The following is a 135,152-nucleotide window of genomic DNA, read 5'->3' as shown; positions in this document are numbered from 1 at the left end:
TGTGTGTGTGTGTGTGTGTGTGTGTGTGTGTGTGTGTGTGTGTGTGTGTGTGTGTGTGTGTGTGTGTGTGTGTGAGATCACTCCTGGGGTGAAGTGCTGTTGGCAGGGAGAGTATCAAAAGAGCATGGCAGTGAAAATGGACAGCAGATGGGGTTCTGGTTTGGTTACTGTATGTGCCTGGCTTGTCCTGGCTAGGCCAGTGAGATCCAAGGTGGAGTCCACCATGCCTGGCACCACTCCTGGTATCCCCTGCTGCAGGGATCTTTCCAGAGTATAGGCAGAGAGCTTCTTCCAGTGCCAACCAAACCTACAGGTCCCAAGCATGGGGGAGGTGACTCATAATATCAGCCCATCATCCAAGAGCTGGTCAATAGCAGTGCCCAAATATGGGAGGCATGCATGTTCTTTGTTCACAAGCAAGACCTTAGGCATGGACTAAGAATGCCTTTGACTGTTGTTGTTGTTGTTGGTGCACTAGCTAGAATGCTCACAGTACCTCAGGAAATACCTTTTTGAACCACAACGCTTCAAGGAGCAAAGCAGAAGAGCCACAAATGAAAAGGTAATTTATGTTGACAGTCAACAGTCAAGAAAGCATCATGAACAAACCATTGAATATCACAAGAAATCTGCATGCTGTACATTGTGTGGCCCCCATTCTCCTACTGTACCCTCCGCCACAAAACCTCTACTCCCTGCTTGAGGGAATTATCTTAAGAATGTTATCGTGAAAAGCCGAGGGGCACGCATACTTCTATGCTGATCTTGATAGATGTGCCCATCGCAGTTTGGAGATGTCCGGTTGCTAGAAGCATTAAACGAGTTAAAGATGTTGCTTTCCTTGGCAACGAGGTCTTAATTAAAAGCAGTATAATTTGAGTTCCACCTCTGAAGCGGACAAGCAGCGCTACTGCATGTGCTGCTAGCTACACCCAGCTCAGCTGACACAACAGAAAATTCACACGCAACCTTAGACCTGGGGGAAAGATTACCCGACACTGGCCAGGATGGGGGCTGTGGAGTGGAGTGAGGGAAGCAGCAAATCAATATGGTTTTATTGGCCTGAATCATACATAAATGTTCCCTCTTAGCAGGCCTATTTTCAGTCATGTTTGATCTAGTCTCTCCAGGGGAGGACTGAGAGGAGGCATGGGGAGGGTCCCACATGCAGGCTGCCTGGTGGGGTAATGGAGAACATTAGGGCTGTGTCCCCAATGGCACTAAAGTCCCTTTATAGTGCACTACTTTTGACCAGGCCCAATGGGACTCAACCTAGGACTGTTATTTTTCCTTCACGTCAGCCATCCTCAACACTGTTTCAAACCTGCCATGCACCAACACACTCAATATTCACCTTTAAAGGGACATAAAATAAAACATACTGTAGCAGTCAAACTCAACTCATGGCTGCCATCTATAGGCTTGCAGTTACTAATGGACATCTCTGACATGAGGAAAGAGAAAATAATGTAAAAGCCAGGAAAAGCTACAGTACACTCACAAGCTCTAAATGCTACGCTTGCAAATGTGACAAAAAAACAAACAATTCCATGACATCATAGCTCTGTAAAATAAAAGAAGACATTTGTTCTTTCCTAGACAAAATCTCTCTCTTTTATATGAGACTGCATCCATCCACTAGGCCAGGGAAATGGCCGTGGGTCTAAGTGCTGTGTCCTCCTTACTTCTGCCTCCTCCTCGCTCTAGTTCCCTCAGATCATAATCAAACTAAAATTAGCCTTAAATTGGCAAGTATCAGTAGAAACAATAATACAAGTTCCCCTCCCCTGTTTCTGTAAAAAGCTGAGGGTAGCTTAGCGGTTAAGAGCGTTAGAACAGGAACTGGAAGGTTGCTGGTTTGAATCCCCAAAGCTGACTAGGTTGAAAATCTCTCGATGTGCCCTTGAGCAAAGTTATTAACCCAAGTTGCTTAGGATAAGAGTGTCTGCTCAATGACCAAGAATGAATGGGGTTGGAGAAATGTAACCACTTTGGCAGCATCATGTTGTGGGGGTGCTTTGCTCCAGGAGGTACTGGTGCACTTCACAAAATAGATGGCATCATGAGGCAGGAAAATGATGTGGATATATTGAAGCAACATCTCAAGACATCAGTCAAGGAGTTAAAGCTTGGTCGCAAATGGGTCTTCCAAATGGACAATGACCCCAAGCATACTTCCAGAGTTGTGGAAAAATGGCTCAAGGACAACAAAGTCAAGGTATTGGATTGGCCATCACAAAGCCCTGACCTCAATCCTATAGAACATTTATTGTAAAAACTGAAAAAGCGTGTGCGAACAAGGAGGCCTACAAACCTGACTCAATTACACCAGCTCTGTCAGGAGGACTGGGCCAAAATTCACCCAACTTATTGTGGGAAGCTTGTGGAAGGCTACACAAAACATCTGACCCAAGTTAAACATTTTAAAGGCAATGCTACCGAATACTAATTGAGTGTATGTAAACTTCTGACCCAGTGGGAATGTGATGAAAGAAATAAAAGCTGAAATAAGTAATTCTCTCTACTATTATTCTGACATTTCATATTCTTAAAATAAAGTGGTGATCCTAACTGACCTAAGACAAGAAATGTGTACCCTGATTAAATGTCAGGAATTGTGAAAACAGAGTTTAAATGTATTTGGCTAAGGTGTATGTACACTTCCGACTTCAACTGTATATGTGCCCTTTGGTTTCCATTGGGGGGTCGATTATTGTTACTTTGTCCGTTGATCGTGTGAGTACCTGTGCTGTGTGTTTTGCCTTTCATGCCATTGTGGATTGCGCAGATGGTTACGGTCTCGTCCCGTGTGATAATCATTGTGCACTTGTGTTATCTATTCGAGGTACTCCTCGCTCTTTCGTTTGGGTTTCAACCCTGTGTGTTGCATATGTGTTTGTTTGGTCCCTGTGCCTTTACATGGCATGCTGTAATTTGGGTGCAATAAAAAAATCTATTACGCATTCCTGTACTTGTCTCCTGATCCTTCATGCCAACATGACAGTTCCATTTGTAGCTCTGTTGGTAGAGCATGTTGCTTCTAACACCAGGGTAGTGGGTTTGAGTCGCGGGACCATCAACGCGTAAAATGTATACACGGACGACTATAAGTCACTTTGGATAAAAGCGTCTGCTAAATGGCATATATTATTTGGAATAGGGTGTCATTTAGCACTCAAAGGCTGACTCCAGGGCTGGAAGTGCAGAATGTTGGCCCGACAGGGTGACCAGGGATGATCCAAAGGTCTGGGCCAAGAATACACATGCATGGATGATGAGAGCAGAGCTCCCTGAAATCCTTCATGGTGCCTCTACGTGTATTCACTGACCGTCGGACCAAAGCATTCCTGTTACTCACTTTACTACAGGTTGGAGGACTAGCTGTGTTGATACAGGAATCACCATAATCACAACTGGATCTATAGAGCCAGACTCTCTCTGTCCAATGAACATTTAACCTCACAGCAGCAATAGACCTGATCACAATAGACCTGATCACGACCTGGCCTGATCAATATATAACCATTCACCCAATGCTTTTCACATGAATTACCTTTATCCCTATTCTCTTCGCCTTATGGATCTTGACCTGTGTTGAACCTGTGCTGAGTTAGCGTTCACACCAATGTTCACACAGTCCTGGTGTCTATCTACGAGTGTGATCTATGGTGGTATGATGGTGGTGATTGCTGATAGGTTTGAGAGGCAATAGTTCAAACCCCAGCCCTACCTCTCCGCACCCCATCCTCCTCTCTCCAGGCTCTCCAAGCCTCATCCACCCTGGATCATTGTTGATGGAGCCATTGATCCCCTTAATGGGCCAAGGTTAATTAAAAGCAATTAGTCATGTCCTGCACCTATATTATGGGGAGTAACCTATAGTCAACTCTATGCCTGAGGCTCTGATCCTGTTGAAATCTATGCTGCTACTTCATATAATATGTGCACACACATATTACCATCAAATCTAACATGATAAATAATAACTAAGGTATGTCAAATATGAAAGATGTCACCAGACAGTGATAATAATACTGTATGTTTTGTTTATATAGTAGATGTTATACAGTACCAGTGTATGATATCATTTGTAATATTCAGCGTGAGACAGGACAACAAGAGAAATCCTTTTATATCCACGTAATGAAAAGAGCAGCAGTCAGTCCTTCCACGGACCCTGTGGATGGTCTCTCACCTGAATGTCAGGCTAAATGTCACTGACTGTGAGCTTTGGTGCCATATCAGAGGCAGGCCTGCGATCCATAAATAAACTCCATTATTCCCCAGGCCCACCACACCATCAAAGATAAGTACAAACAACACCTTCAAAACAGCCTTAACAGCCCTAGAAAGGTCACAACAGTTTCTTCTTACATTAATTAGATTTAGTTTCCTGCATGAGAGGGAAAAGATTGGGGTTCATGTTGTCCTTGAGACACGCTAAGTCAGTGTAGGAAATGAGGTTAATGATTGAGATTCATGTTTCAGTGACTCAGTGCCTGGCAGTAGAAATGGAAGATGTTTAAACTGAAATAATAACCTTCAGTGAATTTTACGGTTTGTGTTTCTTTAGCATACAGTAGATTGGATAGTAAAATGCCCGCCGCCGTTTTCAAGCCTGAGAGATGATCTTTATGATACAGTTTATGAGATTTATTCCAGTGGCATTGGATTTGCATCTAAATTCTCTCAAACAACTTGAAAACCACTTAAATGGGAAACAGGAAATTGCACTTTATCAAAGAATCGGATGCGTCTTCCTAATACAAAACAATGAAATGTAAAACGAAAATGTAACAAAAATGTTTTTTCCACTTAGCAACTATTTCGAAAAGTGGCAACCAATAAAAAATGGCTTTGTTTTATTGTACTTGAGAAAAACTCACGAAAGGAAATATCAACAGAAGACATTGATAGACGTCTAGTGCTGACTATTAACTAAAGGCTTTGAATTATACCCATAACAATTTAGAACCACTAATTACTGTAAAAGACTGGTGTAAATGGATCATTCACTGGAAACAAAAAACACCTACAGTGGGGAGAACAAGTATTTGATACACTGCTGACATTGTAGGTTTTCCTACATACAAAGCATGTAGAGGTCTGTAATTTTTATCATAGGTACAGTTCAACTGTGAGAGACGGAATCTAAAACAAAAATCCCGAAAATCACATTGAAGTAATCAATTTGCATTTTATTGCATGAAATAAGTATTTGCTACATCAGAAAAGCAGAACTTAATATTTGGTACAGAAACCTTTGTTTGCAATTACAGAGATCATACGATTCCTGTAGTTCTTGACCAGGTTTGCACACACTGCAGCAGGGATTTTGGTCCACTCCTCCATACAGACCTTCTCCAGATCCTTCAGGTTTCGGGGCTGTCGCTGGTCAATACATGGCCCTATCCATCCTCCCCTCAATACGGTGCAATTGTCCTGTCCCCTTTGCATAAAAGCATCCCCAAAGAATGATGTTTCCACCTCCATGATTCACAGTTGGGATGGTGATCTTGGGGTTGTACTCATCCTTCTTCTTCCTCCAAACACAGTGAGTGGAGTTTAGACCAAAAAGCTCTATTTTTGTCTCATCAGACCACATGACCTTCTCACATTCCTCCTCTGGATCATCCAGATCGTCATTGGCAAACTTCAGACGGGCCTGGACATGCGCTGGCTTGAGCAGGGGGACCTTGCATGCGCTGCAGGATTTTAATCCATGACGGCGTAGTGTGTTATTAATGGTTTTCTTTGAGACTGTGGTCCCAGCTCTCTTCAGGTCATTGACCAGGTCCTGCCGTGTAGTTCTGGGCTGATCCCTCACCTTCCTCATGATCATTGATGCCCCACAAGGTGAGCTCTTGCATGGAGCCCCAGACCGAGGGTGATTGACCTTCATCTTGAACTTCTTCCGTTTTCTAATAATTGCGCCAACAGTTGTTGCCTTCTCACCAAGCTACAATTTTATCCCTGATGTCCTTACACAGCTCTCTAGTCTTGGCCATTGTGGAGAGGTTGGAGTCTGTTTGATTGAGTGTGTGGACAGGTGTCTTTTATACAGGTAATGAGTTCAAACAGGTGCAGTTAATACAGGTAATGAGTGGAGAACAGGAGCGCTTCTTAAATAAAAACTAACCGGTCTGTGAGAGATGGAATTCTTACTGGTTGGTAGGTGATCAAATACTTATGTCATGCAATAAAATGCAAATTAATTACTTAAAAATCATATAATGTGATTTTCTGGATTTTTGTTTTTGATTCCGTCTCTCACAGTTGAAGTGTACCTATGATAAAAAATTACAGACCTTTTAATGCGTTGTAAGTAGGAAAACCTGCAAAATCGGCAGTGTATCAAATACTTGTTCTCCCCAATGTACGTTCATAGCTATAAAATGGAGACAAAAAGTGCTGCAGAGTTTTAAAGGTAGAATCCTTAGTTGCTACATCCATTTTTGAACTTATAAATTAATATATATCCATCTTGAAGAATATCACTTATAAATGCCTCATGAGCTTAGTTCAACTCTTGTACCCCATCAGAAACCAAAACACAAGCTTGTTTGTAAACAAAGTACATGTACACAAACACTTTATGGCCTCAAATCACGGTTAGAACTCACATTTATGTATCTTGGATGGTTACAGTAGTCCTTGCGTCCATATCTCTGTCTATGAATTTGAGAAAGGTTACATTTACCCAGAGGCACGTCTTACCAAAACAGAGGCGTTATTGCTTTGTTATTGTTTCATTTAAGGATTCTAACATTAATTAGGTTATAACTAAAGACTAAAGTAGTTGTCCTATCAAATCTTTGTTCATATGGATGTGGAATGACTAGTCACCCAGGAGAATCATGTTGAGGAAGAATCAACACCCATCCCCCAGCTCTGAAAAAACAGCAGACCTTGTCACAGTTGGGTGGCCCTGCCTGGCGCCCCAACCTCCTCTGGCTATTCTGGCTTTACTTGATCGCTGTGTCCACACTTCCACGGCTCTCTCTCTCCCTCTCACAATATATCAATAATGACTCCACATTCAGACTCAGAGACACACATCTGCACAAAGCCTGTTCTCTATTGCAAAGCCTATTCTCTATTTCCCAAACTCGGTCCTGGGTCCCCCTTAGGTGCACGTTGTTTTTGTCCTAGCACTACACAGCTGATTAAAATCATCAACGCTTGATGATGAGTTGGTTATTTGTATCAGCTGTGTAGTGCCAAGTTTGGGAAACCCTGCTCTATTGGCACACGTAAATATTGAGTCTGACTGGGATGACCTGTGTCCCTAGCAACAGAGTTACGGTTTGGTACAGTAGACAACAGAGTCATGGTTTGGTACAGTAGACATGCAGAGCCTCATTAAAACACATGGGCTGCATCTAAAATGGCTCCCTAGTCCTCTATGCAGTGCACTTCTGACCAGAGCCCATAGGTATCTGTTCAAAAGTAGTGCACTATGTTAGGAATAGGGTGCCTTTTGGGACACAGACATAGGACTTTCTCTCCTCTATAATTAGTGACTCACTCCTGTCCAGTGTCTGCTTAATGACGTCCAACATCAAGTAAAAAGAGAAAAAAATAGTCACCAAAAAGTCACATTTTTGCCACATATTCCACCTAATAATTTTAGGGGCTCAACATTTTGAGTCAATAAAAAAGGTCTGGAGCCAGACATGGTGGCCAGACGGTTTTATTGCCTTCTGGGATTATACAAGCCAGGCTGAAAAATGAAAGTGCATAGTCACGGTTACCAGCTAGCTACCAGTCCTCTGATCCTCATTGCTAGAGTGACACCCTTTCATGACCCCTCCTCTCCAGGTAGCACAGCCAGGGGTCAATTGAAAAGCCATGGGTCCAAACGGCAGCGTGGCCAAAAGAGAGCTGCCACATAACATTTGTTCTGCTGTCACCACGGGAGCCGCTTGGAGATTTAGCTAATTGAATGAGCTCAATAACTTAATCACCCTTGAGGGCATATAAAGCCGTCTTTGTCTGAAAGCCATTTTTAGTTGAGGCATAATCTAAAAGGATTTGTTATTTTACTCTATGCACAGTAACAGTCACCTAAGTCATCTCTCACTAGGCATTATTACACCATACGAATCTGTCTTGTTTCATCTTCTTGGATCATGTGAATATACTCCACAACTTCCTTTTGAAGTTGTGTGATAAAAACAAGCACTAACTGGTCTAAAAGAGGGTTCCAACCCTGACAGCACAGCGAGGGAGGAGACAAGGGCCAAGGTTAACAATGTCCAATCTGATTCACATGGTAAATATCTAACCCTCATGATGCCCTCTATAAGGTACTGTATTATGTAGTGCAAATGGCTCCCTATTTCCTATGTAGTGCACTATGGGCTCTTGTCAAAAGTAGTGCACTACATAGGAAATAGGGTGCCTGCCATTTGGGACACGGCCACAGTAAGTCTTGACCAGCTCCTCTCTCTCTCAATGTCTGGTCCTTTTCCAAGTTCATTTTCTTCTCTCAGTGTGAACAGCAGGCAGTGCCATGTGATTGGTCAGCGGGGAGTAAATTGGGATCATTATTGCAGGTAAACTCAGTGAGCATGAAGGTTCAACCTGACAGGAGTAATGTTGTGAAAGTAGCTGATTTGATGATGGAATATTCCTCTCCAGTCCTCCCCTCCTCTCTCCCGCAGACTGGTCCAGTCAAGGTCAGAATGTTGCCTAACCTGGTTATACCTAACGTTCCAGACAATGGATTATATCTGCCTCTATAACGTCCCGTTATGCCCCAAGTCTCAGACCTGAGAGGCATCCTATTTCCTTTGTAGTGCACTACTTTTGACCTGGGCTCATAGGGCTCTAGTAAAATGTAGTACACTACATAGGGAGTAGGGTTTCATTAGGGACAAATCCACTGCCTTCAGAAGAAGGGTCAGTCAGTCTTCTCTCCTTCCTCCTAGCAGGGGAGCAGCAGGTCTAAACTCCAGACCAGCGCAGCATGAGTGCAGCACAGGCCAGTGTTAAGTCCCTGTAATTAGGACTTCACGCTGCTCACCTTTAAAGGCCTCTAGATGGGGCCTCTCACATCCCCTCCCTTTATATGTCATGTCATTTATTAGTTTGACATCAGTTGTGTTTTCACCTCATCTTCTCCTCCGCTGTCACACGTCTGGGTTGTCTTGTGGAACAATGGTATTACTTTGCTCCCTTTGTTTGATTTTCGTATTTTATCATCTACCATGCTGGATACTGTACTGATTGTGTTTAATTAAATCAAAAGTGCCTCTGTCTTACAATGGACAAACCTTAAAACTAGTACGTATCTTTAAGGCCAAACTTTCCTAAAAAACAAGGCCAACAAAAGTAGTTCAAGAGAGCAAGTTCCAAGCAGTAGTGAAAGCAGGCATATAGCACTGTCAGTGCATTAGGGTTTTGAACTTATATCTGAGACAACAATCTCAAGTGGTGCTCAAACAAAACTGACAACTCTCTTGGCTGTGTGACTCTTCATCAAAGCAGGAGTCATATGATGTGTGGTGTCACATGTACAAAGGCACAGCTGGCAGTAGAGAAGAGCAAGGAGACAATCAAAGACACTATAACAAGTGTTCTATATGGAGACAATACTGTCAGTCCGTCAAGCAAACAGACAGCAGAGCACTATGTTTGAGAGGAGGGATGAGACATGGAGTGTGTGGTGTGGTGTCTACTCCTGCTACTCCGCAGCTGTCTGTCAGGAGGAGTGCCTGTCTGTTTTGAGTGACAGACAGCCAGAGGACAGGTGGAATAAACACAGCTTTAATGCTAAGGATAACAGCAGCTGATCTCTGAAGAACAACAACATGGCCGACAGACCTCTCAGGCAGCCAGGGGAAATCACTAGACAGATGGTGCTCTCTGGCACCCTATAGCAGTGTAGTGCACTACTTTTGAACAGAGATCAGTCCTGGTCAAAAGTAGGGTGTCATTTGGGATGCACACTAATTCTGACTATCTTCGCTAGTTTGTTGCGTCAGTCAGGACAATTATGTCTTAGGATATCGGAATGTATTATGTTCCTTTTGGTCAAATACATTACCCAGTTATGTACTGTATGGACAGTATATTTGACACCAGGCCAATCCTACTACTATAGTAGTATCTGAGCCTCCACCTCCACCTGCTCTCCCTTGTTCTGTTGTTTTTTGTAGGCTATTTCCCAGGGACCATTGCAGTGTTTGGGCCTGAAGGATTTAAATGCATTGAGGATTATATGTGCTCCAGCACTGAGAACAATGTCGGGGATGTGGGGGTCTTGTAACGTCCCAGTGCGATGACTGCCCACCCATTCTAATCCCAGCCCCTTGCATACCATGAGGGCAATTAGAGGTTGATCCATAAGGGGCTTAATCCGACCTATGTGAAAGCATGCAGCTCTCTGCCCCTGCCTGCCTTCATTGCAGCATGTCAATGTTTTTGTGTTGAAGTAGCTTAACCTGGTCCCAGATTTTGTTGTGCTCTTTCCAAGTGACAAGGATTTAGCATGATAGCACAAACAGACTGGCACTCAGGCTAGCTACTGCAGGCCTGGGATGTAGATATGCATAATGGTGGATTTTATTAAAGGGGCATTTGGCTCATGGCTGTCATAAAACCCTAATAGACATACCTATGGTATCCAAAGACAGTACCGACCATACTGCACATCTGGACTCTGAGAATAGACACAGTATGCCTGAAGTAGATTATGGTAGTACTGTCCACTGAGGGATACTGCACAGTCATGGCCAAAAGTTGAGAATTACACAAATATTAATTTTCACAAAGTCTGCTGCCTCAGTTTGTATGAGGGCAATTTGCATATACTCTAGAATGTTATGAAGAGTGATCAGATGAATTACAATTAATTGCAAAGTACCTCTTTGCCATGCAAATGAACTGAATCCCCCCAAAAACATTTCCACTGCATTTCAGCCCTGCCACAAAAGGACCAGCTGACATCATGTCAGTGATTCTCTCATTAACACAGATGTGAGTGTTGATGAGGACAAGGCTGGAGATTACTCTGTCATGCTGATTGAGTTTGAATAACAGACTGGAAGCTTTAAAAGGCGGGTGGAGCTTGGAATCGTTGTTCTTCCTCTGTCAACCATGGTTACCTGCAAGGAAACACATGCCGTCATCATTGCTTTGCACAAAAAGGGCTTCACAGGCAAGGATATTGCTGCTTGTAAGATTGCACCTAAATCAACCTAAATTTATCGGATCATCAAGAACTTCAAGGGGAGCAGTTCAATTGTTGTGAAGAAGGCTTCAGGGTGCCCAAGAAAGTCCAGCAAGTGCCAGGACTGTCTCCTAAAGTTGATTCAGCTGCGGGATCGGGGCACCACCCCGACTGATATTCTGCAAAAGGTACAGGGATTGGACTGCTGAGGACTGGGGTAAAGTCATTTTCTCTGATGAATCCCCTTTCCGATTGTCTGGGGCATCTGGAAAAAGCTTGTCCGGAGAAGACAAGGTGAGCGCTACCATCAGTGCTGTGTCATGCCAACAGTAAAGCATCCTGAGACCCTTCATATGTGTTGTTGCTTCTCAGCCAAGGGAGTGGGCTCACTCACAATTTTGCCTAAGAACACAGCCATGGATAAAGAATGGTACCAACACATTCTCTGAGAGCAACTTCTCCCAATCATCCAGGAACAGGTTGGTGAAGAACAATGCCTTTTCCAGCATGATGGAGCACCTTGCCATAAGGCAAAAGTGATAACTAAGTGGCTCGGGGAACAAAACATCGATATTTTGGGTCCATGGCCAGGAAACTCCCCAGACCTTAACGCCATTGAGAACTTGTGGTCAATCCTCAAGAGAAGGATGGACAAACAAAAACCCACAAATTCTGACAAACTCCAAGCACTGATTATGCAACAATGGGCTGCCATCAGTCGGGATGTGGCCCAGAAGTTAATTGACAGCATGCAAGGGCAGATTGCAAAGGTCTTGAAAAACACTGCAAATATTGACTCTTTGCATCAACTTCATATAATTGTCAATAAAAGCCTTTGACACTTAGGAAATGCTTGTAATTTTACTTCAGTATTACATAGTAACATCTGACAAAAATATCTATACACTGAAGCAGCAAACTTTGTGGAAATTAATATTTGTGTCATTCTCAAAACTTTTGGCCACAACTGTAAGCTCCCATCACTCTCCACCCTCTCTTTAAAACTTTGTGACAAACACAGCTATCTTCTCATCCAGCAGAGAGAGAGAGAGAGAGAGAGAGAGAGAGAGAGAGAGAGAGAGAGAGAGAGAGAGAGAGAGAGAGAGAGAGAGAGAGCAGGCTGGGAACAGCACAGCTATGGTAGAGTAGAATCTGTGAAAGGCCCTCAGTCTGAAAACCTTCATTGTCTTTACTCCCAGTCTCAGAGGAGGTGCTCAGTACAAAAGGGCTTTTGTTGTGCTGTCCTTGCCTAGTCTTTTACCGAACACAACCCTTTAGCCGAAAACAATGAATATCCACTGATTCATTCAAACAAAAACGTCTGCTTCTTTCTTTCCTAAATTGCCCTGTTCATTTCACGGGTATTTGTCAAAGAAGTTTCACGCATGCAAATGACTTAAAGTACTCCACATCCAGCCACATGTATGATTTGAAAAGGTCAAGTGACTAGGGGAGTATAGAAACAAATTTTTTTTGTAGATACTGCATGTTTTCAGGCTTACATGATGTCTGCCAAACACGTAAAGAAAGAGAAATGGCAGTTTTATAGAGAGGGAAGGAAAATGGTGAAAAACAAAGGCTTCAGAAGTAAACCCTTAACCCTCTCCATGGCCTGGCCTGCTTTATGAAGTGCACTGAACCAAGTCGCCGTGGAGACAGCACTCCACTGCTGATGTATGGAGAACCTTTTTCGCCCCGCTCTCCCCCTCGTCTGGCGCCCCGTCTCTCTCTCGGTCAGAGGTGCAGCACTGACCCATGTGTTCATCTGGGACTGAGGGGTTCCTGTTTCCAAACTGGGCAGTATGACCAGATCACGACACCCATCTGACAGACAGCAGAGAGTTACTTCTCACTCTGCAATGACATCTCTGCTTTAGGTGTCCTGCAGTCCTCAGTCCTCGTTACATCACATCAAGGAGAGCTGGCCTGGCCGGGGGTGGACCTTGACAACATTTTTGTTGTAACTGTGCTGCACTCTCCCACCCTCTGCAGCATTTAGTTATTTCCGAGCCCATGAGCCCAAACAATTTCTTTGTTCAGCTATGTCAGCTGTGGCCTTTGATGTTCTCTCCCTGGTGCACTGCTTGTGTTAATTAGCTAATAATTGTTGGGTTGTTTATGGAAAGACTCAACCATTGGGTGGGGTCTACCAAGAATGTTGAAAGTTTTGGCTGCTGTATAACAAGTTAACAAAAGCAAAACACATTCGCTGACAGATTCATTAAGCGTGAAAAAAACACAAACCAAGAAAAAAAAAACTCTAGCAGACAGCTGCAAGAGAGAGAGAACAACTGAAGCCCACCAACAGAGCTATTTACTCCTGCAGCCTGTACAAACATGCAGATAGTAACAGTGATGAATTTGGCCAGGGTTATCCCGGTCAGGTAACGTGACAGTAATAGAGCGGGTGTGTTTGGAACAGCCGGGGCCACTGTGGCCATTCAAGTGATGAACGCAGAGTTAGGCTGTATCGCAAATGGCTCCTTATTCCGTATGTAGTGGGGCCTGGTCAAAAATAGTGTACTATATAGGGAATAGGGTGCAATTTGGGATAGACTCCAAGACTGAAAGAGGGGAGATTTCAGTCTGACATACTAGATCTGGTTTCTCTCTTTATCTGGGCTGGAGGGGAGTGAGTGTCACTCTGGCTTAGTTGAATAACATACAATGATACTCTTCATGCCACCTCCAGAAGCAGGTTAACATAGAGGATTAGATACTAACACTTAGAGGAAGAAGAGGCCAAATTGAAGATCTGAGCTGGCATACGACAGAACGACTATGTAACAAATGGGCCTTTTTGTGAACATCATGCAGTTTGATACAATACTTTTCTTTTTGCATTTAACATGGTAAATAAAAGTGGGCTATGAACACATTACACCATATTCTATTGAATTCAATCCAAAGTGCAGAGGAAACACCCGCTCTGAAACTTAAAACCAAAAACCAAATAAAGGTCAATAAAAGAATGGGACTCATCTCGCAGCAATCACTCAAGACCTCATTGGTGACTAATGGGCTTGGGGACAGGTTCAGAAACCAAACCCAACCACCTATCCCAGTACAGGTGTGATCCATTTGTCCATCAGAGAGTGGGTCTATTCTGTAGGCCAGTGATAGAGAGGGTGCTGAATGAGACAGGAGAGGGGTGATGGGTCAGCAACTGATCAACAAAGGTGTGGGCAGTGAAGGCTGCTGAGGGTGACAGAGATAGATGGGTTAGGGTCTGAGAGAGGGGAACACCTTTGTCCCTTCAAAGTGGATGCAAATGGAACCTTATTCCCTATATAGTGCACTACTTTTGATCCGGGCCCCTCGGGCACTCCACTCTTTGCTTCTGTCCAATAGGGCAATGGTTAAAAGTAGTGCACTATATAGGGCATAGGATGCCATTTGAGACACACAATTCAGACTCTTCCAATGCAATCAGATTACACTTTATGGGCCAAGAAAAAAAACTATTAGTAGAAAACAAACAACCTGTTCTTATTATACCCATAAAGCTCTTGTTTGTTCCTGATATGTGATTTGAGGTTAAAGATATTGCTGACTATCACTGCAACAGAGATGGGAATATAAACCTATGGGTCAACACAGTTCAGTATGATTCAGATAAGATATTCTTATTACAAACAGATAACTAATTAATTGGCAACCAAATAATTAGTCACAAACTTTTGAGCACTAATATCTGTGTAAATCTACTAGTCAGGGCCCGCTAGATTTTCTGAACGCTGTGTCCCCTGCTCGCCTAGCGTAGTAGTGACTACCGAACGGCACCCTGACTCACCTATTGCTGCTCTTTTGACCCCATGATCACTCGGCTACACAGCTGACTGGACTGTTCCAATAACACGGTACCTCATTATGTTTACCTGTCGGCCCCAGCCTCGAACTCAGGTCCTGTATGTACCTAACTAACCCGCTCTGCCCATTCATCACCATTTACCCGTTGTCTTAGCTCTTCTGAACAACACCTGTGTTAGCTTTATGCCTTGCTCTAATGTCAATATGCCTTGTCTACTGCTGTCTTGGCTAGTTCTTATTATTTTATTTCACTGTAGAGCCCTCAGTCCCACTCAAAATGCCGTAGATAGCTATTTTGTCCCACCACACACACATGCGGAGACCTCACCTGGCTTAATAACTGGTGCCTCCAGAGACGAAACCTTTCTCATCGTCACTCAACGCCTAGGTTTACCTCCACTGTACTCACATCCTACCATACCATTGTCTGTACATTATGCCCTGAATCTATTCTACCATGCCCAGAAATCTGCTCATTATATTCTTTCCCCAACGCACAAGACGACCAGTTCTTATAGCCTTTAGCCGTACCCTTATTCTATTCCTTCTCTGTTCCTCTGGTGATGTAGAGGTTAGCCCAGGCCCTGTACATTTTACATTTTACATTTAAGTCATTTAGCAGACGCTCTTATCCAGAGCGACTTACAAATTGGTGCATTCACCTTATAACATCCAGTGGAACAGTCACTTTACAATAGTGCATCTAAATCTTAAGGGGGGGGGGTGAGAAGGATTACTTATCCTATCCTAGGTATTCCTTAAAGAGGTGGGGTTTCAGGTGTCTCCGGAAGGTGGTGATTGACTCCGCTGTCCTGGCGTCGTGAGGGAGTTTGTTCCACCATTGGGGGCCAGAGCAGCGAACAGTTTTGACTGGGCTGAGCGGGAACTGTACTTCCTCAGTGGTAGGGAGGCGAGCAGGCCAGAGGTGGATGAACGCAGTGCCCTTGTTTGGGTGTAGGGCCTGATCAGAGCCTGGAGGTACTGAGGTGCCGTTCCCCTCACAGCTCCGTAGGCAAGCACCATGGTCTTGTAGCGGATGCGAGCTTCAACTGGAAGCCAGTGGAGAGAGCGGAGGAGCGGGGTGACGTGGGAGAACTTGGGAAGGTTGAACACCAGACGGGCTGCGGCGTTCTGGATGAGTTGTAGGGGTTTAATGGCACAGGCAGGGAGCCCAGCCAACAGCGAGTTGCAGTAATCCAGACGGGAGATGACAAGTGCCTGGATTAGGACCTGCGCCGCTTCCTGTGTGAGGCAGGGTCGTACTCTGCGGATGTTGTAGAGCATGAACCTACAGGAACGGGCCACCGCCTTGATGTTAGTTGAGAACAACAGGGTGTTGTCCAGGATCACGCCAAGGTTCTTAGCGCTCTGGGAGGAGGACACAATGGAGTTGTCAACCGTGATGGCGAGATCATGGAACGGGCAGTCCTTCCCCGGGAGGAAGAGCAGCTCCGTCTTGCCGAGGTTCAGCTTGAGGTGGTGATCCGTCATCCACACTGATATGTCTGCCAGACATGCAGAGATGCGATTCGCCACCTGGTCATCAGAAGGGGGAAAGGAGAAGATTAATTGTGTGTCGTCTGCATAGCAATGATAGGAGAGACCATGTGAGGTTATGACAGAGCCAAGTGACTTGGTGTATAGCGAGAATAGGAGAGGGCCTAGAACAGAGCCCTGGGGGACACCAGTGGTGAGAGCGCGTGGTGAGGAGACAGATTCTCGCCACGCCACCTGGTAGGAGCGACCTGTCAGGTAGGACGCAATCCAAGCGTGGACCGCGCCGGAGATGCCCAACTCGGAGAGGGTGGAGAGGAGGATCTGATGGTTCACAGTATCGAAGGCAGCCGATAGGTCTAGAAGGATGAGAGCAGAGGAGAGAGAGTTAGCTTTAGCGGTGCGGAGCGCCTCCGTGATACAGAGAAGAGCAGTCTCAGTTGAATGACTAGTCTTGAAACCTGACTGATTTGGATCAAGAAGGTCATTCTGTAGCCCCCAGTTCCACTCCTATTCCCCAGACACTATCTTTTGTTGACTTCTGTAACCGTAAATGCCTTGGATTCATGCATGTTTGTCACGACTCCTACCGAAGGCGGCTCCCCTTCCTGTTCGGGTGGTCGTTGTCACCGGCCTACTAGCTGCCACTGATCCTTTTTTTCCCCCTTGTCTGTTTATTCATTACACCTGTGTTTAGTTAGGTTAATTGGTTGGGCTTTATTATCCAGCCGGCCTGCCTGCTGGGTGTGCGGGATTGTTTTCTGTGTACTTTTGTGCACACCTGTAAGTCATGGTCTTGCGTGGACGTGTGTTGTTCTGGACTGTTTAGTTCCCCTGTGTTTTGGGGCATTTGTTTGAGTGGCGTCATTTTCACCGGTGTGGTGAATAAAAAAGTATCGCTACTCTGAATTCTCTGTTTCCTGCGCAAGACTTCTTCCTCCACTCCACCCCGGGCATTACAATGTTAACATCAGAAGCCTCCTCCTTAATTTTGTTTTATTCACTGCGTTAGCACACTCCGCCTGTCACGACTTCCGCCGAGGTTGGCTCTCCTGCCCGTTCGGGTGGTGCTCGGCGGTCGTCGTCACCGTCCTACTAGCCACTACCGATCCCTTTTCGTGTATCTGTTGGTTTTGTCTGATTGTTTTCACCTGTGTGTTGTTTAGTTAATTAGTGTCTGTATATAATGTAGGTTGTCCCGCCCTTTGTGCGGGATTGTCTATTTTGTCATTCGTTTCATCTGTCGGTGTTTTTGTGTTTATTATTCTCCGGTTAGTCTGTTATCCTGTTTTGGATAATTTCACCCTGTGTATATTTGGGTTGACCGTGTTTATTTTTGTTCACCGGAGAATAAACTTTATATCGCTATTTGCTCTCTGCGCCTGATTCCACCCACCTTGATTAGACGTGACAGAATCCCGCACCCACCATGGAATCAGCAGGAGCAGCAGCGTCTCCTCTCCCATCGATGGAAGAGAGGGTCCTCCATCATACCAGCGTGATTCACCGGATTGGTTCTGCTATGGACCAAATGATGGAGAGAATGGATCAATGGGAGTGGAGTGGCCTCCCCACCTCATCTCTAGCAACCCCTTCTCCAGCACCTCCTGTTTCTGCGACCACATCTGGCTCTGGGGCTCTTCGGCTGACACTCCCACGCGAGTTTGACGGATCGGCGGCTGGGTGCCAGGGTTTCCTCCTTCAGCTGGAACTATACCTGGCTACCGTGCGTCCTGCTCCCTCTGGAGAGGAGAGCGTGTGCGCCCTCGTCTCCTGCTTGACTGGGCGAGCCCTCGAGTGGGCCAACGCAGTGTGGAATGGTCCGGACTCGGCTAAGGATAATTACCCAGAGTTCACCCGCCGATTCCGAGCTGTTTTTGACCATCCACCTGAGGGTCGGGCGGCGGGTGAACGGCTGTTTCACCTGCGTCAGGAGACGAGGAGCATACAGGATTTTGCCCTAGAGTTTAGGACTTTGGCAGCAGGAGCAGGATGGAACGACAGGGCCTTGATTGATAATTTTAGATGTAGTCTCAGGGAGGACGTCCGCAGGGAGCTGGCATGTCGGGACACCACATTCACACTGGATGGACTTATCGATCTGGCTATCCGTCTCGACAACCTGCTGACTGCTCGCGGGTGTTCGGATCAGGTCCTGTCGTTTCCAATCCCCAGCCCTCCTGTTCCTATCCCTATGGAATTAGGAGGTACGGTTTCGAGGGGGACCGGAGGAGGAGTGTCCTCCTGCACCAGTTGTGGTCGACGAGGGCACACGTCCGACCGGTGCTGGAGGAACTCGTCTAGGAGTCGGGAGGACTGGCGGAACACCCCAGGTGAGTAAGCACCAAACTCATTAAACTCATTCAGAGCTTCCTGTCGGTCATGTGTTTGTATTGATTTCTTTCCCTGGGTTTTCCCCCTCTCTACAGCATAAGGCGCTAGTCGATTCAGGCGCAGCTGGGAATTTTATGGATCGTGGGCTTGCGTTAAGGCTAGGGATTCCCCTGGTGTCGTTAGATCGACCTTTCCCCGTGCACTCCTTAGATAGCCGACCATTAGGGTCAGGAGTAATTAGGGAGGCTACGGTGCTGCTGGACATGGTAACGCAGGGTGATCATAAGGAGCAGATTAGCCTGTTCCTTATAGATTCACCTGCGTTTCCAGTGGTGTTGGGGGTTCCCTGGTTAGCTCAACAATTTCTTGGCGACAGGGGGCTCTTAAGGGGTGGTCAGAGGAGTGTTCAGGTAGGTGTATAGGAGTTGCCGTTGGTGCGACTACGGTGGAGAGTCCAGACCAAGTTTCCACCGTGCGCATTCCCTCTGAATATGCCGATTTGGCTATCACCTTCAGTAAAGGGAAGGCGACCCAATTACCACCTCATCGTCGAGAGGACTGCGCGATAAACCTTCTGGAAAACTCTGCACTTCCTATGAGTCACGTGTATCCATTGTCCCAGGAGGAGACAGTTGCGATGGAAACATATGTTTCCGAATCGCTGGGACAGGGGTACATTCAGCCCTCCATATCACCCGTCTCCTCAAGCTTCTTTTTTGTGAAGAAGAAGAATGGAGGTCTGCGTCCGTGTATTGATTATAGAGGTCTAAATTCCAATACAGTGGGGTTTAGTTACCCACTACCTCTCATTGCTACGGCAATGGAATCATTTCACGGGGCGCGATTCTTCACAAAACTGGACCTGAGGAGCGCGTATAATCTGGTACGTATCCGGGGAGGAGTTGAGTGGAAAACCGCATTTAGTACTACTTCTGGTCATTATGAGTACTGCGTCATGCCATACGGGTTGAAGAATGCTCCAGCCATTTTCCAATCCTTCGTAGATGAGATTCTCCGAGACCTGCTCGGGCAGGGAGTGGTAGTGTACATTGATGACATCATGATCTATTCTGCCACACGCGCGGAGCATGTGTCTCTGGTGCGTAAGGTACTTGGGCGACTACTGGAGCATGACCTGTATTGCAAGGCGGAGAAATGTGAGTTTTTCAAACAGTCCGTTTCCTTCCTGGGGTATCGTATTTCCACCTCCGGGGTGGTGATGGAGGATGATCGCGTTACAGCCGTGCGTAATTGGCCGACTCCGACCACGGTGAAAGAAGTGCAGCGGTTTTTAGGGTTTGCCAATTACTACCGGAGGTTTATCCGGGGTTTTGGTCAGGTGGCTGCTCCCATCACCTCACTGCTGAAGGGAGGACCGGTGCGCTTGCGCTGGTCAGCAGAGGCGGGCAGAGCTTTCAGTCGTCTGAAGGAGCTGTTCACCAATGCACCCGTGTTGGCGCATCCGGACCCCTCTTTAGCGTTCATAGTGGAGGTGGATGCGTCCGAGGCTGGGGTTGGAGCCGTGCTGTCCCAACGCTCGGGCGTGCCATCCAAACTCCGCCCGTGTGCTTTCTTTTTCGAGCAAGCTCAGCCCAGCGGAGCGAAACTATGATGTGGGGACCGGGAGTTGTTAGCTGTAGTCAAGGCTCTGAAGGTGTGGAGACATTGGCTTGAGGGGGCTAAATACCCTTTTCTCATCTGGACTGACCATCGTAATCTCAAGTACATCCGGGCAGCTAAGAGACTAAATCCACGTCAGGCTAGATGGGGCATGTTTTTTACTAGGTTCCAGTTTACCCTCACATATCGGCCAGGCTCCCAAAACACCAAAGCTGACACACTGTCTCGCCTCTATGATACCGAGGAACGGTCAGTAGAGCCCACTCCCATCATTCCACCGTCATGTCTCGTGGCACCGGTGGTATGGGAGGTGGATGCTGAGATAGAGAGGGCCGCACGGCCAGAGCCGGCTCCTCCTAACTGTCCAGTAGGGACCAAGTACGTGCCGAGGGTGGTCCGGGACAAGCTGATTAGGTGGGCTCATACTCTTCCCTCCTCGGGTCATCCTGGTATCAAGAGGACAGTGCAGAGTCTGAGAGGGAGATACTGGTGACCCACACTGGCTAAAGACGTGAGATTTTATGTCTCCTCCTGCTCAGTGTGTGCTCAGAGCAAGGCTCCTCGGCACCTACCTAGAGGGAAATTACAACCCCTCCCCGTTCCACAACAGCCGTGGACACATTTATCGGTGGATTTTCTTACCGACTTTCCCCCGTCCCAGGGAAGTACTACGATCCTGGTCGTTGTGGATCGGTTTTCCGATTCCGTTTTCCGATTCCGGTTTTCCGAAGTCCTGTCGTCTCATTCCGTTGCCCGGTCTTCCTACGGCCCTGCAGACTGCAGAGGCTTTGTTTACCCATGTCTTCCGGCACTATGGGGTGCCTGAGGACATCGTCTCTGATCGGGGTCCCCAATTCACGTCCAGAGTGTGGAGGGCGTTTATGGAGAGACAGGGGGTCTCGGTTAGCTTAACCTCAGGTTTTCACCCCGAGAGTAATGGGCAGGTGGAGCGCGTTAACCAGGATGTGGGCAGGTTTCTGCGGTCCTATTGTCGGGACCGGCCTGGTGAGTGGGCAAGGTATGTTCCATGGGCCGAACTAGCCCAGAACTCCTTACGCCACTCCTCTACTAACTTGTCTCCTTTTGAGTGTGTGTTAGGTTACCAGCCGGTCCTGGCTCCATGGCATCAGAGTCAGACCGAGGCTCCTGCAGTGGAGGAATGGGTACAGCGCTCCAAGGACACCTGGAAAGCCGTTCAGGACTCATTACGGTTAGCGGGAGAACGGCAGAAGAGGAGCGCTGACCAGCACCGCAGTGAGACCCCCGTGTTTGCACCGTGGGACAGGGTCTGGCTCTCGACCCGAAACCTGTCTCTCCGCCTGCCCTGTTCGGAAGCTGGGGCCGCAGTGTGTGGGGCCGTTCAAAGTCCTGAGGAGAGAATAAACGAGGTGTGTTATAGGCTACAACTTCCTAGGTATTACCGTATTAACCCCTCATTTCATGTGTCTCTCCTCAGGTGGTGGCTGGTCCCTTGCAAGAAGGTGAGGTGTCTGAGGTCCCTCCGCCCCCTCTGGACATCGATGGGCCCCCGGCGTATACAGTTCGAGGCATTCTGGATTCTAGACGCCGCGTGGGGGGCCTACAGTACCTCGTGGACTGGGAGGGGTACGGCCCGGAGGAGAGATGCTGGGTTCCAGTGAGGGACATTTTGGACCCTTCTCTCCTGATAGAATTCCACCGCCTCCACCCGGATCGCCCAGCACCTCGTCCTCTGGGTCGTCCTCGAGGACGGTGGCGGCGCGCTGCGGGAGCCGCGCGTCAGGGGGGGGGGGGTACTGTCACGACTACCGCCGAGGTTGGCTCTCCTGCCCGTTCGGGTGGTGCTCGGCGGTCGTCGTCACCGTTCTACTAGCCACTACCGATCCCTTTTCGTGTATCTGTTGGTTTTGTCCGATTTTTTTCACCTGTGTGTTGTTTAGTTAATTAGTGTCTGTATATAATGTAGGTTGTCCCGCCCTTGTTTTGTGCGGGATTGTTTATTTTGTCATTCGTTTCGTCTGTCGGTGTTTTTGTGTTTATTATTCTCCGGTTAGTCTGTTATCCTGTTTTGGATAATTTCACCCTGTGTGTATTTGCGTTGACCGTGTTTATTTTTGTTCACCGGAGAATAAACTTTATATCGCTATTTGCTCTCTGCGCCTGATTCCACCCACCTTGATTAGACGTGACACCGCCAACCCTGATGTTCTAGCCATGTCTGAATCCTGGCTTAGGAAGGCCACCAAAAATTCTGAAATTTCCATCCCCAACTACAACATTTTCAGCCAAGAACTGTCATAGGGGGTGGAGTTGAAATCTACTGCAGAGATAGTCTGCAGAGTTCTGTCATGCTATCCAGGTCTGTGCCCAAACAGTTCGAGCTTCTACTTTTAAAAATGCACCTTTCCATGAATAAGTCTCTCACTGTTGCCACCTGTTATAGACCCCCCACAGCCTCAAGCTGTGCCCTGGACACCATATGTGAATTAATTGCCCCACATTTATCTTCAGAGTTTGTACTGTTAGGTGACCTAAACTGGGATATGCTTAACACCCTGACCGTCCTACAATCTAAGCTAGATGACCTCAATCTCACACAAATTATCAAGGAACCTACCAGGAACAACTCTAAATCCGTAAAGACGGGTACCCTCATAGATACAATCCTGACCAACTTGCCCTCTAAATACACTTCTGCTGTCTTCAACCAGGATCTCAGCGATCACTGCCTGCATCCGTAAAATGACCACCCCTCATCACTGTCAAACGCTCCCTAAAACACTTCAGCGAGCAGGCCTTTCTAATCTTTCTATTTCTAATCTTTCTAATACCTGACCCAGGTATTCTTTTTATTTTTATTTTACCTTTATTTAACTAGGCAAGTCAGTTAAGAACAGATTCTTATTTTCAATGACGGCCTAGGAACAGTGGGTTAACTGCCTGTTCAGGGGCAGAACGACAGATTTGTACCTTGTCAGCACGGGGGTTTGAACTTGCAACCCTCCGGTTACTAGTCCAACACTCTAACCGCTACCCTGTATCCTGGAAGGATATTGACCCCATGCCGTCAGTAGAGGATGCCTGGTTATTCTTTAAAAGTGCTTTCTTCCCCATCTTAAATAAGCATGTCCCAATAAAAAACAATTGAACTAAGAACAGATATAGCCCTTGGTTCTCTCCAGACTTGACTGCCCTTGACCAGCACAAAAACATCCTGTGGCATACTGTATTAGTATCGAATAGCCCCTGCGATATGCAACTTTTGAGCTAAGTTAGGAACCAATACACAGGCAGTTAGGAAAGCAAAGGCTAGCTTTTCCAAACAGAAATTTGCATCTTGTACCACAAACTCAAAAAGGTTCTGGGACACTGTAAAGTCCATGGAGAATAAGAACACCTCCTCCCAGTTGCCCACTGCACTCAGGCTAAGAAACACTGTCACCACCGATAAATCTATGATAATCGAGAACTTCAATAAGCATTTTTCTACGGCTGGCCATGCTTTCCACCTGGTTACCCCTACCCCGGTCAACAGCCCTTCACCCCCCACAGCAACTTGCCCAAGACTCCCCATTTCTCCTTCACCCAAATCCAGATATCTGATTTTCTGAAAGAGCTGTAAAATCTGGACACCCTACAAATCAGCTGGGCTAGACAATCTGGACCCTCTTTCTAAAATCTCAGCTCACTGGTCACCATAGCAGCACCCACCCGTAGCACGCGCTCCAGCAGGTATATTTCACTGGTCATCCCCAAAGCCAACTCCTCCTTTGGCCGCCTTTCCTTTCAGTTCTCTGCTGCCAATGACTGGAACGAATTGCAAAAATCACTGAAGCTCGAGTCTTATATATGCTGTCACTAACTTTAAGCATCAGCTATCAGAGCAGCTGACCGATCTTTGCACCTGTACACACATCTGCAAATTGCCCACCCAACTACCTCATCCCTATATTGTCATTTCTTTTTTCTCTCCTTTATACCCCAGTATCACTACTTGCACATTCATCTTCTGCACATCTATCACTCCAGTGTTTAATTGCTAAATTGTAATTATTTCGCCACTATGGCCTATTTATTGCCTTACCTCCCTAATCTTACTACATTTGCACACACTGTATATAGATTTTTCTATTGTGTTATCGACTGTGCGTTTGTTTATCCCATTTATCCCGTTTGTTAACTCTGTGTTGTTTGTGTCGCACTGCTTTGCTTTATCTTGGCCAGGTCGCAGTTGTAAATAAGAACTTGTTCTCAACTGGCCTACCTGGTTAAATGAAGGTGAAATAACATTTAAAAAATAATGTAAAATAATCTAATGCACTGACAATTTCAGACCAAAAAAATACAAAACATTTGTTTTTTTAATAAAGAATAAAAAAAGCCAGCATATTTTCAAAACAATAACATTGACTATGATTCTGGCCTGCTTAGTACTACCCATGTAATTTTCCAGTGAAATACAATTGTCAGGTACATTGTAACTTAAGTTGCTACAAGAGTCTGTGTGTATAAGGCTAAACAATTCACCTTAAGTCAACTGTGCTGGTTTAAAAACAAGCAACAAAATCATAAATATTAAAAAGAAGGACATAAAAAGGCATAAGGCACCAACTTTTCTCTCCAGGGGCCTTCAGGACTTAAATCAACACATGAATCATCACACATAAAAACCATGAACATATATACTTATGCAGAAGAATAAACCATAAAGGATTCAAATGAAATGAAGGCAGTATAGGCACAACAATAACTTAATATATTTCCATTCCAAAGAAGGTCAAGTTGAAAACAAAAGCTTTGCCAAATTAAACATTCAATCACTTTCTTCCACTCCCAATGAAATTACATGTCAAAGGTCAGCCTGTATTTGGACAAATGTTCAAAACAGGGAGTAAAACCAAGCTAACCTCACATTGTGTGTACAGACAAACAGTCTAAGACATGAGAATCTATCCCTGCATTGTATCTAGCCTACGTGCCCACAACCCCTGGGTGGATGTCTGAGCAGTAGCTAAACTAAGAAAAGCTTTGAAGCCTTGACTCAAACAGATAAAAACACATGAGTGTGCTTGCATACACAGATGCTCTACACGTCACTGAGGTCAAGCATTCGCCAAGTCCATCCAGAGAAGAGAAGTTAATTAAAAAGCTAAAACTTTGAGGTGAAGGCTGGGCTTTGAACATGACAGGGTTGGAGTGGCCTAGGCAGCAGGCAGCATGTGGAGTGTGTGTGTGATACGCAAGTGTTTTATGAGCCACCAAAGGGTTGGGAGCAACAAAAAAAAGAAGGATCAAATTAAAAAGAGTGTGCCCTCAATTTGCAAAACCCCAGAAGAAGAAACAAAGAAACCTCAGGCTAAAGCCAAGCCCCATCTTGAAATGCCACAGGGAGATCTCCCCCTCTACAACCCCCTCCTCCAACAGTCAGTGTATACATGCTCCCCTCCACCTGACCAATTGACTGAAGAGATCTTTGGAGAGGTAACTTTGATCCTTTAGTTTCTCAGGTAGAACGAAGCTACCGGCTGAGCAGTAACAGGAAATGGAAGGTCAATACCAGCTAATGGAGATAGAATCACTGGTGATGTCAACCCTTTAGTAGCTACAACCTCATGTCATGGACTCATTCCCAAATGGAATCCTATTTCCCTATATAGTACACTACTTTTGACCAAGGCCCATACGGCTCTGTTCAAAAGTAGTGCACTATGTATGGAATAGGATGCCATTTGGGACAAAGACCATGTCATGCTGCCTGGTTGTGTACTGGAAAAACCCATCACAGATCACACTGACACACACTGAGTTTTGCCTGGTCCGACAAATTCTGGTTCCTATCGCGTCATTCTCATGACAGTCAGGACTATATGGGTGCACCTAATAAACTGGCCACTGAATATATATGGAATAGGGTGCCATATGGGACACAATCTAGAATGTGCCACCAATGCTAAAGAACAATACACTGTCCTAAGTAGATACAAACCTTGAGATGTATTCCTCCGATGTGCTTAAAAGAGTCTTATCACGTCCCACAGTCCTGACAGTATGACTGTACATCCTGCTCACAACATGTGTATATATTCTATCGTCGTCGAGAACCATAAACTTGGCAAATTGCTCCCTTTTTGTCACATTGTTGAATCCTTTTCCCTTTCACATCTGTATAACAGTTTGAAAACTAAAATATAATCTGATTTAGGTGCTCTCAACAGCAACAAGCAATCAGAATGTAACCTTTATGAAAAAGTCATAAAGTCATATGATTACAGGCAATTGTTTTGGAAATGTCATTGAATATGAGGGGTTTGAATTGATGCAACATATGGGCACATAGTTTAGAATTTTCAAAAGGGATAGAAATATTTCACTAATGAGGGCTGAAATGCCAGACTCATGACGTAAGACAGGTGTTTAAATACATAAAAGCAGAACGACACAAAGTGAACCACTCACATCTGTTGAAACAACATAGTACAGAGAAACCCTTGCCAAATGAACCCTAGTTCTAAAGTTAAGCGGATAATGACAGCAGATTACTGCCATTCCCAGCCTGCGATCATCTGTTGAGATGCTACGACATTATAACACACTCCATATGGAAGTCATATGGAAGTCCTTGGGGTCAGAGCACACAAATGAGCCGGGAATGTTCATTCTTGTGTAGAAGAGTCTGTTTATTGAATTGACAAATTCTCTATAATATATCTATTTCAACTCCTGTTAAATTATTGTCTCACCGAGTCATTTTGAGCCAAAAGGTATTTTCCAGCTCCCCTGTAGCTCTCAGACATACCACTCTCTGCGTGAGATCACAGACCCATCCATGTGGGACACATACTCGCTGTCTGTGCCGTTGTCATAGCAGTCCTCCGGCAGGTAGGGGGAGCCGTTGGTCACAGTGGGAGTGTGAACGAGCGGCCCTTTGGGGTGGTGGATGTTGTTGTGGTTTTCAACAGGGTAGTAGCTTCCCTCCCGGAGGCCCCTGTGGCCGTCGCCCCAGTCCTCCTTGTCCTTGATGTCATTGGGATAAATTATGTCCCCTCCCAGTCCCGGCTTGGGTTTCAGCTCCTGGCTGTCCTTGCAGGTAGAGTTGTGCCTGTCCCCGTAGACCTCCTGCAGCTCGTGGGGCTGGAGCACGTCCAGCTGGGACTCCTTCTGCATGTCGGAGGGGCCCAGGTACTGTTTGGTGTAGTAGTCACCCCTGAAGGTCCTCCGCTGGCGCATGAAGCAAGCTCCGCCCAGGATCAGCAGCAACCCCAGGAGCAGGATCCCGCCCACAGCCCCGCCCACTATGGTACCCAGGCTGCTGTCTGACAGGGAGGCCAGGGTGGGGGATGTGAAGTGGCCGCTCGCTCCTCGCCGCTTGTTGGGGGCCATGCTGGTGTCACTGGTGTCCAGGAAGAGGGGAGTAGAGGTGGTGGGGACTGGTGCCGTGGTGGGGGGAGGATCTGAAGGATGGATAGAAGATGGGGGAGAAAGAGAGGGGGTGGGGGGGGGGCAAAGATGAGGTTTAATGGCGGGAGGGAATGGCATGGCAGAATATATTTTTTTTTAATATCAGTTAATAATCTGTAGGAATCAATGTCTTTAGTATGAATCTGATTGGTGACACAGTATAATAATTGAATACAGAACAAATAGAATACACTAATGTTTATAACCTGTTACAAAATGACAGTTTACAAAAAAGCTTAATTGAAATTCTAAGACGTTGTTTTAAAAGAGCATATTAATTAAATAAGTAAAGTGTCTGGACAAACACCAAAGGCTCTGGGCTCTGTAAAAGAGTGAGTGGCTCTGGGCTCTGTAAAGGAGTCAGTGGCTCTGGGCTCTGTTGAAGAGCGAGTGGCTCTGGGCTCTGTAAAAGAGTGAGTGGCTCTGGGCTCTGTAAAAGAGTGAGTGGCTCTGGGCTCTGTAAAGGAGTCAGTGGCTCTGGGCTCTGTTAAGGAGTCAGTGGCTCTGGGCTCTGTTAAGGAGTCAGTGGCTCTGGGCTCTGTAAAGGAGTCAGTGGCTCTGGGCTCTGTAAAGGAGTCAGTGGCTCTGGGCTCTGTTAAATAGTGAGTGGCTCTGGGCTCTGTTAAAGAGTGAGTGGCTCTGGGCTCTGTTAAAGAGTGAGTGGCTCTGGGCTCTGTTAAAGAGTGAGTGGCTCTGTTAAAGAGTGAGTGGCTCTGGGCTCTGTTAAAGAGTGAGTGGCTCTGGGCTCTGTTAAAGAGTGAGTGGCTCTGGGCTCTGTAAAGGAGTGAGTGGCCCTGGGCTCTGTAAAGGAGTGAGTGGCCCTGGGCTCTGTAAAGGAGTGAATGACTCTGGGCTCTGTAAAGGAGTGAGTGACTCTGTTAAAGAGTGAGTGGCTCTGGGCTCTGTTAAAGAGTGAGTGGCTCTGGGCTCTGTTAAGGTGTGAGTGGCTCTGGGGTCTGTTAAGGAGTAAGTGGCTCTGGGCTCTGTTAAAGAGTGAGTGGCTCTGGGCTCTGTTAAAGAGTGAGTGGCTCTGGGCTCTGTAAAGGAGTGAGTGGCCCTGGGCTCTGTAAAGGAGTGAGTGGCTCTGGGCTCTGTAAAGGAGTGAGTGGCCCTGGGCTCTGTAAAGGAGTGAGTGGCCCTGGGCTCTGTAAAGGAGTGAGTGACTCTTGGGCTCTGTAAAGGAGTGAGTGACTCTGGGCTCTGTAAAGGAGTGAGTGACTCTGGGCTCTGTAAAGGAGTGAGTGACTCTGGGCTCTGTAAAGGAGTGAGTGACTCTGGCCTCTGTAAAGGAGTGAGTGACTCTGGCCTCTGTAAAGGAGTGAGTGACTCTGGCCTCTGTAAAGGAGTGAGTGACTCTGGCCTCTGTAAAGGAGTGAGTGACTCTGGCCTCTGTAAAGGAGTGAGTGACTCTGGCCTCTGTAAAGGAGTGAGTGACTCTGGCCTCTGTAAAGGAGTGAGTGACTCTGGCCTCTGTAAAGGAGTGAGTGACTCTGGTGGAAAGTAATGTGGATTTAAGAGGGGAAGACGACTGTGTGTGTGTGTGAGTGCGCACGCGTGCATGCGTGTGATTTGTTCTTCCCCTCTCCCTGGGAAGTCATGTGAGAAGATTAAGCAGTGTGTGATCGATGCGAGGTTCCTGCCTCTGGTTTGTCCTTCAGTGGCTAGTTACTATGATGACACCCAGAGCCAGAGAAGACAGCCAATAGAGACACAGAGACAGACAAAGAGAGACAGACAGAGAGACAGAGAGAGGATTACTGTGTCTGAATATTGACCTCCCTTCAGGACAAAAAGCAGCCTGTATCTAGAGACACATGAAGAGCCTGACTACAAAGACACACTGAAAGCTGCACTAGGACCGCATTGTATCTCCAATTAACACTGGAATCTAAGCTGCACTAGGACCTCATTGTATCTCCAATTAACACTGGAATCTAAGCTGCACTAGAACCTCATTGTATCTCCAATTAATACTGGAATCTAAGCTGCACTAGGACTGCTTTGTATCTCCCCTTAATACTGGAGTCTAAGCTGCACTAGGACAGCTTTGTATCTCTCCTTAACACTGGAGTCTTAGCTACGCCTGATCAAATGCAATCAGGATGGCAGCAAGCATAGCCTTCAGCTAATTACATCATGGCTGCAATTTACCTGACTGAATGAGAATCTAACTAACCTGCAATTATAAAGCAGTGACTAAGGGACCAGTGATAATCTAAAGGGGGGATAAGGGGGAGGGGAGAGGCAGCTCAAGGTCAGTGAGCTGATATATAACGCCTCCTCCTTAGCCTTAAGACAACCACCCCCAACCTCCACGGCTGGACTTCCTCATATCAAATCAAATCTGATTTTTCACATGCTTTGTAAACAACAGTGAAATGCTTACTTACGGGTCCTTCCCAACAATTCAGAGAGGAAAAATGGATAATAGAAAAATAATAATATGAGGAATAAATACACAATGAGTAACGATAACTTGGCTATGTACCCAGGGTACCATTATCGAGTCGATGTGTACGAGGTCATAGGAAATGATGCCGAAAATATTATGTACAAAAAAAGTTTACGTAAAAAAACACACAAAATAGCAGAATTGGTGAGGAGCCCGTAAGACAGCAGCTATCCACTGCAGTGCCATCTCATCCTGGAAGCTAGAGAGGGACATGGTGTATGATGGGGAGCACTGAGCACAATATAGGTTCCAATAGGCACAATATACAGTGCATTCGGAGAGTATTCAGACTCCTTGACTTTTTCCACATTTTGTTACGGTAAAGCCTTCTAAAATGTATTAAATAAAAAAAAACCTCATAAATCTACACACAATACCTCATAAGGACAAAGCGAAAACAGGTTTTGCTAAATTATTACAAATAAAAACTGAAATGCCTTATTTACTTAAGTATTCAGACACCTTGCGATGAGACTCAAAAATTGAGCTCAGGTGCATCCTGTTTCCATTGATCATCCTTGAGATGTTTCTTCAACTTGATTGGAATCCTCCTGTGGTAAATTCAATTGATTGGACATGATTTGGAAAGGCACACACCTGTCTTTACAAGGTCCCACAGTTGACAGTGCATGTCAGAGCAAAAACCAAGCCATGAGGTCGAAGGAATTGTCCATAGAGCGTCGAGATACAGATCTGGGGAAGGGTACAGAAAAATGTCTGCATCATAGAAGGTCCCCAATAACACAGTAGCCTCCATTCTTACATGGAAGAAGTTTGGAACCACCAAGACTCTTCCTAGAGCTGGCCGCCCAGCCAAACTGAACAATAGGGGGAGAAGGGCCTTGGTCAGAGAGGTGACCAAGAACCCGATAGTCACTATGACAGAGCTCCAGAGTTCCTCTGTGGAGATGAGGAAACCTTCCAGAAGGACAACCATCTCTGTAGCACTTCCATACGGAAGCCACTCCTCAGTAAAAGGCAGATGACAGACCGCTTGGAGTTTGCCAAAAGGCACCTTAAAGACTCTCAGACCATGAGAAACAAGATTCTCTGGTCTGATGAAACCAAGATTGAACTCCTTGGCCCGAATGCCAAGCATCACATCTGGAGAAAACCTGGCACCATCCCTACGGTGAAGCATGGTGGTGGCAGCATCATGCTGTGGGGATGTTTTTCAGCGGCAGGGACTGGAAGACTAGTCAGGATCTAGGGAAAGATGAATGGAGCAATGTTCAGAGAAATCATTGATGAAAACCTGTTCTAGAGCGCTCAGGATCTCAGACTGGGCCGAAGGTTCACCTTCCAACAGGACAATGACCCTAAGCACACAGCCAAGACAACGCAGGAGTGGCTTTGGGACAAGTCTCTGAATGTCCTTGAGTGGCCCAGCCAGAGCCCAGACTTGAACCCAATCAAACATCTCTGGAGAGACCTGAAAATAGCTGTGCATTGACGCTCCCCATCCAACCTCACAGAGATTGAGTGGATCTGCAGAGGAGAAGTGGAGAAACTCCCCAAACACAGTTTTGCCAAGCTTGTAGCGTCATACCCACGAAGAATCGAGGCTGTAATCTCTGCCAAAGGTGCTTCAACAAAGTACTGAGTAAAGGGTCTACTTAATTTGTTATTTAAGTTTATTTTTAATACATTAGTAAAAATGTCTAAAAACTAGTTTTTCATTTACATTACATTTACATTTAAGTCATTTAGCAGACGTCATTATGGGTTATTGTGTGTATATTGATGAGGGAAAAAACAAGTTAATACATTTTAGAATAAGGCTGTAACATAACAAAATGTGGAAAAAGTCAAATGGTGTGAATACTTTCGAATGCACTGTACACATTCCATGGTCAAAGGTAGTGCACTGTATAGGGAATAGGGTGCCATTTGGGACACACATCAATGAGATGCTGCTGGTGGGGAGAAACACTTGCAGCGCCATGCAAGGCACTGTGAAAACATCACAGTGTATCCGAGACAGCCACGAAGGAGAAGGGCGGGGGATGATACAACATGCTCTGCCTGCCTGCCTGCCTGCTACTGTGGCTTAGGCCTAGATGCATCTATGTCCACAGGGGCTTAGAGTGAGAGAAGCGGCATATGCCGGACTCCTCCATGTTGTTGGCTTGGAGAGGCTAGATAATTGCTCAGTGCAAGTCCTTCCTGGACAGCGTGTCAAGCAAGCTTTAGATCACGTTCCAAATGGCACCCTATGACCTTTATCGTGCACTACTTTTGACCAAGGTCCATTGGGCTTTGGTCAAAAGTAGTGCACTATATAGCGAATATGGAATAATCTGGGGAGCACTCTTAGTTTTTGAGTGAACAGGGCTCCAGTCCGAACCAGGCCAACTCACAGATGGACCGTGGTGTAATCATAACAACATACAGGAACTCAAGTCCTTTTGTTCACCTGACCTAGAATTCCTTACAATCAAATGCCGCCCATGTTATCTCCCTAGAGAATTCTCATTGGTTATTGTCACAGCTGTGTATATCCCCCCCCCAAGCAGATGCCACGACAGCCCTAAAGGAACTTCACTGGACTCTATGTAAGCTGGAAACCATATATAATGAGGTTGCATTTATTGTAGCTGGGGATTTTAACAAAGCAAACTTTTAAAATTCTAAATTCTATTAGCATATTGACTGTAGCACTCGCGCGGACAATACACTGGCTACTCTAAATTCTGCGATGCATACATGGCCCTCCCCCGCCCTCCCTTCGGCAAATCCGACCACAACTCCATTTTGCTCCTACTGTCCTATAGGCAGAAACTCAAACAGGATGTGCCCGTGACTAGAACCATTCAATGCTGGTCTGACCAATCGGAATCCACGCTAAAGATTGTTTTGATCATGCAGACTGGGAAATATTCCTCAGAGAATAACAACGATTTATACGCTGACTCAGCGAGTAAGTTTATGAGGAAGTGCATTAGAGATGTTGTACCCACTGTGAGTATTGAAACCTACCCTAACCAGAAACCGTGGATAGATCACGGCATTCATGCAAAACTGAAAGCACAAACCACCGCATTTAACCATGGAAAGAGGACTGGGAATATGGCTGAATATAAACAGTGTAGTTATTCCCTCCGCAAGGCAATCAAACAAGCGAAAGGTCGGTAAAGGGACAAAGTGGAGTCACAATTCAACAGCTCAGACACGAGACATATGTGGCAGGGTCTTCAGGCAATCACGGAATACAAAAAGAAAACCAGCCACGTCACGGACACCGACGTCTTGCTTCCAGACAAACTAAACACATTTTTTTCCCGTTTGAGTATAATACAGTGCCTCCGACACGGCCCAAGGACCGTGGCCGACGTGAGACATTTAAACGTGTAGACCCTCGCAAGGCTGCTGGCCCAGACAGCATCCCTAGCCGCGTCCTCAGAGCATGCACAGACCAGCTGGCAGGTGTGTTTACGGACATATTCAATCGCTCCTTCCCCCAGTCTGCTTCAAGATGGCCACCATTGTTCCTGTACCCAAGAAGACAAAGATAACTGAACTAAATTACTATTGCCCCATAGCACTCACTTCTGTCATTATGAAATGCTTTAAGAGACTAGTCAAGGATCATATCACCTCTACCTTACCTGCCACCCTAGACCCATTTCAGTTTGCATAACGCCCCAACAGGTCCACAGACGATGAAATCGCCATCACAATGCCCTATCCCATCAGGACAAGAGGAATACTTACATAAGAACGCTGTTCATTGACTACAGCTCAGCATTCAACCCCATAGTACCCTCTAAGCTCGCGGCCCTGGGTCTCAACCCCGCCCTGTGCAATTGGGTCCTGGACTTTCTATCTGGCCGCCCCCAGGTGGTGACGGTAGGAAACAACATCTCCACTTCGCTGATCCTCAACACTGGGGCCCCACAAGGGTGCGTGCTCAGCCCCCTTCTGTACTCTCTGTTCACCTATGACTGCGTGGCCATGCACGACTCCAACTCAAATCATAAAGTTTGCAGACGACACCACAGTAGTGGGCTTGAATACCAACAGCGATGAGACAGCCTACAGGGAGACAGCCACTCGGAGTGTGGTGTCAGAAAACAATCTCTCAACGTCAACAAAAAGAAGTTGATCATGGACTTCAGGAAACAGCAGAGGAAGCAACCCCCTATCTACATCAACGGGACAGTAGTGGAGAAGGTGGAAAGGTTTAACACATCATGGACAAACTGAAATGGTACACCCACACAGACAGTTTGGTGAAGGCGCAACAGTGCCTCTTCAAGCACAGGAGGCTGAAGAAATGTGTCTTGTCACCTAAAACTGTCAAACTTTTACAGATGCACAATTAACAGCATACAGTCGTGGTCAAAAGTTTGAGAATGACACAAATATACATTTTCACAAAGTCTGCTGCGTCAGTTTGTATGATGGCAATTTGCATATACTCCAGAATGTTATGAAGAGTGATCAGATGAATTGCAATTTATTGCAAAGTCCCTCTTTGCCATGCAATGAACTGAATACCTAAAAACATTTCCACTGCATTTCAGCCCTGCCACAAAAGGACCAGCTGACATCATGTCAGTGATTCTCTAGTTAACAAAGGTGTGAGTGTTGACGAGGGCTGGAGATCACTCTTGTCATGCTGATTGCGTTTGAATAACTGACTGGAAGCTTCAAAAGGAGGGTGGTGCTTGGAATCATTGTCCTTCCTCTGTCAACCATGGTTACCTGCAAGGAAACACGTGCCGTCATCATTGCTTTGCACATAAAGGGCTTCACAGGCAAGGATATTGCTGACAGTAAGATTGCACCTAAATCAACCATTTATCGGATCATCAAGAACTTCAAGGAGAGCGGTTCAATTGTTGTGAAGAAGGCTTCAGGGTGCCCAAGAAAGTCCAGCAAGCGCCAGGACTGTCTCCTAAAGTTGATTCAGCTGTGGGATCGGGGCATCACCAGTACAGAGCTTGCTCAGGAATAGCAGCAGGCAAGTGTTAGTGCATCTGCACGCACAGTGAGGCGAAGACTTTTGGAGGATGGCCTGGTATCAAGAAGGACAGCAAAGAAGTCACTTCTCTCCAGGAAAAACATCGGGGACAGACTGTTATTTTGCAAACGGTAGAGGGTACAGACTGCTGAGGACTGGAGTAAAGTCATTTTCTCTGATGAATCCCCTTTCCGATTGTTTGGGGCATCCGGAAAAAAGCTTGAGAACTTGTGGTCAATCCTCAAGAGGCGGGTAGACAAACAAAAACCAACAAATTCTGACAAACTCCAAGCATTGATTATGCAAGAATGGGCTGCCATCAGTCAGAATGTGGTCCAGAAGTTAATTGACAGCATGCCAGGGCGGATTGCAGAGGTCTTGAAAAAGAAGGGTCAACACTGCAAATATTGACTTTGCATCAACTTCATGTAATTGTCAATAAAAGCCTTTGACACGTATGAAATGTTTGTAATTATACTTCAGTATTCCATAGTATCTGACAAACATATCTACAGACACTGAAGCAGCAAACTTTGTGGAAATTAATATTTCTGTCATTCTAAAAACTTTTGGCCACAACTGTACTGTAGGGCTGTATCACCGCCTGGTACGGCAACTGCACCACCCTCAACCGCAAGGCTCTTCAGAGGGTGGTGCGGTCTGCACAACGCATCACCGGGTGCAAACTACCTGCCCTCCAGGACACCTGCAGCACCCGATGTCACAGGAAGGCCTAAAAGATCATAAAGAACAACAACCACCCGAGCCACTGCCTGTTCACCCTGCTATCATCCAGAAGGCGAGGTCAGTACAGGTGCATCAAAGCTGGGGCAGAGAGACTAAAAAACAGCTTCTATCTCAAGGCCATCAGACTGTTACAGCCATCACTAACACAGAGAGGCTGCTGTCTACATACAGACTCGAATCATTGGCCATTTTAATAATGGATCACTAGTCACTTGAAATAATGGCACTTTAATAATGTTTACATCTCTTACATTACTCATCTCATATGTATATACTGTATCTTATTGCATCTTGCCTATGCCGCTCGGTCATCCATATATTTATATGTACATATTCTTATTCCATCCCTTTAGATTTGTGTGTGTTAGGTAGTTGTTGTGGAATTCTTAGATATTACTGCACTGTCGGCACGAGAAGCACAAGCATTTTGCTACACTCACATTAACATCTGTTAACTATGTGTATGTGACCAATACAATTTGATTTGACCGCCTGCTCTCCCGCTCTCCTCTCAGTGAGAAACCAGAGAGATTGTATGCCTTGGATGAATGTGTCTAAGAGTAGCAGTTTGGATATAGATTAGAAGAAGGAGGAAAATGGGGAGCACAGTTCTCATGCTCCATACCTAAAGAATAATAGAGGAGCCAAACGTAAAGAGAGGAGGAGAGGAGAGGGAGACAAGAGGAGGGAGAGGAGGAGGGATGGGGAAGCTGCTGGCTGTGTGTTCTCCAAGCAGTGTTCCCTTGCATCAGAACAGCCCAGTACCGTAGCCAAGTGAGGCCAAATTTATAAAAACTATGTTTCGAGAGCTTTGGGGGGGAAATCCTCTGTATGTTTCGCGAGTCAGACATGAATTAATGTGTATTAAATTAAAGTAAATATAATTAGAGAATGGAAACTCCATGCAGCTCTTACAGCAGAGCATGGAGCACACATCATATTTCATGAGGAGGGAATATACTAGAGTCTGTTACTGTATCTGTATGTAATTCATTGTGTCCAACCCTGACAAATAACCTTGGACAACAAACAAGATAAACAAAAAAGGGCCAAATGTCTGCACAATGTGGTCCCATTGACAAGCAGGCATATTGTTGCATATTAGTGCATACTGTGTTCCCAAAAACAAACAGCGTGAAACACTACCTCTCTTATCACAGATATCTAATGTTGTCATAACCACAACAGTTTGAATTTTTGGTGCTGATAGTGTGTGTTTATGCTGCTCTTTTCTCCTCTGGTGTCATGGTGGGAGAACTCTGTTTGAAGGGTTTAATGAAGGCCATACTCTCACCTTGTATCCAGACGTGAACGTCATGACTGCGTGGACCGATGTCGTTGTACACCTCACACCTGTACAGTCCAGAGTCATTTCTCTCCAGAGGACGAGTGAAACTAAAAGTGTTGTTCACTATATCCACACCGTCAGGCATCGGCCCATCCAACCTGTAAAGAATATACAAACACAGGGATACAAACATTATCTGGATATTACTAGCCAGCAATGATCACAGTAGTCGTGCGTCCAAAATGGCACCCTATTCCCATTATAGAGCACTACTTTTGACCAATGGGGTGCTATTTGTGATGCGGTTTGTGTATAGCATGTTGTGGGGTGTAGTGGGTGGGTAAGCTGCTAGGTAGAGGACCCTGACCTGGTCCAGGAGAAGTGGTGGGCAGGTGGGTTTGCTTTGGCTCCACAGTCCAGCTTCACATTCTCCTGACCAACAAACCAGTTCTGATTATATCCCACCACCGTCACCTCAGGAGCAACTGGAAAAGAAGCACGATATCTATGAAAATAACTTGATTCTTTATTCTACAATCTTATTATTCTTTATTACAGTTTTTCTCAGTCGCTTTGGTGCATTTCTTAGATCAAAAGTGCAATTCTTGATACTACTTGTACAAATTCCAAATCATCTAGTCACTTGTGCACATCATTAAAGCAATTTCTTATTCCTTTGAACAAATTGCAATTGATAATGTACAAGTGTCCACATTATCAATTGCTCATGTCATGTTGATCAAAATATAGTAATGGTTCTCTGTTGAATAGTCTTACCCCTCAAAACATCTAGGCATTAGTTCCTTGCATAAGCCATTACATGCAAAATTGTTGAACTATTTGTCATAAACTGTCAAGCATAGTTTTACACATTTCTATTAGACCTTTTGTACAAAAACGTGAATTGATGAATCGTGCAGGTGAAGGAATGTAAAGTGTAAATTCAACCAACAATCAACCAGTTGTCTAAATTGCTCAAAAGGTGCATCTCATGAAGAATCAATTGGCAAGCATATATAGACAGACCACAACACAGAGTTGCAATTTTCCAATAATGGATGGACCAGGAAATGAACAGGGTCAACAGCGGAGGAGGAAGTAGAGGAGCAAGGATGTGTGGTGGAAAGCAAAACAGAGGAAGAGGCAGAAGAGGACATAGGCGCATATCTGATGACATAAGGGCCACTATTGTAGACCATGTTGTCAATCATGGCTTTACAATGGCTGAGACGGGTCGAAGGGTACAGCCGAATATTGGGAGATCAACCGTGTCCTCAATAGTTCAAACGTTTCAAAGAGAGAACAGGTATGTCCACCAATGTACAATGCACTGTTACTGTATATTAGCAGTATACTGTATACTTCTTACAATGCTTCATCTTACAGTAGTCCACTTGTATTTCACAGCATACAGAAATATACTCTATACAGATACACCTTACATGCACCCACCTGTATGTTTTACAGTAAAATGTGTGTTCGCATAGTTTTTGTCTATGTGAAAGTGTGCGATGCATCACTGCATTTTTCCCCACATAGGACTGCAAGATTACCTCAAACCGGTGGCAGAGGATGCCTTTTCACACCTCAACAGGAGGAGGCTATTTTCACCATGGTCCAAGCAAACAATGCCATGAGACTCAGGGAAATACAAAGGACCATTATAGAAGACAACGATTTCTTTGAAAACATCCATACGGTTAGCATCTCAACCATCGACAGGGTGCTGCATAGAAACCAGATGAGTATGAAACAGCTGTACCGTGTACCATTCCAAAGGAATGAGGACAGAGTTAAGGAGCTACGGTACCAGTATGTACAGGTAAAACATATATCTATGTAACTACTTTACAGCAACATTTTATAGTGATACATAGTACAGTAAGCATAAACTGCACACATTTCCATTGCTGTGGAAGGAACATGTAATATATGTACATTTTATGTCACTCTTCCTTATCAAAACAAATTCAACTGTGTGTTCTGGGATATAGCGTATAATGGAGTTGGGATCAAGTTAACCCTCTCACAACTTTGTATACGTGGATGAGGCTGGCTTCAACCTGACCAAATGCAGAAGGCGGGGTCGGAACATCATCGGTCACAGAGCTACTGTGGATTTGCCAGGCCAACGGGGAGGAAATATCACCATGTGTGCTGCTATTTCGGAGCCTGGTGTCCTAACCCATATCCCCCTTATAGGGCCATACAACACCCAGCATCTACTCAACTTTTTAGAGACTCTCATCCCTGATGATGAGAGGGGTCTGTTTAGAGAGGATTTGCCAAAGTATGTGGTCATTTGTGATAATGTGAGTTTCCATTGATCAAACATCATAAGGCAATGGTTTGTGACCCACCCGAGGATGCTCATAGAATTCCTCCCACCTTATTCACCATTCCTTAACCCAATTGAGGAGTTCTTTTCAGCATGGAGGTGGAAGGTGTACGATCGTCAGCCACACACACAGATGACCCTGCTGGTTGCAATGTATGCAGCATGTAGACGCCTGCAGAGGATGGATAAGGCATTCCAAAAGATTCTTTCCACGTTGCATTGGAAAGGAAAATATCCGGTGTGATGTGGATGAGAATATTTGGGTCGACAGACAGGAATGTCTGGATGTGTAGAGACAGCACAACAGTGCTGCGGGCAAAGTTGTGCCTTAGGGGTGGTTTCCTGTGTTTCTTTCTAATTTAGTTTTTTTCCCCTTTGTGCCCCTTGGGTTGTCCAGTCTCTTTCAATCAATAACCCACATACAGTAATATGTAAATAGTACTGTTGAAATTGATATATGCCATAGAAGTGCAGCCTTGTGCATTTTCAATACAGTAGCTGTCATCCAAACTGTAGCCTAAGTTTACATCAGGTAATACTGTCAAAGTACACAGTTACATTGACAACATGCCTAAACATTTTGGGGACCTTGTTCGTGAACAATGACTCAATGACTTATCATTCTGATGACACTGACATGATCATTGGCATGAATATTTACTTTTGAGAGATGTACCAAGGATTTTTAGTGACTGACTAGCTTTAGAAACATATCTATTGTATATTGCAGTTTGTACAAATTGTTCTGAGAAATGCATTTATTATTTTGCACATGTTAGTGATGATGTGAAAAATGCACCAAAGCGACTGAGAAAAACTGTATTATTATTATTATTAGTTACTTACTGTAGCTACTTTGTAATAAAGTAGACTAGGGTACATACCATATAGGCCTATTGTACAAGATACACTATGATCAGGATCCTTTAATAACACAATATTCTTTCTATACAAAACAGGAGATTCATTTATAAGAAAATACCCTAGAGTGCATGGTACATTCTACACAATAGGCAATGTGACCTCTAGCAGTACAGTGATGACAAATGAGCTTTCCCCCCAGGAGGAAAAAGCAAGCAATATACAAACAAAACAAGTGATAATCAAAATGAAAAAGCAGAATTGAAGAATTCTACTGCACAGAGGTTTTGTTGGCTGTTTGAAACCTAGAAAACAATCAACGCATGAGAGAGAGAGAGAGAGAGAGAGAGAGAGAGAGAGAGAGAGAGAGAGACACACAGGCCACAGACAGGCAGACAGACAGACAGACAGACAGACAGACAGACAGACAGACAGACAGACAGACAGACAGACAGACAGAGGCACAGCCTACTTCAGACAGGTCAGAGCGTGGAGATATAGGGGTAATAATCTACTCTCTCCAGCAGCTCACAACCAGCCACTACCAGAGCTATTACAGATACCACTGGCTGTACTGTAATAACTGTAAACAATGACTCTGGTATCCAATTTCCCCTTTTTGATTTCTCTGGAGAGTGAGCAGGCAAAACGTATTACAGTACACGGTCGGGCAGGGAACAAGACGTTATCAGTGTGTCATGTTGACCTTTGCACTCTGTTCATGGTGAAATTGTGCTTCTTTGGCACTTAAAATCCCCTGCCTCTGCATTTGACACGATTTATTGAGCTACAAACCTTTCTCTTCCTAACCTCGGCTTTCTGCATCTCCACCCTTCTGCCCCCACCTCCTCCTACCTCTCTTCCACCTGCTGCTGCTGAGGCTTGATCAATATTTCATACAACGCCTTCATTAGATTGCACTCACATAGTCCAAAATAGATACTACCCACTATTCACCAGTTCAGCTTGCCAAGGAAGCATGCATCAATGATTATAAAATGAAGATGACTCCTTAATGGCCCTTTTATGAGCAAAAGAGGGAAGACAGGGAGTCAGTCTGTTCTCTGTGCAAACTGTACTGTAAATCAGGCTAGCAGTATGATAGGTTATAGATCAGATACAGACAGCATCACTTCACTGATACATGTGGCAGTTGTCTAAATGTTTATGTAGTCAGAGAGAATATGCTGAAACAACATGAGCAGCAGCTGTCGCTGACAGACAGAGGCAAGACAGATCATCAACACAAAGCCCACCTATCAGCACAACAACCACTCAAACAAAACACAAAGATAGCTAGCTATCCCTCTCATTGTAATGGTGGCACCCATCTCTATATACAAACCATGAAAAAGCTGATCTAGTTGTTCTATTTCAATGACCCTACTGCTCTGCTGTCCTGTACGACCTGGTCCCCCACAACACTCACACTGCACATCGAGCACGTAGGGTATCCTGAACTCAGTCTGCAGGGCCGGGTGGCGCACCACGCAGGTGAGGGTGTGGCCCTGGGAGTGTCTCCGTGGCTCCAACACATAGTGCACCTGGTTGGTGGAGGCGACATTTAGTTAGATGTGTAAATATTTAAACATGTTTAAAGAGTATCAGTGTGAGCTCTGCATGCCTGCTTCATGATCTCTCGCTTTCGCATCTCTATATCTCTATCTCTATATATATATATACACACACACACACCCCATGAGGAGAGTGATTGTGTGTGAGACCATGGTTGTGTCCCAAATGGAACCCTATTCCCTATATATTTGGCTTTTGCCTAGAGCCCAAGGGCAAAACTGACAAAAACGGGTCTTTGTCAAAAGTAGTGCACTATATAGGAAATAGGCTGACATTTGGAACACAATATGTCGGTACTGTGGTGTGTTGTCAAAGCAGGAGCTCTGTTCTGTTTGTACCTGGGTGGAATAGGTGCCGTTGGGCTCGTCCTGCGTCTGGACCTCAGAGCGGCCAAACAGCTCAGTCTCCCAGGACACCTCGGCTGCAGGCCGGCCGCGCTCCGCTATGCAGGTGGCTGCCACCGACTCATTACCACCATCCACCAGGGCCATTGAGCCGGCAGAGACGTAAACCTTGGGCTCCACTAAGGGAAAGAGAGAGATGAGAACACTAGAATGTTCCCAATGTTGCAATTCATTTCGCAGCATTGGCGATATACATACAGACAACAACAAAAAATTGAGCGAGAGAGGGAGAGGAGAGACAGTGAGACACAAGGAGAGAAAGAAAACAAGCGAGAGAGAGAAAAGGGCATGCAGAGAGATAACAAAACAGAATGGAGAATAGATTACAAAATGAGTATTGATATTTTGTATATGAAGATGAATAAATAATGTGCAACATAAAACAGGGACGGAGATGTGGACAGACAGGAGGAAGTGGCCACGGTACACACACGCTGCAGCCAGACACAGATTGAATCCCTGCATTTCACAGATATCTATTAAAGAATGATGAGCCAAGCAATCTGATACTATAGCAGCACTTTGGAGGGAACTCAACTATTTGTATTGTTATTGTGCTGGAGATGTTTGCGAGAGATGTTTGTGAAAGCAATATTATTGTGCAGCATCGACCAAGACATCTCTATTAGAGTGACTTATGGAGCATCTCCATGAAGCTGTTTGAACTCCATTCCCTTCCTCCTAAACCAAAACAATGGATTTTGTGTTGTAAATGCTGTACTTTGAAACTGCTCCTACTACTCATGGCTTGCTAATATGGTTCATAATGACCTGGAAAACAGTTTAACACAGACCAATGTCAGACATAATACTCAGTGCTGTTGTGTGTCTCTGTTTCATTGTGTGGTGTCCTGTCCTGAGCTGGGGAGGTGGGTTGCTGTTAATGTGTGCTGATATTCAGTGCTTTAGATCCACGTGAAAGGAAAGTGACTGCTGTGATATAGCACTCGACCTGTTCCACAAAGCACAACTTGAACTGTTCTAGTGCACCGACAGACATACTAAATATTAGACACCTCCACAATCACTAACTGTCAACGCTGACAGCCAGTAGGGGTTTCACTAGGGATTAATATTTCCTACTAAGCTTCAATACCCGGGAAAAATGTATATTTATCCCGAGAGTCCCGGGAAATACCGCAAAAATCGGAAGTGCCCATTTAAAGTGTTTAAAACCAAGATATGGTCACTATGACAAAGTTCTCTACAAATAAGAGCAAATTAAACTGATGATATTTAGTAATGATAGTTACTCTATATTTGATCGCCAATTACGTTGTGAATTGCGAAACAGGCCGTTCATAAGTTATGAGCGTTATCATGTTCCTCAATAGCCTAGGCTCTAGGACAGGAGAAGACTACATTTTCCTCATGCCTCTCTGAATTGACTTCATGTCTGTGACAGAGATACCCATGTAGTGAATTGTGTATAGGCCTATCAAATTTGTGACTGTCTGAAGAGCCACAATAACTGCTCAAAGAGACACGTTCTTGGATAGTCTATACTGTAGGTGTTTCCTGTATTTTTGTTGCGTGTGCAGTCCGGCAGTGTCAATTATGTGTGCATTTTGAATTTATGGCGACTTTGTGTGAAGTAAATACGCTAGGACTAAAGGCTTGCATGCAACAATCTGTTTGGAAAATGTGTAATTAAATATTTTGCTAAATTTATGCTACGCATGTTGTGTATTTGTGGAATTGCAATAGTGCAGGAAGGTGAGGGAAAGAGGCTGGAAAGCGCTATTCCACTTCACAAATTGGCTCTAGTGGTTAAATGTATGATTCAGGGAGCAGCCAGGCTGCCTTTCTTTTCCATCATTACTCATCTGAATCTATTGCCTGGCTACCCAGACACCTTGCTTCAGCCAAACGCTATGCCACACCCTCTGACGTTAGTTTCTTCTCTGCAATGAATCTGGATCTGCTGAGACCTCCCAAACCCTTCACTGAATGTGAACACATTTGGGGGAGTTTGACTGGTCTAGAAACCAATGGGTTGGACTAGAGCCAGAACACACGTGGATAAAGCGGGGTTTTAAAAATTGACATTGGCTTTGATACTCAGATTGGTTAGAGACGACTTTGTTTTGTTCAAAGCCCCGGATGTGCTAATTTGGAGGCTGTCGGGGAGGGATGTGGGTCAGATTTATCTCGTTGAGTGCAGAGGATAATGACTTTACGTCAGACAGGCAGAGAACAGGCAGTGGGAGCCGTGTCGGCCCCGTCCCATTGCCCGGCTCCTATAGGCTCTGATGAACAACTAGGGCTGGGTGGTATACCATATTTTACGATATACCGGCATTGATGCAAGGACTGGTTCAGATTTTTACTTTACCTTCTATAAAAATTATTTGAATGTTTGGTTTGTTAAATGTCAAATCAAATCAAATGTATTTATATAGCCCTTCGTACATCAGCTGATATCTCAAAGTGCTGTACAGAAACCCAGCCTAAAACCCCAAACAGCAAGCAATGCAGGTGTAGAAGCACGGTGGCTAGGAAACTTAGGAAGAAACCTAGAGAGGAACCAGGCTATGTGGGGTGGCCAGTCCTCTTCTGGCTGTGCCGGGTGGAGATTATAACAGAACATGGCCAAGATGTTCAAATGTTCATAAATGACCAGCATTTGATACGCCGTGTGTAACATCAATTTTCATAGTTTACTTTGCTACTTGAATCATCTCTCTCCGCTCTCTCTCTCCATGCCGCTTTCCACACAGACCAAGCTTTGCCCCATCCCTCAAGGAGTGCATTTATTGTTCCTCAAATGTGAGACAGACACTTGCGTTCAGTCTGCATAATCAATACAGCATATGCAACAATGTTGATGAAAACTATGCTGTTTTCACAATGCTTCCTTATATATATCCACTAGCGTTCTATAATTACACTATTAGATTGTGTTTCTTACATCTACAAATAGCTAGTTTGTCTTTTTTTAGCAAGTTGGGCCTAAATCTTGTTAGCCTCTAATGCTAATCGCTAGTTAGCTAGCTGGCTAATAAATGTACTGAGTCAGAACAAATGTAATTAGCTATACATACATACAGCCTGATAATACTAGTGATGGTGTAGACCTAAATCAGCATGTTGTTTGTGTAACAGTATCTAAATCAAAGAGGAATATGCAAATTAATATGAATATGTTAGCCACATCAAATAGCTGTTACCAATTTATTTTGCATTAGATGGAGTTTACCACCTGCTTTGGGCTGCATGAAGTAGCTAAGAGAAAACGTTCAATGTAGCCAAAGATTATAGGGTCCCCTAGGAAACGCTTCTAAACACTTTTGTTCCTACCCTGTCACAATAACTCCTCCCTGGCATTTTTATACATTGAATACAGTGTTGTTTGACATGACAAAGTGCCCACTATTAGATTATAACTATATAATTAGTGTAATCGTTGTATTTCCATGACTACAACAGTTCACCCAAGGGTTTTGCTCTATATCGCAAGTCAAATAGCAATTGCAACATTTGTGTCATGCCCTGACCATAGAGAGCCTTTTATTCTCTATGTTGGTTAGGTCGGGGTGTGACTAGGGTGGGTTATCTAGGTTATTATATGTCTATGTTGGCCTGGTATGGTTCCCAATCAGAGGCAGCTGTTTATCGTTGTCTCTGATTGGGGATCATATTTAGGCAGCCTTTTCCCACTGGATTTTTTGTGGGATCTTGTTTTCGTGTAGTTGCTTTTGAGCACTGCATTTACTTCACTGCTTCATTTGTTCTGTATGGTTTTGGTGAGTTTCATTTATTAAACATGTGGAGCTCTATGCACGCTGCGCCTTGGTCCGTTAATTCTTTAGATGATTGTGACAATTTGGTTAAAAATAAGGCCTAGAGTGTTTGCCCATATCGTGCAGCCCTTCGTGGCAGTATGGAAATGATCTCAAATGAGTGCAGGAAATGCAGAAAATATATGAAAATGCAAAAAAGAAATTGGGGGTTGAATTGAACGTTATAAAACAATCAGAACGGAAAAAGACCCATTGCAATCACTTAGAATGTATGTGTTGCCACTAGGGCTATTACGGTGACCGTACTACCGCCACACCAGTGGTTACGAGTCATGGTGGTAGTCAAATTCCATGTGATCATTTAGTCACGGTAATTAGGCTTCTCCCAGTTCTGATGCTGCTGATGGTCATTAGTAGCCTACCAAACTTGCTAACTGCCTGGTACTCAGCACTCTACTGTCCCTCTAATCACTCTGACATCAATGCAAATGTAATCAAAAATGTAATCAAACACTTTATGAGAGCCCATTGGCTCCTGTTGCACAACATTTCTATAGGCTATGCAATTGTGTGAGAAAACTGAGTGAAGGCCTCTATTAAAAAGAGGTTCCCATCATCTTTCTATAGGCTAGGTCTATTATATTTATTTCTCAACTTTCCTAATATTAAGCACATTGCTTCTCTTTACAATAGGAATATAGCCTACGTGGCTGGCATGAAAGTGAACCACGAGAAAAGCTTCCTCCATTCTCTATTTAAGTGCATAGATGACATGTATTTTTCCCCCTGCCCCTGTTTCCAGACAGGTGCATAATAATGGTCCATTCTAAATCAAAAGAAATCTCACACATATATTATTTAGTATATGTAAAGAGAAAATGAAATCAAGAATAGTGTGATGGGTGACAATATTAGCCTATCACTTGCGAATTATATATTATCAATTGTGAATGACGACCAGCTTAAGGCAAACAGTAAATTATTTTTTTATGCAACTTTTTCCAAATCCTAGTCGCACACCTCATGTAGCCTAGCCCATAGGCCTATATGTTTTGATGAGGTTTATATCACAACTAAATTCTTAAAATTACGCATATTAATACGCTTTACATTGGGTGTAGAGCCTAACTGGCACACATATGCAGCGCACGAGTTTCAAGTTTGGGAAAGATCATTTTCATCATAAAAATACACCTTTATAATAAAAGCATTACATGCTTTCACTTTGTGAAAATTGTGTTTTCCTTCTAATGGAACATTCACGCTTATAGCCTACAGTCATGAGTACATTGCTGCGATTATAATGTGAATAAATATCCTAATAGTTTATCAACACTAAGCAAAGCGTTCTCATCTGTTGCATCAGGCTCACTGCTTAAAACAGGTTTTTTTTATGCTAGTGGTTGTATTCATTTGGGATCTATAGCATCCCACAACTGTCCCAGACTATGTTTGTAATATTTATTTCTGCACAGAATAGGTCAACTTTTGTACTATGGGGGATAGTAGATTGACATAGGCTAGTGCTTTTGCTGTTCGTTAGGCCTACTCATCTAAAATGGGCTTTATAAATACATTTGATTGATTGATGTCATGATCAGTGAGCTATGCAGAGATCTGGGCCGGAGTAAAAGAACACTTATGGTTTGATGATATAATAATAACTCAGAAAGTGAAAGTGGAGCTGGGCCAGACTGTAGAGTTTGCCGCAATGTCAGGCCTAGTAGCATATTATCAGTTGGCATCTTCATTAATGCAGCTTTTATAAGTGTTGTCTTGTTAACTCTTAGAAATCTTAGCAGAAACTCAGTTTCTTAGAAAACTACAGGTTTCTCACTTCCTCGCCAGCAATAGAAATCCCAAACAAAGGGTCATTCTAATTTTCAGAGGTTTCGGTGGTGGTGTATTATTCCTTTTCCATTGTTTACAGGTGGGGGCCATTAAAACGTAACCCTGTGCCTTTTGTGTGGTTAGGAGGAAGGGGGTGGTAGAGAAAGGGGGGGGGGTGTATTACCTGAAAGTAGACTGAACTCCTCTTATTAGATTAATATCTGTCCTAGACTACTTATTCTTACAACCGTCAGAGTCCTAAAAGACGTTGTAAGAAAGGGAAGCTTTTTTTTACTGCTACGAGCTTTTGGTTTTTATAACAGTGATTATTCTCAGAAGCGGAGAGTACCCACTCACAGTGTTAACAAATAAAACACCCCCAATAAACAACAACACAGTTAAGGAAGGCTGTGGAAGCCCAGACACCAGACAAATTACACTATTCCCCATGGGTCCTGGTCAAAAGGAGTGCACTAGAGAATAGGGTGCCATTTGGGACTCAAATAGAGTAAAGGTAGATGTGGGCTAATGGAAGGCTGTGGAGGCCCAGACACTGAGTCGAGTCAGGCAGCGTCCTGTCACAGCGGTACTTAATGTAGCCCTCATTAGTCAGAGTCTCAAAATGTCACCCTACTCCCTATATTGTGCCCTACTTTCACCAGTCAAAAGCAGTGAACTAAATAGAGAATAGGGTGCTATTTGGGACTTTGGTCTCAAGAGAGATACACATGAAGCCTGGCTGCAGCGTTCATCACTGTCCACAATCCAATCAACCATTATAGTGGTGGAAACATGCTGACCGCATAACAATCTAAGTTCACTTTCCACTTTCAGTAAGGTGCTACTTTAATGTTTCCAGACGAATTGGAACCTTTACGTGTGGATTTGTTTATATTAAGTCAGTAAATCTATGAGGCATTTGGCTCCTACAGTAATAGCTGTATGAATATTTATCAAGGACAAGTCTGAATTGACCTCTGATTATTCATGGGACAGTGAGAAGATTTTCTGAGAAAGGACATTCAGGTAAAATGGAGCTGGTGCTGTATTCTTCATGGTGGGTGCAGAGTGTCTGTGTCCCAAATGGCACCCTATTCCCCATTTAGAGCACTCCTTTTGACCAGGGTCCATTGGGGCTGCATCCAAAATGTCCCCCTATTTCCTCTATAGTGCACCACTTTTGACCAGGGCCGACACAGTCTAAAGAGTTCCACGTACCGAGTATATTGACGGTGATGGATGCCTGTGTGTTTCCCAACGGGAAAGTCGCCACTTTACACGTGTAAGACCCAATGTCCTGAAAACCCACGCCTTCCAGGACGATGGTGGCATCGTGCACGGAGGGATTCAGGAAGGACAGGCGCCTGGCGTAGTCTGGGGAGATGGAGATGCCAAACTGGGGGTTGAAGACGGCCAGGGTGATGGTGCCTGAGGGCAGGCGACGCTCCCAGGAGCTCTGGGTGAGGCTGAGGTTGGTGCCCACCTCCACCCTGCAGCCCAGAGTAATGTTCTTCCCCAGCACAGCACTAACCCTCTCTGGGACCAGCACCGCATTACTACTCACACCTATAGACAGGGGGAAGGGGGGGGGGGGACACAGTCAGCTAGATATAAACAAACACGGTTACAGGAGAGATCCATGTTGTTGAGAACAGTCATAAAAAGAAAGACTGTAAATCAGTCAAAAAGGAGAACAGCATAGTCTTACTTATTTTCAACTTTTATTACACTTTTTTTTATTCCTCTTTCATGCTTTTATTTAGAAACAATCACCCCTTCCAAACCATAGAAACCAAACCGCGTTGATGAGATCTGCCTACATTATGAAACATACTATATCACGTCAATTCCCTCTCATGTTACTCTTCCTATGGGAATGGGCTGACCTGACTTCTTTCTGGAACAACTAGTTGTGCTGTATGTTTGTGATATTAAGATGGTATTTCAACAGTTTAGCAAGGGCTGGGATTTAAGCTTTTTAGGGGGTTCATCAGGGAAAGGTGTCAGGGTCTGGAACCCCTCAGTGTGTGAACAACACATATTCAGCCTCCCTGTTAACCACATAACGTTCTCACTGTCCCTGCTGCTAATTGTTAGAGCACCTTGCCGTATAACGTCAAAGCATTAACAAGAAAAAATAACTTTTATGGAAGGAGATTAAACATAACAAGCAATTTTACGTTTTTTTCCCTGTTTTTGAAAGTCCCTTTCATCTGTGTCTATGCACACCACATATTTATTTGGAAGTTATTTTCAGCTTGCTGTAACATGTAAACGTGGGATTGTCATGGGGGCTGGCTGGTTTGGATGCTGTGATTGAGTAAAGGTGCAGAAAGCCAATGGAGAGAGGATGAGCACATGATTATGGCACAATGCTGTCAACAGTGGGAATCAGCCGCTTCAATGGACAGAATTTTTTTTTTTTTTTTTTTTTTCCCACCTTTATTTAACCAGGTAGGCTAGTTGAGAACAAGTTCTCATTTGCAACTGCGACCTGGCCAAGATAAAGCATAGCAGTGTGAACAGACAACACAGAGTTACACATGGAGTAAACAATTAGCAAGTCAATAACACAGTAGAAAAAAATGGGCAGTCTATATACAATGTGTGCAAAAGGCATGAGGAGGTAGGTAGGCAATGAAGCCCAACATGATTCAACAGTATTGTGTCCCTCTACTTTTTGTTTTCTACTAGGCTTATTTGATTTATAGTAGATAAGACACTAGTCTGTCTAGGGGGTGTACTTGTACATCAAGTTACAGAAACATGAGATACCGGTAGGCGCCTCCTGCCCTACAGCAGGCCTACTTCTTACTAGATAGGACTAACGCTTCGTGCTGAATGTTTGCAATAACTAGCTAATCTAACCATTTAAAAATAATTGAGCAACACATGCCTAATGTAACATTTAGAAACACCACATGCAGCCAAATCGGAATGAATCACTAGCCTACAACTTAATGAGGGAATATGAATTTGAAATGAATGTTAAATTACTGGTTAGTCCTATATCTAGAATCATGGGCAAAATCTATTCCAAAAAGGAAAAGACCCGAGTCAAATGTCTCTAAACATAATAACACCAATGAGTTATTGATACCCACATATATATATATTTAAACATTAAGTTTATATGAACTTTTACAACCCTGTCGTCTGGATTGAATTGTTGGGGGCACCCCTCATTGTAAATCTTACACTAGCCTTGATGTTTTTACATGAACTGAATGCCATTCAAAACATTCAGTGTAAGGTCTAAGTTTTCTTAACACAATTTAAAAAGTTATATTTGGGAGATCTACATTTCCACCTACAAATGTGTGTGGAGTAACCTAATAAAAGTGGCTGGTACTTTGGGATCCTTGGCATGAATATGAGTGGTAAACCACAGCTATGCTATCCTGGCTAAGAGGGAATATAGGCTCTCCTTCTCCCGCAATTTCAGGGATCATGTACATGCAGACGCACACACACGTGATATCTTTCCACTATAAAAACTGAGGGTGAATGTGCGAGTAATCTGTGCATGTGTGTATGATTATTTGTTATTCTTTAATTATTTGTTATTCTTATCTCTTACTTTTTGGGGGGTATTTTCTTAAAACTGCATTGTTGGTTAAGGGCTTGAAAGTACACATTTCACTGTAAGATCTACACCTGTTGTATTCGGCATGTGACAAATATTATTGTATTTTATTCAGGCATTTTGTTTGGAGGATATTTTCTTACCTTTACTTTATTTAACTAGGCAAGTCAGTTAAGAACAAATTCGTATTTACAATGACGGCCTACCCCGGCCAAACCCGGACGACGCTGGCCCAATTGTACTCCCAATCATGTGATGCAGCCTGGATTCGAATCAGGGACTGCAGTGGTGCCTCTTGCACTGATATGCAGTGCCTTAGCCCGCTGCGCCACCCGGGAGCAAATGTGAATATGTGAATCATATAGCAAGCCTAGCTGGTGGGGGGGTGGGTTGTAAGAGCTTTCCATGGCCAAATAGTTGTGTGTGTGTGTGTGTGTGTGTGTGTGTGTGTGTGTGTGTGTGTGTGTGTGTGTGTGTGTGTGTGTGTGTGTGCACCACAATGAGTTGTGTTGTGCTGTGTTTGTTTAGCGTCATTTTGCTGTGATGTCACAGTATCCTCTGTGTGTATTGGTGTAGTTGAGTGCCAGGGTCAGTGTAAGCTATGCAGCCAGTCTCCAGTCCACTCAGAACACTGAGCTGGGACAACAGCTGCTCCTGCACTCTGACTATCCCTGGGACCAACGCACCCGGACCACGAAGTGCTTCTACTTGCCTACCTACCATAACAATGTCACACACACGCACACACACACGAGCAGGAGCAATACATAACCATGAAAACACAAGCTACTGTAACATGGGAATACATCAGTCAAAACAGACAGGAGGACAGGAGGGTCATAAAAAGAAACGCATTCAAACATACAGCTTTTTCTGTGCAGCAGTAGTAGGAGAATGAGTACCCTGACATGCTTGGCATGTGTGATAGGCATGTTGATCCAGGCACATGCATGACACACGTCTCAGACTGACTGGGCCACTACGCTCTGCTAGGCTAGCAGCATGCCCCACATACTGTACCTGCCACACAGTGCCACCATTCCTACATACATAGCTAGGCTACTACAACAAGCAACCAGCAAGACAGTCAGTGTATCTATCTGCATCTGGGACTGCCTCCAAAATGGTACACAATTCAATTCCCAATATAGTGCACTACTTTTGACCAGAGCCCTATGGGTCTCGGTGAAAAGTAGTGCACTATTGTAGGAAAAAAGGTTACATTTGGGACGCCCCTGCAGCATCAAGGCAGTGTGTCTTTCGGTTTCAGCCTCTGGGTCCAGGTCTGTCAAAGCACACAGGAAAACTAGACTCCATCTATGTTTGTTTTACAGAACTGCATTTAGGAGGGAGGGGAGAGTTTAGTGCTGCACCCATCCCCCTCCTCCCACCCCCGCCACCACAGGAGAGGAGACAGATGGCTTCTGCCTGGGACACCAATACTACAGCCAGGAGAGTGTGACCGGCTAGGCTGTCTCCCAAATGGCACCTTACCCTGTTTATAATGCACTAATTTAGTTTTTGACAAGAGCCCTATGGGCCCTGGTTAAAAGTATTATAGAACAGCTCTAGGCCCGCAATCAATACAAATAATCCAACAATGAAATAGAATCTGGAAAAAAACTGGAGGTAAGTAAATGGGAACAGGGCGTTAAACAAAACAAGGCATGCTGTTCCACCAGGGAGGGAGAGAGCCTTTAAAACACAGACAACCCTGCGGACCAGACAGGAGTGGAGGCACTGTAGGCTGCAAGATGAGTTGTATCCCAAATGGCACCCTATGCCCTATGTACTGCGCTACTTTTGACCAGGGCCCTAGTGGCACTATATAAGGAATAGGGTGCCATTGGGGAACGCATCCATTGTCTCTGTCCAATCCACTGCATCTCTCTCTATGAAGACACTATTCTATTCTAGGAGAAGTAGGCTACTTTCATTTCAGATCTCACTAAAACAAAGCCATTCTCTTTATTTCTAGTCCTAGTTTTTATGCCTTACTTACAGCTGATATTTTAACGCATTCTGCACTTCACTCATTTTGATTATCCTCTGTTGTTTAATGTAGGAAGAGAATAATCACTAGTGATGCACCGATATGATATTTTTGGCCGATATCGATATCTTCCTTTGCCCCCCAAAAAATGATACCGATATTTAACATTTTAGCGGCCATTCTAGTACAGTTAAAATCGTTAACACACACACACACACAGTGGTCTAAGGCACTGCATCTCAGTGCAGAGGCGCCACTGCAGTCCCTGGTTCGATTCCAGGCTACATCACATACGGGCCGTGATTGGGAGTCCCATTGGACAGCGCATTATTGGGCCAGCATTGTCCGGGTTTGGCCGGGGTAGGCCGTCATTGTAAATAAAAATGAGTTCTTAACTGACTTGCCAAGTTAAATAAAGGTTACACACACATACAGACACACACCAAAAAGTTATTCTGCTGGTATTTACGTATGTCCCCATTACCAGTAAAACATAATCAAAACCTATTTCTTTCACTTACTTGCTGTGTTGTTTCATTGTTCATTCTTTCAGTTGTTTCATTCTCAACCAGGATTTCTAAGGAAAGCCGTTTGGGTCTTTGCGTGTCAAAAAATATACTATTTAACAATATTTGACGTGTCAAATAACACTATTTGACAGCTAGCTAGCTCATGGATGCAAACAATGTTCTCCCCCAACACATAGCAAAACGATAATCTGTTTCAGTAGCTATATTTAGCTATATAGCTAGGTGTCATCATCTAAAATAACCCTAATTTATAAGACGGTTCTTATTTGATTAATGGTGGTTGGACCCATTTATGTGAAGCTAGCCACAATAAGGATTAGCCACAACAGTGGACTTTGCGGTTAGCCTTCAAAATAAAAGTATTGCATAATTCCACAATTTGTATTAATTTGCATCACTGTCAATGACATACTTTTATTTTCAAGGCAAACTGCAAATTCCACTATTGTGTCTAATCTTTATTGTGACTAGTTTCACAACACATAACCCGGTCTGGTCGAGCATCACTAGCCAGATGAAGCTAGCTGACTGCTTATAACGTTAGCTTTGGGCAACAGAGTTAAGTAGCTGGATAACTATTTACTTTCATGAACTGAAGTTAATTTTCAATTGGCGAACAACAAGTGGCAACCTAGCTCATACTTACTCACAAGGATTCCTAAATCATTGCTAAAAATAATGAAAATGACTGCAGTTTCTACTGGTCATTGTTTTCAGGCTGGTTGTATTAGTGCTAGCTAGATACCAAGCTAAAGCTAGCTACCCCAGAAATTGCAGCCGAACAAATTATGCTTTATTACCAATGTGGTATTGAAAACACATAGTTTGTGGCCGATGTTTACTTGTTTGCAGACTTTTTAGTACAGCTTTGACAGTGATACTGTATATTGTTTGACACGCAAAGACCCAAACGGCGTGCCATAGTATGTATGTTGTGAAACTAATAGCAGTGACGCTATTACTGTGTAACTCCGGTAGGGCAACATCTGAAAAATAGCGCACTTGGTAGTGTGTACTGGTGCTCGACCAGACGGCGAAAGCCAACATCACCCAAGACAGAGAACGGTTGATTGTCAAGGGCAATGAATTCCATTATCTTGGCGTTAATGGATTTCACCATTGTCTCGCTGAAATGTTCTTACTCTTTCAAATGACTGCTCAACTTGTTGACTGCTCGATCCACACAGCAGACATTGTGGGCTAAGTTAGGAATGCTGTGTTGCACGTGTAGCGCAACATTTTACGTGGTGTCATTACATTATATTGGTATGCACGTCAACTTTGACATCGGTTGCACATCGACATTAAACTAGACATCGGCCGATACCGATGTTGGCATTTTTAGCTAATATTGGTAGATTCCGATATGTTCACCGATATATCATGCATCCCTAATAATCACCTAGCTCTCTTGCCCCCTGCCTAAATTATGCAGAGTCTATTGGTTTCAATTGAATGTTTTGGAGTTTACAGCCCTGGATTAGCACGACCAAAGAAAAAGACTAGGGGAAGCACTGAAGCCTTCATGCATGGTAGTAGTCCTGGCATCAAATGAACAAGATGACTAAGGGAAAGAGGCCAAACAATCAATTGATGAATGTTATGACTACTAACATATGAGGACTCTCTCAGAGAATAGCCTAAGCCTACTAAAGACAGGATATTACAAAGAGAGGAAGCAGAACTAAAATTGATATTAGGCCCCTATATGGATGGAAAACCTGAGAACCCATCAGGCAGGGTAGGAATGAACTCATGAAAAGGATATGCTATGCTGGCCCTTTGAAGTACACTTTCTGTTTGTTTCTCTCCCTCCTGACGCCACTAATTGTGACAAGCTGCTCTGATCGCTGTAATGGTAAATCAAAACCAGTTTGCTTGGCAACCAGCTTAAACATTCCACACGGGCCACTTGACGAGCCAAAATCCCCCACCCACACAGAGCTGACCCGGCCTTGGCCCTGATTTTCCCCAAAGAACCTACATGTTTCCTGGGTTGTTGTCCTCTCCTCTCCACAGTCTGGTCTGGAGGAAGCAAGAGAGACTCGGCACAGAGACAGAGACCCAAAGCTGCAGTACAAACATGAGCAATGGGATAAACACACCACGTAGATGTGGGTAAACTCCATGAATCGATTAGCATGTGAAGTAACACTCACACAGGACAGAACTAGATCTAAAGACCTCACAGTTGAGGTATGCAGACAAATTAAATCTGTGCAGGCGGGAGTGAGTTTAGAACAAAAACTATAGGGAACTAATCTGTAATGTGAGGATAAAGAAATAAAGAATAAAGAAAGAGTGAGAGAGCAAGAGTGAGAGAGGAAGAGTGAGAGAGGATGAGTGAGAGAGGATGAGTGAGAGAGTTAGAGTGAGAGCGAGGTGAAGGACAGAATTGGTGATTAGACAATACAACGGAAAGGCTATACAAAAGGAATTTAAACAAAACATTTTTTATTTCACCTTTATTTAACCAGGTAGGCTAGTTGAGAACAAGTTCTCATTTGCAACTGCGACCTGGCCAAGATAAAGCATAGCAGTGTGAACAGACAACACAGAGTTACACATGGAGTAAACAATTAACAAGTCAATAACACAGTAGAAAAAAGGGGGAGTCTATATACAATGTGTGCAAAAGGCATGAGGTAGGCGAATAATTACAATTTTGCAGATTAACACTGGAGTGATAAATGATCAGATGGTCATATACAGTTAGAGATATTGGTGTGCAAAAGAGCAGAAAAGTAAATAAATAAAACAGTATGGGGATGAGGTAGGTGAAAATGGGTGGGCTATTTACCAATAGACTATGTACAGCTGCAGCGATCGGTTAGCTGCTCAGATAGCTGATGTTTGAAGTTGGTGAGGGAGATAAGTCTCAAACTTCAGCGATTTTTGCAATTCGTTCCAGTCACAGGCAGCAGAGTACTGGAACGAAAGGCGGCCAAATGAGGTGTTGGCTTTAGGGATGATCAATGAGATACACCTGCTGGAGCGCGTGCTACGGACGGGTGTTGCCATCGTGACCAGTGAACTGAGATAAGGCGGAGCTTTACCTAGCATGGACTTGTAGATGACCTGGAGCCAGTGGCTCTGGCGACGAATATGTAGCGAGGGCCAGCCGACTAGAGCATACAAGTCGCAGTGGTGGGTGGTATAAGGTACTTTAGTGACAAAACGGATGGCACTGTGATAGACTGCATCCAGTTTGCTGAGTAGAGTGTTGGAAGCCATTTTGTAGATGACATCGCCGAAGTCGAGGATCGGTAGGATAGTCAGTTTTACTAGGGTAAGCTTGGCGGCGTGAGTGAAGGAGGCTTTGTTGCGGAATAGAAAGCCGACTCTTGATTTGATTTTGGATTGGAGATGTTTGATATGAGTCTGGAAGGAGAGTTTGCAGTCTAGCCAGACACCTAGGTACTTATAGATGTCCACATATTCAAGGTCGGAACCATCCAGGGTGGTGATGCTAGTCGGGCATGCGGGTGCATGCAGCGATCGTTTGAAAAGCATGCATTTGGTTTTACTAGCGTTTAAGAGCAGTTGGAGGCCACGTAAGGAGTGTTGTATGGCATTGAAGCTCGTTTGGAGGTTAGATAGCACAGTGTCCAATGACGGGCCGAAAGTATATAGAATGGTGTCGTCTGCGTAGAGGTGGATCAGGGAATCGCCCGCAGCAAGAGCAACATCATTGATATATACAGAGAAAAGAGTTCGCCCGAGAATTGAACCCTGTGGCACCCCCATAGAGACTGCCAGAGGACCGGACAGCATGCCCTCCGATTTGACACACTGAACTCTGTCTGCAAAGTAATTGGTGAACCAGGCAAGGCAGTCATCCGAAAAACGAGGCTACTGAGTCTGCCGATAAGAATATGGTGATTGACAGAGTCGAAGGCCTTGGCAAGGTCGATGAAGACGGCTGCACAGTACTGTCTTTTATCGATGGCGGTTATGATATCGTTTAGTACCTTGAGTGTGGCTGAGGTGCACCCGTGACCGGCTCGGAAACCAGATTGCACAGCGGAGAAGGTACGGTGGGATTCGAGATGGTCAGTGACCTGTTTGTTGACTTGGCTTTCGAAGACCTTAGATAGGCAGGGAAGGATGGATATAGGTCTGTAACAGTTTGGGTCCAGGGTGTCTCCCCCTTTGAAGAGGGGGATGACTGCGGCAGCTTTCCAATCCTTGGGGATCTAGGACGATATGAAAGAGGTTGAACAGGCTGGTAATAGGGGTTGCGACAATGGCGGCGGATAGTTTCAGAAATAGAGGGTCCAGATTGTCAAGCCCAGCTGATTTGTACGGGTCCAGGTTTTGGAGCTCTTTCAGAACATCTGCTATCTGGATTTGGGTAAAGGAGAACCTGGAGAGGCTTGGGCGAGGAGCTGCGGGGGGGGCGGAGCTGTTGGCCGAGGTTGGAGTAGCCAGGCGGAAGGCATGGAATAATGGAAGAGTTGGGTTAAGATTTGAGAAGAGGGGGCAACAGAGACGTGGCTTTGGCCAGGCAGTCAGGCAGTGAGTCAGAGTAGAGGAGAACAAGGTCATGGCTGTGCATGAAGTCACAGGCAGGGAAGACAATAACAGTGAGAGCTAGGCCAACACATCAGTGAGTCAGCATTAGAGGTGGGGTCAAAAACAGACACCCAAAATAAAACCGGTCAGACATAGATAGATACCCGCACACGAACACACACTGGCTAGGCTAAATGGCAATGTCAGAATTACAACTTGTGTCGTTAAATCATACAATACGGTTTGTATTTAGAACCCTTGTGATGATGAGTATAGCAGTACAGGAAGAAAATGTTGATGTTTACCAGTTTGACGTTAGAACATGCCTGCATACATTTTATGATGCGTTAACAGGTTAGACAGCTTCCAGCTGGTGGTACATGCTCTACAAGAGTGTGGAGGGGTGAGCCCTTAAAAGGAGAATCAGTGGCAGAGCACTACCTTCCAAGTCTAACCTGGTTGCCATCATGCAATCCGGACAAAGGTAGGCCAGTTTTGCCTGTTCCAAAATCATGAAGACAAAGTGCAAACACCATAGAAATAGAATCACTTGAACGTTCCACTCATTCCAATTCTATGGAGAACACAACTAAAATGGGGAACAGTAAGATAAAGATAATTCATGTCATGTGTATTAAAGTAAAATAAGCCTCTTCCTTCATATACACTAGGCCTACCCCCATATATATCCTATTAAATTACTAGAGGAGTTTGTCATAAACCGTCAAAGTTCCAGAATGGGGGGAAAATGGCAGCCATATTAGTCACGGAGAAATTGGCATTTACAACTTGTCTAAGTCCTATCAACTTATTTCAGCCAGTGTATGGCTGTGGATTGAGCGCATTGTTTGAATGGAATGTTGGGATATTGGCAGTTACAAAAAAATCATTCCTCTAAAACTGGCTAACAAACAAAGTATAGGACAGATACATATTTTACACAATATCTTATCACAGCACTGGCAAGTCATGGTTGACCAACTCCCTGACCACAATGGCTAACCTTTATCCCATCATAAGGAGGTTCATGTCCATTCAAGTATTTTAATTTCTAATTCTGTCTACCCACACATTGTTTGCTTTGGGAGACATGTCCTCACATTACTGATGAATGACACACGCCAATAGAGACTGACACATGGAGAAGGTAATCGATTTAAGAACAACAATTAGCAGCCATTGAGCTGAGCTGCTCTACGGTCCTGATTTAATTTGTCCTCCCAAAAATCTGTATGCACACACACACTTCACACTCCCTGAGAGTTGAGTGGAGAGAATCAGAGGGACAGCAGGGTAGGGGAGTACTCAAGTTGGGCGCTCCCTTCACTCACATTAACCTGTGAGGGTATGATGAAACGCAACACAGTTTACAGAAAGGCCAACTAGTAAAAAAAAAAAAAAAGGAGGTTAGCTCAAATGACAGAGAGACCAATTAATTAATTAATTCAGACAAATAATGTGAGAACTGAGAATGCTCTACTGGCAAATAAATAACTTTTACAACCGGACACCATCTGTCTAGCAGTGAGTTATTAACCAAGGCACAGAGCTCTCACGATTAATCACTAGCTCTGAGAAGCTTACATCCATTTCCTGTATACTCACTCAATTCTTAGAGTACATAATTGGCAGACCGTTGTGTAACAGTTACCACTGTGCCAGCTTTTTCAAATACCATCCAATTCCCCCTTTATCTTGTTTCCGTCATTCTATCATTTTCCTATAATTTTTCATGTCCCCCAGACATAGGCCCTACACTAGGCCTAGTGCTGAAACACCAGGTGGTTACAAAGAGTCACAATTATTTATTGATGTGAAGGTAAATAATTTGTTTCCACAAACTTGGGAAAGGAAGGAAATGGGACAATACAGAACAACATCTGTTTAAACAAACAATTAACCTACTGTTGGAAAGGTAGAAGGATGCACATTCTAAGATGGTGACATCAGTGCACTGTTGTCAAGGGCATGAATGTGAAGCAAACTGTTCCCATTGATCATCTACACTTAGAATCTGCTTAAACGGCTGACTTGCTTTCGGTAAAACCTTCAACTGACGTTTCCAGTTTCCACCACCCTCAAATCTCTCCATGGAATGAGAGGCAGAAACGTGGGAGATAATCACTTATCTCTAAGGGTGGTTTACTGTCATCGGCTCTCTTTGTAATCTTTGCCTCTAAAACAATTGCACACTCAGGAGACTCAATGGTCATTGAGTAGGCTTGGGCAGTATACCGCATATACAGTATAATGGGGTATTTGGAAAAGGCCACGGATGGTTTCAGTCAAAACTATTTATCTGATGTTTTTCAATAAATGTGATTATTTGTAGCTCCTTTTTAAGTTAACTTGTGCAATACGTTAGAGATAAAGCCGATTGCATTCTGAATTTCACATTATGAAGCTTACCGTACTTCTCCAGAACAGTTGAGCCAGCCACGTGTTTGTTTGTAAATAGCACAACAGGAGACGGCGGGAGCTGGTGAGTCTATGGCATTCTAAATCTATTGGAGTGCCTCTGGTGTGCAGCACACGAAGTGATGAAGATACACTTGTATGCAATTCACTACTAAATGTTTGCCATGAGATATTGAAGCGATTGCCATGAGATACAACGGGTTACCAACATATTCAAATAATTATATTTAAAAATTATATTAAAAACTTTATTTTTATTAATTTATCCATACTAATTCATCCTTCCACGAGATATAATCCTGACACAAATCTATGGTTGCTACACAAGACGTCTGGTCGCTCATTCTATCGGTTCGGATGCCAGAGACACAACCCAGTCGTTAAGTATTTTTGTTCTGTATCTATGGACGCGACCCAGTCATTCATTCTAAATGTTCTATTGCCATTCTGGCTGGCAACATTCATATCCCTTCCTTGATAACTAGCCAACTACGGCTAACTTACAGTCATGTCAAACAGTGCAGCCAGAATAACAGCAAAGTAGCTGCATTTGTTTAAGCTGTTTTCTAGTGACATTTATTTGGATACATTCATAAGAATGAGTTAATGATGCGCCTGGCATAGAAAATATGCTCTCTCGTCAGGACACTGTTGTTCAGGAGCTTTTGTTTCATTTTATCTGTTTTCTATAGATTTTTTTGTTGTATATATCCGTACAAATTATGCTGATTAATGATTTTGACTGGCTGAGAAAAGCTGCCTGTCTGTCTCGTCCCGACCCCTACTCGCTACTATGGGACAGCTGGAGATCGAATTTCAACATTGAAACCATGTTGAAATGTCAGAGAGACAGACCGCAAGTTTTATACATATCTCCGCTATTGAAAACCAATTGCTAGTCTAAAAGAAATTGGAGATAATGTCTAGATGCTTTTTACAGTGGAGATCAAGATTATAAATTGTCTGGCTGGGCTGATGAGACAGTGGATTGTGCAGTAAAATGGAATAGAGTAAATAGGCATTTCAATGTCATAGATTTAACTGGTGGTAACTGGTGGAATAGACACCAGCTGGAATATGGTTTTAACCAATCAGTGTCCAGGATTAGACCCACCCGTTGTAACTTATAATGGCTTTCTGCCAGAAGTCAAAGAGCTCTGGATTGGTTGTCTGTACGCTTGTCAAGCCCTGTAACACTACCGCACCACACTTGGCCACTCCTGTCTCAAAATGATATCTGCCGAATAATGGACCATAAAAGATTAAAAAACAGAAATCTGTAGCTAGCTAGGCCTAGGTCTCTGACTGAATTTAGTGGACTCTAGTTTGAAAAACTAAAAGTACCAGACAAATGGCTCTCAATGGTGGGCTGGTATCCAGATTTTCATACTGGTATACCGTCCTTCTCTTATCCCGGAATTTACGGTATTACCAGATTTATGGTATTAGCATACAAGGGGCCAATAAAAACGCAAGAAAAGCCCATAGGAACAGAATGTGAACAAAATGATAACGTAATCACATAGACACTGTTAGATAAATGCTAACGAGCGAACACTAACAAACTATTTGCAAAGACAGGCAAATCCAGCTCATAAAGTTATACAAGCATATCTAGTAGCTACCAATGTTATTTTCGGTCAGTGCGAACATTTACAAGCGAAGGTGAATCAGAGAAGTTGTGTTGCATGCTTTTCTGAAGGAAGAGCAGCCTGTGTACACGGAGCAGAGGGGAGAAGAACGGAGTAGGAAAAAAAACACTAGTAGGAAGCACAGGGGAAAAATGGGACCTGTACAGACAACCAATCCTGGCTTTATTACAGAAAGAAATACTCCTCAGTTTCAACCGCTGTCCGGGCAGCTGGTTTCAGACGATACCGCAGATGAAGAAGTCGGATGTGGAGGTCCTGGGCTGGCGTGGTTACACTGCGGTTGTGAGGCCGGTTGGACGTACTGCCAAATTCTATAAAACGATATTAGAGGCGGCTTATGGTAGAGAAATTAACATTAAATTATTTGACAACAGCTCTGGTGGACATTCCAGCAGTCAGAATCAGAATTGCACGCTCCCTCAAAATGCTCCCTCAACATCTGTGGCATTGTGTGACAAAACTGTGGACTTTTATTGTCCCTAGCACAAGGTGCACCTGTGTGATGATCATGCTGTTTAACCAGCTTCCTGATATGCCACACCTGTCAGGTGGAAGGATTATCTTGGCAAAGAAGAAATGCTCACTAACAGGGATGTAAACAAATGTGTGCACAAAATTGGAGAGAAATAAGCTTTTTCTGCATTCAGAACATTTCTGGGATATTTTATCTTTCATTTCTGGGATCTCATGAAACATGGGACTAACACTTTACATGTTGCGTTTATATTTTTGTTCAGTATAGCTATTTGCATGTATTGTCATTTCCAATGTCCTGAAATAACTTTCCACCGGCACACGTATATAACAACAAATGGCCAACGCGCCGTTGATACGGGTGCACAGTTGATGAAACCAATGATGCATACACCGGATGTGAAACACTCTCTCAAGCGATCAAAATTGGATACAATTCTCCTCTATTGAATACTGACCATGTAATTCTGACAAAGTTTATATTCTTAGAAAAGCCTAATTGACAAGTCTCCCCTGAACACTGAATATTTTTACCTTACAAATAGATAAACATCTTAGTTAGCTGCCTTGCCATTTGATCCCTGGTTCATTGAATGAGGGAATTATTTCATAAAGACATGAACAGTATTTGGTTGTAATTGTAATGTTGCAGGGTGGCCAACCATCCTCCATGATATTCCAGGAGAGCTACTGGGCATGCAGGCTTTTGCTCCAGCCCTGCTTGAACACACCACAATGTAAAAAAAAATCAGCTGCACAACAGGACCTTGATAAGCTGACTGGTGTTTCTAAGCATGGTTTGATCAAAAGCCTGCACACCCAGTAGCTCTCCAGATGCAGGGTTGATGGACCACATGTGTTTTATACAGTAGCCTATCAGTTCAGTATTTGAATTTGTGGGGTTCAGTGCATTCCTTGCTCAAGGTCACAACGGCAGGAGACACTGTATAATACATGGGATTGGAGACAAGTAGCCTTCATTGTCAATACCAGTGATAATAAGGAATGTTATTTTGTGAAGAGTCATACAACACAATTTTCAGTCACCTTTTTTGGCCCATGGTGTTACAGACCTTTACTTTTTGGGGAGAACAAGTGACTTGAGTATTCAGACAAGTAAAACATCTGTTCTACTTGTCCAAAGAAAAAAGAAAAAAAGTTACTGTCAAGTCCTGCAACACTACCGCACCACACTTGTCTCAAACAGATATCTGCAGAATAATGGACCATAAAAAATTAACCACACTAATGGACTCTAGTGTGGAGCGGAAAAACTCATTCTGATTGGCTGGTCTTGGACCCCAAGTTGGTGGGTCTAGGCCCTCCCAGGCCCACCCATGTCTGCCCAGTTGTGAAATCTATAGATTAGAGCCTAGTGAATTTACTTAAATTGACTGATTTCCTTATATGAACTGTAACTCAGTAAACTCGTTGAAATTGTTGCGTTTATATTTTTGTTCAGTATAGTTATGTCTCTCTTACTCACTCTCTCCTCTGGCAACGGCACAATGGCACACCCAGGTGATGCACACGCTATTACTTTTATTCCCCAGGATGAGCTTTAACTAGGAAAGTAACTCACTAACTAGGATGTGCACACGCAGCTCACTTTGATCTAAATAATCCATCTTGCAACTGCATGATTGAAAGACCGCTCATGCCTGTCAATGCAGGCCTACAATAATTATACTCCGATGCGCTCTGCAGAGATTGGGAGAACAATGTGCAACACATTGCATCCAGAGGACACTGATCCAATTATGATCGGAGTAGCCGAATGGTTTGATAGGGATCTTTGTGTGATTTGTTTTTACTTGTCCATTTGGACAACTTAAATCTATATTATTATTTGTGTGTGTGTGGAAAAGGGTTCATGTCAGCCCTGTGTTTCTATTGCTGCTTTTATGACCATGTCTTTATCTCGGGTCATATTTGTGCAATGTGAAAAAGCCATTTAGCCCAACACTAACTGTAATCTGCCTCCTTTCTTCCATGAATTGTAACTTGGAGAAGGTGTTAGGGTATTTCAGCCAGTTAATTCACGGCAGAAACGATCACATTGTGGAAGACAGGCCTTTCAGAGGGGTACGCTGACTCTTTCAGAACAACATTCCAAGTCAGTCCTCTCCAGGATCCTTGGATGCGTCTCAAATGGCACCCTATTCCCTTTACAGTTCACTACTATTGATCAGGGCAGTAGGGCGCTGGTCAAAAGTAGTGCACTATAGAGAATAGGGTGCCATTTAAGACACTGTCCTTTTCTCCTTGCTCCTTCAGAGCACCCCGCCTGACTGCAGCCCCTCTCAACCTGCCACATTTAATTAAAAATCAGCGCTTAAACAGAAAATAGAAATCAATAGTGTTAGCGTACAGAGTGTCAGGATGGGTTGCAACCTCTCGACACAGTGGACTATATACTCTCTAGGATTTGTGAAGGACAATGTCTGCCAGTGTCCTTAAGCAATCCAATACATCCCTCCAGTGCTCAGAAGTCTGGGTCGTGTGTTATGATTGGTTACAGGGAGAATGTGGGACACGTTGGTGAAAATATGCAGAAATAGGGATATGAGTATAAGCCTAATTCAATTCCTCAAAGAAAACTGTCTAGCCGAATTGTTTGATAGTGATTTTTGTGTGATTTGTTTTTACTTGTACATTTGGACAACTTAAATCTATATTATTTTTTACCACACAAGCGGAAAAGGGTTCATATCAGCCCTGTGTTTCTATTGCTGTAGATAGCTTTTAAACATAATATATATTGTAAGGAAACACTTGACATTTTGGCAGCTCCAAATTATTATCAAAATCAAAACAGGAGGTGAGAAATCTGACCTTTTATGTATTCACCAGAGTCCCCAATGAAATCCCCTTGAGATATTAATGATGTTGCACTGCCTAGAGGTTCCACTAGATGTCATCCATCAATAGAAATTGTAATGAGACTTCTATGGTGTTGTGGGAGTGAATGATAGCAGAATGCATCAGGTGTCTATCAAGCAGCCATTTTCTGATCACGCTTATTCCTCATGGTACCCACTTGCGTTCCATTGCCCATGAAGACAAGAAGGAATAGTCCAGTTGGAACTTTATTGAAGCGATATGTTAAAAACATCCTAATGATTGATTCTGTACTTAGTTTGAAATGTTTCTTCGACCTACAATAACTTTTTGAAGTTTTTGTCTGATGTAACGCTGACCAGAATTAGCGTTTGGATATGTATATCAAATGCGCTAACAAAAGAAGGAATTTGGACATAAATAACGGATATTATCGAACAAAACAAACATTTATTGTGGACCTGGGATTCCTGGAGTGCTTTCTGATGTAGATCATCAAAGGTAAGGGAATATTTATCATGTCATTTCTTGTTTATGTTGACGCCATCGTTGCGGCTGTGGTGATTTTTTACTTCTGAGCGCAATCTCAGATTATTGCATGGGTTTCTTTTTCCGTAAAGGTTTTTTTATAATCTGACACAGCGGTTGCATTAAGGAGAGGTATATCTATAATTCCATGTGTATAACTTGTATTATCATCTACATTTATGATGAGTATTTCTGTTGAATCGATGTGGCTATACAAAATCACTTGATGTTTTTGGAACTAGTGAATGTAACGCACCAATGTAAGCTCAGATTTGTTGATATAAATATGAACTTTATCAAACAAAACATGCATGTATTGTGTAACATGAAGTCCTATGAGTGTCATCTGATGAAGATTATCAAAGGTTAGTGATTAATTTTATCTCTATTTGTGCTTTTTCTCTCTTTCTTTGGCTGGTAAAATTTGCTGTGTATTTAAGTGAGTTGATGGTGACCTAACATATTCGTTTGTGGTGCTTTCCCCGTAAATCCTATTTGAAATCGGACACTGGTGGGATTAACAACAAGACTACCTTGAAAACGATATAAGATCCATGTATGTTTGAGGAATTTTAATTATGAGATTTCTGTTCTTTTGAATATGGCGCCCTGTACTTTCACTGGTTGTTGTCATATCGCTCCTGTTAACGGGATTGCAGCCATAAGAAGTGAAATAAAGCAAATAGAAATTATGACCGAAAATAACTTCTGAACATCAGAACAGTGATTACTCACTACGAACTGGTAGAAGCTTTTCCTTTAACGAGTCCGACGTGAAGGATATACTACTTTCCTGGGAACAGGCCAAAATCCCTGTAATTTGCGTGAAGAGAAGACAGAGAAAAAGGGGGCGGAGGTCGGGCTGCCTTCTGAGAATTCGTAGGTGAGCGAGTAAAACCCCACTGCCATCCGTTCTATTGGGGGGAAAAAATCGATGACCTACAAGCAAGATTAAACTACCAACGGGACATTAAAAACTGTATTAATATCTTATTTTTCACCGAGTCGTGGCTGAACGACCACATGAACAACACACAGCTGGCAGATTTTACACTGTATCAGCAGGATAGAACAGCAGACTTTGGTAAGACAAGGGGAAGCGGTCTGTGCATATTTGTAAACAACAGCTGGTGCACGACATCTTAGGAAGTCTCGAGGTTTTGCTTGTCTGAGGTAGAGCATCTCATGATAAGCTGTAGACCACACTATCTACCTAGAGAGTTCTCCTCTATATTTTTCGTAGCTGTCTACATACCACCACAGACCTAGGTTGGCACTAAGACCACACTCAATGAGCTGTAAACCGCCATAAGCAAACAGGAAAACACTCATCCAGAGGCGGCGCTCCCAGTAGTCGGGACATTAATGCAGGGAAAGAAAGCAGTTTAATCAAATTTCCACCAGCATGCTAAATGTGCAACCAGAGGGGAATACATTCTCGACCACCTTTACTCCACACACAGAGATGCATACAAAGCTCTCCCTCACCCTCCATTTGGCAAATCTGACCATAATTCTATCCTCCTGATTCCTGCTTACAAGCAAAAATTAAAGCAGGAAGCACCAGTGACTCAGTCAATAAAAAAGTGGTCAGATGAAGCAGATGCTAAGCTACAGGATTGCTTTGCTAGCACAGACTGGAATATGTTCCGGGATTCTTCTGATGGCATTGAGGAGTACACCACAGTCACTGGCCTAATCAATAAATGCATTGATGGCGTCATCACCACAGTGACTGTAAGTACATTCCCCTACCCAGAAGCCATGGATTACAGGCAACATCCTCACTAAGCTAAAGGGAACAGCTGCCGCTTTCAAGGAGCGGGACTCTCCACAGCCAACGTGAGTAAGACCTTTAAACAAATCAACATTCACAAGGCCGCAGGGCCAGACGGAATACCAGGATGTGTACTCTGAGCATGCGCTGATGAACTGGCAAGTGTCTTCACTGACATTTTCAACCTCTCCCTGTCTGAGTCTGTAATACCAACATGTTTCAAGCAGACCACCATAGTCCATGTGCCCAATAACACCAAGGTAACCTGCCTAAATGACTACCAACCCGTAGCACTCACATCTGTAGCCATAAAGTGCATTGAAAGGCTGGTCATGGCTCACATCAACACCATTACCAGAAACCCTAGACCCACCCTAATTTGCATACCACCCTAACAGATCAACAGATGATGCAACATCTATTACACTCCACTCTGCCCTTTTCCACCTGGACAAAAGGAACACCTACCAACAAACTAACATGGTCCAAGCACACCAAGACAGTCGTGAAGAGGGCACATCAAAACCTATTCCCCCTCAGGAGACTGAAAAGATTTGGCATGGGTCCTCAGACCCTCAAAAGGTTCTACATCGAGAGCATCCTGACTGGTTGCATCACTGCCTGGTAATGCCACTGCTCAGCCTCCAACCACAAGGCACTACAGAGGGTAGTGCGTACGGCCCAGTACATCACTGGGGCCAAGCTTCCTACCATCCAGGACCTCTATACCATGAGGTGTCAAAGGAAGGCCCTAAAAATTGTCAAAGACTCCAGCCACCCTAGTCATAGACTGTTCTCTCTGCTACCGCATGGCAAGCGGTACCGGACCTTCTAAACAGCTTCTACCCCCAAGCCATAATACTCCGGAACATCTAATCAAATGGCTACCCAGACTATTTGCATTGCCCACCCCCCCCTTTTACACTGCTGTTACTCTGTTATTATCTATGTATAGTCACTTTAATAACTCTACCTACACTACTGTTCAAAAGTTTGGGGTCACTTAGAAATGTCCTTTAAAAAAAAAAAATTTAAAATATTAAAATAACATCAAATTGATCAGAAATACAGTGTAGACATTGTTAATGTTGTAAATGACTATTGTAGCTGGAAATGGCAGATTTTTTATGGAAAATCTACATAGGCGTACAGAGGCCCATTATAAGAAACCATCACAAATAACTTTCTTCTGAAACTCGTCAGTCTATTCTTGTTCTGAGAAATGAAGACTATACCATGCGAGAAATTGCCAAGAAACTGAAGATCTCTGTCACACCCTGACCATAGTTTGCTTTGTATGTTTCTATGTTTTGGTTGGTCAGGGTGTGAGCTGAGTGGGCATTCTATGTTACATGTCTAGTTTGTCTAGTTCTATGTTTGGCCTGATATGGTTCTCAATCAGAGGCAGGTGTTTGTCATTGTCTCTGATTGGGAACCATATTTAGGTAGCCTGTTTGGTGTTGGGTTTTGTGGGTGATTGTCCTTGTTCCTGTCTCTGTGTTAGTGTTCACCAGATAGGCTGTATAGGTTCACGTTTCCGTTTGTTGTTTTTGTATTGTTCGTGTTTCATCATTATTTAACATGTATCAAAATTACCACGCTGCATTTTGGTCCGACTCTCCTTCGACGGAAGAAAACCGTAACAATCTCGTACAACACGGTGTACTACTCCCTTCATAGAACAGCGCAAACTGGCCCTAACCATAATAGAAAGAGGAGTGGGATGCCTCGGTGCACAACTGAGCAAGAAGACAAGTACATTAGTGTCTAGTTTGAGAAACAGACGCATCACAAGTCCTCAACTGGCAGCCTCATTAAATAGTACCCGCAAAACACCAGTCTCAAAGTTGTTAAGCTTTTGTTCTGAAGGTAGGTAAGGAGTCAAGCACAGGAGAGCAGAGATGTCAATGTCAAGTTTCTTTTAAAAGGCAAGTCCCAAAACGGTACAGGTACAATCACCAACAAAAAAAAACAAGACAATGGGAACTCACAGTACTCACGGAAGGAGAAATAAACCAACGCTCCTTCCTATAAATCACACACGTGAATAAACTGATGGAAGCCTCCACACGCAACATGAAAATAATCCCACACAAACTAAATTGGGGAAACAGGGGTAAATATACAAACAGGAATTAAAGCTAATGCAAACCAGGTGTGAATGAACCAAAGACAAAATAAACGGAAAAAGAAAAATGGATCGGTGATGGCTAATAGGCCGGTGACGCCGACCGCCGAGCACCACCCGAACAAGGAGAGGAACCACCTTTGGTGGAAGTCGTGACAAACGTCAACAGTGAAGAGGCGACTTCGAGTTGCAAAGAAAAAGCCATATCTCAGACTGGCCAATAAAAATAAAATATTAAAATGGGCAAAAGAACACAGACAGAGGAAGAATATATATATGTCAAGCAATGTGGAGGCAATGTGTTTTGTAGAGGGTAAAAGGGATCTTGAAGAAGGAAGGCTATCACTCCATTTTGCAATGCCCACCACTGCGACCTGTATGCTCTAGTCGGCTGGCCCTCGCTACATATTCGTCGCCGGACCCACTGGCTCCAGGTCATCTACAAGTCCATGCTGGGTAAAGCTCTGCCTTATCTCAGTTCACTGGTCACGATGGCAACACCCATCCGTAGCACGCGCTCCAGCAGGTGTATCTCACTGATCATCCCTAAAGCCAACACCTCATTTGGCCGCCTTTCGTTCCAGTACTCTGCTGCCTGTGACTGGAACGAACTGCAAAAATCGCTGAAGCTGGAGACTTTTATCTCCCTCACCAACTTCAAACATCAGCTATCTGAGCAGCTAACCGATCGCTGCAGCTGTACATAGTCTATTGGTAAATAGCCCACCCATTTTCACCTACCTCATCCCCATACTGTTTTTATTTATTTACTTTTCTGCTCTTTTGCACACCAATATCTCTACCTGTACATGACCATCTGATCATTTATCACTCCAGTGTTAATCTGCAAAATTGTAATTATTCGCCTACCTCCTCATGCCTTTTGCACACATTGTATATAGACTCCTCCTTTTTTTCTACTGTGTTATTGACTTGTTAATTGTTTACTCCATGTGTAACTCTGTGTTGTCTGCTCACACTGCTATGCTTTATCTTGGCCAGGTCGCAGTTGCAAATGAGAACTTGTTCTCAACTAGCCTACCTGGTTAAATAAAGGTGAAATAAAAAAATAAAAAAATGCCATGCCATACCCTGTGGACGGCACTTAATTGGAGCCAATTTCCTCCTACAACAGGACAATGCAATAACTATTTAGGGAAGAAGCAGTCAGCTGGTATTCTGTCTATAATGGAGTGGCCAGCACAGTCACCGTATCTCAACCCTATCGAACTGTTGTGGGAGCAGCTTGACCGTAGGGTATGTAAGAAGTGCCCATCAAGCCAATCCAATTTGTGGGAGGTGCTTCAGGAAGCATGGGGTGAAATCTCTTCAGATTAACTCAACAAATTGGCAACTAGAATGCCAAAGGTCTGCAAGGCTATAATTGCTGCAAATGGAGGATTCTTTGACAAAAGAAAAGTTTGAAGGACACAATTATTATTTCAATTCAAAATCATTATTTATAACCTTGTCAACGTCCTGACTATATTTCCTATTCATTTTACAATGCTTTTCATGTATGCTTTCATGGAAAACACGGACATTTCTAAGTGACTCCAAAGTTTGAACGGTAGTGTACATGTACATATTTCCTCAATTACCAGTTACCAATTACTAGTGCCAATTACCAGTGCCCCCACACATTTACTCTGTACCGGTACCCACTGTATATAGCTACACTATTGTTATTTTACTGATGCTCTTTAATTATTTGTTACTTTTATTTCTTATTTAGTTTTTTTTATTTGTTTAAACTGCCTTATTAGTTAGAGCGTGTAAGGAAGCATTTCACTGTACGGTCTACCTACACCTGTTGTATTTGGCGCATGTGACAAATAAAATTTGATTTGATTTGTATGACATCCCTGACATGCTTCTGGAAGTGTCATCATTCCAAAAGGTGTTTAGCTGACCCCGTTACAGGCCTTTCATATTACATACATTGGTGGTAGGCCTACATCTTCCAGTAAATGTACAACTAGTTTCAACACACAGCATGAGTTCTAAGCCTAATGTGTCCGACTTAGCCTACACACAGACCATTTTTGGAAGTTGGGTTATGCTTTTCACAATCAGAAACTCAGTTGCTGACGTTACTCAGTTGCTGACGTTACCCCCCAAAAAATATCTCACCACTCCAGAGTCAGACAGCCATGAAATTCTTTGTAACGACATATGAGAGAACCAGTAAATTGAATTGTGTCTATTCACTCAATCTTTGTAGACAAGTGCTTTATGGTTTGTTTTTGATCAATTTACCTGAATCCATAACTGAATCATTCCCAAACATCACATTACAGAGTCGTGACAAGACAAAAGGTATGGTAAACTGAGCTCTTTTGGGCTGTAATACACAGCTGTTGGCAAACTCATTACAATCCAGACAATCATGCAGGCTTCCATACCACAAACTGAACAACACTATACCAACCAAGCATCTCCCACCCACTACGCGCTGTGTCTCTGAATGCATCCCAAATGGCAAACCATTTTTCCTATATAGTGCACTATTTTTGACCAGAGCCACATGGGCCCTCGTCAAAAGTAGTGCACTATAGGGTTAGGGTACCATTTGGGATGCAGACTCTCTGACAATTCTCAATTGTAAATCTAGCAGTGAACCATGCCTAGAAACACACGACAGACAGATGACACTCCAGGGGACAGTATACTATCTGAGCTAACAAGGGTTGGGCACTTGATTTCCTTCCAAAATTCACACAAAGTCTCCTTTGAGGGACTAGGTACTTTCTCTGGTTTACAAACTAAGTTTAAAAATCACAACCTAAACCTGATGCACAATTACACAGACAGAAATAGACTGAAATACATCAAACCAGAGTCTTAGGGGGATAGGTGGGGACTCACTGTCTGGGAGACAGTGGCCTATACAAATCCCAGCAGTTGGTAATTAGTTCATGTGAAAAGAAAACTCATCCACATCCTCAACTAAATAATGTTACTGTAGTTTCATTAATTTCTCACAGTTTCCTACATGCCACAGAGACCCTGGAGGAAATGGGATTTTTTTGCTTCTGGCTTTAAAATGATTCCCAGGGGTTTTTCTTACCCTTTTCTGACTTCATGAACAGTTTTTGCCTGTATTTTTAGTTAGCAGTAGCTAACAAACTCTTTCAACAATCAGTAATCTAGCTTCCCTGACATTCCTTCAGTCTAAACTACTACATGACGATGATGGAGGCAGTCGCAAAAACAGAACGGAAAGACGTGAGAGTCATAGAGACTGAAGACATGCGATGGGGAGACGGGAGATATCAAATGGGAGATATCAAATAGGAGGAAAACATGATGATTCAATCTTAAGGGGATGCAAACACTTTGGACAATGAGCGTGGCCGTTGTATTTGAGAGAGACATTTCCTGTGATTTTATTTATGAGCAAGGGGGTTTCCATTTACAAGGGTGTGTTCCAAGTGGCAACATATGGTCCATTCCCTATACTCCCTCCATAGGGTACCGGTCAAAAGTAGTGCACTGTAGGGAACAGGGTGTCATTTAGGACTTACACCATCTTTTGTACATTATGAGCATTTCTTCTCCCAGCAACATTATGCTAAACTCAACTCTGAGAGCTGTGTCATCTGTCTTCGTGTAACGTCTATAAATGTTTTTTTAAAGGCCAGATTCTAGTCCTTTTATCCATCTCAAAGTAATACAAATGTCAATAAAGGCTACACAAGCGTTTCAACAATTACTTTAAATCGATGGTACATAGGCTAGATACAGGATGTATCAGACATGTTACTTTGTTATACAAGAAATTACCAAATTATTCAAAGACAGAATACAGGGTTTGGAGCTAGGATGATTTGCTTTCACTCTTTCCTAATTGAAGCCTTCCAGCATGGTCATTTCAGCAGAGGAATGGGTCCTGGGAGATTGGATCTGATTTTGTGACAAGCTATAGGCTACAATTTTTACTTTAAATAATTGCTTAAATTCACAGGCCTATTAATGATGTCTGCCCTAGCAGTGCCTGGCTATAATTAGAAAACGGTGTTTAAGAATCTTGGCAATAGGGAGGGATTAGTGAGCGAGCAAAACGTTACAATCGTTCCCATGCCTGAAGTCTTATTTTGGCCAGTCAGCTTGAGGAGGAGCAGGAAAACAAGTCAGTAATCTGATTTGTGTCTATAACTAAAATGTAATTTACTAGTTCAATTTCAAAAAGGATGTAATTAAATTCATGTCCACGCTTGTGCAGACAATATCAGGAAATAGGCTACTTTATTTCACTTCATGTCCTAAATCCATTATGTTGACAACTCTATCGTAAGGACAACAGTAGCATTCCTCAGTGGCGTGGAGGGAGAAAGGGAGCGGTCTTTTCTCTCATTGTAGTTGACAAGCATCCTCTGACTGAGACACAATGTATTGTTTCCTAACAGTCCAAGAAAATATTTGATCAGTACATTTAAGTTGCCTTGAGAATGCCTTGATCGCTTCGGCTAGAAATATAGGATATAATACCATGCTTGATGGGATCCATGCAGGCCATTGCTTTAGAGAAACATTTCTAAATAAGAGGATTCTAGTGAAGCTATGAACTTCTTTAAACTTAGAAAGTAAATGGTTGATATAGATCATCACTTCACTTAAGCATCAATTCCTAGCTAGCCAAGTGAACTGGACCAAAACTGCTGAGCAAAGCTGTCTATTCTTCCTTGCAAACCTCCATGCAATCACCAGTAACAATAACATGTTTTACCATCTAATTTGTCCAATAGCGGGACCATATTCAGCCACTTAAATTCTATGATTTACAGTGCATTCCGAAAGTATTCAGACCCCTTGACTTTTACACATATTGTTACGTTACAGCCTTATTCTAAAATTGATAATTTTTTCCCCCTCATCAATCTGCACACAATACCTCATAATGACGAAGCAAAAACTTTTTGCAAATGTATTCAAAATCACAATGTATAATGTAAATCAGATTTACATAAGTATTCAGACACTTTACTTGGTACTTTGTTGAAGCACCTTTGGAAGCGATTACAGCCTCGTGTCTTCTTGGATATGACGCTACAAGCTTGGCACACCTGAATTTGGGGTGTTTCCCCCAAACTTCTCTGCAGATCCTCTCAAGTGCTGTCAGGTATTTTCAGGTCTCTCCCGAGATGTTCGATCAGGTTCAAGTCTGTGCTCTGGCTGGGCCACTCAAGGACATTCAGAGACTTGTCCCGAACCTATCAATTAGAGGTCGACCGATTATGACTTTTCAACACCGATATCGATTTATTGGAGGACCAAAAAAAAGCCGATACCGATTAAATCGGCTGATTTTTACAATATAATTTTTATAATAATTTGTATAATATGTATTTGTAATAAATGACAATTACAACAATGCTGAATGAACAATGAACACTTTTATTTTAACCTAATATAATACAAAAATAAAACCAATTTAGTCTCAAATAAATAATGAAACATGTTCAATTTGGTTTAAATAATGCAAAAACACAGTGTTGGAGAAGAAAGTAAAAGTGCAATATGTGCCATGTAAAAAAGCTAAAGTTTAAGTTCCTTGCTCAGAACATATGAAAGCTAGTGGTTCCTTTTAACATTAATCTTCAATATTCCCAGTTAAGAAGTTTTAGTCCTATAATTCCTACTTCTCTCTATACCATTTGTATTTTATATACCTTTGACTATTGGATGTTCTTAAAGCACTTTAGTATTGCCAGCCTAATCTCGGGAGTTGATAGGCTTGAAGTCATAAACAGCGCTTTGCATTCCATCATTGCTAAGAGCTGCTGTTTGAATGAATGCTCACGAGCCTGCTGCTGCCTACCACCACTCAGCCAGACTGCTCTATCAAATAGCAAATCATAGACTTATTTATAATATAAAACACACAAATACGAGCCTTTGATTATTTAATATGGTGAAATCCGGGAACTATAATTTCTAAAAACAAAACGTTTATTCTTTCAGTGAAATATGGAACCGTTCAGTATTTTATCAAACGGGTGGCAACCCTAAATCTAAATATTACTGTTACATTGCATAACCTTCAATGTTATGTCATAATTAAGTTAAAAACATGGCAAATTAATGCCGATCTTTGTTAGGAATAAATGGCCTTTCAACAGTTTGCAATGAGCCAAGCAGCCCAAACTGCTGCATATACACTGACTCTGCTTGCACTAAACGCAAGAGAAGTGACACAATTTCCCTAGTTAATTTCCCTAGCCTGCTAACATGAATTTATTTTAACTACATATGCAGGTTTAAAAAATGTATACTTGTGTATTGATTTTAAGAAAAGCATTGATATTTATAGTTAGGTACATTATTGCAACGATTGTGTTTTTTCGCAAATGTGCTTTTGTTAAATCATCAAGTTGAAGTAGGCGTTGATTTGATGATAAATGAGCAGGCACCGCATTGATTATATGCAATGCAGAACAAGCTAGTTAACCTAGTAATATCATCAACCATGTGTAGTTAACTAGTGATTATGTGAAGATTGATTGTTTTTTATAAGATAAGTTTAATGCTAGCTAGCAACTTGCCGTGGCTCCTTGCAGCCACAAGGTCATTTTGATGCTGCACTCGCGTGTAACAGGTGGTCAGCCTGGATTGCAATGTAATCGGCCATAATCGGCATCCAAAAAAGGCTGATTACCGACTGTTATGAAAACTTGAAATCGGCCCTAATTAATCAGCCGACCTCTACTATCAATCAATCAAATTTATTTATAAAGCCCATTTGACATCAGCCGATGTCACAAAGTGCTGTACAGAAACTCAGCCTAAAACCCCAAACAGCAAGCAATGCAGATGTAGAAGCACGGTGGCTAGGAAAAACTCCCTAGGAAGAAACCTAGAGAGGTACCAGGCTCTGAGGGGTGGCCAGTCCTCTCTGGCTGTGCCAGGTGGAGATTATAACATTACATGGCCAAGATGTTCAAACGTTCATAAATGACCGGCAGGGTCAGATAGTAATAATAATACTCCTACATTGTCTTGGCTTTGTGGTTAGGGTCCTTGTCCTGCTGGAAGGTGAACCTTTGCCCCAGTCTGAGGTCCTGAGCGCTCTGGAGCAGGTTTTCACCAAGGATCTCTCTGTACTTTGCTGTGTTCATCTTTCCCTAAAAACCTGACTCTTTCCCTAAACCCAATTCCTACTTCTGAAAAACATGTGTCTCTTGGCATTCACTCTTGGCTTTCAGGCCAAATACTTCAATATTGGTTCCATCAGATCTTGTTTCTCATGGTTTGAGACCCGTTTAGGTGCCTTTTGGTAAACTCCAAGCGGGCTTTCACATGTCTTTTACTGAGGAGAAGCTTCCGTCTGGCCACTCTACCATAAAGGCCTGATTGGTGAAGTGCTGCAGAGATGGTTGTCCTTCAGAGTTCCTCCACAGAGAAACTCTGGAGCTCTACCGTTGTACCTGATAATTAATTGCACCCACCTGGAGTCCCAGGTCTAAATCAGTCCCTGATTAGAGGGGAACAATGAAAACATGCAGAGTATCTGGATTCGAGTTCCAGAGTTGAGTTTGAGGGCTCTACACTTACATAGCTTGTTTTGACACAAACTGAAATTAGGCTAACTAAATAAATTTAGGAACCAGGAAATGGCCCGAGCGATTCCATTTTGCGATAAATTGCCTGAATTGATGCAATAACGATAAATAGAACGATAAGTTTAACATTAATGTGCACCAATTTGTTTTTAAATGATCCTTTAAACTACTACTACTAGTTTGATGGTTGTAGCCATCAATTGTCCCATTAACAATCACCCATATTAGCAAACCTATTTCAATTCAAACTTCACATTTCTCTAGTATAGGCTCCTTATCATAATAAACAATATCAGCAAAATGCCTGCGAAGTGATTGATATGGTCGGTGTCAATAACTTTCGGCAGTACACAGTGTCAATTATTTGACCAAGAACCAGTCTGGGGTTGAAACATTGTCCTATTAAACAAGTTGGGAGCATTACACCAGTGTGCAGATTTACTTATTGTTCTGCGTCAATCACTTGACAGCAAAGCAGAGGAGTTTCTTCCTGCTGCTCCGGGCGATCTCAAACAGTCTACATCACTGCCCATGTCAGCAATCAAAACAAACAATCGAGGAGGAAGGGAAACCAAACCAAACGCAACAAAAACAAAGCCAGTAAACTGCGTGTACTACAGTGCTTCATAAAAGCACTAGTTTGGTCAGCGTGGCATCCTACCAGAGGGCGTGTACTTTCTAGCCACTACAACTCTCTCCCTCATGCTCTCTCGGTCTCACCTCCTCCAGATTAGTGCAGTAATCTGTCTTGATACACTGAACCACCCACTTAGTTTGAACAGTTAAGACGGCTATGATTTGTTTATTCTGCCATTTTTCTTTTAAGGAGGGATGTGTAACCATCACTTGGGACACATATTAAACAATCAAAACTGTCTGGACTAAAACATTTCCAGAATGACTTCACAGGAAGACAAGTGACTATTTATTATCCTAATCCTACCCAGCCAAACGCTTACTACTCCTCCCATTCACAGATGGTACTATTGCCGTATCTTTCCTTTAGTCCTCCTTGTCTCCTTGACATTGTTTAGGGTGATTTGTGGATAAGCCTAATTAGAAATATACTAGCATTCCTTTTTAAACTTCAAATAGAACTGCTCAGTTGTTTTGATCCCTTGCTTTCACAATCCAGAGAGTAAAGTCACAATAAAAACCAAAGCTAACTGACAATCATGTTTGTCGTAAGACAGCAGAGCAATCATCTATCATCCATCCCCCCTGTTTGTAAAGAGTAGCCTAGTGGGGTTGTTGACAGATGGCCCTAATTCATCAACACAAGGACAGTCACAGAAGCCTAAGCCTGCACCCCATGTCACCATCAAAGTCTGTCAGATTATATTCAATCAAGAATAGTCTGATGGGTGTCAATATTAGCCTATCACTTGTGAATGATGTCCAGCGTGTGTGTAGTAAGGGAAGAAACAACGCATGCCTTTTTTGAGACTTTTCAAAATCATAGTCGCACACCTCATGTAGCCTAGCCTATAAGCCTATACGTTTTGGCAAGGTTTGTATCACACTAAAGAGGCCAAATAACTTCTTAAAATTAAGCACATTAATAATTAATCTGGTTTACAAACAGGTGTAGAGCCTAAATGACATTCATTCGCACCGTGTCAGTTTCAAGTTTGGGGAAGATCCTTTTCACTGTAAAAATCCACCTTAATAATAAAAGCATTACAACAAGTGCTCAGCATATGTGGGAACTCCTTCAAGACTGAAAAGCATTCCAGGTGAAGCTGGTTGAGAGAATGCCAAGTGTGTGCAAAGATGTCATCAAGGCAAAGGGTGGCTACTTAGAAGAATCTCAAATATATTTTGTTTTGTTTAACACTTTTTAGGTTACTACATGATTCCATATGTGTTATTTCTTAGTGTTGATGTCTTCACTATTATTCTACAATGTAGAAAATAGTAAAAATAAAGAAAAACCCTTGTATGAGTAGGTGTGTCCAAACTTTTCAGACTGGCAATATATATATTTTTCTCATCAATCTACACACAATACCCCATAATGACAAAGTAAAAAAATGTGTGAGCCATTTTTGCAAACTTGTTGGAAGTGAAATACAGAAATATCTCATTTACATAAGTATTCACACCCCAGAGTCAATACGTTGTAGAATTACCTTAAAGTTGTGAGTCTTTCTGGGTAAGTCTCTAAGAGCTTTCCACATCTGGATTGTGTGACATTTGGCCATTATTCTTTTCAAAATTCTTCAATCTCTTTCAAATTGGTTGTTGATCATTGCGACACCACCATTTTCAGGTCTTTCCATAGATTTTCAAGTAGATTTAAGTCAAAATTGTAACTAGGCCAGTGAAGAACATTCACTGTCTTCTTGGAAAGCAACTTTAGTGTAGATTTGTCCTTGTGTTTTAGGTTATTGTCCTGCTGAAAGGTGAATTAATATCCCAGTGTCTGGTGGAAAGCAGACTGAATCAGGTTTTCCGCCTGAATCAGGTTTTCCGCAGTATTACTTTAGTGCCTTGTTGCAGACGGGATGCAATATTTTTATTCTGTACAGGCTCACTTCTTTTCACTTTGTCAATTAGGGTAGTATTGTGGAGTTAATCCATCCTCAGTTTTCTCTGATCACAGCCATTAAACTCTGGAGCTGTTTTAAAGTCACCATTGGCCTCCTGGTACAGTGGCTTGCGAAAATATTCACCCCCTTGGCATTTTTCCTATTTTGTTGCCTTACAACCTGGAATTAAAATAGATTTTGGGGGGTTTGTATCATTTGATTTACACAACATGCACTTTGAAGATGCACCATATTTTTTTATTGTGAAATAAGAAAAAAAAACTGAACTTAAGCGTGCATAACTATTCACCCGCCCAAAGTCAACACTTTGTAGCAATTACAGCTGCATGTCTATTGGGGTACGTCTCTATAAGCTTGGCACATCTAGCCACTGGTATTTTTGCCCATTCTTCAAAGCAAAACTGCCCCAGCTCCTTCAAATTGGATGGGTTCCAATGGGGTACAGCAATCTTTAAGTCATACCACAGATTCTCAATTGGATTGAGGTCTGTGCTTTGACTAGAACATTCCAAGACATTTAAATGTTTCCCCTTAAACCACTCAAGTGTTGCTTTAGCAGTATGCTTAGGGTCATTGTCCTGCTGGAAGGTGAACCTCCGCCCCAGTCTCAAATCTCTGGAAGACTGAAAGGTTTCCCTCAATAATTTCCCTGTATTTATCACCCTCCATCATTCCTTTAATTTTGACCAGTTTCCCAGTCCCTGACAATGAAAAACATCCACACAGCATGATGCTGTTTGCGCCAGACACAGCGTTTTCCTTGATGGCCAAAAAGCAAAATTTTAGTCTCATATGACCAGAGTAGCTTCTGCCATATGTTTGGGGAGTCTCCCACATGCCTTTTGCCGAGCACCAAAAGCGTTTGCTTATTTTTGTCTTTAAGCAATGGCTTTTTCTGGACACTTTGCTGTAAAGCCCAGCTCTGTGCAGTGTACGGCTTAACCTGTTATGTCGACCCTCTACTTTTTCGAACATTCTGTTAAAAATCGCGCAACATTTCAGTGCCCTGCTACTCAGGCCAGGAATATAGTATATGCATGTGATTAGTATGTGTGGATAGAAAACACTCAGACGTTTATAAAACTGGTTAAATCACGGCTGTGACTATAACAGAACGTGCGTTTCATCGAAAAGTGCAGGCAAATCTGATCACTGAAAATGGAAATAAATATCCTTGCGCTACTTCCAGGAATTGTTCAAAGTGAACCGAATTAAATGAGGCCAGGGTTGCAGTGCCTACAGCTTCCACACGATGTCTAGTCTTGTCATTTGATTCGGCTTTGATTCTTGGTCAAACCGAATCAAGGGAACCGATTCCCTCCGGTCTCCGACCGGATGTTTTGGTCGAGCTCTCTCCAGACATTTTTTCGAGACGGACACCTATAGAATTTACATCGCCTCCTGATGAATTTTATCGCTTATTAACGTGTACTAATACCTAAAGTTGCATTACAAAAGTATTTCGAAGTGTTTTGTGAAAGTTTATCGTCGACTTTTTGAATTTAAAAAAATGACGTTACATTATGAAACGCTATTTTTTCCCGTTTATCACACAGTCTTCATAGATCGATATCTAGGCTATATATGGACCGATTTAATCGAAAAAAAGACCCAATAGTGATTATGGGACATCTAGGAGTGCCAACAAAGAAGATGGTCAAAGGTAATGAATGTTTTATATTTTATTGTGCGGTTTGTGTAGCGCCGAATATGCTAATTATTTTGTTTACGTCCCCTGCGGGTCTTTTGGGGTGTTACATGCTATCACATAATAGCTTCTCATGCTTTCGCCGAAAAGCATTTTAAAAATCTGACTTGTTGCCTGGATTCACAACGAGTGTAGCTTTAATTCAATACCCTGCATGTGTATTTTAATGAACGTTTGAGATTTAACTAATACTATTAGCATTTAGCGTAGCGCATTTGCATTTCCAGAGCTCTAGATGGGACGCCTGCGTGCCAGGTAATCAAATCAAATCACATTTTATTTGTCACATACACATGGTTAGGTTAGCAGATGTTAATGCGAGTGTAGCGAAATGCTTGTGCTTCTAGTTCCGACAATGCAGTGATAGGTAGGAGCAAGAGGTTAAAGTGGTCCTGTCGACAGATGCTCCACAGCGGAGATTGGAGTTTTGCAGGTCCTTCAGGGTTAAAAGAGATATTTGGTCTCTTTGTTGCATCTCTGATTAATACCCTCCTTGCCTGGTCTGTGAGTTTTGGTGGGCGGCTCTCTCTTGGCAGGTTTGTTGTGGTGTCATATTCTTTACATTTTTTAATAATGGATTTAATGGTGCTCCGTGGGATGTTCAAAGTTTTTTAATTTTTTATAACCCAACCATGATCTGTACTTCTCCACAACTTTGTCCCTGGCCTGTTTGGAGAGTTCCCTGGACTTCATAGTGCCGCTTGCTTGGTGGTGCCCCTTGCTTAGTGGTGTTGCAGACTCTTTGGCCTTTCAGAAGGGGTGTGTATATACAGTATACTGAGATCAGGTGACAGATCATGTGACACTTAGATTGCTCATAGTTGGACTTTATTTAACTAATTATGTGACTTCTGAGGGTAATTGGTTGCACCAGATCTTATTTAGGGGTTACTTTTCCACTAAGTCATGTTTTAAATTTCAATTCACCAATTTGGACTATTTTGTGTATGTCCATTACATGAAATCCAAATAACAATCCATTTAAATTACAGATTGTAATGCAACAAAATAGGAAAAACACCAAGGCACAGTATAATCACTGAGTGGTTTCTTTTATCTCCGGCAACTGAGTTAGGAAGGAGGCCTGTATCTTTGTAGTGATATACCATCCAAAGTGTAATTAATAACTTCACCATATTCAATCTCTGCTTTTAAATGTTTTACCCGTCTTTGCAATAGGAGCCCTTCTTTGCGAGAAATTGGAAAACCACCCTGGTCTTAGTGGTTGAATCTGTGTTTGAAATTCACTGCTCGGCTGAGGGACCTTACAGACAATTGTATGTGTGGTGTACAGAGATGAAGCAGTCATTCAAAAATCATGTTAAACACTATTATTGCACACAGAGTACATGTAAATTATTATGTGACTTGTTCAGCAAATGTTTACTCCTGAACATATTTAGGCTTCCCATATCAAAGGGGTTGAATAGTTTTTGACTCAAGACATTTCAGCTTTTAATTTTTAATTAATTGGCAAAAATGTTGAAAAACATAATCCCACTTTGACATTATGGGGTATTGTGTGTAGGCCAGTGACAATGTAAAATAAAAAATTCAGACTGTAAAAAGTCAAGAGGTGTGAATACTTTCTAAAGGAACTGTAATAGGCTTATGAGAAGGGGAGACAAATATAATAATGACATTCGTCTAAACTGGAGGAGGAAATTATTGTCCAAAAACAAAATTTCTTGTGGCTGCCATCCCGTTAACGGGATTATTGTCATCCACAACCGCTGAATTGCATAGCGCCACATTCAAATAATATTACAAAAAATATTTATATTCATGAAATCACAAGTGCAATATAGCAAAACACAGCTTAGCCTTTTGTTAATCTACCTGTCGTGACAGATTTTGAAAATATGCTTTACAGCAAAAGCAATCCAAGCGTTTGTGTAAATTTATCGGTCGCTCGACAAAACATTATGTACACCTAGCATCTAGTAGCTTGGTCATGAAAATCAGAAAGGCAATCAAATTAATCGTTTACCTTTGATGATCTTCGGATGTTTTCACTCACGAGACTCCCAGTTACACAATAAATGTTCCTTTTGTTCCATAGATTATTTTTATATCCAAAATACCTCCGTTTGTTTGGCGCGTTATGTTCAGAAATCCACAGGAAAGAGCGGTCACGCCAACGCAGACAAATTCCAAATAGTATCTGCAATGTCCACAGAAACATGTCAAACGTTTTTAATAATCAATCCTCAGGTTGATTTTAAAATATATAATCGATAATATATCAACCGCAACTGTCTTTTTCAGTCAGCGAGCGAAAGGCAATGGCTGCCCAAACCCTGTTACGCTTCCAAAACGCTGCTGGCACCCGGCCATACAATGACGCAATGTTCTCTTTCTCGCTCATTTTTCAAAATAAAAAGCCTGAAACTATGTCTAAAGACTGTTGACACATTGAGGAAGCAATAGGAAAATGAATCTGGTTGATATCCCTTTAAATGGAGCAAAGGCAGGCTATGGAACATGGAGTTTTCAAAATAGAAGCCACTTCCTGGTTTGATTTTCCTCAGGGTTTCGCCTGCAATATCAGTTATGTTATACTCACAGACAATATTTTGAAAGTTTTGGAAACTTTAGAGTGTTTTCTATCCAATACTAATAATAATATGCATATATTAGCAACTGAGACTGAGTAGCATGCCGTTTAGTTTGGGCAACTTATTCATCCAAGCTACTCAATACTGCCCCCCAGCCATAAGAAGTTAAGAGGCACTGACCCAACAATGATAAAGAGTGACTATGTGCAGTGCACACATAGCCAATGATCTCCTCTGGTGCCAATAAGCTCAATGAAATTGAGAAATGTAATAACTCATTGAGATTAGAGTCTTTTCATTATCTTCTCTTTCCAGCAATAGCCATTCGCTTTCCAAGCTATGTTTTCCCCCAATTTAATTTAGAAATATTGTGATATGCCTAGCTGGGCCTCTACTTTTTACTGACAGTCATAACTCAACAATCATCTATTTGCAGAGTGCGTTCCCTAAATTGCGTGTGATTGCAATTCATTTTTTTAAGGCTAGGGGAAACTAATTATCTTCTGTGGCCAAATCATGCTTTATTGGCCTATGTTGAATGATTAATTTATTCATGTATAGACAGGAGTAGGCTAATTAAGCTATATCATTTTGGCAATTATATTTACTTAGGGAGAGCTGCCCTTAAGCCTTATGGATGCGCCGCCTATGAGCATACGTCAATCTACTATCCCCCATAGTAGAAAAGTTGTGGTCCTTCTGTAGCACAGTTGGTAGAGCATGGCGCTTGTAACGCCAGGGTAGTGGGTTCAATTCCCGGGACCACCCATACGTAGAATGTATGCACACATGACTGTAAGTCGCTTTGGATAAAAGCGTCTGCTAAATGGCATATATATATATATATTATATTTCTATTGGTCAGCTGGGTAAGAAACAAATAGCTCTGGGACAGCTGTGGGACGATTGATCCCAAATTCATACAACCAGTAGGCCTAAGCTGCATGAAACAATTTTTTAAATAACACTTAAAACTCAATGAATGATGCAACAGATTTAGCTTAAAATGTTGATATACTATTATTTCTTAACATTACTAGCGCAGCAACGCGCACAAGGCAGTAGGCTATGTGCTAATGTGCATTTGGCTACCGGACAATGAAAGAAAGTTGAAAACCAATACTGGTTTAAATGGCATATGGAAGTTTTAATAAAAATAATTGCCACTACAGATATGGCTGAATTTTGCCTAGGCTACTTTGAAGCAAGGTAAATATGTGCCTCATAATATGTATTAAAACTTTCAGGATTCAAACAATTAAAAAGCTATATGTTTTCAAATTGCATACTGCCTCCACCTCATTGCAAAGTGGTGTGTGACACGCTGATAATATATGCCATTTAGCAGACGCTTTTATCCAAAGCGACTTACAGTCATGTGTGCATACATTCTACGTATGGGTGGTCCCGGGGATTGAACCCACTACCCTGGCGTTACAAGCGCCATGCTCTACCAACTGAGCTACAGAATGAAGCCTGTCTTCTGTTGCCTAGACATTTGAATGGCGAATGGGAAGCACGTTTCAATGACCAGTTGAGAAATAAAAATAACTATTTTTAATCGTGGCCAAAAAAACTATTTTTAATAGGGATGCATGATATATCGGAATCGGACGATATTAGCTAAAAATTCCAACATCGGTATCGGTTCGATGTCTAGTTTAACGCCGATGTGCAAAACCGATGTCAAAGCTGACACGCATACCTATATAATGTGGGTACATGATGTAATGATGCCACATAAAATGTTGCGCTACACGTGCAACACAGCATTCCTAACCTAGCCCACAATGTCTGATGTGTGGATTGAGCAGTCAACAAGTTGAGCAGTCATTTGAAAGAGTAAGAATATTTCAGCGAGACAACAAAAAGGCGAAATCCATTAACGCCAAGATAATTTAATTCATTGCCCTTGACAATCAACTGTTCCCTGTCGTGGGTTATGTTGGTTTTCGCTACTGGTCGAGCACTGGTACAGACTACCAAGTGTGCTATTTTTCAGATGTTGCCCTACCGGAGTTACACAGTAATTGTGTCACTGCTATTAGCTTCACGACATACTGTGGAACGCAGTTTGGGTGTCAAAAAAGATACACGTCAAACACTATTTAACAATAACACTATTTGAAGCGTTAAATAACACAGTTCTATTATAGAATGTTGTGTGATCTGAATTTGCACGTGCAAGCCAAGCGCCACCACTATTATCAGTAGCATGGTCAAAGCTGTACAAAAAAGTCTGCAAACAAGCGAACACCGGCCATGAACGATGTGTTCACAATACCACGTTGGTAATAAAGCATTGAAATGGGGTATCAGTCTACCCGTGACACCCACAGAACACAACTGTGAAGAGTTTACCCAAATATTTGTGTTGTAGCTCTTATCATGGGATTGTGACTTTGTGAAACCACCTCCCCAGTCAGCCTATTGTGTGTATTGACATTCATATTGCACTGTACAGCTTTACCTAAGGATTGGGGATCAATGAAATGGGGTATCAGTCTACTCAATACCCAAGATATTTTTTCCCAATGTCCTCATCAGAGTTATCAGACTCTAAAACATCCACACAGTATTGCTTTTCTTCTGGAATAGTGTTCAATACTAATGTGGATCAATGACATGGGGTAAGGTTGTACAGTGAAATAAGTATGCCGCCAATGCAATTCCAAAGTATAATACATCCAGTGTGATTTCAACAGATTTTTGTCAAATTAACAAATTGTCTTTTGTTGATTTTATATAGTTATTGTTTTTGTTTAACCTTTATTTAACTAGGCAAGTCAGTTAAGAACAAATTCGTATTTACAATGACGGCTTACTCCGACCAAACCTGGACGATTCTGGGCCAACTGTGCGCCGCCCTATGGGACTCCCAAACATGGCCTGTAATACAGCCTGGATTCGAACCAGGGACTGTAGTGACACCTCTTGCACTGAGATACAGTGCCTTAGACTGCTGCGTCCATGTTTTTTTAATTTTTTAATTTTACCTTTATTTAACCAAGCAAGTCAGTTAAGAACATATTCTTATTTTCAATGACGGCCTGGGAACAGTGTGTTAACTGCCTGTTCAGGGGCAGAACAACAGATTTGTACCTTGTCAGCTCGGGGGTTTGAACTCGCAACCTTCCGGTTACTAGTCCAACGCTCTAACCACTAGGCTACGCTGCCGCCCATGTGTGTGTGTGTGTGGGTGTGTGTGTGTGTGTGTGTGTTATTTAACTGTACGAGAATGTACGAGAAGGCCGCTCAAATTTTAAATATCGGTATCGTTTTTTTGGGGGGGTGGGGGAGAATGTAATATCACAAATTTTTAACACATGATTGCATTTTAAATAGTTGTGCAATGATTGGGTTTATAAAAGCGCTGTCTGACAAATTTTCCGCTCATATGCTCTGTATGTTGTGGGCGTGTGATTAATAAGATACACACAAGCGGAAATTTAATTCCACAAAATTATGCCAATTAACCCATAGACCGACAAGCATGACCGGTCAAATGTATTTCCATCAACTGGTATTTCCATCAATGAATAGGCTAAAAAGCATAATTTCGCAATGGGATTTTTCTTCTTCTGTTGGACAATTGGCCAGTGCCAAAAGCTGGCTATTACCGGCTATTGGAAATCCTGGTAAGCACTCACCCCACATGCCTCTACTTTTAGGTAATGAGGACCATGTATGCATCCCAAATGGCAACCTATTCCCTTTATATTGCACTACCATTGACCAGGGCCCACAGGGCTCTGATCAAAAGTAGTGCACTGTAGGGAATAGGGTGCCATTTAGGGGTAGAAACCATGTCAAAAGGGACCCCAGAACAAGACTGAAATTGTACTCTGTACCCTGCTACCCCTACAGCTCTGCTCCCCAGATAACTCCCTCCACACGGCAGCCACTCGTTAAAAACTTCCAGCGTAACTACAAAGACAGGGAGAAGCGCTGCAAACAAACAAGCTCTTTGTGTAATGTCCTTGGTGACAGGGACGAGGACAAAGTAGCTCCCTCCCGAGTCATGACGAGTTTGTTTGCTTCACATGGCCCTCCAGTACTTGTGAGCTAGAACTGAAGTGGAGAGAAGAGTACAATTGTCATTCATTCGCTTGGGATACATACCTCACACTTGCTAGGTCCGACGTAAACTGTCACTCAAAGGAGCTGATTACATGCGAAAATATGGAAGAAGCTAGCCAACTTTTAATTGATTGAACTTTGAAGGTGTCCCAACTGACACATTCAGAGTAAAGACGTGATTATGATGTTTGGAAAGTGTCGCCTTTGTATCCCAGAATAAAAGTATTTTTACTTTTGGCTTTTAGGCTATTTGCATGTGGAAATCAAATCGCTGCAAACAAAAAGTGCTAGTTAAAACAACATACCGTCTCCTCAAATCACATACATCAACAGAGCATGTCTGCAGGAGTTACCGAGGTCTACGTGACAGAGTTAGCACGGTATGTGTGCGAGTTCATTACAACTGACAGTTGAGTGAGTGGTGAAAAAGGAGACGCACTAGTTTCCCATAACCCATGAGCTCCTATCCTAGAGGGACTACTCTGCTGACTGTGCACATCCTGCCTACACTGCCCTGTGCCACTCTAATACCTCACTGTTAAACCACAATGCCCCAATTGCATCAGGTGTTTGCTGTGATCTGCTCTCCCAGTGTAAAAAAATAAATTCCTGACAGCGAGGCAACAGTGGGCAAAATAGTTTTTAAAGGTTGCCTCTATTCATTCACAGTATGGTCATTAACCATGACAGATATCTGAAAGCTATTTATGCCACCCAGTTATAAATATGGAAGACTCCAAGAAGCCAGAATATAACCTAAGAAGCAATGGCAACACTTAGGTTGCCCGTGTGCTATCATGTAGCCTAGTTACTTTGCATGAAACTACAGTTCAGATAAATAAGACCTACATGAAAAAGCCTAATGGTTGAATTGTAAGTTACAAACTTAGCTTTGTTACTGTGTAGTTATATGCAAATAGCCTAATGCACACCACAAAATGAAGAAGTAAGACAACTAGTTTAATGGATTCTGTACAACTTTATAGAGTGACTGAAACATTCAGATTGACTTTGTTCATTCCAGAACAACAGAGTTCTTTGAATATAGAAGAAAAAAACATCACATCAAACAGTATAGCCTACTTCCTAAACAACAGCATGTTATGAAAGACATGAATTGAACATCATGATACTGAACCTGATAGCGATTCCTTCCTAAAAAGGAAAACAGAGCTCTGGAAGAAGTGCTGTGTCACAGCTTCATAGGCAGCAGCATTGCTTACTGTTTAATCCCAGTTAGAGCCATGTTCAAGAGCGGATGTCCCATGATGCCAGGGCTGGAGGTCAATCTGTTACATTCACTAATGGACTATTACTGTAGTACCGGACGGGGTGCTGCTGTACAGCCTGCATGGCTGCAGTTGCATCCCAAAAGGTGCCCATAGGACTAGTCTAAAGTAGTGCACTATAGGGAATAGGGTGCCAATTGGGAAGCATGGCTACCTCTGATCTGACAGTCACATCTGTCAGAGGAGGAGGATGGGGGCTCTGCAGCACACTCCCCACACAACGATCCTGCTCCCCACACAGCCAGCCCGCTCCCCACACAGCAAGCCACCAGCCGCCACTTCCCACAACAAAGCACAACACTCATCTTCTGATGGGTCTTCCTTCAAAATAGCCTTTTAATGTGATAGGGAGATTTCAGACCGAGTCTGCTGCTGCCTCACAAGTGAGATTAAGAGAGGATCAGATGGGATACAACAGCTGCGCATCATAGATGTGAACCAAAAACACAGCTTCTTTCGAAGCCTTGTATAGCTAAGCTTACCAATAGCAATTACGTCTTGCTTTTCCAAAACATAGCAAGGCAGGATTTGGTTTGTTGTGTGTGTACTGTGTAGACTTATTGAAATAGCTTCAAAATAGTTTGTTTGGCTCTGAACTTTAACCAATAAGAGGAAGAAAAATAATGGTAATTTATTAGTAACGGAGACTGATAAAGTGGAGAGAAACTAAGAAAGTGCATCAGCAATGGCGCCTTTTTCTAATGGAGGCACTAATGGAGGCTCACTCTGGCATGGCTCGTTGGACAAAGCCTTTGGGGAAATTAATGTTTTTTTTGTGGGGGTTTTGGATAAACAAACAAAAATAAGGTATTCGGTAAACACAGGCTTAGGAGATCTTTACTTGTTGTTCTATGAGATCATTTTTATCAGCCAACATCCCTTTATTTATTTATTTCACCTTTATTTAACCAGGTAGGCTAGTTGAGAACAAGTTCTCATTTGCAACTGCGACCTGGCCAAGATAAAGCATAGCAATTCGACACATACAACAACACAGAGTTACACATGGAATAAAGAAAACATACAGTCAATAATACAGTAGAACAAAAGAAAACAAAAAGTCTATATACAGTGAGTGCAAATGAGATAAGTTAAGGAAATAAATAGGCCATGGTGGCGAAGTGCAGATAGGCTAAGTACAGGTGCAGTGATCTGTAAACTGCTCTGACAGCTGGTGCTTAAAGCTAGTGAGGGAGATGTGAGTCTCCAGCTTCAGAGATTTTTGCAATTCGTTCCAGTCATGGGCCGCAGAGAACTGGAAGGAAAGAGGACCAAAGGAGGAATTGGCTTTGGGGGTGACCAGTGAGATATACCTGCTGAAGCGCGTGCTACGAGTGGGTGCTGCTATGGTGACCAGTGAGCTGAGATAAGACTTGTAGATAACCTGTAGACAGTGGGTTTGGCGACGAATATGAAGCGAGGGCCAACCAACGAGAGCGTACAGGTCGCAATGGTGGGTAGTGTATGGGGCTTTGGTGACAAAACGGATGGCACTGTGATAGACTGCATCCAGTTTGTTGAGTAGAGTGTTGGAGGCTATTTTATAGATAACATCACCGAAGTCGGGGATCGGTAGGATGGTCAGTTTTACGAGGGTATGTTTGGCAGCATGATTGAAGGATGCTTTGTTGCGATATAGGAAGCCGATTCTAGATTTCATTTTGGATTGGAGATGCTTAATGTGAGTCTGGAAGGAGAGTTTACAGTCTAACCAGACACCCAGGTATTTGTAGTTGTCCACGTATTCTAAGTCAGAGCCGTCCAGAGTAGTGATGCTGGACGGGCGAGCAGGTGCGGGCAGCGATCGATTGAAAAGCATGCATTTACTTTTACTTGCGTTTAAGAGCAGTTGGAGGCCACGGAAGGAGAGTTGTATGGCATTGAAGCTCGTCTGGAGGTTAGTTAACACAGTGTCCAAAGATTTGTCATTATGAGGTATTTTATGTATATTGATGAGGAACATTTTATATTTAAGTCAAAGGGTCTATGGTCTTCAATTACAGACCTCACAGGTTGGTGGAACCATCCCCTCCTCCCCTTAGTCGACCTCATCAGTCTTTCTATACTCTGGGAGCGCTGAAAATGACAAATTCAGGAAATTTTGTCTACCCTCCAACTCTATCAAATCTGCTCTTCTTAAAATCCCCCACAGTCCATACAGTCAGAGGAATCCCTGGCACACTGTCCAACACTAGTCTACACACTACATCACCTTTTACTGCAAAAAATATAGCTCCCTAAGCACTGTTTATCTACTGTCTGATGGTCAAGATTTATGAACCCATAAATAATGTGGTCGTAAAGAGAGTGAGAAAGACAGCATACATGCAGGCGTGGTTGTGTGGAAGGGGAGTTATGACCAATCTAGGCTATAATGGGGTCATATCAGATTACTTCAGACTAAAACAACAATAATACAGATCAGTGATTTACTGTTATTTGCTTTGGTTAATGTTTTTCCTGGTTCATTTTTTACTTTAATAAACGGTAGTACAGTATGTGTTGTGTCCTGCTATGAGTATGTGGTATAGTATGGTATAGGTTATGTCCTAAATGACACCCTATGCCCTATATTGTGCATTATCTTTGACCAGAGCCCTGGCCCTGGTCAAAAGAAGAGCACTATAAGGAGAATATGGTGCCATTTGTGACCCAACCACAGAGTGGAGTATAGTATGCCTCCCTCCCCAGCTGCTCTGTTTGTGACAGCGAGACTGGAAGGTGCTCTGGAATGGAGCCCAACTGCAGGTCAATACTTCCAGACTCTGCGGCAGCAGTGCTTTTCCTCTCTCAGTCACTGAAATGTCTTAATTTCCCCTGCCGCCACACACACCCAGCCTTAAGAGGCTCCACTTCTCTCCCCTGCTCGCCTCTCCTCCTCCTGACATGTTCCATTCCTTTCTCCTGTTTTTATTTCTCAATTTCCCATTGTATACCAGCCTCCTTAGTCCTCATATCATTCAGTCTCAAATCCCTCTTTTTCCACAAGCAACATCATAGGCACTGACATGTGGAATGAGATTGAGGAAATGAAAGTCTGTATTATTAGGAGATTCATGTGAAGTTAAATCAATGCAAGTCATTTAGGATATCATGATTCCAGTAGTTAGCTAAATTACTGTCACCCTTGATATCAAGGAAACATGATACAGTGACAAAATGTTAATGTGGGGAATCTGAGGGGGGATTTACATTTTTTTACTTTATTGTTAATATAGAGTATTACAGTATGAGTCATGATACCCATAAAACCTAACAAGGAAATGGTTTCAATAAGACCCCAAGCCATAAGACTGCTGAACAATTAAGCAAATGGCCACCCAGACTATTTACTCCTCTTGCACTTTGATGCAGTGCCTTAGACCAATGCGCCACTCAGGAGCACACTGCTGGTACTCACTGTTTATTATCTACTGCATAGTCACTTTACCCCTACCTACATGTACAAATGACCTCGACTAATCTGTACTCCTGCACATTGACTTGGTACTGGTACTCCCTGTATATAGCCCCGTTATTTACATTTTATTTTTACTTTTTATTTTACATTAGTTTATTTAGTCAATATTTTCTTAACTATTTCTGGAACTGCATTGTTGGTTAATGGCTCGTAAGTAAGTATTTCACGGTAAGGTCTACTACACCTGTTGTATTCGGAGCATGTGACAAATAAAATTAGATTTTGATTTAATTTGTTTTACCACCATAAACTTTTCCATAGAGGATTTTATAAACACTTAAAATAAGGTCTGCGTTTTGTGTGGTCTTACCCTGGGGTGACGTTTTGATAACCTTGTAAATCTCTCTAGGACTATGTGACTTTTAATAAATATATTATTTAACCTTTATTTAAATAGGCAAGTCAGTTAAAAACAAATTTTTATTCACAATGACAGCCTACCCTGGCGACGCTGGGCCAATTGTGTGCCGCCCTATGGGACTCCTAATCACGGCCGGATGTGATACAGCCTGTAATTGGAACAGGGATTATAGTAACGCCTCTTGCACTGAGGTGTATTGCCTTAGACCACTGTGCCACTCGGGAGCCCATCTTGCATGATGTCTACTTTTATGCTAATTAGCATTTTTGAATCAGAGAGTAAATAGAGCCAAATATATTGATAAGTCACATGTCTGAGAGAGATTTACATGGTTATCAAAACGTCATGCCAGGATAAGCCTACACCTAGCAAACATTTGCCGATTTCTGTTAGGGAATACCTACTCTGAAGTGGGTGTGTGCTCTTCACAACTCAATTCGCGTTTGAGCTCCTAAACAACTGCAATTCTTCTTTTACTTTGGTAAAGTCTACAAAACTTTGTTCACTCTTTTCGGTACTGATTCTAGTTTTGGGAACAGAAAACTGCATTGAGATCAAATGTGTTATTAATGAGAAAATTAGTAGAATGATGGGACCAAAATAGATCTCGTTCCATCTTCTTCCACTGACAGTGTTGTGCCGAAAAACTTCCCCCTGACAGAATTCTCCCCCCGCCTTTGCGTGAACATGGACGCACTCAATTCTTCATTGCTGCGACTTGCTTGCTAGTTGAGATTTCTGATCACATTAGGCTGCGTTTCATTTTATTTTTTGTGTCGGTTTGATCGCAGGGGAGGCACTAGTAATGTCTGCAGTTTTCAGATAGGCTATTTGTTTCAAGTGTATTAGTCTATAAATAAATCTCTTTGCCAAAATGTGTCATCTCTCCCATGTCTTATTTGACTAGTAGTTCTGAAATGTTTATTGCTTGCCTAAATTTGACTCCTTCCCCTGTTTAATATAATACACATACATTACTTATTCATTTTGGTTGCCTAACCTGACGTGAAGTTTGTTCTATAGAAATGTGTGCCACAAGAAGTATTAGACTCTAGTCACAAAAGGAAGTGGTTATTTCAGCAATAAGTTTTCAGAGCCCTCTACTGTTCTCTCTACCCAATCCCTCAATCCCCCATCCCATCGTGCTTTTCCCTCTAATGGCTTTTCCTAAAAAAGATTTTACACTTTTTCTGTTTTAGTTTTTAAGAATGTAGGTACAGTGGAAATAATCAAAATAATAATAACAATAAATAAAAAGTGTACTCTGGGTTGAAAAATAAATATATTCAAATATATTAGTCAACATGAGTGCATATCCATATCCATAATCACAGGAAACTGTTATGATAATAGAAAAAAAGAAATACATGTATAATAATATAATTAATAAAACTATGACTGAATGTGCCTCCGTGAAGAATCTCCTCCCCAATAGGACACCCCCAGCACCTCCGCCATCTCCATCAACCTCCCCCCACCCCTCAACCACAAAACACAATAATAACAATAATAATAATAGAAATTAAAATCCAAAATATATATATATACAGACGTGGCCAAAAGTTTTGAGAATGACACAAATATTAATTTCAACAAAGTTTGCTGTTTCAGTGTCTTTCGATATGTTTGTCAGATACTATGGAATACTGAAGTATAATTACAAACATTTCATACGTGTCAGAGGATTTCATTGACAATTACATGAAGTTGATGCAGACTCAATATTTGCAGTGGTGACCCTTCTTTTTCAAGACCTCTGCAATCCGCCCTGGCATGCTGTCAATGAACTTCCGGGCCACATCCCTGACTGGTGACAGCCCATTCTTGCATAATCAATGCTTGGAGTTTGTCAGAATTTGTTGGTTTTTGTTTGTCGACTCGCAATGGGATTAAGGTCTGGGGAGTTTCCTGGCCATGGACCCAAAATATCGATGTTTTGTTCCCCGGGCAACTTAGTTATCACTTCTGCCTTTTGGCAAGGTGCTCCATCATGCTGGAAAAGGCATTGTTTGTCACCAAACTGTTCCTGGATGGTTGGGAGAAGTTGCTCTCGGAGGATGTGTTGGTACCATTCCTTATTCATGGCTGTGTTCTTTGGCAAAATTGTGAGTGATCCCACTCCGTTGGATGAGAAGCAACCCCACACATGAATGGTCTCAGGATGCTTTACTGTTGGCATGACACAGGACTGATGGTAGCGCTCACCTTGTCTTCTCCGGACAAGCTTTTTTCCAGATGCCCCAAACAATCGGAAAGGGGATTCATCAGAGAAAATTACATTACCCCAGTCCTCAGAAATTCAATCCCTGTACCTTTTGCAGAATATTAGTCTGTCCCTGATGTTTTTCCTGGAGAGAAGTGGCTTCTTTGCTGCCCTTCTTGACACCAGGCCATCCTCCAAAAGTCTTCGCCTCGCTGTGCGTAGAGATTAGAGGTCGACCGACTAATCGGAATGGCCGATTAATTAGGGCCGATTTCAAGTTTTCATAACAATTGGAAATTGGTAATTTTGGACGCCGATTTTTTTTCTTTACACCTTTACTTAATCTTTATTTAACAAGGCAAGTCAGTTAAGAACACATTCTTATTTTCAATGACGGCCTAGGAATGGTGGGTTAACTGCCTTGTTCAGGGGCAGAACGACAGATTTTTACCTTGTCAGCTCAGGGATTCAATCTTGCAACCTTCACTAGTCCAACACTCTAACCTCCTGCCTCACGAGGAGCCCGCTTGTTATGCGAATGCAGTAAGAAGCCAAGGTGAGTTGATAGCTAGCATTAAACTTAATCAATCATAATCACTAGTTATAACTACACATGGTTGATGATATTACTAGTTTATCTAGCATGTCCTGCGTTGCATATAATCGATGCAGTGCGCATTCGCGAAAAAGGACTGTCATTGCTCCAACATGTACCTAACCATAAACACCAATGACTTTCTTAAATTCAATACACAGAAGTATATATTTTTAAACCTGCCTATTTAGCTAAACGAAATCCAGGTTAGCAGGCAATACTGATGGATGCCACCCGTTAGATAAAATACGGAACGGTTCCGTATTTCACTGAAAGAATAAACGTCTTGTTTTCGAGATGATAGTTTCCGGATTCGACCATATTAATGACCTAAGGCTCGCATTTCTGTGTGTTATTATGTTATAATTAAGTCTATGATTTGATAGAGCAGTCTGACTGAGCGATGGTAGGCACCAGCAGGTGCATAAGCATTCATTCAAACAGCACTTTCGTGCGTTTTGGCAGCAGCTCTGCTGTTTATGACTTCAAGCCTATCAACTCCCAAGATTAGGCTGGTGTAACGATGTGATGTGAAATGGCTAGCTAGTTAGCGGGGTGCGCGCTATTAGCGTTTCAAACGTCACTTGCTCTGAGACTTGAAGTAGTTGTTCCCCTTGCTCTGCATGGGGAACTCTGCTTCGAGGGTGGCTGTTGTCGTTGTGTTCCTGGTTCAAGCCCACGTAGGAGCGAGGAGAGGTATGGAAGTTATACTGTTACACTGGCAATACTCTATAAGTCTCTATAAGAACATCCAATAGTCAGGTATATGAAATACAAATGGTATAGAGAGATAGTCCTATAATAACTACAACCTAAAACTTCTTACCTGGGAATATTGAAGAGTCAGGTTAAAAGGAACCACCAGCTTTCATATGTTCTCATGTTCTGAGCAAGGAACTTAAACATTAGCTTTCTAACATGGCACATATTGCACTTTTACTTTCTTCTCCAACACTTTGTTTTTGCATTATTTAAACCAAATTGAACATGTTTCATTATTTATTTGAGGCTAAATTTATTTTATTGATGTATTATATTAGATTAAAATAAGTGTTAATTCAGTATTGTTGTAATTGTCATTATTACAAATAAATGTCAAAAATCGGCCGATTAATCCGTATCGGCTTTTTTGGTCCTCCAACAATCGGTATCGGCATTGAAAAATCATAATCAGTCGACCTCTAGTGCCGATGCACTCACACCTGCCTGCTGCCATTCCTGAGCAAGCTCTGTACTGGTGGTGCCCCGATCCCGCAGCTGAATCAACTTTAGGAGACGGTCCTGGCGCTTGCTGGACTTTCATGGGCGCCCTGAAGCATTCTTCACAACAATTGAAGCGCACTCCTTGAAGTTCTTGATGATCCGATAAATGGTTGATTTAGGTGCAATCTTACTGGCAGCAATATCCTTGCCTGTGAAGCCCTTTTTGTGCGAAACAATGATGGTGGCATGGTTTCCTTGCAGATAACCATGGTTGACAGAGGAAGAACAATGATTCCAATCACCACCCTCCTTTTGAAGCTTCCAATCTGTTTTTCGAACTCAATCAGCATGACAGAGTGATCTCCAGCCTTGTCCTCGTCAACACTCACACCTGTGTTAATGAGAGAATCACTGACATAATGTAAGCTGGTCGTTTTGTGGCAGGGCTGAAATGCAGTGGAAATGTTTTTTGGCAAAGAGGGACTTTGCAATTAATTGCAATTCATCTGATCACTCTTCATAACATTCTGGAGTATATGCAAATTGACATCATACAAACTGAGGCAGCAGACTTTGTGAAAATTAATATTTGTGTCATTCTCAAAACTTTTGGCCACGACTGTATATTTACAGTACATATACATAGTCACAGGACACTCAACTTATCTATTTTCCTACATCAGATATGCAGGTGACAATCCACCTGGATGACAGCACATAATCAGCAAGACGGAGATGCTCTTCGAGGGAATGCCTGCCCATTCTCAGATGTTAGATAATCCGAGATGATCACGTCATTTACATTCCAGCCATTTTCAACTCCAGATTTGACTACTTCAACTCACACCCTGCTGGAATCCCTGAATTCTCAAATTACCCTCTGTTATTAATCTCTATATTGTAATCAATAAAGTGTTTCAAAATGCTATACTTTTATTAGCATATGTTCAGATCATTCCTGAGAGAGAAGTGGTGTAATATCTCCAGATGGGCGTGTGGTACCCTTCCTCACCCATGCCAACAAGATGTTACTTCTTGAGGGGTCTTTGTCTTGAAAATAAGTATGAGAGTATAAGTAATGTACAATTAACCTACTGAAAGTATACTGACTAAAAGGAAAAACAGAACAGTCAAATGATATTATAGCTGTGTCGTTGTATACTTGCGAATTAGAATCTTAAGTGTAACATAATTTTGTTGGGGAAAACAAATTTATTTTCCGGTTTGCTGAATGTGTTCTGAAGGAGGAGACAATTGTCATTTCAAACATGGACAAAGATGTTAACATCATGAGAGAAGAAATAGCAGTCACTCTCCTCCAAAACACTAGCCAACTGACCTAACTGTGCCACTTTTAATTTTAATTTTACCTTTATTTAACCAGGCAAGTCAGTTAAGAACACATTCTTATTTTCAATGACGGCCTGGGAACAGTGGGTTAACTGCCTGTTCAGGGGCAGAACGACAGATTTGTACCTTGTCAGCTCGGGGGTTTGAACTCGCAACCTTCCGGTTACTAGTCCAACGCTCTAACCACTAGGCTACGCTGCCGCGGGGAGCTGGACAATAATGAGGAAGACACTAACTGGGTAATTGCTTGTTCACTTCTAAATGCACATTTTTAGGAGTACGATTTTGTATAAGCAGTTGTCTGATAATTAAATAATTGTAATTCAAGAAAATGTACTTAATGACTTAAATATGAACATTTTTCATATAAATTTCAGATTGGTTGTAACTGCCCACGATGGTTCCAACAGACCTGTATGAAAACCATCCCATCATTGGAGGATTATGTCTGCGCTGCCTGTCAGGACTAGGTTAGGCTTGAGTTCCAGGCGATGGTTTCACCTGGAAAACTTTCCATAAAAAGTGGACTAAATGTTCAGTTGAGCTGGTGCAGCTTTCCAATATTTGTTTATGTTATTTATTGTCTTTTTATATTTGATTTGTCATTTTATCTTATTATGCAAATATTTAAATTTCTATTTCTTATTTAATGTTTGTTAACAAACTTAACTTTGTCGTGTTTTTGTGTGATAATATTTGTGTATTATCATTCTTTTCTTAAACATTACAAAATGTTTCTAAAATAAAAGTTTGTTACTTTATAATCTAATTTAGCTTTCTGTGGCACACACTACTGGTCAACATGAGCTACCAAAATGATTCTGAAGTGTGCCAAGCCTTGCAGTCCCCCCCCCCACACACACAGCTATTTTCCTAAATTTTGTGGCTAGAGTCAAATACTTTCTGTGGCATACATCAGAGTCAAATACTTTCTATAGAACAAACTTCACGTAGGCAACCGAAATTAATAATTTATGTATGTGTGTGTGTGTTAAATTAAACAGAGGGAGAAAAATGTATGCAAGCAATAAACATTTCAGAACAACTACTAGTCGAATAAGACATGGGAAAGATTACGAACTTATTGCTCGAGCTTTATTTATAGACTAATACAATTGAAACAAATAGCCAAACCGAAAACTGCAGACATTACTAGTTCCTCCCCCGCGATCAAACCGAAATATAAAAATGTATATAAAATTAAATGCAGACTAAAGTCATCAGAAATCCAAACTAGCACGCAAATCGTGATGAATGAAGACTAGGTTGACTGCGCGTTCACGCGAAGATGGGGGGAGAATTTCTGGCACAACACCGGCCAATGCAATGTGCTACCATATCTGGCAGTGAGTGGAAACGCCAAGTGGATGCTTCACAATAGAAACAGCAAACTTAATTAAAGCGCACAACAAACGAAATGGTCGGACACCTAAGATTAGCTAACACTAGTTAGTTGTCAGCACACGATATCAGAAAGCTTCATTTTTGTTGAAGTAAGTTACTGTAAATAGAGCCACACAATATATCAAACAATATTTCCTTAGTTGCGATGGCAAATTTCGATTCGAAAGATGCCGGGGAAAAAGTGAACTTCATTGCATTTGTTGGTAATGACGCACAGTAGCCAATGGAGTAAATACTATAACGTTAACTAGCCTTGTGATCATACTTTAATTGAGGGACTAAAACCCGTAACTCGCGACTGTGCACGCACACACACACACACACACACACACACACACACACACACACGTCGTTTCCATTCCGGCCATAGAATTAGCATTCCCGTTAGCAAAGCTAGCTAGCTACAGACAGTACTTTACCACGTAGCTATCAAACAACAACTTCAAATGCCAACTTCAATATCCAGAACTTTAAAATACAGAAGTAAAAGAAAACTAATAACTTACAGGTAAACCCATAAATGAGAAGCAAAACTGTGGTGGCTTGCAGTCCATTGGGCGGCAGAGTCTTGTGGTAATCGAGTAGCAATCTTTTCGCCATGATTTCCCAGTGCACTTTCGTTCCTTACCTCGCTCAGCTTCTACGTCTGTTCTACTGCTGATTGCTTCTCAAGCAACTCCTCTCCATAGCGACCGCCCGGGCGCGAGAGCTGTACCACTTCTGGGATTGACAGGGGCACACAGCTTAATCAGTCAACAAATTCCTTTTGTTATGCACTTTGTAAATACATGAATACATTTTACAGTGTATAGCTAAGTAGTTAATGTGTCAAGACTTTATAGACCTTTATTAGACTTAAACCCCTTATTATTGACCAATGACTAAGTGAAATTGAAATGGTGCACTGTAAATCATCTTATATCAGTCATCCATTCAAGAATAGCCCTAATATAATTTTACAATTAGGCATATTTTTGTTGTGATGGTGTACTTTCACAGGGTATTTCATTTCTGACAGTTGTGTAATGTAGTCGAGCCTGTGTTTGTGATCACTTTGAGAATGATCCCTTGTCTGAAAGACATGAATCAAATAAACATTTAGGAGAGTACAAGACCTGAGTCAAGATCCCTTAACCAGTGTTAATTAAGTCGAAAAACAACTGTTGGGATTGTTTACAGCCCATTTAAAGAAAACACAGCAGGTCTGGAGTTAACATTCCATCCAACCAAATAGCATAGCACAATTGCCAGGTTACCACTAAATGAACACTGAAGTCTCCATTTGGATGAGGTCTGATAATCTTCTCATCAATTAGAATGATGGTTTTATCACATACAGTGACTTCAGAAAGTATTCACACCCCTTGACTTTTTCAACATTGTGTTGCCTGGATTTAAAATTGATTAAATCGAGATTTGTTTAAATCAATAGCCTACACACAATACCCCATAATGTCAAAGTGAATTCATATTTTTTGGATTTTTTTTTTTACAAATGAATTAAAAATGAAAGCTGAAATGTCTTTGTAATGGAAAACCTAAATAAGTTCAGGAGTAAAAATGTGCTTAACACGTGTCCTTCTGTGGCACAGTTGGTAGAGCATGGCGCTTGTAATGCCAGGGTAGTGGGTTCGATTCCCGGGACCACCCATATGTAGAATGTATGCACACATGACTGTAAGTTGCTTTGGATAAAAGCGTCTGCTAAATGGCATATATTATTTATTATTATTATGTCACATAATAAGTTGCATGGACTCACTCTGTGTGCAGTAATGGACTTTAACATGATTTTTGAATGATTGCCTCATCTCTGTGCCCAACACATACAATTACATTGGGGCAAAAAAGTATTTAGTCAGCCACCAATTGTGCAAGTTCTCCTACTTAAAAAGATGAGAGGCCTGTAATGTTCATCATAGGTACACTTCAACTATGACAGACAAAATGAGAAAAAAAATCCAGAATAATTTTTAATGAATTTATTTGCAAATTATGGTGGAAAATAAACTTTTATTATTGACCAAATACTTATCTCAATACTTTGTTATATACCCTTTGTTGGCAATGTTTTCTGTAAGTCTTCACAAGGTTTTCACACACTGTTGCTGATATTTTGGCCCATTCCTCCATGCAGATCTCCTCTAGACCAGTGATGTTTTGGGGCTGTTGCTGGGCAACACGGACTTTCAACTCCCTCCAAAGATTTTCTATGGGGTTGAGATCTGGAGACTGGCTAGGCCACTCCAAGACCTTGAAATTCTTCTTACGAAGCCACTCCTTCGTTGCCCTTTAATGCTGAAAGACCCAGCGACGTTTCATCTTCAATGCCCTTGCTGATGGAAGGAGGTTTTCACTCAAAATCTCACGATACATGGCCCCATTCATTCTTTCCTTTACACGGATCAGTTGTCCTGGTCCCTTTGCAGAAAAACAGCCCCAAAGCATGATGTTTCCACCCCCATGCTTCACAGTAGTTATGGTGTTCTTTGGATGCAACTCAGCATTCTTTGTCCTCCAAACACGACAAGTTGAGTTTTTATCAAAAAGTTATATTTTGGTTTCATCTGACCATATGACATTCTCCCAATCTTCTTCTGGATCATTCAAATGCTCTCTAGCAAACTTCAGACGGGCCTGGACATGTACTGGCTTAAGCAGGGGGACACATCTGGCACTGCAGGATTTGAGTCCCTGGCGGCGTAGTGTGTTACTGATGGTAGGCTTTGTTACTTTGGTCCCAGCTCTCTGCAGGTCCTTCACTAGGTCCCCCCATGTGGTTCTGGGATTTTTGCTCACCGTTCTTGTGATCATTTTGACCCCACGGGGTGAGATCTTGCGTGGAGCCCCAGATCGAGGGAGATTATCAGTGGTCTTGTATGTCTTCCATTTCCTAATAATTGCTCCCACAGTTGATTTCTTCAAACCAAGCTGCTTACCTATTGCAGATTCAGTCTTCCCAGCCTGGTACAGGTCTACAATTTTGTTTCTGGTGTCCTTTGACAGCTCTTTGGTCTTGGCCATAGTGTAGTTTGGAGTGTGACTGTTTGAGGTTGTGGACAGGTGTCTTTTATACTGATAACAAGTTCAAACAGGTTCCATTAACACAGGTAACGAGTGGAGGACAGAGGAGCCTCTTAAAGAAGAAGTTACAGGTCTGTGAGAGCCAGAAATCTTGTTTGTTTGTAGGTGACCAAATACTTATTTTACACCATAATTTGCAAATAAATTCAATAAAAATCCTACAATGTGATTTTCTGGATTTTTTTTCTTCTCATTTTGTCTGTCATAGTTGAAGTGTACCTATGATGAAAATTACAGTCCTCATATTTTTAAGTGGGAGAACTTGCACAATTTGTGGCTGACTACATTTTTTTTTGCCCCACTGTAACTAAGTTTCCTCAGTTGAGCAGTGAATTTCAAACACAGATTCAACCACAACGACCAAGGAGGTATTACAATGCCTTGCAAAGAAGGGCACGTATTGGTAGATGGGTAAAAAAAAAAAAAACAGAGATTGAATATCCCTTTGAGCATGATGCAGTTTTAAATTACACTTTGGATGATGTATCAATACACCCAGTCACTACAAAGATACAGGCATCCTTCCCAACTCATTTGCCAGAGAGGAAGGAAGGCCAATGGACTTTAAAAGAGTTACAGAGTTTAACGTCTGCGATAGGAAAAATATCTAAAGATTGATCAACAACATTGTAGTTATTCCACAATACTCACCTAATTGACAGAGTGAAATGGAGGAAGCCTGTACAGAATAATAATATTCCATAACATGCTCAAGTTATTCAGGAAAAAAAATAAACGTGATGGAGCTAAGCACAGGCAAAATCCTAGCGGAAAACCTGGTTCAGTCAGCTTTATACCAGACTCTGGGAGAGGAATTTACCTTTCAGCAGGACAGTAACCTAAAACACAAGGCCAAATCTACACTGGAGTTATTACAAAGAAGACGGACAGAGCTTGAAGATATTTGAAAATAATAATGGTTAAATGTTGTGCAATCCAGTTTTGGAAAGCTCTTGGAGACTTACCCAGAAAGATACACAGCTGTAATTGCTGCCGGTGGTTCTACAAAGTATTGACACAGGGGAGTGAATACATACATAAATTTGACATTTCTGTATTTAATGTTCAATACATTTGCAAACATCTCTAAAAACATATTTTCACTTTGTCATTATGGGGTACTATGTGTAGATGGGTGAGAAATGTATTTAATCCATTTTGTATTCAGACTTTAACACAACAAAATGTGGAATATGTCTAGGGGTATGAATACTTTCTGAAGGTACTGTATACCCCACTCGCCCTGAAAATGAATGTTGGGCTACCACCCACCTTTACTACCAACACATTTCAGAAGGTGTTTCTTCAAACAATGTTTCTGTGGTATTTTCTTGTCTGTTTTCCTGTGTGCATTCCTGTGTTGTAAAAATACCAAGATAACATAAAGAAGTGGCAAATCCAAATGTTTGTCAGGGAACACCAGTTGTTTGACAAATAAGGAACAAACAAACCCCAATGATTCCTAGTCATATGAGCAAAATAGTTTGAATACTTTTATTGAGAGAACAATATCAGCAAGTAATTGATTCATAGCATTGGGCTGCAGTTATAAACAATGACATAATTCTTTCAGACCAACATATACCCAGAAAGTCACAGACTGAAAACGAACACTTGTGTATAGGCTCGAAAACACAGACATTAAATTCCAAGGCAACAATGGGGGAATGTAAGTGACAGAGTTAATATTAACCTCAAGAGGCAGTTCAACCTCCCAAGGTGTCACAGAAGAATTAGAGCAGTAAACTGGTGTCGTGTCACAGTGCCAAGCAAGACAGGCAGAGAGAACAGTCACATGTCACAAAGGCATTCCACACACAGATGAAGAATTGCTGTAACTGATACACCAGTAAGGCCTTCACCCTGCACACTCACTAACCAGTAACATAAACATACTGGAGCACAGCTTCTCTGCGACACACAGCAAATATGTCACTTGTTAGTTTGTAGCATCAGAGACATATTAGGGATCCATAAGAAAACAAATAGGAAGCTGAGCTATAACGTTGTTGCAGGCTGCATCTATAAATATGTCCATTCTACCTCTGTATGCACTGGGGCATGTATGACATCTCCATAGCGAGGCCCTACAACAGCTGTAGCTGAAAAATAATTAGTTCTCTTAGATCTTCCCATTTATCCTAATCAATCACTCTCCCCAGACCACTTCAGGAATTAATTGTATGTTATGTTAATGTTGCTCGGTGCAATGGAAATACTTAAAATAGTAGCTTCTTGATGGGATTATTAATCAAATAATCTATTTCCGTTTAATTTTATACTAAGATTATAGGATTTGGTAGCGGTATAGCATAGATCTGGTCAGAATGTGGGACCATTGGCAGCATAGTACTTTTCCTATGGAAAATATCAACATAATAAGGAACTCATGTGCTATAATCAAATGGTTTATTGAGCCTTTATGGTGTGTGACCTTGGTAACAGTGGTGACTCACGGAGAGACCTCTAGACCCCACTAAACATTTAGTCTGATTGTGTTATTACAATTCCTCCCTGGCAGTCAGAGCTGTATTGGCACCACCTTTCCTGTGACCAGTAGTTGCACATCCACAGACTGATGTTCGAGGCACTTGGTTTAACAGTCTGTAAAAACAACCTTTGTTAAACTTGACATTCCTCCCCAGTCGGTCGCATTGGAGATTGCCAGAGAGCCAGCCCTAGTACACCTCAAACCCCCATGTCCCACACCCGCCTCCCCGCTGTTCTTTCTCCTTCTAAGGCTTGGCCATCTAAGAGCAGCCTGGGGAGGATGGAGGTCATCCCAGTGCTGACGCTGCACACTGTTGTTTACAGCTTGAGTGGTGCCTCCCCTATAATGAACTTTCTCTGCAGCATAACTTGACTTTAGGGGACGCGAGGGAACACAATTAGACTAATATACCTCAGTCACTTTACAGATATGCATTCTCACAGATTATCACTAAAAGGATTTTGTACTGTAAATCATTATCATCACTGACTATTCAGCTGGCTTACTATGAGCAGCTAGAGTGCATTCGGAAAGTATTCAGACCCCTTGACTTTTTTCACATTTTGTTACGTTACAGCCTTGTTCTTAAATGGATTACATTGTTTTATTCTCCTCATCAATTTATACAAAATACCCAATAATGACAAAGCAAAAACAGTTTTTGTTTTTTAAATGTTTGCAAATTTATATAAATATATTTTTTAAATGTAATATCACATTTACAAACAGTGGGGAGAACAAGTATTTGATACATTGTCGGTTTTGCATGTTTTCCTACTTACAAAGGATGTAGAGGTCTATAATTTGTATCATAGGTACACTTCAACTGTGAGAGACGGAATCTAAAACAAAAATCCAGAAAATCACATTGTATGATTTTTAAGTAATTAGTTTGCATTTTATTGCATGACATAAATATTTGCTACATCAGAAAAGCAGAACTTAATATTTGGTACAGAAACCTTTGTTTGCGACTACAGAGATCATACGTTTCCTGTAGTTCTTGGCCAGGTTTGCATACACTGCAGCAGTGATTTTGGCCCACTCCTCCATACAGACCTTCTCCAGATCCTTCAGGTTTCGGGGTTGTCGCTGGGAAATACGGACTTTCAGCTCCCTCCAAAGATGTTCTATTGGGTTCAGGTCTGGAGACTGGCTAGGCCACTCCAGGACCTTGAGATGCTTCTTACTTGCCCTGGCTGTGTGTTTCGGGTCGTTATCATGCTGGAAGACCCAGCCACGACCCATCTTCAATGCTCTTACTGAGGGAAGGAGATTGTTGGACAAGATCTTGCGATACATGGCCCCATCCATCCTCCCCTCAATACGGTGCAGTCGTCCTGTCCCCTTTGCAGAAAAGCATCCCCAAAGAATGATGTTTCCACCTCCATGCTTCACGGTTGGGATGGTGTTCTTGGTGTTGTACTCATCCTTCTTCTTCCTCCAAACACGGCGAGTGGAGTTTAGACCAAAAAGCTATATTTTTGTCTCATCAGACCACATGCCCTTCTCCCATTCCTCCTCTGGATCATCCATATAGTCATTGGCAAACTTCAGATGGGCCTGGACATGCGCTGGCTTGAGCAGGGGGACCTTGCATGCGCTGAAGGATTTTAATCCATGACGGTGTAATGTGTTACTAGCGGTTTTATTTGAGACTGTGGTCCCAGCTCTCTTCAGGTCATTGACCAGGTGGTGCCGAGTAGTTATGGGCTGATCCCTCACCTTCCTCATGATCATTGAAGCCCCACGAGGTGAGATCTTGCATGGAGCCCCAGACCGGGGGTGATTGACCGTCATCTTGAACTTCTTCCATTTTCTAATAATTGCGCCAACAGTTGTTGCCTTCTCACCAAGCTGCTTGCCTATTGTCCTGTAGCCCATCCCAGCCTTGTGCAGGTCTACAATTGTATCCCTGATGTCCTTACACAGCTCTTTGGTCTTAGCCATTGTGGAGAGGTTGGAGTCTGTTTGATTGAGTGTGTGAACAGGTGTCTTTTATACAGGTAATGAGTGGAGAACAGGAGGGCTTCTTAATGAAAAACTAACAGGTCTGTGAGAGCCGGAATTCTTACTGATTGGTAGGTGATGAAATACTTATGTCATGCAATAAAATGCTAATTAATTACTTAAAAATCATACAATGTGATTTTCTGGATTTTTGTTTTAGATTCCGTCTCTCACAGTTGATGTGTACCTATGATAAAAATGACAGACCTCTATATGCTTTGTAATAGAAAATAGAAAATCTTTGGAGGGAGCTGAAAGTCCGTATTGCCCAGGAATCAGGAGGATAGAGTTGTGGTCGGATTTACCAAATGGAGGGCGAGGGAGAGCTTTGTATGCGTCTCTGTTTGTGGAGTACAGGTGATCTAGATTTTTTTCCCCCTCTGGTTGCACATTTAACATGTTGATAGAGATTTGGTAGAACTGATTTAAGTTTCCCTGAATTAAAGTCTCCGGCCACTATGAGCGCCACCTGAGTGGTTTCCTTTTTACTTATACAGCTGACTGAGTGTGGTCTTAGTGCCAGCATCTGTTTGTGGTGGTAAATAAACAGTCACGAAAAGTATAGCTGAGAACTCTCTAGGCAAGTAGTGTGGCCTGCAATTTATCACAATATACTCTAACTCTGGCGAGCAAAATCTAGAGACCTCCTTAGATTTCGTGCACCAGCTGTTGTTTACAAATATGCCCAGACCGCCTCCCCTCGTCTCGGAGTGTGCTGTTATATCCTGCCGGTGCAGCGTACATCCCGCTAGCTGAATATCCATGTCGTCATTCAGCCACGATTCCGTGAAACATAGGATATTACAGTTTTTGATGTCCCGTTGGTAGGATATTTGTGATCGTACCTCTTCTAATTTGTTGTTCAATGATTGCACGTTTGCGAGTAATATTGACGGTACCGTCAGCTTTCCTACTCGCCTTCTGCGGGTCCTGACGAGGCATCCGGCTCTTCATCCTCTGTACCTGCGTCGCTTCCTCTTGAGATATACTGGGATGTCGGCCCTGCCGGGTGTTTCGAGAATATCATGCGAGTCTTGCTTGTTGTTCAAAAAAATCTTTGTCTAATCCGAGGTGAGTGATCGCTGTCCTGTGTTCCAGAAGCTCTTTTCTGCCGTAAGATACGGTTGAGGAAACATAACGTACAGGATCTCTGGAGCTCTGTCAGAGTGACCATCGGGTTCTTGGTCACCTCCCTGACCAAGGCCCCTCTCCCCGATTGCTCAGTTTGGCCCGGCGTACAGCTCTAGAAAGAGTCTTGGTGCTTCCTAACTTTTTATATTTAAGAATGATAGAGGCCACTGTGTTCTTGGTGTAACGGATGTGAAACGGCTAGCTTAGTTAGCGGTGCGCGCTAAATAGCATTTCAATCGGTTACGTCACTTGCTCTGAGACCTTGAAGTAGTAGTTCCCCTTGCTCTGCAAGGGCCGCGGCTTTTGTGGAGCGATGGGTAACGATGCTTCGTGGGTGACTGTTGTCGATGTGTGCAGAAGGTCCCTGGTTCGCGCCCGGGTATGGGTGAGGGGACGGACGTAAAGTTATTCTGTTACATTGGGGACCTTCAATGCTGCAGACATTTTTTGGTACCCTTCCCCAGATCTGTGCCTTGACACAATCCTGTCTCGGAGCTCTATGGACAATTCTTTCACCCTCATGGCTTGGTTTTTGCTCTGACATGCACTTTTAACTGTGTGACATTATATAGACAGGTGTGAGCCTTTCTTTTCAAATCATGTCCAATCAATTGAATTTACCACAGGTAAAGTTGTAGAAACGTCTCATGGATGATCAATGGAAACAGGATGCACCTGAGCTCAATTTCAAGTCTCATAGCAAAGGGTCTGAATACTTGTATACAAGCTATTCTGTTTTTTTATATTTAATACATTTACAAACATTTCTAAAAACCTGTTTTCGCTTTGTCATTATGGGTGTAGATTTATACTGAATATTTTTTATTTAATCCATTTTAAAATAAGGCTTTAATGTAACAAAATGTGGAAAAAGTCAAGGGGTTATACTTTCCGAATGCACTGTATTTCTGATCTCTAACAATTGATTGTCATGTTAAAAAGTGTTATGTTAGCGTTGGCTCCATAAGTACGTTATCCAGTCATATGAATGTCTCTCTGTCCAGAGCTTAGTGTGCAGCTTTCTACTGAGGTATGAGAGAGTATTGTCAAACTACGATGTAATTACAGTTTTTCTTAATCTCATACAAGCAATTTTGTGATCTATGTTGAAACATATCTATAGTGGAACGGCAACGACCAAATGCTTAACTTTGATAATTGACTTGCTTTGTACCTGACTTGCATATCTTAAACCACCTTTTGCTAAACTTTTAATACAAACGTCATCAGTGAATTCAAAATTCATTGTTAAGTGTTTTGTTTAACGAAAATGAACACATTGTTTTCATCAGAAGAAAAATGTGAGAAATTGTGTTCACTGTCTAACTCCAACTGTCATCATCTCCAACATTGTGACCTTCCATTTTAGAGCTTTGCTTTGGTGTGGATTGCCTTTCCTTATTTATTTTATGGACGGTGTTTCTGGGAACCAATGGAACATCTACAAAACTATGAGCAAACCAGCCTATGTATTGAGTACATGGATTTGGATTGTGATGAAACCGATTGAGGAATTCTGCACACAATATGCTTATTGGGAGTAATTGGCCATAATTCTGCCCGTAATAGTTATACTTCCATTTTTGATCCTCTTGATTTAGTCAAATCAAAGTTAATTGGTCGCGCACACAGTTTAGCAGATGTTATAGCGGGTTCAGCAAAATACTTCTGTTACTAGCTCCTAACAATGCAGTAAAATGGCAAGCAAGTGCACAAATAATAATAATTGTAAAAAATTATAAAAATCTTCAAGAAATCAATAACTCTTGTAACATATCAAATTAACAAACCAAATAGCACTGTAACAGTAATACAAATACAATCTATACACCAGATGAATTTACACAAGATATACAGTAAGAATGATATGCAGTAGACATACAGTACAGTATAAAGTGGGAAAAACAGTATGTAAACATTATTAATAAAGTGACCAGTGTTCAATGACTCTATGTACAGAGCACAGCAATCTCTAAGGTTCAGGGTAGAGTACTGGGTGGGAGCTGTAAGAATATAGAGCCAGGACACCATATTGTTAGCTTTAGGAAACTGTTTAGTAAGTTAACGCCGGATGTCGTTACAGAGCATTATGTGTCCTGTAGTACATCATGCTACAGTAGGCGGCTACTGACGGAGTCTGGCTAGTGGTGACTGTTTAACAGTCTAATGTACTGGACATAGAAGTCTCTCGGTCCCAGCTTGGATGCTCCTGTTCTGAGACTCTCCACCTTCTAGAATCTAGATGGTAGTGGGGGGAACAGGCTATGGCCAATGTCCTTGGTGATATTTTTGGCCTTCCTTTGACACCGGGTGCTGTAGTTGTCCTGGCGGGCAGGCAGTGTGCCCCCGATGATGTGTTGGGCTGAAGGCACTACCCTCTGGAGAGTCCTGCGATTGCAGGCGGTGCAGTTGCCATACCATGCGGTAATACATCCATACAACAAGCTCTCAATGGTGCATCTGTAGAAGTTTGTGAGGTCTTAGGGGCCAAGACAAATTTCCTCAGCCTCCTGAGTTTGAAGAAGTGCTGTTCCACCTTCTTAACCTTGCTGTTGGTGTGAAGTGACTGCAAAGAAAACGTATTAATCTTTTAGGAGTTTAAAGACAGAGTTCTGTCATTGTTCCAAAAAAAATGCTCACACCCCATTGAGAAAAACGGAAATACTGGAATTTAGGTTTGATTGTATTGAGCCTTTTATTGTATTTTATTATAGATTTAGACCGCCATCTACAGGTACATTTTTACACTAAAACAATATTACACATGAAGGTCAAACAGTAAAGAACACACAGAGCATGCTATACAGTTATCTATGTTTGGTGACTTTCTGTTTCAGTTCCATTTGATTCCATAAAACCTCATAAAGATAGTTATATCAAGTATTAAAGAAATCCATACAATTACCACACAATGAGACAACGTAAAACACTAAAGTAAAACACTAAATGTCTATTCACAAAGCAATCCGTAAAGCTGCTCAAATGTTTCACAGCCCAAAGAGCTCTTTCATAGTCAAGTGAGTTTGCTTTGAACTGCCTCCCACATCATGAACTTTGACAGCTGACACAAGTTGTCTTCAGCTCATTCATTCACCTGTTCACATGTCCCCCCAGCCTTCTGTGTGTCTAATGGACAACACATTACACTCTCATAGATTGAGAATTGTTTTTGTACCATTTCCTTTCTCTTCTTCACAAAAAAGAAACAGTACCAGACATTACACACACGATCACTGGTTTGCCTTATGTTCAAGGTAATATTAAAAACTAAATAAACATGTCAAATAAACATAAACTCACCTAAAAGAGAAGCCAATTCAAGTATCAACCTGTTTTCCAAACCCATTGACCGCGTATCTTAATGGTATTTTGTGTGTTGTCTGAGCCCTTGGTTTAGGTGACATGGTGGATTGGGTGATGACAGCAGAGGTTAGCAAAATAGACTAAAAGCTGTGAGGAGGAAATGTGTGCGGATTATTAGCAAAGAATAAAAAGTGTTGAGTGAAAGGACAGACATAACTAACAAAGACATGGTAGAGGGGCAGAACCAAGTACCAAGAAACATTTTGATATTTCCTCTTTCAGAAATCCTAAGAAATTAGTGAGGAAAAAAAAACAGCACTTTGCCATCAACTACTAGAAATGAAAATTAAGTTCTTCTTGGCATAAAAAGTACCTGAAACCCTAAACATAGTTGGCACCTCGTTTAGATTGGTCAATGAATGTCTCAAATGACATCACTGGTTTTATGCAGAGTTAAGAGGGAAAAACAGCCCAATTTTGTTAACAAAATATGTCCCAAGAGGACCACAAGTGGTAATTCTCTCCAGGTTGGCAGAGACACAGTGTTCCCAGCTATGACATATAGTCTCACCCACAATTAACAGTAAAGAAGAAAAATCCTTACTGCCAAATACCACATTTTTACAGAACTCACACGGACTCTCAGGCAACCCCATAACATGCAGATAAATATTAACTTCTCTCCTTCTCTGTAAAAGTTAGACAATTGTTTTATTTTTTATTCTTCAGCTGAATTGTATTGTAAACTTTTGAGTATTCAAATCCATACTGACAAGTATATTCACTCTGAGAAAATGTCCAATAAACCAAAAGAAACAGAATACAATTCAAACAGCTATATGGAAAATATACTTTTTATTATAAAGTTATTTAATTTACACATCATAAAATACAAATAAACAAATGCCACCATACTGTACTGCTATGTTGACCATAGTACATACAATTCACTTAGGATACCCTGATTGTCAATTATTATTTTCAGTTTAGACTTGAAGTTGTTATTCAAAGCTGTATGAAAATAAATATTATAATTTAGTGTTACAGTTCAAATAAGTGCATGAAATTGTAATCAACTCAGCTTTATAAACAAGGAAGCATGACATTACATCCGCTAAAATATAATAACTTTGTGTCATTAAATAAGATTGCCGTTATTCAATTCACCACTAAATTCTCTACATGCTTTTTGTTTATTATAATATTTTTATATAAACAACAACCCCAATGACACACAACTCCTGAACTTCTCAAATGATGGACTGTGTACTGTCTACTTGTTGAGGATTTAAACCACAATAAATGACACAAACTTGTTTTACTCTCAGGATTAGTCTTAGTCCTCTCTGAGGTAAGCCTCATGCACGTCATCACTGCCACTCTCTATGAAGGCATACTCCGCCATCCTCTGGATCTCCTCGGCCTGGGTCTCAGTCAGCTTCCTCTCAGCATCCACAGATATCTGCCGGACCTCCTCCACCTGCACCTTGGCCACCTGCAAATTGGTCTTGGCTGTGACAGATGCATGCTCAGCTCCTGGGAAACAAACATAAGTCAAATTTCACCATAACAGAGAAAGTGGCCAAAGATGAAACCTTCAATCCATGATGATAACAGGTGACACTGAGCAGGTGCCCGTGTCCATCATTTATCTATTGTGCTGCATCATGGGAATTAGAGTACATGGTGACCTGGAGGTTTTAGTATTCTTTACCATCACAAAGCTGTATTCACTGACAGCTACTGATCCATACGTTGGCCAAAGTGTGAGACTGACAGGTCTTGAAAAAGAGGGGCGCAAATAGCAAACTACAAAGTAGTGAGACGGAGAAAAACAAACATTATGGGGGCGTTTATTAGAGCTCGTAAGTTTATTACTGCACTGACAGGTTAACGTCTGTGTGAGAATAACAGTAATGACGGAGGAATGCTAACTGTCATGGGGAGCAAGGAGCATCAGGTTGTCAATTTAGTGGTAAACAGGTTGTATTGGTTTATTGTACTGGTTTATTGGAACCCCTTTGTCTTTTGCCGAAAAGGAGCTATTCTTTCTCGCGTCCAAACAAAAACATGACAGGTAACAAAACACAGATGGACAGTCACACACATGTTTAACACAGCCTTTTCAGTAATGTCACTCGTAATAAACACACCTGTGTTGTACGCTGCCTCAGCTGCCATTTCACAAAGGTTGACGGCATTAATCCAGTTTGACTCGAAGCGGTTGCATTCATCTAGTCTGTCGCCAACCTGACAGGACAGAGAGAAACCCATCAGAACATTTCATTACATTCTTGAGAAGTTTATAGAACTCAAACCATAATTACTTTTAGAACATCAATGACAAACATTGAAAGGCAAACAGGAGTGACTAAAGCGTTTACTATTTTAGATTGTAAATCAAGTTAAAAGTTATTTGGAAATAAACAAGACACCCTAAAGACATAGCTTTTCCAGATGGCTGGATACAAAAATACAGGAACATATATTTTTTCTGAAAGATGACTTAATACAACAGTGAATTTTTGGTTTATTTTGAGTACCCATTTCACACACCTACTTCAACACGCTGGGCAATGATCACTTGCCAAATGGCATCCTCCTCAGCAGTGGAGAGTTTTTCCAGTGAAGCCAGATATCTCCTTTGAAGGGAGATGAGGGTATGGAGAGCCTGAGTACAACGCAAACAAAACAAACGGTCAAAAACACGAAGGGTCATTTAGGTAGCATGGTGCCATTGCCTTACTGGTTAAATTAGCATTTGATATTTATGGATATAGTTATCACACTGTACATCTTAGCATACACGATAACAAAAATCCACTATGACCCCTTCAGGTACTTACTTTGGAATATTGTGTGATGGAGTCTACGAGAGCCTGAGTGGTCTGGGAGAGGTAAGTGTTTGCACTGTCTGTAACCATAGAGGATGCGCTTCGGATCAGGGATTCATGAGAGAGGTTCTCCACTTGCTGGATAGGGAGAGAAACAGAAACAGTTTAATATATGATCTGAAAGGGGGGATTTTGACGATTAAGGCATTCATGTACAGTGCATTCGGAAAGTATTCAGACCCCCTGACTTTCCCCACATTTTGTTACGTTACAGCCTTATTCTAAAATGGATGAAATTGTTTTCCCCCCCCTTTTCAATCTACACACACAAAAGCCCATAATGACAAAGGAAAAACAGGCTTTCAGAAATTAAAAATAAATAACGGAATATGACATTTGCATAAGTATTCAGACCCTTACTGAGCACTCTATTGAAGCACCTTTGGCAGGGATTACAGCCTCGAGTCCTCTTGGTTATGACGCTACAAGCTTGGCACACCTGTTTTTGAGGAGTTTCTCCCATTCTTCTCTGCAGATCCTCTCAAGCTCTGTCGGGATGGACGGGGAGTGTCGCTGCACAGATATTTTCAGGTCTTGTGGGAGCAAGATGTACATATAGGGAGAAACATAATACTGTACCACAAGAGAAAGATACACTTAAAGTGCATTTGCCATTCTGGTAAAATGCATTGTCTATTGTATAGGACAGGAAACCAAAGTAAGGCCATGAGAGCATAGGACAGCTGGACATACCAAGGTCAGAGGGACACACAAAGGAGGGGGTCAGCCAAATGACCAACTGATGGACTATAGACATAGGGCATATATTTTTAGGACATGAAGAGAAGAGACACATAGTCTACTAGTCCTAATAAGGACAGACATACCGAAGAACACACCAAGCTAAACTTAAGGATAAGATGGGCATGTATTATTTTTGGGACATGAAGAGGTCCTGTCACCATTATAACTTAACTGAAAGCAGATATGGGCGTTATTGGGCGTGAACAAGCTGGATGCACAGATTGGGAAATAATGGTGGCAGATGGACTGAGGGAAGTAACTTAATTTGCATGTGGGATGGACTCATATGTTGTATGTGTATAAAAACAGAGCCAGAGCTCTGGAAAAGGGTGTGTTCCGCGGACCATCTAGGCTTCTGATATGTTTGCATGAAAAGCCTATATTGAATTCACAAGTTCTTGTAAGTGTTATATTTTGTAACGATCCTCCACGACAGTCTCTCAAGAGATGTTCAATCGAGTTCAAGTCTGGGCTCTGGCTGGGCCATTCAAGGACATTCATAGACTTGTCCCGAAGCCACTTCTGCGTTGTCTTGGCTGTGTGTTTAGGGTCGATGTCCTGTTGGAAGGTGAACCTTCACCCCAGTCTGTGGTCCTGGGCGCTTTGGAGCAGGTTTTCATCAAGGATCTCTCTGTACTTTGCTCCGTTCATCTTTCCCTCAATCCTGGCTAGTCTCTGCCAATGAACGACATCCTCACACCATGATGCTGCCACCACCATGCTTCACCGTAGGGATGGTGCCAGGTTTCCTCCAGACGTGACGCTTGGCATTCAGGCCAAGGAGTTCAATCTTGGTTTCATCAGACAAGAAAATGTGTTTCTCCTGGTCTGAGTCTTTAAGTGCCTTTTGGCAAACTCCAAGCGGTCTGTCATGTGCCTTTTACTAAGGAGTGGCTTCCGTCTGGCCACTCTATCATAAAGGCCTGATTGGTGAAGTGCTGCGGAGATGGTTGTCCTTCTGGAAGTTTCTCCACAGAGGAACTCTGGAGCTCTGTCAGAGTGACCATCAGTTTCTTGGTCACCTCCCTGACCAAGGCCCTTATCCATCGATTGCTCAGTTTGGCATGGCTGCCAGCTCTAGGAAGTCTTGGTGGTACTGTTCTTCCACTTAAGAATGAAGGAGGCCACTGTGTTCTTGGGGACCTTCAAGGCCGCCAAAATGTTTTGGTACCCTTCCCTAGATCTGTGCCTCGACACAATCCTGTCTTGGAGCTCTACAAACAATTCCTTCAAACTCATGGCTTGGTTTTTGCTCTGACATGCACTGTCAACTGTGGGACCTTTAATAGACCGGCGTGTGCCTTTCCAAATCATGTCTAATCAATAAAATGTACCACATGTGGACTCCAATCAAGTTGTAGAAACATCCCAAGGATGATCAATGGAAACCGGATGCATCTGAGTTCAATTTCGAGTCTCGTAGCAAAGGGTCTGAATACTTGTGTAAATAAGGTATTTATGTTTTTAATGTTTTTGTACATTTGCAAAAATGTCAAAAAATCCCTTTTGGCTTCGTCATTATGGCTTATTGAGTGTAGATGGATGAAGATTTTTATTTATTTAATACATTTTAGAATAAGGCTGTAAAGTAACAAAAGGTAGAAAAAGTCAACTTGTCAGCCTTATTCAAGTTGTTCAGCATTATTCAATGACACTAATATAAAGTGATGAGTGACCCGCGCGCATGCGCGCAAGAGAGAGAATATGGTCCTTTACCTGCATGAAAGGGACAGCGCTCAGTCCACTGCCAACACTCAAAGAGACCAAGCTCGTTCTGGTAACATCTCTCAAACGCATGAGCCTATGGCGCAAGGGTTTCCCACTGTTGAGGACACTCGCTGCTGTGCTCCTGCAAGGTAATGAGTAAACAACAACACCGATATTAGCAAGCTACAGTGATTACAGCAATTCGATATTTATCTAAGACGAAACATTTTATGTTTGCGTACGAATACAATGCATTAGGGTGCAATGATGCAGTTGTTATTATAAAGATATTTACCTGAAGAAATTGAGACACGCAATGCTTCTTCTGAGCGCGGCCATATTGGTCAGGAGAAAAAGGAAGTCCGTCCCACAGTAGCACAAACAGAGCATTGTCTAATAGCGTGCATTTGACTTGTAATGTCGTTTATTACTCTTCAACTAAACTAAATTAGATGAGGTTACTTTTGTGGTGTATTAAAATCTCAATAAATAATTTTAAAAAATACCAGAATTCTTTACGACAAAAAGTAAGTCTCTGTCGTCACCTAGTGGTAAAATATCTGGTAATAATTTCTCAATAGTTTGATCTACACACATCGTAGATCAAACTATTGATAAATGATGTGACTACATTCAACAATAATAAGAAGAAACTGTATTATGAATAAATAATGATGGAAAACATTTTGTGCTTTAAAGGTAATTATGGGCAGAAAGACAAACTCAACTCTTTCATCAAATCAGATGCCTTATTCATCACAAAACCATTTGATGTTGCCAATTATTTTAATGATTTCTTCATTGACAAAGTTCATTGACATTGACAAAGTTGGCAAACTTTCATACAAGACATCATATTCCTATCTGTCATATTTATTTATTTATTTAATTTGACCCCATTTTTCTCCAATTTAGTGATATCTAATTGCGATCCAATTACGATCTTGTCTCATCGTTGCAACTCCCCAACAGGCTCGGGAGAGGAAAAGGTCGAGTCGTGGGTTCTCCGAAACATGACCCACCAAACCACGCTTCTTTTTCATAACCACTCCACCACCCCCTTCTTCAAAGGACAAATATCTTAGTTTCTTTACAGCTTTTTTACTACATATAAATACATTTTAAATATGAGTTTTTCATAATAATCTACGGGAGAACCATTTTGGGTTTAAGAATAATTTATGTATGAGTGAAGCTTTTAGTGAGAGGTTTAAAGCTTTAATGTTGAATAATTTAGGCCCCTCATATTCATTATATAAATAGGCACGTTTATTTTTGTCTGGTTTAGCATTCCAAATCAAATGAAATATTTTTTGCTCATATGATTTAAAAAACAGGTAAATCTGGAGTAGAGAGTGCCTACTGTAAGTAAACTGTGATAAGACCAAAGACTTTCCATAAATAAACAAGTATTTACCTCTCCATGGTTGCAGAATCTTATCTATTTTTGCTAACTTTCTATTGAAATGAATTGTGGTAAGTTGATTTATATTTTTTGAGATGTGAATACCAAGTATATCTACTTACAAGGTAGTGTGAACACTATTTTTGTAACGATCCAATGCGTAATATGGTTCACTTGTCATAATTAGGTTTTAATCCAGAGAGGCTAGATAAGTTATCAAGATCTTCAATGAGACTGTGTAGGGATCCAGATTGTGGACATAAAAACTAGAGTTATCAGTATACAGGAACCACAGCTGCTAAGAAAATGATTGTACAAAGGTGGATTCCACCTCATCAGTTACCATTGCGACAATGGCTGCTCACATTTAAGGGGATTGTATTTATGGAGCTCTCCACGGCCAGGATCTACAGGGACAAGGTGTCCACTCTGGACACATGGAAAAAAAGCAGTAGTGGACATTTCTGAACTCTTAACCAATGGGCCTTTACACCTTTACATCCATGAATGTGTATCAATAATTGTTCACTATTTCTGAGACTATATGATGTATTGTTCAGTAGATTAACTAAGTAATATTTATGTTTTTCTCATTATTTATTTTACATGCTATCAGATTGCTGGTGTGGGGGTGGGGTTAAAAATATATTAATAAAATGTATTGCATGAATCCTATGAATTGAAATAATAAAAACTTGATGTAAAAATAAAAAGGGTATAAACGCGCAGGAAACCATGTGCCCAGAGGCTGCTTTTCTGGTTGCCTGTGAGTTTAATTCCACGTCACTAAGACACTAGGGGTGATAAAGTCCTAGAACGCTGTTACTCTCCCCATAAGCAAGCATACAACGCTCTACCTCATCGCCCCTTCGGCAAATCAGATCATGACTCTATACTCCTGCTTCCTGTCTACAAGCAGAAGCTCAAACAGGAAGTACCCATGACGCACTCCGTAGAGAAATGGTACTCCGAAGTCCTGGACTGCTGTAGGCAGGACTGCTTTGCTAGCGCAGACTGGAATATGTTCTGGGACTCCACCGATATCATCCATGAGCTAACTACCGCCGTCACAGGCTTCATTAGGAAATGCATAACTGACATTGTCCCCACAGTGAAGGTTCGCTGCTTCCCCAATCAAAACCCCGGATTAACACAGGTTGGCGCTACTAAACTAAAGGACAGGGCTATCGCACACAGGGCTATCGCAGCCAACCCAGAGGCTACAGCTGAGGACACGAACAAGTACAATAAGTCCTTCTATGACCTCCACAGAGCCATCAAACAAGCAAAAGGGAAATATAGGAACAAGGTGGAATCCGATTACACAGGCTCCGCCGCCCGTCACATGTGGCAGGGACTACAGTCCATTACGGATAACAAAGGAATACCCAGATGTGATCTGTCCAAAGATGCCTCTCTACCAGACAAACTCAATGCATTTTATGCACACCTTGACAGAATATCACGAGGCCGCCCGTCGACCCAGAGGACTGGGTGATCTCGTACTCTGAGGCTGACTTGAGTAAGATTTTTAATCTTGCAAGGCCGCAGGGTCGGACGGGATTCCGGGCCACATTCTTAGAGCATGCGCAGAACAGCTGGCAGGCATGTTCATGGTCACTTTCAACCTCTCCTTGTCCCAGTCTGTAATCCCCATGTCTCAAGCTGACCACCATCATTCCTGTTCCCAAAACTCTAAGGCTACCTTCCACAATGTCTACTGCCCTGTAGCACTCACATCTGTAATCATAAAGTGCTTTGAAAGGCTGGTTATGGCACACATAAACTCCATCATCCCAGACACCCTAGACAAGGGATGGGCATCTCCAGTCCTCGGGGGCCTGATTGGTGTCACACTTTTGCTCCAGCTGATACATCTTGACTCCAATAATAAACTAATCATGATCTTCAGTTTAGAATGCAACTAATTTAATCAGCTGTGTTTGATTAGGATGTTGAAAAAGTGTGACACCACTTTGGCCCTCAAGTACTGGAGTTATTCCTGGTCTAGACCCACTCCAATTTGCACACCGCCCAACAGATCCATAGACAACACAATCTAAATTGTACTCTACACTGGCCTCATCCACCTAGATAAGAGGAGTACCTATTTAAGAATAATGTTCATTGACTACAGCTCAGCGTTCAACACCATAGTCTCCTCCAAGCTCATCACCAAGCTTGAGACCCTGGGACTGAACATCTCCCTCTGCAACTGGATCTTGGACTTCCTGACGGGCTGACGTGATGAGAGTAAGCAACATCACCTCTGCCAGCTGACCCTGAACACTGGGGCCCCACAGTGGTGTGTGCTTAGTCCCCTCCTGTACGCACGACTCCAACATCATCATCAAGTTTGCTGACGACAGGTCAGTGGTAGGCCTGATCACCGGCGATGATGATACAGCCTACAGGGGGGAGGTCAGTGACCTGGCAGTATGGTGCCAGGACAACAATCTCTACCTGAACATTAGTAAGACCAAGGAGCTGATGGTGTCCCGTCACCCACCACCCCCTCTTTTACGCTACTGCTACTCTCTGTTCATCATATATACATAGTCACTTTAACCACATCTACATGTACATACTACCTCAATCAGCCTGACTAACCGGTGTCTGTATGTAGCCTCGCTACTTTTATTGCCTCGCCACTGTATATAGTCTCGCTACTGTTCTTCACTGTCTTTTTACTGTTGTTTTTATTTCTTTACTTAACTATTGTTCACCTAATACCACTTTTGCACTATTGGGTTAGAGCCTGAAAGTAAGCATTTCACTGTACGGTTGTATTATACCTGTTGTATTCGGCACAAGTGACAAATAAACTTTGATTTGATTCGGACTACAGGAAACGGGCGAGCATACCCCCATCTAAATCGATGGGCTGTAGTGGAGCTGGTCGAGAGATTCAAGTTCCTCTGTGTCCAAATCACTAAGGACTTAAAATGGTCCACACACACACAGTCGTGAAGAAGGGGAAAAAGAGCCTATTCCCCCTCAGGAGGTTGAAAATATTTGGCATGGGCCCTCAAATCCTCAAAAAGGTCTACAGCTCCACAATTGAGATCGTCTTTACTGGCTGCATCACTGCTTGGAATGGCTTGTTATGGTAACTGCACCACCCTCGATCACATGGCGCCATATAGGGTGGTGCGAACAGCACAGTACATAACTTTGGCCGAGCTCCCTGCCATCCAGGACTCCTATATCAGGCGGTGTGAAAGGTAGGCCTGGAAAATTGTAGCTAAAATTGTATCTGACAAATAGCTAACAAAATGGCTACACGGACTATCTGTACTGACTCTTTTATTTTATTAGTATTTTTCCACTGACACTGACTATGCACACTTACAGAACTCTACACACTCACTCACTCACACACACACACACATACACACTTAATTTGCTCACACATATATAACTCGCACACACATTTATACTGACTCTACACACACACATACTCAAATACAATCATCATATATGCTGCTGCTACTCTGTTTATCATATATCCTGATGCCTAGTCACCTTAACCACTTGACTTTAAAAGAAATTCCTCAGCAATCTACGCACACTACCCCATAATGTCAAAGAGAAAAAAGGTTTTTTGAAAAACAGAAGTACTTTATTTACATAAGTATTCAGATCCTTTGCTATGAGACTCAAAATTGAGCAGCCCAAAGAAATGCTTCAAAAAGTTCAAGTAACAGACACATCTCAACATCAACTGTTCAGAGGAGACTGTGTAATTTCAGGCCTTCATGGTCGAATTGCTGCAAAGAAACCACTACTCAAGGACACCAATAATAAGAAGAGACTTGCTGGGGCCAAGAAACACGAGCAAAGGACATTAGACCGGTGGAAATCTGTCCTTTAGTCTGATGAGTCCAAATGTGATATTTTTGGTTCCAACCTCTGTGTCTTTGTGAGACGCAGATTGGATGAACGGATGATCTCCGCAAGTGTGGTTCCCACCGCGAAGCATGGAGGAGGAGGAGGTGTTATGGTGTGTGAGTGCTTTGCTGGTGACACTGTCTGTGATGTATTTAGAATTCAAGAGTATACTTAACCAGCATGACTACCACAATATTCTGCAGCGATACGCCATCCCTTCTGGTTTGCGCTTAGTGGGAATATCATTTGTATGAACCAACACATCTCCAGGCTGTGTAAGGGCTATTTGACCAAGAAGGAGAGTGATGGAGTGCTGCCACAATCACCCAACCTATTGTGTGTAGATTGATGAAAAAATGTATTTAATCAATTTTAGAATACGGCTGTAACCTTACAAAATGTGAAAAAAGTCTAGGGGTCTGAATACTTTCCAAATGCACTGTACATATCTACCCTTACTACTCCAGTATACCTGAACATTCTAAATATGGTATTGGCACCGCTCTGGAACTGATCCTGTATAAAGCTTACTAGCTTTCTCATGTTCTTCTTAATGTCTATTTCTCATGTGTTGTTGTTCTACTTTCCTTTATTTATAGTAATATATATTGATATTGATGACTGCATTGTTGGGAAAAGAGCTCGCAAGAAAGGCATTTCACTGTACTTGTGCATGGGACAATAGAACTTGAAACTTTGGGACTCATTAAAACACAGATGCATGCTCTCGTCCCTTTCATGCAGAATGTATTGTAGGATAAGTGTGATTTATGGTTAATGAGGAAAGTGCAAACTATAGATATTCTCAATAGGCTTTAAAAGTATAGGCTATTCCAACTTGCTGTTATATTTCTTGCTGTGAAGCCTACTCCATTTCTGAATGGATTCATATGACAGCCTTTTGGGAATGTTATTTGGAGAACACACGTCGGCCTATGACATAATTCTCAGGAACTAATGTAGTTTGATGGGAATTGGGAAGACGACCCAGTGAGTAATAGATGCCCAAGAGTTTGTCACAATAACTGTTGAGTGAATTTCAGAATCAGCAGAGTTGAGTATCAGCTCATACTTTGTTACTGTAATCTTTCAAATCTGTCTCTATATCTCCTCACTGCAGGTTTTCACAGGTCTGTTTAGATGCATCTACTGGCACACAACAGTCAAAGTTCACGTCATTGATACAGTTACTGTACATTTCCTGGAGCTAATCACAACTGTAACTCACTGCAAATGGCACTTATTACAGAATACATTTTTTTGAAACTTTGCTTGGGAGGTGGAAGGAATGTTTTATTTCTCTCAATAAGCTCATCTTTGAAATTACACACATGGTTAATGTTGTTTGAGACGTTTACATTTTTTTCTGATTAGAAGACGCTACAATGCAGATACTATAATTAGCTTAAACACATAAGCATATGTAACATAGCCATTCATTAAAATATACCTCAAGATTAACACAATATATCATATTGTCTGTGGTCTTTGAAAACCAAAGTGCTTTTCAATACCACAAAATCATGTGATAAATAATAACAATACCAATGGCCTTGCCTGTTAAGCAAGTGTTATGTTTTCATATGACCAGTAATTAAGTTATCAACAAGTATTGGGGAAATGTTCTTATTCAGCCCAAAAAATACATAACATTTAATTGCAAGGAAAAACTTTTCATCCCTTAGGCCATAGACAAGTGGACAAAGACATCGCGGGGCCAGAATAAAAACAATGTAATCAAAGAATCTCACATTGTACAATTTCAAATGAATTGGCAGGATGGCAGCCTCAATGAACGGGCACCACAGCTGGATCAGACACAGGAACAACTGGATAGCGTGGAGAATCACCGTTTTACGACATTTAGATAAAGATTTCTTATTTTCCGAAGATTCTTTGGCCACTGCAATTATTCTAACATAGGTAAACACAATGGTGATGGACATGACCAGAAAGTAGAACTGACCTATAACTGATCTAAGGTGTCTCTGCCACTTGTGTGCAATAAACATATCTGCTGAACACAGCTTATACTGCGTGTAGAAGCCCAGAGGGACTGAGGCAAAGAAGATGGAGACAATTATGATGGGCTGTATGGCGCTGATGCTGTGGATGAGTAGGATGCAGTGAATGGCTCTGCGTACAGTGGAGAGCTCTCCATGGCGCAGGGGCATGCAGATGGCCACATATCGCTCCAGGCTCATGGCTGTCAGTGTCAGCGGCGTGACAAAGGTCAACTCACAAAGCAACACACAGAAAAAAACACACACAGCAGCTGGCATGGTGACACTAAAGTAAGTCAGGAGGAGTAAGTTATTAGTCATGATTAGGTACAGACAGTCAGTCAGCAGTGTGTGAGCAAAGAAAATATAACGTGTGTTTGAGAGAAAGGTGTCCTTTTTGAAGAAGGTGAAGATGAGCAGGCAAATGATGTAAATGAAGATTGCATTCATCACCTGGACTATTATGATCATGTCATTAACTTGTTGCAGAGAGGAGCTGCTACCACCATCTGCAGCTGTTGTATTGTTGTCAGCCATAATCACACAATGAAATAGCCAATAACAAGAAGTTATGTACAGTAATTGCATTTCATAAACATGTCACAAAGGATGACATTTAAACATGAAATCATGTTAACTTTCGAGCAATAGATAACATATTTAAATATAATTAAAAGCTTAGATGGAATTAAAAAAGCAGAAACACATTTCCAATATAATGCTTTGTTTCTTCTTGGTTGTAGGATATAGATTTAAATATGGCAGGTTGCCTTAGAAAGGAATCATGCCATTGAAGCAGCACAGTACAAACAGGTATTCTCTCAGTCTCCTCTTGAATCCCCAGGCAAAGATCTACTGACAGAGTGCTCTGGATGAAGCCTTTATAGAACATTTGATTCCTCAAAGGAATGTTGTCATGAACCTTGAGATACACCTCATTCCTATATTTAGACCAACCATATAATTACTGTAATGCACAGTAATCTCATAGGATTATAACATTTCAACATGTTTTCAGGATATATGCCTATGTGTGGCATTCACGAGGAGTAACACACAGATTACAGTAAACATTTTTCATCAAATGTAGTGATATTTCTGACTGAGATGTGTAAATAGGCCTACATGTGAGTGTTAGCAGTCTTTGTTGTGTAGCAGTACAAGTGGCAGCATCATATCACCCAGCCTACCACTGCTGGCTTGCTTCTGAAGCTAAGCAGGGTTGGTCCTGGTCAGTCCCTGGATGGGAGCCCAGATGCTGCTGGAAGTGGTGTTGGAGGGCCAGTAGGAGGCACTCTTTCCTCTAGTCTAAAAAAATATCCCAATTCCCCAGGGCAGTGATTGGGGACACTGCTCTGTGTAGGGTGCTGTCTTTCGGATGGGACGTTAAACGGGTATCCTGACTCTCTGAGGTCATTAAAGTTACCATGACACTTATTGTAAGAGTAGGGCTGTTAACCCTGGTGTCCTGGCTAAATTCCCAATCTGGTCACCTAATAATCCCCCTCCTCTCCTCTGTAACTATTCCCCAGGTCATTTGCTGTAAATGAGAATGTGTTCTCAGTCAACCTACCTTGTAAAATAATGGATACATTTTTTAAAAAGTGCAGTTGTACTGTAGATACTATTGATGTGTGAGTTGACTCATAACCTGCAGTCATATTCGTGGGTTTAGGGTCATGAAATATTGTGTGCATGAAGGGCAGGTGGGAGGCTGGCTGGTTGAATAAAGTGAAAACAATGCATTAAAAATCCATAAATGTATATTTCTTCTGCAATTCATTACTATAGGCTACATTGAGGATTTTCTTTCATTATTTTAATCTGGTGTTAGTGCGTAGCCAAAGCCTAAACTTTAGGCCATAACTGTAGGTAGGCTATGCTTGCCAAATACATGCCAATTGTTAAATGCTTTTGGGAACTGGGGCAGAAAAAGTTCATGTCGATCCACTGAGGCAAAAGGGACGATGTCATAGTTTAATTCAATAAGAGAAAAGCTGCGAAATGGAGGGTTGAAAATAAATAGCAGGGAGGGCCAGAACAGTAGCCTAATGTTTGTGAAATATTTGGTGAAATGGTAAAAGAGCATGATAGCAGTGCTGTGGCTATGTTATGTGTACATTTGGAGAAATATATATATATTTTTCAGCATCTTGAAAGTGCACAGTTAGCGACGTCTGTAAAGGTGCTCTCCCTATTAGCATCATAATATCAAATAGTATTTGAACCACATAAAATATGCATCCAAGCCATACTGAAATCTTATCAGAAACATGTTGGGTAATTTTAACAGGTTTCAATTTTCTTAAATCCGGTCAAGCTGATGTCATTTGAAATGATTGAATTTTCCCTTTCGCCCCTAGATGTCTTCGGTGCATGAGAGAAGCAGAGATGAAAGAGAACTTTACGGACGTCAACTAGATTAAAGCAATAATTCTAGCAAATTATGATATTATTCTGATGAGCAAGAGTTTATTTAATATTTTAGGGCAACAAGTAATGACATAAGAGAAGCTGCATTTGTCTAATTATAGAGAGGGAGGAAGAGGCAAAGCGAGAGATCTTACTCCGCCCAAAATCTGTCAAAGAAAATAATATGTTCACAAAATGACAAATTGTTGTATGTTGTATGACAGTGTCGAAATTAGGCGTGAAAACCCCAGCAGCGTTGCAGTTCTTGACACAAACCAGTGCTCCTGGCATCTACAGTTGAAGTGGGAAGTTTACATACAATTAGGTTGGAGTCATTAAAACTCATTTTTCAACCACTCCACACATTTCTTGTTAACAAACTATAGTTTTGGCAAGTCGGTTAGGACATCTACTTTGTGCATGACACAAGTCATTTTTCCAAAAATTGTTTACAGACAGATCATTTCACTTATAATTCACTCTATCACAATTCCAATGGGTCAGAAGTTTACATACACTAAGTTGACTGTGCCTTTAAACAGCTTGGAAAAATCCAGAAAATGATGTCATGGCTTTAGAAGCTTCTGATAGGCTAATTGACATCATTTGAGTCAATTGGAGGTGTACCTGTGGATGTATTTCAAGGCCTACCTTCAAACCCAGTGCCTCTTTCCTTGGCATCATGGGAAAATCTAAAGAAATCAGCCAAAACCTCAGAAAAAAATTGTGGATCTCCACAAGTCTGGTTCATCCTTGAGAGCAATTTCCAAATGCCTGAATGTACCACATTAATCTGTACAAACAATAGTACGCAAGTATAAACACCATGGGACCAAGCAGCCATCATACCGCTCAGGAAGGAGACGTGTTCTGTCTCCTAGAGATGAACGTACTTTGGTGCGAAAAGTGGAAATCAATCCCAGAACAACAGCAAAGGACCTTGTGAAGATGCTGGAGGAAACAGGTACAAAAGTGTCTATATCCACAGTAAAACAAGTCCTATATCGACATAACCTGAAAGGCCGCTCAGCAAGGCAGAACCCACCGCTCCAAAACCGCCATAAAAAAGAGACTACGTTTTGCAGGAAAAATGTTTGGGTCATTTGGCAAAGGTGTATGTAAACTTCCGACCTCCACTGTAGATGGGTCCGACCACCATTAATCAAATAAGATCTGTCTTGTAAATTAGGGTTATTTTAGATGGGTCATTGTCCTGTTGAAAAACAAATGATAGTCCCATTAAGCCCAAACCAGATGGGATGACGTGTCGCTGCAGAATGCGTGGTAGTCCTGCTGGTTAAGTGTACCTTGAATTCTGAATAAATCACAGACAGTGTCACCAGCAAAACACCCCCACACCATAACACCTCCTCCCCCTTGCTTTATGGTGGGAAAAACACATGCTGAGATCATCTGTTCACCTACTGTGCATCTCACAAAGACACAGCACAGCGGTTAGAACCAAAAATGTCCAATTTGGACTAAAGACAAAAGGACAAATCTCCACTGGTCTAGTGTCCATTGACCGATTGGCTCAAACGCATTAAGGAAAGAAATTCCACAAATTAACTTTTAACAAGGCACACCTGTTAATTGAAATGCATTCCAGGTGACTACCTCATGAACCTGGTTGAGAGAATGCCAAGAGTGTGTAAAGCTGTCATCATGGCAAAGGGTGGCCATTTGAAGAATCTCAAATATAAAATATATTTTCATTTGTTTAAGACTTTTTTGGTTACTACATGATTCCATATGTGTTATTTCATAGTTTTGATGTCTTCACTATTATTCTACAATGTAGGATGTAAAGAAAAACCCTTGAATGAGTAGGTGTTCTAAAACGTTTGACAAGATGTGTAGCTTTGACCATGGGTTGATTAGTTGTTTTGGTCTTTGGCTGCTTTAACACAATGTTTGTACCATGCTGCTCTGGGACCAGGTTTGGTGACAACTACTATGCACATGTTGTTGATTATCATTTCTAATACACAGCTAGATGGCTTCCCATCCATCTTCCCATCAGCCAGCAGGGAAGACTACCGCCAAAACAACGTCTGACCAAAACATAGTCTGCTGTACCTGACTGTTAGTAGCCAAAAGGCAGACATCATACTGTGACTGACCAAAACATAGCCAAAACATATCCTCTCTGGGCCTGCCTTATGTTATCTTCACTGTTGATATGTTTTTCTCCATGCTGGTCCCTCATAATGAGAATGGTGATGAAATACTTGCTAGAACTCCTTTGTGGCTAATTAGCTTTTTTTGAAAGTCATTAAAAATGAACATTAATTATTCATCATTCTGCAGTGCCTTATGATCATTGTTTGTTTTGAAAAGCAACAACAATCCGTTTCTGTACAGGGAGAGCCGGGGCTCAGTATTTGCTCTCTAATATCAGGTTTAATTAGGCGAAAGTTAGAGAGAGATCTGAGTTGTCCTAATGAGCCCCTCAGCCCCCAACCAGCTGGTGCTGATGATGCTCAATGGCCACACGTCTGATGCTCCTTCTCAGACAATACGTCTCAATGATATACTGTATATCTCTATAAAAAAATGTATCAACAACTACTAGGCCACTGCTGTACGTCCCATAAGATGACCTCATACCATAGAGGTCAAGTTGCATTGCTCTTTTATGTACCGCCCATGTATGGTAAGCAAAATTATGTTGAAAAAACATCTTCTCCAGATGAAGTTAGGTTCATTTTAGGTTCTGAATTAAAAAGTGAAAAGATCTCTTTTCCGAACGTTTAAAATAGGTATTTTTGGACATTAAAAATACATATTTTCCAGATGTTTCAAATAAATAGTTTCCGAACGTTGAAATTACGTTAATGTTCAGTTCTGAATGAAAGTTGAAAATATGTATTTTCCCGACGTTGAAAATGCATATTCTCCAGACATTGAAATCTGGCTCATTTTCAGGTCCTAGTGAAAGTTGAAAAGACGTAATTTACAGACATTGAAAATACAAAATGTTCTGGTCATGTAATGCGTCTGTGTGTAGCTGGTGAGATGAGTCAGGCACAGGACAGCAGATATGAGTAATGAAAACAATTTTACTCAATAATATAACAATACACGTCGTAATAAATACAAGGCCACAAATACGGACCGCAATACAATAAACAATTACTCAAACTAAACAAACATGGGGGAACAGAGGGTTAAATAATGAACAAGTAATTGGGGAATTGAAACCAGATGTGTGAGACAACACAAATGGAAAATGAAAAGTGGATCGGCGATGGCTAGAAGTCGTGACAGTACCCACCCCCCTTGAAGCATGGCTCCAGTAGCGGGCCGACACCGACCGCGGGGACGACCCCGAGGCGCAGGGCGATCCGGATGGAGACAGTGGAACTCCCGCAGCAACGAAGAGTCCAAGACGTCCTCCCCCGGCACCCAGAATGTCTCCTCCGGACCGTACCCCTCCCACTCCACGAGGTACTGAAGACCCCTCGCTCGGCGCCTTGAGTCCAGGATGGCTCAAACAGCATACGCCGGGGCCCCCTCGGTGTCCAGAGGGGGTGGAGGAACCTCCCGCACCTCAGTCTCCTGGAGTGGACCAGCCACCACCGGCCTGAGGAGAGACACATGGAACGAGGGATTAATATGGTAATCTTGGGGGAAGCTGTAACCTGTAGCATACCTCGTTCAGTCTCCTCAGAACTTTGAATGGCCCCACAAACCGCGGACCCAGCTTCTGGCAGGGCAGGCGGAGGCAGGTTTCGGGTCGAGAGCCACACCTGGTCCCCCGGTGTTCACTGCGGTGGCGGTCGGCGCTCGCCTTCTGCCGCCTACGGCCCGTTGCAGGTGCACATGGGCGGCGTCCCAGGTCTCCTCCCAGCGCTTAAGCCATTCATCCACCGCATGAGCTTCGATCTGGCTCTGATGCCAAGGTGCCAGAACCGGCTGATACCCCAGTACGCACTGGAAGGGAGAGAGGTTAGTGGTGGAGTGAGTTTTGGGCCATCTCTGCCCAGGGGATGAACGCCGCCCACTCCCCCGGCTGGTCCTGGCAATATGACCGCAGAACCCTACCCACATCCTGGTTTACTCTCTCCACCTGCCCGTTACTCTCGGGATGAAAACCTGAGGTGAGGCTGACCGAGACCCCCAGACGCTCCATGAACGCTCTCCAGACCCTGGATGTGAACTGGCGACCCCGATCAGAGACTATGTCCTCAGGCACCCTGAAGTGCCGGAAGATGTGAGTGAACAGGGCCTCCGCAGCCTGTAGGGCCATAGGGAGACCGGGCAAAGGGAGAAGACGGCAGGACTTAGAAAACTGATCCACAATGGCCAGGATCGTGGTGTTGCCCTGTGAGGGAGGAAGATCCCTCAGGAAGTCCACCGACAGGTGAGACCACGGCCGTTGTGGAACGGGTAGGGGTTGTAACTTCCCTCTAGGCAGGTGCCTGGGAGCCTTGTACTGGGCGCACACCAAACAGGAGGAAACATAAACCCTCACGTCCTTGGCCAAGGTGGACCACCAGTACTTCCCACTAAGGCAACGCACAGTCCGACCGATGCCAGGGTGACCAGAGGAGGGTGACTTGTGGACCCAATAGATCAAACGGTCGCGGACAGCAGACGGAACGTACAGGCGCCCAGCTGGACACTGGGGGGGAGTGGGCTCTGTACGTAACGCCCGCTTGATGTCCGCGTCCAGCTCCCACACCACCGGTGCCACCAGGTAAGAGGCCAGAAGTATGGGAGTGGGATCCATGGACTGCTCCTCTGTGTCATACATCCAGGACAGTGCGTCTGCCTTAGCGTTCTGGGAACCTGGTCTGGAGGACTGAGTGAAAACAAAACGGGTAAAGAACATGGTTCACCTTGCCTGGCGAGGGTCTCCAGGAGACCCTGGAGACCCTTCACTATTATTCTACAATGTAGAAAATAGTCAAAATAAAGAAAAACCCTGGAATTAGTAGGTGTCCAAACTTTTGACTGGGACTGTATGCCTATGATTGGTTCCAATTTGGTCCGATCCGAAACAAATAGGACGTTGAAATCAAGGCCGGTCTGGGCCGCACCAGAAAAAGTTTCCCAAAAGATGTCTCCGTCGGTATGTGCTTAGTGGGGGGTTTATTTTTATTTTATTTCATTAGGATCCCCATGAGCCGATGGCGACAGCTAGTCTTACTGGGTTGCAACACATAACAAAAAATACATTGCAGATCAAATACTTTACAATTTACACTACCGTTCAAAAGTTTGGAGTCACTTAGAAATGTCCTTTGTCTTTTAAAGAAAAACTTTTTTTTTGTCCATTAAAATAGCATAAAATTGATCAGAAATAGAGTGTAGACATTGCTAATGTTTTAAATTACTGTTGTAGCTGGAAACAGCTGGTTTTTAAAGGAATATCTACATAGGCACATTATCAGCAACCATCACTCCCGTGTTCCAATGACACGTTGTGTTAGCTAATCCAAGTTTATAATTTTAAAAGTCTAATTGATCATTAGAAAACACAGAAAGAAAAAGAAAACAGTTGCAAAGAAAAAGCTGTATCTCAGACTGGCCAATAAAAATAAAAGATTAAGATGGGCAAAAGAACACAGACACTGGACAGAGGAACTCTGCCTAGAAGGCCAGCATTCCGGAGTCGCCTCTTCACTGTTGACGTTGTGACTTGTGTTTTGCGGGTACTACCTCTCTTTCAAAAACATTTCAGCACAAACATTTCAAAACATTTCAAAATAAATCTAAAAACATAATTCCACTTTGATATTATGAGGTATTGTCTGCAGGTCAGTGACACACAATCTCAATTGAATCCATTTAAAATTCAGACTGTAACACAACTAAATGTGAAAAAAATAAAGGGGTGTGAATACTTTCTGAATCCACAATATGGTAGAGGCTGAAAGCCATCAACACATCATAAGTCATTTGTGTCAGTGTTGACATGTTGAGTGTCCTTGTCTATAAGCATGCTGAAAGTCTGTTGTTAATGTGTTAACAGAGAAATAGCATTGTATTTGGTCAAACACCATTTTTCCCATCAGTTTGCTAAGAGCTGGCAGCAAGCTGATAGGTCTGCTGTAAAGGCTGCTTTACCATTCTTGGGTAGCGTAATGATTTTGGCTTCCCTCCAGGCCTGAGGGCAGATCACTTTCTCTAGGCTCAAATGAAAGATATGACAGGGGCCTCCCGAATGGCACAGCCGTCTAAGGCACTGCATCCCAGTGCTTGAGGTTCCCAGGTTCAAGGCTGTGTCGTGACTGCGAGTCCCATAGGGAGGCTCGTCCGGGTTAGGGGACGGTTTGGCCAGCGGGGCTTTACTTGGCTCATAGCACTCTAACGACACCTTACGGCGAGTGGGGTGCCTGCAGGCTGACCTCGGTTGCAGGCTGACCCACACATTGGTGCAGTTGGCTTCCGGGTTAAGAGGTTAGGTGTTAAGAAGCGTGGTTTGGGTTTCGTGATCAGGTGGCAGCGTGGTAGGCACAGCTTGTCCCATGAATGAATCACAAAAATTGAGGATTACCTGATAACTACTAAAAACAAACATTCTGGATAATATAGAGAATCTGGAACTATATATTGATCAGCATTTTGATATGCTCAAAAAAGAAACAAGACCTTTCCTCGAGTTCTGGAGCGAAACGGGAGGGAAGCTAAGATATCAAATTTAACATTGTAGGGGGACGTTTTTATAACTTTGTGTCCAGAAGATAGAGCATTGCTTACAAGCATGAGCGAGCAATTAAAAAAAACTAGATCTATTGCCTGGGCTACTGGGGGAGGTTGAGGCCTTAAAAACAGGAATGGATTACAGTAATAAAATGGAAGAAATATGAGCAGAAAATAATATATTGAAAACTACAGTGGACTCCCTAAAAGACACTACAGAGAGGCTACGGTATGATAATAAAACAATGAAACCCGAATTACTTGATCTAAAGTGCAGAAGTATGAAAAATAATATTGTTATAATGGGAATAAAGGAGGATGAAAATGAAAACTATCAGTTAACTGAGGAAAAAGTCAAGGTGTTCATGAAACGTAATCTCAAGATGACAGACACACAGGAGGTAAAGACAGTTTAAAGTAGGATATTCACGCTTTGAAACCTCAATAGCTTTCAAACCACTAGAGCAACAGACTCCAAATAAGTGTCATGATGTTGGAAAAATTGCACACAACATTGCATAGGTCTTATTTTCACGATTTGGACATTAATTCACTTTCCAAAGCTAATAAACATGTGGAAATGT

General features: G+C 42.4%; 3 protein-coding genes across 5 annotated transcripts; all 3 read right to left on the bottom strand.

The window, feature by feature from the left end:
• Positions 1 to 24,756: 24,756 nt before the first annotated feature.
• On the bottom strand, positions 24,757 to 101,517 carry LOC118366024 (nectin-3-like protein). Of its 2 annotated transcripts, XM_035748366.2 has the most exons (7): positions 101,349 to 101,514; positions 49,294 to 49,641; positions 42,437 to 42,621; positions 41,953 to 42,067; positions 37,692 to 37,809; positions 37,331 to 37,482; positions 24,757 to 27,864 (listed from the first exon to the last, which is right to left on the bottom strand). In XM_035748366.2, the coding sequence occupies exons 1-7, from the start codon at positions 101,440 to 101,442 to the stop codon at positions 27,200 to 27,202; spliced, it is 1,677 nt and encodes a 558-aa protein (XP_035604259.1). In that variant the 5' UTR covers positions 101,443 to 101,514; the 3' UTR covers positions 24,757 to 27,199. The 2 variants fall into 2 exon arrangements, with proteins under 2 accessions (XP_035604259.1, XP_052376568.1); XM_052520608.1 differs by lacking the exon at positions 49,294 to 49,641 and having other exon boundaries at positions 101,349 to 101,517.
• Positions 101,518 to 113,699: 12,182 nt separating this feature from the next.
• Positions 113,700 to 118,695, bottom strand: LOC118365936 (diablo IAP-binding mitochondrial protein-like). 2 transcript variants are annotated; one of them, XM_035748261.1, is made up of 6 exons: positions 118,502 to 118,695; positions 118,216 to 118,348; positions 115,708 to 115,833; positions 115,422 to 115,532; positions 115,015 to 115,111; positions 113,700 to 114,397 (listed from the first exon to the last, which is right to left on the bottom strand). In XM_035748261.1, exons 1-6 carry the CDS (start codon positions 118,594 to 118,596, stop codon positions 114,198 to 114,200), a joined length of 762 nt encoding a protein of 253 aa, XP_035604154.1. In that variant the 5' UTR covers positions 118,597 to 118,695; the 3' UTR covers positions 113,700 to 114,197. The 2 variants fall into 2 exon arrangements, with proteins under 2 accessions (XP_035604154.1, XP_052376620.1); XM_052520660.1 differs by lacking the exon at positions 118,502 to 118,695 and adding an exon at positions 116,195 to 116,288.
• A 6,088-nt stretch (positions 118,696 to 124,783) lies between these two features.
• Positions 124,784 to 126,341, bottom strand: LOC118395036 (odorant receptor 131-2-like). The gene has a single exon (XM_035788812.2). It carries the CDS (start codon positions 126,091 to 126,093, stop codon positions 125,074 to 125,076), a length of 1,020 nt encoding a protein of 339 aa, XP_035644705.1. The 5' UTR covers positions 126,094 to 126,341; the 3' UTR covers positions 124,784 to 125,073.
• Positions 126,342 to 135,152: the final 8,811 nt, after the last annotated feature.

This window comes from Oncorhynchus keta, chromosome 1 (genome assembly GCF_023373465.1).
Source record: "Oncorhynchus keta strain PuntledgeMale-10-30-2019 chromosome 1, Oket_V2, whole genome shotgun sequence".
Taxonomy (NCBI): Eukaryota; Metazoa; Chordata; class Actinopteri; order Salmoniformes; family Salmonidae; genus Oncorhynchus; species Oncorhynchus keta.
The sequence above is the reverse complement of the archived record's forward strand: the minus strand, read 5'-3'. Positions and strand labels throughout refer to the sequence as shown.

What these genes read in the sequence shown, in the direction of transcription:
- LOC118365936 (XM_035748261.1), bottom strand. Translation starts at nt 118,596, where the DNA reads ATGCTCTGTTTGTGCTACTGTGGGACGGACTTCCTTTTTCTCCTGACC. An exon ending in GCGCTGTCCCTTTCATGCAG is followed by an intron (nt 115,834 to 118,215) that starts GTAAAGGACCAT and finishes CTCCCTATCCAG; the next exon opens with CAAGTGGAGAACCTCTCTCA. An exon ending in CCATCACACAATATTCCAAA is followed by an intron (nt 115,533 to 115,707) that starts GTAAGTACCTGA and finishes CGTTGTACTCAG; the next exon opens with GCTCTCCATACCCTCATCTC.
- LOC118395036 (XM_035788812.2), bottom strand. Translation starts at nt 126,093, where the DNA reads ATGCAATTACTGTACATAACTTCTTGTTATTGGCTATTTCATTGTGTG.
- LOC118366024 (XM_035748366.2), bottom strand. Translation starts at nt 101,442, where the DNA reads ATGGCGAAAAGATTGCTACTCGATTACCACAAGACTCTGCCGCCCAAT. An exon ending in CTACGTGCTCGATGTGCAGT is followed by an intron (nt 37,810 to 41,952) that starts GTGAGTGTTGTG and finishes CTTCTTTTCCAG; the next exon opens with TTGCTCCTGAGGTGACGGTG. An exon ending in CACCACTTCTCCTGGACCAG is followed by an intron (nt 37,483 to 37,691) that starts GTCAGGGTCCTC and finishes TATTCTTTACAG; the next exon opens with GTTGGATGGGCCGATGCCTG.